Source organism: Homo sapiens, chromosome 5 (assembly GCF_000001405.40).
Source record: "Homo sapiens chromosome 5, GRCh38.p14 Primary Assembly".
Taxonomy (NCBI): domain Eukaryota; kingdom Metazoa; phylum Chordata; class Mammalia; order Primates; family Hominidae; genus Homo; species Homo sapiens.
The window spans coordinates 115801930-115945480 of NC_000005.10; the positions used below are offsets into that span (position 1 = coordinate 115801930).

A 143551-nucleotide genomic window follows, 5' to 3' on the forward strand; every position below is an offset into this window, starting at 1 on the left:
AATATTGAACACTTACTATGTGTCAGGTATAGACCAAACACTCAAGATATAAAGTAGTAAATAACACAATGTCTCTCCTCTTATGGGGGCTTGCATCCTATTACTAGGATTTAGACAATAAAGGAGAGAAAAAAGAAATGACACTTTCAGATAACCCTAAGTGCTTCAGAGAGTGCTTAGAGATTTCACTGTTAGATAGTGTGATTGGGAAATTCCTCTCTGGGAAGATGGCATCTGAACTGAAACCTGATGGGCAAGAATGAGCCAGCCACGTAAAGAGCTGGGAAAGGACATTCTAGGCAGAGGGAGCCACAGTGCCAAGCTCCAGCTGCAGGTAAGATTGGAGAAACTGAGTAGTATGGGGTGATTGGCCACCTGTCTCCTCACTTTAGGGCTACTCCTCTTCTACCCTCAGGTCTCCACTCCCTTTTACATCCCACCTACACTTTAGCAAACAGTATGATTCCAGCCCTCAATATTCCTTCTCACTCCTACAAAGTCCTCTTGAGCCCTTGATGCCATCACTGCCTTGCTTATGTGCAAACATCCCACTGACCCAAGCAAACAGTAAGCTCTGGGAGAAGCAGTACGTTGGCTCCTGCATAAATGTTGTTATGGGCTAGAGGGAGCAGGCCAATCACAGAGGCAGGGAGAGTGGTGAGGCCATCTAGATTGAGCCTCACATTCACAAAGTTCTTCACATTTACATTTGACCATCACTATCATACATAGGGTATTATGTCATTTATGTGTGTTAAAGGTGCTATTTATTAAGCACTTATGTATATGTAGAAAACATGTAACTATACCATAATTTTGCTTTTTGTTATAATGGGATACAAAAAAAATGAGAAGTGGCCCAGCCTTCTTTTACCTTGAAAGGCCTAAATATAAAGAGAATGAGTTTTAGAGGATGATTGCTTGAGATCAAATCCTGGCTTCAATCCTAGCTCTGTAATATTTTGGCTAGATACCTTTTGGCGAGTTTCTTAACCATGCTGAATATGTGTATATAGAAAGAGGAATTGTGTTCTAGGATGGATGGTAAAAAGAGCCTCCCTCATACCTAATTTAGATAATGATATATGGATAAGGGTTTTGGACTTCTGAGTTGATATTGTGATGGGATGTAACTCTGTGATCAGGAGAAAGGCCTTCCAAAGGCATTCAATCTAATACTCAGAACCTAGAAATGTTATTTCATGTGGCCAAAAACAAAACAACTTCTCAGATGTGATTAAGGATACAATCTTGAGATGGAGACATTGTCTAGTTCCTCAAAGAAAAAAAGGGAAGTAAATGAGATGTAGAAGGACTAAATCCGCCATTGCTGGCTTTGAAGATGGAGGAAGGATGTTCAAGTCAAGGAATACTGGACAGTCTTTAGGAGCTGAGGGAAAAAGAAACCCACAAAACAAGAAAACAGATACTGTGCAGCGTACAGAAAGGAGTGTAGCCCTTACAATACTGATTCTAGTGCTGCGAAACAGACTTCTGACCTGCAGGGCTATAGAATAATACATCTGCATTGCTTTAACCCTCTACGTTTGTGATAATGTGCTATATACAGCAGCAGAAATATACCAATTCATTAAGGTTACTTTTCAGAACTATTAGTAGGCTCAAACAACTTATAACAATACCTAATACATAGTAAGCATTCGATAAGTGTTAATATCTTTCCAAAGGATGAGAGAGGAAGCTAACATGTAAATACTAATATGAGATATATAAACAATATAACCAATGAGCTACACAGAAACTATTTTTAAAGGACTTTGCTAACTAAATTCCCAGAATTAATTAGCTCTAAGATTATGACAGATATTCCTTAAGAAGTTGCTTAGAGCAGGAAGAGCAAACTCGAATGCACATGCAGGCTTTGCAGGTAACAAATAATGGAAATAGGTGAGTTTGGGACTGCAGCAGATCGGGGGGCCGACCCATTTAAGAGGCAAACCCCAGCCTAGCCAACTAATACCAATAAAAATGCAGTGCAGACCAAGTGTTCTAGATAATTCAAATTTTGAGCAGCTAGAATCCCTCAACTTCTATGAAATCTCCAGTTTTTAAATGTCGAAAACCAATCCACATTTAAACACATACAGATATAGACACACAATTTCCAGGCAAAACTGACCACGTCTGAGCCACACTACAGCCAGAGGCTCTCAGATTGGTGTCTCTGACCAATTAGTGAAGATATTAAGTCCAAAAAGGTTAAGTTGTTTTTGAATGTTTTTTGGCTCTCTCATATTCTTACATCATAAAAGCATTTGTCGGCTGGGCGCGGTGGCTCACGCCTGTAATCCCAGCACTTTGGGAGGCCGAGGCGGGCCGATCACTAGGTCAGGAGATCGAGACCATAGAATGGTGAAACCCCGTCTCTACTAAAAATACAAAAAATGGCCGGGCGCGGTGGCTCACGCCTGTAATCCCAGCACTTTGGGAGGCCGAGGTGGGCAAATCACGAGGTCAGGAGATTGAGACCATCCTGGCTAACACGGTGAAACCCCGTCTCTACTAAAAATACAAAAAATTAGCCGGGTGCAGTGGCAGGCGCCTGTAGTCCCAGCTACTCAGGAGGCTGAGGCAGGAGAATGGCGTGAACCCGGGAGGCGGAGCTTACAGTGAGCCGAGATTGCACCACCGCACTCCAGCCTGGGCGACAGAGTGAGACTCTGTCTCAAAAAAAAAAAAAAAAAAAAAAAAAACCATTTGTCACAGTGCTTTTGTATATCTAGATCTAAGAAACTGATTTATGTGAAGTTTCTATCATGTTAATCAGAAAGACACCTTCAAATTGTGTTCAAATCCACTTTATTTAAATTATTTGGTAATTTTAGCAGTACAAAATCTTTGACTATGACCATGGGACACAGACATGAGTTTATGTTTTGGTTTGTTGTGGTCTGGGGATCATGTACTTTTCTAAATCCTCTGCACTTCCTTTCATTAACAAATGGCAGAGTGCCGTAAGTTCCTCTATTATTCATAGAAAAGAAATTTGTAAGGTAAGACTGAAAAAATAAAATCTACAGATTCACAAAATTATCTTCCAATATTAAGAACATACAAAGTATACTAAAGACATCTACATTTAGTCCTCCAGGTAACAAAGCAAACATTTGACGTTTGACGTTTCTGTTTTTACTTCTTGCTAATTACAGTTCAGAGACCAAAGTATTTCCAAAAGCTATGAAAACCCTCACTGACGCTCCTAGTATGGATTTAATGGAATTAGAGGATAGAACTATGAGAGCACTTGAAAACTTGCCTTTAAAAATCACAAGACTTTCTTTTCCTCAGTGGGACTTTTCTTCTGCAGTAGCTGAGGGCACTATTTGCTTACTTAATGCCTTATAATTAGCATCTGCCTTACAGTAGATCTAAGTATTGGCTTATTTAAGTATATTACTGGATAGCACGTGGTAGGTAGCCTTTTTGTCCAAGGCAAACATACAGCGAACCTTAAAGTAAAACCTCAGAGGGTTTGGTGCCCCTTAGTTGTTCTCCAGCGAGCCCGAAGTTGCCTGTAAAAAAGGGAAAAAAAGAAAGCTGTGTAAGAAACTTTACAAAAGACATTTTAACTCCTTCTAAATAGTTCTGCTTTTGTAGCAGTGTATGAAAACTCAGCAAGGGCAAGGGAGCCTTGTTGTTTTTCCCGCAATAAGAATATCTCTTAGGGTTTGGAATGTGGAAGATAAAGATGAAGCGGAGCGATAATGAGAAAATTCTGCCCTGGCTTCCCTCAGAGGCTGCGCTTTCATTAAGACTCAAGGATTGCTTTGGTCTCCATTTTCACACATTGTCTATTTCTGGATATTCTGATAATTAAAGACTATTCCTCTAAATGACAAACTTATTTCAGAGGTAGAAGACTGCCCTGCTATATTAGTGTTGGTTGCCTTTTTATTTTTAGTAGGAAATGCTTGTTTCTCAAGGAGGAACATGTTAGTATAGTCTATTCTTATTTGTGGTATAAATGGCATAACAACTCTAAGAATAAGCAACATTGGCAAACAAAACAGACAATTTGCTTTAGTTATATCATCAGAATAACCTTTACAAAGGTTAATTATGCAACTTATCCCTGTTGGCCCAGCAAATTAGACCTATGCATAGTAAGTCATGGCAGTAACAGTTATATCAAATAATAGTTTTCACTCTCATTTCCCAAGTAAATGAAAACATTTTCTTTAAAAACAAGCATACATTTTGAAATTTCTCAACTAATGTTTGGATCTAACATAATAAGTTTTTAAAAATAAATTGAAAAGATAGTCGCTAAAGTTAAATAAAACAATCAAGATATATTGGGCCTTATCCATGAATTAAGACTCATCTCATTCTTTGCATACATGCAGTGTAACAGTGCCAACCTACAGAGCATTTAAACCTAGAAGAAATTATACTCACATTTGGAGTTCTGATTCCAAATTTACTATGGAATGTCATTGTGACTTTGTTTTTATGTCCTGTTCTTTGATCAAAGGCATGGCATGTATCAAAAGGTGGACTGTACAAGTGAAGGCTCACAGCAGGTTCCGTATGGCTGATGTTCTCTACTCGATGTAAGCCAATGGAATCTAAACAATATCCGGGAAGGAAAAATAGATAAAGGAGCCTAGATAACAGCTGTAGGTAAAATCTCTGTGAGTCATCTGAGATCATGAATCAATTGTGATGCAAATGGAATAGATATTAATTAGAATTGAACTTGCAGTTAAAGATAGTAAGTGACACGCATGCATTAGCCTCTGCTCCTTCCTGAAAACCCTCTCCAATGGCAGTAAAAAAATAAAAAAGACATCAATATACAAAGACAAAATAGGAAAAGAGAAAACACTAACAAAAATTTGAAAGCTTAGAAAGTAAGATGGATAGCTTTACAGAGCAGAGAAAGCTAAATCCTAAGCTATCCATGGAGAAAACCAAGAAATAACCTGATTTATATCTTGAAACTCCAAATAGCACAGGAATTGACAGCACCAGGTACTTCTGGAAATGAGGGTAAAGATAGGCTGTAGATATAAGAACTGGTTTAAAGCTTGTTTATGAAGTAGAGTCTCAAAACCCTTTTACCAATTCTCTCTCTTCTTTCTTTTCAGCAGCAGAGTAAGGTCTAGTCTCTAGAAAGAGTGTAAGAGATCAACTTGGGACTGATGGAAATCAGGTGAAAAACAGGTGAATTAAACAAAAGCTTCCATACTGAATGGTAAAAATCCCTGCTTTAGTCATCACCTAGCTGCGAGAATGCTGCCAGACAAGATTTTTCTTTCCAGGCAGAAGATAGGAAGCAACTTCTCAGAGAATCTGATTGGCTCAAGAAAAAAGCTTTAAAGATATTGTCGCTGGAAGTTCCTGAAGAAAAAGTCTCTGCCAGACTATCAAAAAGTGAAATCCAGTTGACAAGCTCCACTCATGTTCAGGGTTACCAATTAATTTTTTTGTTCTTGGTTTTTAAATATTAGCACATTGCCAAGGTCACCAGACATTTGAGCAAGGCCTCTAGTATGAAAGACAGAGGGCAGAGCAAACAAAAAAGCAACCTGCAACAGAGACTACTCAGGGGAAGTGTTCAAAAACCTATCATTAATGTTTTCCTAGAAATAAGAGAAAATACCATAAAAGGGACCATAAAACAAAAAGAGGTTGAAGAAACAGAAACCAGAAAAGGGTTGGCAGGAAATGCTGAGGAAGACTCAAAGAACAAAAGGACAAAGACAGAAAATAGAAAAGAAAGAGAAAAAAAAAAAAGAGGAACAGTTCAAGAGGTTTAATATCTAAATAGGAGTTTCAGAAACAGAATTAAAAAAAAATTCAAAGAAATAACCTGTTAATGTTTTCCTGAGTCGAAGGACACGAATTCCCAGATTTAAAAACCCACTGAGTACCCAGCACAATGAATGAGTCATCAAACAAGATACATCACTGTGAAATTTCAGAATACTGAGGATAGAGAGAAGGCACCAAAAGAGAAGATCCCAAAAGTTTCTAGAAAGAAAATAGAAAGATTCAAAAATCAGAATGGGACCAGGTTTTTTTAAAAAAAAACAAAAAAAACAAAAACAGGGTCTCATTCTGCTGTCCATGCTGAAGTATAGCAGTGGGATCTTGGCTCATTGTAGCCTCCACCTCCCGGGCTCAAGTGATCCTCCCACTTAGCTTCCCAAGTATCTGGGACTACAGGCACCTGCCACCATGCCCAGCTAATTTTTGTATTTTTGGTAGAGATGGGGTTTCAACATGTTGTCCAGGCTGTTCTTGAACTCCTGGGCTCAAGCAATTCTTCCATCTTAGCCTCCCAAAGTGCTGGGATTACAGGTGTGAGTCACCACACCCGGCCAGCCCTAGGCTTTTGATAAGAACACTAGAAACTAAAAGACAAAGGAATTACCCTCATGGTTCTGAGGGAAGATGTTTATCAGGTGATAATCCATAACCCAGCTAAATTATCAATCAAGTTGTAGGAGTTGAATATAGAGATATTTAAATATATGGGGTCTCAAAAATTTACCTTCCATGGATCCTTTCTTGTGGAGCCATTGGAGCATATGCTCCACCAAAACAAGGGCATCAACCAAGAATGAAAAAAAATCATGAGATCAGTAAAGAGGGGATCCAGCCACAGGAAACAGCAAAGGGAAAGCTTGAGAGAATGTAAGCCTTACATTGTAAGGAATCTCAGGATCACAGCTCACCCCTGGCCTAGAGATCAACGAATCTGTGCTGAAGCAGTCAAGAGGCCCTGGGAGAGAGATCTTCAAGAAGATTAAACACACACACACACAAAAACAAAACAAAACAAACAAAACAAAAAAACGAGATGAAATACTCAATTAAAAAATGTTAATAAACTTACACAGTTACAAGAAAGTTTCAGGGATTAATCAAGTAATGAATTTAGCATAACTAATGTAGGCACCCCATGAGGCTTTGTGCTTTCTTCTTTATGATCTAGCTCCATGAGTGCACATCATAAAGAAGAATGAAGCATAGAACCAGAAGACTTAAGTTCTACTTCTAGGTAATTAGCGATGCTATCTTTGAACAAGCCACACATTCTAGGATCTTTCATTTTCCTTATTTCTAAAACTGGTGCCTAATTCTCAGATCTGCAAATTCTTTGATCCTGTAGCTTGTTGTGTTCATAATATACTGGCTAAAGCACAGTTTTGAACAAATGTTCAACACTGCAGGTCCACGCATCATCTAATGCATGCTGACAATCCTGCAAGCAAAGACCCTGCAAAAACAAGACACCCATCCTTTAGAGAAGCTCCTATTAATAATCCAGGCATTATTATTATATTTTGATCTTTGCTTCTTTTTCCTTTATGGTCATGGTGTACCCTCTGTCACAGTAATACTGGACTTTTCTTGGGGGTATTTATGAAGCAGAGTTAGGTCCAGGCCCGGTCGACCTTTTGCTCATTACAATAGGCAACTTGGTCTCCTTGCCCCAGTCCTCCCTTCTCCTCCACCCTATGTTGCATGCTGCCACCAAATCGATCAAGATATTCCCAATTATAACTCTGCTGACCAAAGAAAGTCCTTACTTTTAGCTGGTCTTGCAGGCCCATACCCTGAGCTCACTTTACTCTCCTGCTAATCCACTGACCAAACCCATTCTTCTTTCTTTCCTTCCCCCAATGCTTGAATAGTTTCCATTTTTTACAACAATTGTACCTTCACTTGTGCTCTTCCTTGTACTTGCAACATCCTTCCCCCTGATCACTATCCATCTCCACCCCTACTCCTGCATCTGTAAGAATCAGAGGTTGAAAATTTGTGGCTTTTAAGTTATTTGGGTAATTAGTCTACAGAAATAATTAACATATCCCACCGAATATTTTAATAATTGGCAAAATTTCATATAAAACCCAGAATTTCCAACTTCTATGGAAAAAGAAACCAGGTTGATCTCACTGGAGCTGGGTGGCCACTGCTGTCACCTTAATATGAGGCTTGTATACTCCAGTTCATACCAGGCCTCACCACAGCTTTATCCCTGATGTATACCACTTCCTTATCTGTTGAGATTCTATAGGTTTTTGCATTGAAGACCTTTAAAAAGCTTACCTATTCTTAAAGATCTGATCTATTTTCACAAGCACTCTGACTCCAGCTGAAAGTAATTATTCTGAAAGGTGTGTGAATGCTTTACTTCTGAAATTATTCTGAAAGCTTTACTGTGAATGTACAGACAACAGAATTTTCTTGGAAATCTGGTGTGCCTTATAGATAGCAACCCTCACATTATTTGGGTAAATGAATCAGAGCTTCCTGCCACATAGGAAACTAACATCCTTGTGTTATGTGAATGAGCGACAACTTCCCATACAATTTGATCTTTGCAAGTGACTTGTATATAGGCCAAATATCGAGGCCAGTAAGATTTATGGAGAAAAAAACTTGCTTTGCCAAAAAAAAATCCCCCAAAGCTCTATAATACTTTATATAGGTGGGGTACATGCTGATGAAGAACATAGGTTTTTCAATCAAATTGCTTAGGTTCAAATTCTGGTTGCCACTTAAAAGCTGAGTAACCTTGGACAAATTGTTTAATCTTCCTATGTGTTGGCAACCTCCTACGTAAAAGGGAATAAAAAACTATCTATCTGTCTCATATACATTTTAATGAGCTTTTTGGAAAGTTACTGTTCCTTTTAGGAATATGGAAATTAATCACTGCCTCTCTTGAAAAGTATTTGGCTATCCCATATCCCATTTAGAAAAGATAAGGAATTCTTGGTAAGATATGTATAAATCACTGGCCAATAACGTGCTTTGTAAAATTTCCCTCGAGGATACTTTTTAGGTATGCTATATGTATTTTAGAAAAACAGAGACTAGCTAGCATTCTTAATTAGTTACAGAACATTTTGTTCTATTTTCTAACACAAGGCTAATGTTTCCAACTTGATCTCTTTTGTTGAAAGACTCCACTGAAGTAAATTCATATTTTATTTTAACTGTCTTAAGTCTTGGCAAGTAAATGACTTTTCAGTGGATACTGATCTGCATGCATATGTTTTCAATAAGTGATTCCAACCAAGATACAAAGGCTTAAAAAACAAAACCTGCTATGTTTAAGTCATTTCCCAAGTATTTTAAATCATGACTCATGATCCAGGTTCTACTGCATAAAAAGTGTAAGTAACCAATATTTCAGACAAAAGGTCATGGTTCTTCCCACTTGCCCTTAGAAAAAGAATAAGATGTTACCATTGATGTAGGCACACTGGTTTTCCCTCAAGACTCTTTCAGACTTCTTGACCATCTCATTGGATTTTTTGTCAGGCCAGGCAAATAATGTCTCCTTTAGATTTCCCTGTAGCATCTTCAGAAAGCAGTGGGAGTTGGTATGATCATGAATACTGCTATATGTACACAAAATGACAACTGAACTCAGTAGATGGTCTAGTATCCAGACCTGCAGTAACAGTCTTCCCAGAACTGACACCTGCATACTGTCAATAAGCTATCTCCCCAGCCAAAATCCATTTCAGCTGAATTTTTAAAATGTTATCAACTTACAGTTCAACAATGTTCAGGGTAAAGTAATAATATATCATCTATATCAATTCATATAAAAGGTACAATTTTGATGCATACCCCTACTAATGAACAGTTTTTTTAACTTTGTTATACTACTTTGATAACAGAAACACAAAACCAGCAACACTTTATCTTCCCCCAAATACATATAACTCACTTAAACTGGGCTAGAATTTGATTATGAAAGTACATTAGAGAAATTTTAGAAAGGATTAAGACAATCATCCATAGTAATTGTACCACACTGAGAAGATCCACTTAACATTTAATGTTTTTTCCCCAAGGCTTTTGTCTTTTCTCCTTCCTTTGGGGAGCTGTGGGAGAGAAGGTATCTATATGTGTATTACCATCCTAAAGTTACACTGTATATAAAATGTTAACATTGTGTCAATTTACAGTGCTCTACCTGTGATTACCTTCCAACATTGGTGGGAAAAAGTTAATTGGATTTGAGGAAACAAAGGATTTATTTATGCAATCTCAGAGTGAATAGTATTTAAGTATATGAAGCAGTCGTGGTTACAGGGTTAATTAAAATATATGTATCTATATACATTTTGGGTATTCATTTCATCTATTGAATTTTATTAATTTATATATGTACCATAAAAAGAATTTGTTTCCTAAATCCACAGAGTCTAGTCCCACTCTGGACATAATGTGCTTTCAAAAATATTGAGAGAATGAATGGAAACACTTCATTCCATATGAGTAAATAAATGCACTCTACAGACCTAACTTTCCAAACACTTATAAATTCATGTTTTCTTTCATAAAAATGGATCTAAATTATTGCTTTTACCATTCTCAAGACTGAGAAAGGTATGTTTCAAAAGAGAGTAATACTTAGTTGATAATAAGACTGTCAAACGTGAAACTAAAGATAAATTAAGGAGCTAAGTTTCAAAGAATCAGTATAAGTTGCCTTTTCAGTAAAGAAACTAAAGAATTAACTTGAAGTAGAAAGAAATTTTCTGAATTTGCAATGCTTTTCTAGCTTCAAATCTCCATCCTTTGGTCTTTGGTCCCACGATTGTTTACACACCTCAAACACCACAAATGTCAAGTGTAAACACAATTTCACATAAAGTTTTACTGCACAGAAAACAGAGTATGGTTAACTTAAGGGGGTTACTTACCTCATTTGATTTACTATTCATTTTGGGGGCTGGTTTTAATATGTGTAGTGTATGCCTGAATGCCCTGTGCTAATTCCATTGATAATTTTTGTTGGGATTAGGGAACATTGTGAACAAGTAAGTAGAAAATGAGGGCTGGGTGTGGTGGCTCATACCTGTAATCCCAGCACTTTGGGATGCCGAGGTGAGTGGATCACCTGAGGTCAGGAGTTCGAGACCAGCCTAACCAACATGGTGAAACCCCATCTCTACTAAAAATACAAAATTAGCCAGGCATGGTGGTGCATACCTGTAATCCCAGCTACTCAGGAGGCTAAGGCAGGAGAATTGCTTGAACCCAGGAGGCAGAAGTTGCAGTGAGCTGAGATCATGCCATTTCACTCCAGCCTGGGCAACAAGAGTGAACCACTGTCTCAAAAAAAAAAAAAAAAAAAAAAAAAAATGAGATTTGTTACTACTTGTAAGACCTGTGGCTAGCCTGGTACTATATTTTTCATATGCTAGAAAACATGCTCTAATAAATATCTGTGAATGAATAGTTATTTTACCTGCCATGTCCTTCACCCCAACAGAGAATCATCAGATTAAATTTTCCATTTCCTTGATCCACAAGATTTCGGGTATACCTAAAAAAAAACAATATATTCAGAAGTTTTAAGTTCGTTGCTGAAACAAGCACTGGAAAAAATAAGTGTGTCACCAAGTACCATTTATTCACAAATGTTAACATTTCCACCTCTAAGCAACTTTGAATGCAGTTTTCTAATTAGAAATCCAACACAAATGAAAAATCCTTTTTCACAGTTCATTTTGAACCGCTGCATTTACAGAGGTAGCTGCTCAGTTTTAATTAATGGCACGGGAAAAATAACAGGAAAAAAACCGAAATTGCATGTTTCTCAATGTGACAGCCTCAAACTGATGGAGTAAGTTTCTCAGAGAAAGTATTTCCAAAGTGCATTACTGGTTGAGGCAAGAATGTTGCTATTGTTTTTTTTTTTTTCTTTTTTCTGCCTGTAGCTAAATCAAGACTTGAGAAACAAGGTTTCATTAAATAGCTGTTCTAGAATTCTTAGTTTTACTAAAGCCTAGACACAAACCACATTCAAAAGCCCTTATAATGAAAAGTCTTCCACAAATACCGTGGGGGCTGATCTAACTACCAGAACAAAGAAGACTACATTAGTGAAGTAAAGAACCCTCTAAACCTCTTACAATTAGGAGAAACCAGTAACTGGCAAACACATACACACAGACACACTCACCACAACCAACCACCACCACTGCCACCACCAACAACAAACTGCAAACCACGACCACGACTGTGAAAAAAGCAAAATCAACGTCAAAGTTTCTATTGGTCCAAGGTGTACTGTTGACAGCATCTAGTTAGCAAAGTTTCATAATTATGACATTCATTTAGACTGTCATGTTAAAGAAAAGGGGTCTTTACTCCATTTTTTGGGAGTTTTTTTTCCCTTCGTCATCGGTTAACTCTTGTCCAGCATGCCCCTTCCATCCTGTCCCATTCCTCCCCACCCCGAGGTGTCCGAAGAGCATGATCCTAGAGGGAGTTACTTAGTAAGTGCTTTTTAGCCTCAGTTTTCCCTACTTTGTAGCCTTTATGACCTAACAAGAAGCTGTGTACACAACCTTCAATTCACAGTAAACTGAGTTCCTGCAGAAGGATCCTAATTCTTCCTCCAGAAGTCTTAGGATAATCTTTGTTGCTTCTCTGCAGCTTCTTTCAAAGAATTCACAGCCTGGCCCACACGGGAGCATATTCTGTCTTGATTCTTCTGCACTGGCCCTCCCAAAGTCAGAGAACAGAATCCTTCACAGCGCTAGGCACCTATTTAATGCAAAAAATACTGTAGAATTGACTTCTCTCCCATCTCCTGTCTTCCCCCAACTGCCCCCTCGGGACTACATCCATTATGTTAATGAGCTGTACCTCAGATATCTGTGAAAAGACCGATCAACCCAGCTGGTTGCACTTCAAAAGCTTTAGAGTTTGTCAATCGAGACTAGTTCAAGGTCCTTGAAAATACACTTGTTCTAAAGATTAAAGATTAAAAACTGTTACAACCTGTCCTGGTTTAACAGTGGTTTAGAGTGTAGGCTCTGGAACAACAATGCTAACCCCGGGAGCCTGGAGCCGCTATCGATAGAAGACCTAGTGCAAGTCATTCAACTTCTTCATTGCCTGCCATTCCTCATATGTGTCAAGTGTCTGGAAGAGTACCTGTCCCATAACAAGTCTTCAATTACCTGGAGCAAATGCAAGAAAATTTAAAAGCTAGACTCTCTGCTAGCTTTCACGGCTACAGAAGGGCTCTACCATGAACTAAGCTGATAGGAGCCAAAGGAATTTCCTCAAGTCACTTGTATATGAAAAATGGGATCCTTAGTGGTCTTCACTTTTTCTATTTCAAATCCTAAAATACAGTTGAAACCGCCCATGCCAACAAAACTTTACGAAACATCCCACATGTTGAAGAGTGACTAAAAGAACCTGCTCCCAAGAAAAACAAACTTACTTCTTTCCTTATTCTTTTCTTTCACTTACCCCTTTCTCCTAACCCTAAACCCAAAAAACCACAAAGACTGACGCACTAACTGCTCAGAAAAAGTAGAACCTCTCACACTTCGGGGTGATTAAATTTTACCTCTGGCCCCGGAGGATTGGTAGAGAGATTCGACTTAATCACCAAGCCGGGGCTGCAAAAAAGCCAGCTTACCAGGGCACCTCACTCAAGTACATCTGGGAAGTAGGGGTCTTTAATTTACATTACAGATCGTCAGAAGCAAGGATAAGATAAATCAGATCATTTGGGGGCTGAAAAAAACGACGGTCGAATATTTAATCTGCGAAACTTGGCAGTGGATTTGAATAAACCCACAGTCGGGGAAGTTAGTTAAATTGGTTTGGGAAAGGGAACAGCAGAAATTCCGTAGTGGCAGCTGACGGCCACAAGACGCTATTTTACATGAGTAAAAATGCTTGCTATAAGGTGCCCGGTTGCAGGCGACCGAAGGCGCAGTGATGGAGAACTGACGCGGGTGACTTGTCTTCTTCAACATCACACACTTCTCCCGATGGCTGATGTAGTGCTCCCCTGGGAGCACCCTCTGCTAGTCCGGCCAGACGGTTCCTTAAGGTGTCAGGAGGGCCCGAACCTGAGTGCGGTCTCTCCGCATCTCCGCGCCCGGGGTTAACGATGGCTTGGGAGTGTGGGCATTGCTCCCGAGGCCAGGGGCAGGAGGACTGGTGGTTTAGAAGCAGAGGGGTTTGCGGGAGAGAAGAGAACAGAAAATCTCGCAGACGCGCGGTGGCCTCCCTTCCCGGCGCCTGTCCGCCGTTCCCGGCCGGAGGTCAGCAAGGCCAGTAGGATCCACCTTCCGCCTGCGCTGTGGCCGCGGAGCCCCAAGCGAGTCGTGCCAGCCCCGCGGCTGGCCAGCGAGGGGGCGAGCGGCGGACGCAGCGCGGCCCGAGCTTCCCGAGCCAGTCACTTTGGGCTGCGTCCCCCACGTCCATTCCTCCTCAGACGGGGCGAGTGGGCGCCGCCTGGCATTGAAGCTGCAGCGCGCTCACCTGTACTGGTCGAACTTGGCGTACATTGCCCACTCGGTGGGGTCGCTCTCGTAGGCTTCCATGATGGCCTGCACCTCCTCTACATTGACCTCATCGCCGGCAAAGAGCTGGTGCAGGATGCGGATCAGATCAGCCAGGGTCCGTGGCTTCAGCACTTCGGTCTGTTCCATCTCGTGGGGAGCTGGCTGCGCGCGCGTCTCACTGCTGGGCTGCGGTGGAGGAGCTGAGCGAGCCAAGGAGCTGGGGGCGAGGGAGCCTAACAGCCCGCTAGACCGCTAAGCAGACACACACGCACAAACCCAGCATTAGAGTGCCGAAACGTAAGGATGTCGTCGCAGAGACAGCAAGAGACCCACCCCCAGGCCCCTGGCAGCGCAGTGGATCCGGGATCGCTGGAGACGCGGTGCACACACAAATCAGGTTCAGATCTGTGGGGTTCATCCTCCCGGGCCCCTTTTAAGCGCTTGGAGTCACTAGGAATGTACCAACGGCCCTCGGAGGGAGGACGAGGCGGAGAGCCACCCAAGAAAGGTGGCGGAGGCGGGGAGACCCTGCGGGCACGGCTCACGCGCACATCCCCGGCTTCCCCGGGCTCCGCGCCTTCCCAAGAGCCCCGTTGTCTCCGGCGTCCCAGGGATCGCGTGGGCTCCGCGCAATCTCTCCCCCACTTTAACGGCGCGTTTTAGCCGCCCGGCCTAACGCCTCTCCCCGCTCCACCTCCGCCGCTGTGGTTCGCGACGCTGGGACGTAGACAAAAAGGGTCGGAGGAGATGGCTGCGGGGACTGACGCTGAGTAAAGGAGGAAAAGAAAAGGGAAGGAGAGGGACACTTCTTCCAAATAGAGAATTGTGAGGAGCCTGCGAAAATTGAGGATGGATTCCACTCCTAGGCCAGAGAGTGCCTGTTTTGTCGATTGAAACTATCCACGATATGCCCCAGGCTAGGTGAAAATAAGTCCAAGACTTTATATATATATATATTTAAGTATACACACACACATATTTTTTAAAATGCGTACTGAAATATATTTTGACAAAGGAGACTCGGGTCTCTAGTAAGACAATTAGTGAAATGATGGAAAACCAAGAACTCTTTGATTTTAAAATCAAATATTTTCTTTTAAAAAATATCCAGTGCAAATAACCTGATATTTCATTTGATGGTGTAAAAGGGGGCTTTTTCTGAGGGGATAGGGCGGGCTCTGACGCAATAATTTAAGAGGCTATAATTATATTTGAATCTTTCAACCTTAGGCATGTGCTTGAAGGAGCCTGCTAGTACATACATATAAGGAAACACGTTTCTACGTCATGCATAGCACCTAGTACGTTGGGAACAACACAAATCAAGTACAGTAGGATTTAAATGAGAAAGATGTGAAAGGTGGAAGAAATGCAAGTGTAGATTTCTTCCTTCTCATTATGGATGGACGCAGGGAATAATTTGGATTTAAGGTTATTAAAGTTCTAGACTTCTGAAGACCTGTTTTTTTCTAGACTATGATCACCCTCCCTCGTGTATATACATGTATACAATGAAATTTACTTGTGCCAGGTAGTCTTAAACATCTCTGGTAAAACTCGCTACATTATATTCTAACAGTGTTGTTAAAAGCGGAATCACCTATTGTTCAAAAATGGCTACAAGTAGAAAGCATTCCAGAAGCCAGCCTTGGTGATGTGTGTTGCTGCGGGGTAGTGAATTAACAAAGTATTTTGTGACAGAGTAACCTGTAAACTTTTCATGGTTTCCTCAAATTATTTTTTATTCTTGGCAATGTTTTCTATTGAGTCTCTTAATTACTTCATTTCAGCTAGTCTAATCCATAAATGTTTGGAATGAACAACAAAAATGAAATGCAAGCACAATTTATCTTTTCTGCATTTCAGTTGATAAAACTTCTAAATTTTTCTGACAATTCATTTTCTTTCTCTGACTCCTCTTTTTCTTTTTACATTTTTATGAAAGTAATATATTCACGTAGTTAAAAAAAATCAATAGTACTGGAAGGTCAATGAAAAGCAGCAGGCCCTTTTAACCATTCCTGACCATCTGTCCTGTGCTTAAAGAGTCAGTCTCTTAACTCTTCTAACTATTCCTTGTGGTAGTTACTTCCTTTTTCCAAAAATAGGCTTATATTTTTTTTTGTTTCAGCAATTTTAGATATTATCTAGTCATTTTACATTATGATAGCTCCATTCGTTTATTATTCATTCATTAATTTATTCAACAAATGTTTTTTCGGGTGAATAGAAATTTTCATTTCACCTGAGTAAATACCTAGGAGTGAGATTGCTGGGCCATTTAGTCAGTGCATGTTTAAATTTGCAAGAAATTGACATACTAATTTGCAAAGGGTCTGTGCCATTTCACATTCTCAACAGTGATGTATGAGTTCTAGTTGCCCCGCATCCTCGCCAGGTATTGTCAGTTTTACCAATTTTGGCCAAATAGAGGTGTGCTGATATTGCATTGTGTTCTTCATTTTCTATATCTCTAATTCTTATGGGCAGGTCTTTGTTCTTAGAGCTCCCAAGATGGTGGCCACCGCTCCCAGGATGGCAGCAAGCCTTTTGTTCTCTGAACTGGGGTTCTTGGCCTCATGGATTCCAAGGAATGGAACCTTGGACCATGCGGTGAGTGTTATAGCTCTATTAGAAGCCGTGGGTCACAGAAGAGAACCGTGGAACCCAGCTACTAGTGTTCAGCTCAAATAGGACGAACCCGGGCACTTAGCCATGCAGGAACAATGGCAAGCCTTTAGCCGGATCGGGAGTGGCAATGGGTGCCTCGCTGGATCAGCAAAGCAGCGGACACCCTGCCGGATCTGGAGGGGTGGAAGTCGGTGGCGGGTCTGTGACAGTGGCAAACAGCAGTGGTGAAAAGCGAGCGAAAGCTCAGCTCGAGCCATAACAAACACAGACCAGAAGAGTGTGCAGTTGCTAGATTTAATAGAGTGAAAACACAGCTCCCATACAATGCGACGGCACGCAAAGAGGGTTGCCACTCCCTGCTTTAATGCCTGGGTTTATATCCGGATCATTGTCCCTCCCCCATGCTCTCAGGCGATATATTATTTGACTATTTCTTTACCTCCTGCTTTAGCCTAATTTGTATTTTAGTGAGCCCTCTTTACTGCCTGATTGGTTGGGTGTGAGCTGAGTTACAAGCCCCGTGTTTAAAAGTAGTTGCAGTCACCTTTCCCAGCTAGGGCTTAGGAATTCTTAGTCGGCCTAGGAAATCCAGCTTGTCCTGTCTCTCATAATGACTAATGATGTTGAGCATATTTTTATGTGATTAGTTATTTGTAAATAATTTTTGGTGAAATATCCAAGTATTTTGTCCTTTTAAAAACTTAATTATCTGTTCTTATTGTTGAGTTTTAAGAGTTTATTATATATTCTAGAAACAAGTCAGATGTGTGATTTGTATATATTTCCTCCCAGTCTGTGACTGGTCTTTTGTTTGTTTTTTTGGACAAAGGTCTTGCTGTGTCACTGAGGCTGGAGTGCAGTGGAGCCATTGGCTCACTGCAGCTTTCAACACCTGAGCTCAGGCAAGCCTACTGCCTACGCCTACTGAGTGGCAGGGACTACAGGCGTGCACCACCACACTTGGCTGATTTTTTATTTTTTTGTAGAGATGTGGTCTTGTTATGTTGCACAGGCTGGGCTTGAACTACTAGGCTTAAGTGATCTTCCTGCCTCAGCCTCCTGAAGTGTTGAGATTATAGGCATGAGCTACTGTACCTACCCTCTTTTCAACTTTTTAGATTCAGGGGTTACATGTGCAGGTTACCTGGGTATATTGTGTGATGCTGAGGTTTCTGGTACAAATGTTATTGTCACCTAGGTACTGAGCATAGTATCCAACAGTTTCAACCCTTTTTCTCCTCCATCCTCCCTCTAGTTATCCCCAGTGTCTATTGTTGCCATCTTTATGCCCATCTGACTCCACCTCTTGACCTTCAAAGACCTCAAGGAACTTTCTTAATATACTGATATTGACACATTTTTATTGTTTCTTCTCTCAACTTCCTCCCTTCCCTCACACTCAGGATTTCATTGATTGTCTGTATGTGGATGCCACCCACATTCCCTTAGTTTTACATGCAGACTGCAATCTCCAACACCTTTTGGCACCTCCGATGCAGTATGTGTGAAACTCCTTTCAAGAATGCTCTTCCAAACTCCTAAAGGTTCTATTTCTGCAATGAGGCACCCAGGCTCAAAAACCTCATCCACTGCTGCCTACTCCTTCCTTGCATCATTATCCAGACCCCATTCAACCAATTGCCAAGTTTTGTATCTCCTTATCATTTTCTCTACTTTGTATTCTTATTGCTATTCCACTATTCAAACCTCTATTTGATTTTGGCTGGATTATGGCACTGGCCTCTGAAATGGATTCCTTGGTTCCAGCTTTCTCCCATATGTATCCTTTATTCACAATTGCTTGATTTCTTAGCCTAAAGCACAGAACTGATGATGTTGTTTCCTGGTCACATTCTTCCAATAACTCTAACTTTCCTATACAATAGGTCTTATCAGGCTGGCATTAATTTTTTTTTCATATTTTGGCTGTAAACTACCTTTCTTGATATTTCGCCTTTTATTATTTTTCTTTATGAATATATCTTTCAGCCAAATTGAATGTGCTTACCAAATCCATTCTTTTGCTTAAGCTTTTCCTTCTGCTTAAATCCTAGCCAGCCATTTCAACATGTCCCAATCTTATTTTAAGATCCAGCTTTTACTTTCCTGTCAAATGTGCCATTTCTCCTCCTCCTGAACAATGGAACAATCACTATCTTCCTTAAGGCACTTACCATTTCTCAGCATGTATTGCAATTACTTACGTGGATCACTTTGACAGTGAGAACCTTTAAGACAGGCTCCTCTTAAATTTTATTTTTATATCACCATCAGGGCCTAGCACACAGTATTTTGTGCAGGTTAGGCACAAATAGAAATATTTCTTAAGTGCATGCATAAATGAAATTAGTAAAAGCATATTGGCTAGAGTTCCTCAATACTAGAGTTATTGGCTAGTAAAAGCATTCGTCTAGTTCCTCATTCCTCTTTAAGGATCCTAGGGTTGTGATTTCAAATCCAGAAAAGACTTTTTTCAGGTTCTTTGCAAAGGACATCTGAATTCTTCCCAACAGTGTTGCATATTGTAACCTAAATGTAGTCATTAAAAAAAGTTGACATTATAGACTTTATTAACATAAGTAGAATACCTAGATCCAGAGAGGTAGCTCTACTGTACTCTGAATTGTCCAGGGCAATCAATGACTGTCACATTTTCAGACAGGCATTGACATGGTGGTAGATATAAAGAGAAGGGAACTATCCAACATATTTTAAAAAGCATGTACTATATGCCAGGCACTGCTAACAAAACTAAGCCACTGCCCTCAGAGGGCTTACATTTTAATGGGGTTGGGTTGGTAGGAGGAGCACACCAACAAATATTGTATACAGCATACATGGAGAAATGGACATACAAATACTTGATAAAATACACAATGGAGAAAAATAAAACAGGGGAAGTTGGGTAAGTAGAGTGGCGAGTTGCTGTTTCAGAGGGAGTTCAGGGGAACATTTCCTTGAGGTGGTATTTGAGCGAGGACTGAAGGATATTAGCAAGACATTTGTCTAGGGCAAGTTTCCAGGTGGAAGAACCAGTAAGTGCAACAGCCCTGGGATTGCAGAAAGCTTAGTGTTTGAGTAACAGCATTTGGGTGGCAGAGTGTGGGGAAGTGATGACCACATATCACATAGGCCAAGGTAAAGACTTCAGCTTTTACACCAATATAGAAAGCCACTGGGGATTCTAGGCGAGGAGAGAGTACATACAGAGGAACCAACGAGTTAGTTGTTGCAATTTGAGTGAAAAAAAACTATGATGGTGGCTCTGTCCACAGTGGTAGCAGATAAGAAATGGCTGGACTCTGAACATGTTTTGCAGGTAAATCAGTCAGGCTTTTAAATTTTTATGGATACATAAATGTACATATATATGGGGTACATGTGAAATTTTGATACAAGCATACAATATGTAATGATCAAATAAAGGTAACTGAAATATCCATCACCTCAAGCATTTCTCATCCTTTGTGTTATGAACATTCCAACTCCACTTTTCTAGTTATTTTTTGAAGTATATATTATTAACTATAGTCACCCAATTGTGCTACCCAACACTAGATTTTTTTCCTTCTAACTGTGTATTTTTTTTACTCATTAACCAACCCTTTATCATTCCCCTTTTCCTACTACCCTTCCCAGCCTCTGGTAACCATCATCTACACTGTATTTCCATAAAAGCAACTTCATTTTAAGTTCTGTGATAGAAGTGCTGAACGTGCAGGTTTGTTAAATAGGTATACATGTGCCATAGTGGTTTGCTACACCTATCAACCCATCATCTAGGTTTTAACCTCCACACGCATTAGGTATTTGTCCTAATGCTCTCCCTCCCCTTGCCCCCAACCCACCCACAGGCCCCGGTGTGTGATGTTCCCCTCCCTGTGTCCATGTGTTCTTATTGTTCACCTCCCACTTATGAGTGAGAACATGACGTGTTTGGCTTTCCATTACAGTGTTAGTTTGCTGAGGATGATGGTTTCCAGCTTCATCCATGTCCCTGCAAAGGACATAAACTTATTCTTTTTTATGGCTGCATAGTATTCCATGGTGTATATGTGCCACATTTTCTTTATTCAGTCTATCATTGATGGAAATTTGGGTTGGTTCCAAGTCTTTGGTATTGTGAACAGTGCTGCAATAAACATAAGTGTGCGTGTATCTTTATAGCAGAATGATTTATAATCCTTTGGGTATATACCTAGTAATTGGATTGCTGGGTCAAATGGTATTTCTGGTTCTAGATCCTTGAGGAATCACCGCACTGTCTTCCACAATGGTTGAACTAATTTACACTCCTACCAACAGTGTAAAAGTGTTCCTATTTCTCCGCATCCTCACCAGCATCTGTTGTTTCCAGGTTTTTTTAATGATTGCCATTCTAACTGGTGTGAGATGCTAGCTCATTGTGGTTTTGATTTGCATTTCTCCAATTGATCAGTGATGATCAGCTCTTTTTCATGTTTCCTGGCTGCATACATATCTTCTTTTGAGAAGTGTCTGTTCATATCCTTTGCCCACTTTTTGATGGGGTTGATTTTTCTTGTAAATTTGTTTAAGTTCCTTGTAGATTCTGGATATTGGACCTTTATCAAATGGATAGATTGGAAAAATTTTCTCCCATTCTGTAGGCTGCCTGTTCACTCTGATGACAGTTTCTTTTGCTGAGCAGAAGCTCTTTAATTTAATTAGATCCCATTTGTCAATTCTGGATTTTGTTGCAATTGCTTTTGGTGTTTTAGTCATGAAGTCTTTGCCCATGCTTATGTCCTGAATGGTATTGCCTAGGTTTTTTCAAGGGTTTTTATAGTTTTAGGTTCTACATTTTAGTCTTTAGTCCACCTTAATTTTTGTATAAGGTGTAAGGAAGGGGTCCAGTTTCTGTTTTCTAAATATGGCGAGCCAGTTTTCCCAGTACCATTACCATTTATTAAATAGGGAGTCCTTTCCCCATTGCTTCCTTTTGTCAGGTTTGTTGAAGATCAGATGGTTGTAGATGTGTGGTGTTATTTCTGAGGCCTCTGTTCTGTTTCACTGGTGTATATATCTGTTTTGGTACTAGTACCATGCTGTTTTGGGTACTGTAGCTTTTGTAGTATAGTTTGATATCAGGTAGTGTGATGCCTCCAGCTTTGTTCTTTTTGCTTAGGATTGTCTTGGCTATACGGGCTCTTTTTTGGGTCCATATGACATTTAAAGTAGTTTTTTTCTAGTTATGTGAAGAAAGTCAATGGCGGCTTGATGGGAATAGCATTGAATCTATAAATTACTTGGGGCAATATGGCCATTTTCATGATATGGATTCTTCCTATCCATGAGCATGGAATTTTTTTCAATTTGTTTGTGTTCTCTCTTATCTCCTTGAGCAGGGGGCCTTGAAGGCCCTTCATGTCCCTTGTAAGGTGTATTCCTAGGTATTTTCTTTTTTTTTTGAGACGGAGTCTCACTCTGTCGCCCAGGCTGGAGTGCAGTGGTACGATCTGAGCTCACACTGCAAGCTCTGCCTCCTGGGTTCACACCATTCTCCTGCCTCAGCCTCCCGAGTAGCTGGGACTACAGGTGCCCACCACCACACCCAGCTAATTTTTTTTATTTTTTTATTTTTAGTAGAGATGGGGTTTCACCATGTTAGCCAGGATGGTTTCGATCTCCTGACCTCGTGATCTGCCCACCTCGGCCTCCCAAAGTGTTGGGATTACAGGCAAGAGCCACCGTGCCCAGCCAGGTATTTTCTTTGTAGCAATTGTGAATGGGAGTTCACTCATGATTTGGCTGCTTGTCTTTATTGGTGTATAGGAATGCTTGTGATTTTTGCACATTGATTTCCAGTCCTGAATATCCTTGTTAATTTTCTGTCTTGTTGATCTAATATTGACAGTGGTGTGTTAAAATCTCCCATTATTATTGTGTGGGAGTCTAAGTCACTTTGTATGTCTCTAAGAACTTGTTTTATGAATCTGGGTGCATCTGTATTGGGTGCATATATATTTAGGATAGTTAGCTCTTCTTGTTGCATTGATCCCTTTACCACGATATAATGCCCTTGTCTTTTTTGAACTTTGTTGGTTTAAAGTCTGTTGTATCAGAGACTAGGATTGCAATCCCTGCTTTTTTGTTGTTGTTGTTGTTTTCCATTTGCCTGGTAAATATTCCTCCATCTCATTATTTTGAGCCTGTGTGTGTCTTTGCATGGGAGATGGGTCTCCTGAATACAGCACACTGATGGGTCTTGACTCTTTATCCAATTTGCCAGTGTATGTCTTTTAATTGGGGCATTTAGCCCATTTACATTTAAGGTTAATATTGTTACGTGTGAATTTGATCCTGTCATCATGATGCTAGCTGGTTATTTTGCACATTAGTTGATGCAATTTCTTCATAGTGTCATTGGTCTTTATATTTTGATATGTTTTTGCAGTGGCTGGTACTGGTTTTTCCTTTCCATATTTTGTGCTTCCTTCAGGAGCTCTTGTAAGGCAGGCCTGGTGGTGACAAAAATCCCTCAGCATTTGCTTGTCTGTAAAGGATTTTATTTATCCTTTACTTGTGAAAGTTAGTTTGGCTGTATATGAAACTCTGGGTTGAAAATTCTTTAACAGTGTTGAATATTGGCTTCCACTCTCTTCGGGCTTATAGGGTTTCTGCAGAGATCCACTGTTAGTCTGATGGCTTCCCTTTGTAGGTTACCTGACCTTTCTCTCTGTTGCCCTTAACATTTTTCTTTCATTTCAACTTTGGAGACTGTGGCAATTATGTGTCTTGGGGTTGCTCTTCTCAAAGAGTATCTTTGTGGTGGTCTCTGTACTTCCTGAATTTGAATGTTGGCCTGTCTTGCTACGTTGGGGAAGTTCTCCTCGATAATATCCTGAAGAGTGTTTTCCAACTTGGTTACATTCTCCCCATCACTTTCAGGGACCCCAGTCAATCGTAGGTTTGGTCTTTCCACATAGTCCCATATTTCTTGGAGGCTTTGTTCATTCCGTTTCAATCTTTTTTCTCAATCTTTCCTTCACGCCTCATTTCAGTAAGTTGATCTTCAATCTCTGATATCCTTTCTTCCACTGATCAATTCGGCTATCGATGTGTGAAAAGAACTCCTGCAGCTAGCTCGGTGTCTGCCTGAACAGCTGCCCAGTTTTGTTTTTGAAACCCAGAGCCCTGGGGGTGTAGGCACATGAGGGAATCTCTTGGTCTGTGGATTTCTAAAACCAGGGGAAAAGTGTGGTATCTGGGCCAGATAACACAGTCCCTCACAGCCTCCTTTGGCTGGGAAAAGTAGGCTCCCCTGCTCCTTCCACTTCCTGCATGAGGCGACACCCCACTCTGCTTCTGCTCACCCTCTTTGGCCTTACCCACTGCCTACCCAGTCCCAATGAGATGAACAGGATACCTCAGTTGGAAATGCAGAAATTACCCACTTCTGCATTCATCTCACTTGGAGCTGCAGACTGGAGCTGTTCCTATTTGGCCATCTTGCCAGCCAATCCTAAAAGCATTTTTTTTTTAGGCTCCCACATATGAGAGTATGTGCTATTTGTTTTTCTGTGCCTGGCTTCTTTCACTTAACATCACAATATCCTCCAGTTCCATGTTGCAAATAACAGGATTTCATTCTTTTTTAGGGCTCAAGATGACATCATGTACACTTTCTTTATCCATTGATCCATGCATGGACTCTCAGGTTGATTATGTATCTTGGCTATTGTGCATACTGCTGCAATGCAGGTATCTCGATATACAGATCTTCTTACCTTTGGGTTTACAACCAGCAGTGAGAATGCTGGATTACACAGTAGTTCTTTTCTTCATTTTTTGAGGAAACTTCATACTCTTCTCCTTAGTAGCTTTAGTTATCTACACTCCCACCAACAGTGTACAAGTATTCTTTCTCCACATCCTCACCAGCATCCATTATTGCCTGTCTTTTGGATAAGTCATTTAAACTGGGGTGTGATAGCTCATTTAGTTTTGATTTGCATTTCCCTGGTGATTAGTGATGTTGAGCATTTTTTCATATACCTGTTGCCCGTTTTGATATCTTCTAAGAAACACCTATTCAGATCTTTTGCCTATTTTTAATTTTTTTTTGCTATTAAGCTCTTTATATATTCGTTTTTAATTCCTTGTCAGATGAGTAGTTTGCAAATATTTTTGCCCATTCTGTAGCATATTTCTTCACTTTGTTTCCTCTGCTGTGCAGCTTTTTAGCTTGATGTCATCTCATTTGCTCATTTTCACATTGGTTGTGTTTTTGAGGTCTTACAAGAAATCTTTGCCCAGCTTAAACTTTTGGTTTCCCCAATTTTCTCTTCATAATTTCAAGTCTTACATTTAAGTCTTTAATCTATTCTGATTTTTGTATATGGTGAGAGAGGGGTCTAATTTCATTCTTCTGCATTTGGATACTCAGTTCTGCCTGCACCATTTATTATAGAAGAGATTGTCCTTTCCCCAATGTATGTTCTTAGTGTCTTTGTCAAAAGAGTTGACTGTAAGTAAATACATGGATTTACTTCTGGGTTCTCTATTCTGTTCCCTTGGTCTGTGTCTTGTTTTTATGCTTCTATCATGCTGTTTTTGTTACTATAGCTTTGTAGTACATAATTTGAGGCCCAGTAATGTGATGCCTCTGGCTTTGCTATTTTTGCTCAGGATGGCTTTGGCTGTTCTGGGTCTTTTGTGGTTCCATACAAATTTTAGATTTTTTTTTCTCTATGTCAGTGAAGAATGTCACTGGTATTTTGGTAGCAATTGCATTGAATCTGTAGATTGCTTTGGGTAGTAAAGCTGATGGATTGAAACTGGGTTGGAAGAGAGTCAAGATTCTAAGCAACTATAGGGATGGATTTATCATTCTTAAGACAAGACTTGGGAAAAGTGGGGCAGGAAAGGGGGAAAGGTATGTTTTGTAGATGTAGATAAAAGAACTGGGAACAAATACTTGGAGGAAGCAAGGAGGCAGATTTTGCCATGTTGTAAGAAAGGCAGTTATGAAACAAATAGAGCCATCTCAAAATGGACAGGACATCCTTTTTGTCTATCACTAGAAGTAATCAACCTAGATTCATGTGTATCAGCTATGACAGAAGGAACTATGGGAATTGATTTATAAGGATTCCTCTAAAGATTTTACTCACGTTTTATCTTTCATTAATATTAAATACGAAAACATGGGTATAGTAGCTAGTATCAGGTATCAAATTACTTTCCATTATTTCTAAAAATTCTATTTTAAAAACTTCCGAGATTTAAATTCAAATCTGAAAATCTGTCCTACCCCCTTGAGTCAACATGAAAGTGACTCCAAGAACAGGGACTTTATTAGTCTCTTATGAGCTTTATTAGTGTTATTCCAATATTTAGGACATAGTAGGCACTCAATATGTGAATGACAGGTTATACGAACAAACTGAAGTTTATACTTACGTTTCAAGGTTTTTGATATTGCCAAATGGCCCCCTAAAAGTGATATACCAACTCATATTCTATTCACCAAAATATGACAGGATTTCCCCACAACTCTGCTAATAGCAAGATGTACATTATTTTTATTGTCAGTCAGCATTGTTTTTATTTGTATTTTTTGTAACCAATGGGGTTCAAGGTGTTTCATGTTTTGTTGGCCATTTGTATCTTTTTGTGAATCGAAATTTGGTATGTTTTGCCTATTTTTCAGTTGGTCTTTTCTTACCAATTGAAACAAATTCTTCATATACTTAAGACATTAAAAACACTGTCATATGTTGCAAATATTTTCCATTACCTTCTGCTGTACAAAAACTTAAACTATACAAAATTTCCTTTGTTTTTAGCTGTCATACTTTGCTAATCACAATTTCATTCACTCGATGTGTTACATTACTAATTATTTACATATAAGGAAATGTACTAAGTATTATGTGTGTGTGGGTACCAGATAAAAACCAGAATAACTGGACACATGGCTCTGAGGCAGTATGCAATAAGTGATTTAATAGTGGTAGTTTGCTCTAAGTGTTTTTATGAGAGAAAGGGTATCTTCTCCTTGAATGATTCAGATAGCCTTTAAAAAGTTAAAATCTGAATCAGGCCTTGAAGAAGAGTTAGGATTTGAAAGGGTGAAGGTGTAAGTAAACTGCACGAGCAGAAGTAGATAACAGAAAACACAAGGCATCTTCAAAGAATGGTGAATAATCCAGTTTGGGTTAAATAATGTAGGCAGAGTATTTATATAAATACGATTTGAACTGTATTCAAATAGTAGTATTTGCTGAACTGTTTTCTGAATAGTTTTCATTACGTGGCCTGTAGCTGGCTTCCTTAGTGCCAAAAGTTTACTCAGCATATTATAATCCTTGGAAAATGAAGCAGAAACTGCATGAAAAGAGATTTTTATTTTCACACTCCTTCAACACCTAAGGCTTTCTCACTTTGTGTTACAACTAAATTGGTTGACTAATGTCATGTAATCTGAGAAATACACTGTACTTCGTTCTAGTAGATATTTAAGGTCCCTTTAGGACTGAAACTTACAGAAATCAGATTCCAGGAATTATCCAATCTCATTTTGATTTCGGATAAACATTAATTTGCCTTATTCCTTAAATATGGTGAATTCATTATGAAGTCTTTGGCATACTTTTAAAGATGGAAGTACAATATTGCAATATTATACATATACTTTGTGTGCCATGGGTCATCTATGCACAGTAAGATGAAGCATGATATTAATGACATCTATTTAGTCACAAAGAAAATTTAAAATATCACCTGAATGTTCAGTTTTTCCCCCAAGTTTAATCAGACTTGAGAGTTTAAATTAAAAATAAATTGTGTTGTAGGTTCTAGTCACCCAATAACTTATCGGATCCAGGCTTAATTATTGTTTAATGTTGCAAATTTAGCGCAGAATAATTCTTTGAGTAAAGATCAAGAAATAATTAAATATGATTTGAAAAAGTACAAAGTCCAGGCCCGGCACGGTGGCTCACACCTATAATCCCAGCACTTTGGGAGGCCAAGGCGGGTGGATCACCTGAGGTCAGTCAGGAGTTTGAGACCAGCCTGGCCAAAATGGTAAAACCCTGTCTCCACTAAAAATAACAAAAAATTAGGCGGGTGTGGTGGCAGGTGCCTGTAATCCCAGCTACTCAGGAGGCTGAGGCAGGAGAATCACTTGAACCCGGGAGGTAGAGGTTGCAATGAGCCAAGATTGTGCCATTACAGTCCAGCCTGGGCAACAAGACCGAAACGCTGTCTCTTTAAAAAAAAAAAAAAAAAAAAAAAGTGCAAAGTCCTATGTATTCTTCAGAGTTGTTAGGAAAGAAAACAAATAAGGTTAGCTACATATTTAGCTAACCTTAGATTTAATAAACTATTAAGTTATTTAGGTCAAAAAGAATAACTAAATGGATGCTACAAATTTCAACCAGTATTTTCGATTTTTTGAGGTCTATCATCTGAACCCTCAGTGGCAAACAATACGAAAATTCAACATATTTTTATTTGTTAAATATATGAATATAATTAAATATATTCCTTCAGTAAACTGAACTGGACAAAACTAGAGAACAGACCTTTTCCATACTCATTTAACTTTAAAATGATATTACTTTGAATTCTACTACATACCATCTTAGATCCTGTTTTGAAATTCCATTCACATTACATTCGATTTACTAGAATGCCTTTTTTTTTCTTTTTTGAGATGGGGTCTCACTCTGTTGCTCAGCAGGAATGCAGTGGTACAATCACGACTCACTATACCCTTGAACTTCTGGGCTCAGGGGATCCTCTTGCCTCTGCAGCCTAATAATTTTTTTTTAATTTTTATTTTTTTGTAGAGTTGGGGATCTTGCCTTGCTAACCAGGCTGGTCTCAAACTTGTGGCTTCACGCAATCCCCACACCTCAGCCTTCCAAAGTGCTGGGATTACAGGTGTAAGCCACCATGCCTGATCTGGAATGCTTTCTAAAAATATGGCATTATAAACATAATACTAAAGAGAAAAAAAGGTTAAATTTCACTTCAAGAAATTATCAGTCTAATAGCATCAGTAAAAATGGCACTTTTAGTCATGGCATAAAATATACAATAAGGCTATTTTTCAATTATTGTTTTCAAGTTGGAAAATGCATTATGAAACACTCAAAAAGATGCTACTGGGTTTACTCATCAAGTGCTTTTGACACCATATAAATGACAGAGTAACACCACAGTTATGTGATTGGGACTCAAGAATCCTTAAATGTTAGGACTGAAAACAGGTATATGACTTATTTGTCCAGAATTTATATTTTTCTGTATCCCAATAAAATAATTAAGCCATGTGTATTGTGTAAAATTACAGTCTTTCAGTCTGTCCTATGTGCTTGCTCTCCTGGCTAGATATTAGCTAAAAATTAGCAAAAACAGCCATTTCCCCTATTATTCCCCAGCAAAGATGTGAAACCAAAACGCCTAACCTTTTCTGCCTGGTGGACTGCCCTCTACTGGACTATTTGAGGTATTCAGCCAGCAGGTCAATGTGACTAAAAAGGTAAACATAGAGATAAATGTAAACATTAAAAAAAAAGGAACCCTTTAGTATATTAACTTTTACCATGAAAACAATTTCAGTCATTTTGAGAACTGACAATGAAGATGTTTATACAGTCTTAGTCTCCTTTTCAACCTTGGAGGCAGATCTGCAGCAATAATAGTAACAAGTAGGAGCAATGGGTGTACTATCATGACCATCTTTTATGATGACTGGTGCATTAATACAAATCACATTTTTCTGAGTCCATTCATGCTATGGATGTTTTCTTATGCATAAACATAGAGTAGACACATACTAAATAGATCACATCTGTTAAGTCTCTTGCCACAAGCATCAAAACTTTTCAGAGCTGTCTCTTCCGTGAAAATCCATTTCATGTAGTAGCAAGTTGATTTTCTTTGTGGTTCATCCCCACGCCTGAGACTTGCAGTAATGTAAAACCAGTTTACCATCACTGCCAAAACACTACAAAAAAAAAAGGCAATAAATCAAACTCAATCTTTTATTATTCTTAGATGAAACTAAGAAGATAAATGCCACATGTATCATAAATATCCACACACGTATATTAAGTTACCTATGTTACAGGCTATCTCTTTCAAAGGATGCCTGTTTCTATCAGACACATATTAATAATCCTAAGTGTTTAATAAAATCTGTCCTTTAAGCATCTTAGGCATGAATGAGCTTATGTATTTTAATCTTGTCCTTTCTCTACATGTCCAACCACAATATATGTAATTTTAGCTGTTTTCTAGTAGTGGTGCTAGTATGTGTACTCTAATAACTATTACAATGACTCTGTAAGATGTTAAACAGTCATTCTTATGCTGTTTTCTCAATTTCTTGTAGGCAGATTTGGATAACAGATTATAAGAACAATGTAGAAGAAATCAAATGTAGATAAAGAAAAAGCCTTACTTTATGAGAATCATGAAGATGACTTTGAAATGTAATTTATTCCTTGGTTCTTCAATCATTGTATAATTTATTAATATCTTTCTATGATCAAGATGTTAGATAACAGAACAAGAAAGTCATCTTTTCTACCCCAGAAAATTAAGAATGGCATGCCATCTCTTGAAATAAAAATGTGAATTAACAATACTACACAATATACATATTATACAGATGTGCATACTCGATTAAGAAAAAAAAGCAGTAATTTCTTTCTTTTTTTTTTTTTTTTTTTTTTTTTTTTACCTCATAGAGAGTTCCAACTTCTTGGTCTGGGGAAGGAGCAAAGGACTGATTCACATAAATAAACTACAAGAAAGGAAGGAAAAACAGAGATGTTTAATGGTATCCTGATTAATCTGCATTTTTCTGCATTCCAATCAGCTAGCTATTTTGTATTGTTTTCACAATTGAAGAAAGCTTCTCTGAACTCCTAACTTTTCTAAATAGTCAATTTAAAGAGATCATTACGAAGATCTCATTTTTCCTCCAGAGGAATAAAAATAACACAATTCCAGTTCCTAGAACAGTGGTTCCTAACTTTGTATAACTAAGAAACTTTTAAATATTTTTTACAAATAGCTTTTGAAGAGCTGGCTATTCAAGAAATTACATTATCGTAAAAATGTCCCCACTTACCCACAAAGAATTTCTCCTAAGATAATTACACAGGCACACAGCCAAAAATCAATATGTCTAATATTCAAGGTAGTTTGTACACTTTCCTTGGGTAAATGTATGACATATATACTTAGGTTTTTTAATAAAGTCACTTACAGGCAAATGAAGCAGGAAAAAAAGTAACAATTAAAACCTTATAACCTTGCTCTTTAAAGGATTCACTGCTCAATGTTTCAGTTTAGTCTGTTTTTACTAAAATATTTCTAGTACTTAAAGTCACAGTGTTGAAGTGCCCTTTAATAATTTTCTTTTTGGAAAACAAAACTTTATTTGCAGGTAACATATTTAGTTTTCCTTTAATATCCAAATTTGGGACTAAAATGTCCTGGATTAAACTTAGTATTTAAAAAAAAAAGTATCAGAATAGTTGGTTGACAGATACTATTTTGATCACCAACCATGAACCATCAATATTGCTTGCATCTCTCTTAGCCAATATAGTGTGGTGATTAAGTGTATAGGCTCTGAGACACACCTGGGTTTGAATCCTGGCTTTACAAATAATCTCTCATCCTCTTTATTTGTAAGATATGGAAAATAATAGGACCTATACCTCTTGGGTCTGTTAGGAAAGACAAAATGAGATAATACACTAACTTTCAGTGCCTGGTATATGTACTCAATAGACGTTATTGTTAAATTATCTTTAAATAGTTCATGCTGAAATATCAATTTGTGGTTATGGCTGAGTAGAGTTCTGGCACAAAAATTTCAGAACTGTAACAGAAAACAATGTGCATTATAATGTGAATTTTTTGTAATACAGATATAATTTGTGTTCAGTGCCTGACAATTTATGAGCAAATCCAGATTTTACTCTTGTACATTATAAATGAGGGGAAGGGCTCTCAATAACAGCTTAGTTTATCAGTGTCTATGATGTGCTGAGAATTGTACATGGAACTATGAAGATTAATGTGATCTCTTCCCTCAATGAGCTTATAATCTGTAGGAGAGGCAGAGACACACATGAATAAATACGGGTGAGAAAAGTACATCTAATGAAGTATGTAGCGTACAGAAATGTACACTACTCTAGCCTAGCAAAAGGGTCAGTGATGGCTTTGTGGGAAATAAGAAATAAGCAGGATTTAACCAGGTGAAGAAAGCAGTAATCAGGACTTCACAGGCAAAGGAGACAAAGAGTAAGATGGTGTTGTGTTCACAGAAAACAGCAGACTCGATGGAGCAGAGAACCAACCAAAGGCATTCAATGTGATTTTGTAACAGGTGTTAACTGGAAATTTTAAAAAAGCAATTCAGTTAGTTCAAAAGACAGAAAGACATAAATCTGTTTGCATACTATAAAGCTCTATATAAGTAACAGGTTAACATCATCAATTCCACTGCAGAATCGCTAAGTGGCGTATAATTTGTTACTTTAAAGTACATGTAGTTACTCCAGGTTTGTGAAAGTAAAATTCCATGGAAGTATTATTTCCAAACTGCAAGAACTTGGGCAGACAAAATTAGTTAGTTTTATTAATTACTTTGCCTTTAAATCAGCTTTTTTTTCTTTCTGCTTTTAAATCAGCAGTCTTTAAATTGATGTCTCTAGTTATTCTGGTTATAAAGCTCTCTGTCTAGTGGATTCCTCATGGTTCACTGGAATAGCATTTTCTGCTAATAGTCTGTGCCCCGATTAAGTCAGTTATGCAGGATATGAAAGCCTTATTTCACACTTTTTCCTTAAGCATCTTTGCTGTCAAAGTTTGACGACAGCCTAACTTTCTAAGTCATGCCCTCTTTCCCGTCCCCTACATTTCCAAATGATTTCAAGTCCAGTAATTTTAACAGAATGCATCCTGATGTTCATTATTCTGGGTTGATACTCTCAGGTACTTCAGATGTTTTTTCAATATGTAGTTTCAAATCTCTTACCTTAAATGACATTTTTACAGTATTTTTTCTGTTCCCTTGCTCTGGTTTTCTTCACAGACTCTTGTCCAAAGGTTGACTCACTTTTTAAATTTTTTTCATCTTCTATTTTTCTTAACATATTATCCGTTGTTTATGTTCCTCCTACTTTAGTCTCCATTTCTGAAATAATTTTCTTTTATTTCTAATTCTTTTCCTGAGCTTCATTTCTTAGTTTTACTAATGCTGATCGTTTTTCTTTCATGTCTTATACCATCTTATTGTTTTTAGCTCATTTTGAAATACAAGGTTACAATTTTCGACTTGTCTTATAGGTGTATATTTCTGGCTTGATTTCATCGTCTCTAGGGATGCTGTTCTTTTCCGCATCTCGTTTTTCTTGTAACACTGTACGGGATTTGACCTTGTTATTCCTGTTATTGTTTTTATGTGAAATTAGTTTTCCTCAACTTTTAGAATGAGGTGAATTAGGGTAGTTTTTCTAACTTCACAGAGCTCCCCTTGTTGTTTTTTGTATACTATTCAAAACGATGGAGGCCTGCTTTGAGCTTTCCAGGCTCTGTTCCCCACCATTTTGATCTGGTCTTTCTCTTTCCTTCCTTTCTCATGTCCCTACCCTTTTCAATTTTCATTTCACTTCCTGAAATTTCTCCTCAGTATGGGGTCCCAGAGCCCTCCTGGGTCCATTTTGAGATTGTTTGAGCCCTTCAAGTCCTTAGTGCAAATGTATTGTCATCACGTGCTACAGAAGAGGGCAAAACTCCTTAGTCAGCTTCTATTCTTAAATTGGCTCACTTTACTTCCCGGTCAGGATCTATTAGCGTTTTTGAGGTTCTACTTTTCTCAGTGCCGTCAGATGCCAACCCTGTTTCTTACTGCTTCTTTCAGCACAGATGCTGATACCATGCAGGTCCTGTGGTTGCTGGTGGTTTGTCCCCACCAACATGTGTTTTGGGGCTCATGGGGATACCTTATCACCTAGTTTTGTTACAAATACTAATCAGGGGTTTTTGGTTTTGCTATCTAGTTGACTAAGTTTTGTGAGAATTTCAGAGAGATTCACGTGTACCTTCTGATTCCACCATCTTCCCAGAATTCCTAGCATTACTTTTTTTCCTTTAACATCCATTTTGCTAGATAAAATTCAGGAGGTATCAGTTTTAGTTTAATCTAGGAAAATGACAAAATAATTCTTATGTTTCCTATTGCTTAAATGGGAAAGGATAATCATATTCACTACAGAGGATTTAATTTAACCCTTATGAAATTGTTTTCATAGGGTAAAATGGCTGAATGATGGCAATTTTATATGGTTCAACCTACTATGTATTGGTATCAATCAAGTCCTTTCAGGTTACTGAATGAATACAGGCAATACAAAATTTCAAGACTCTTAACACAGAACACAGTATCATTTCATTTTTCTTAAATCTCCATGTATTTCTAAACTAATGCATTAAATTACTCAGTACTCTTATTTTACCAACTCTTCATGTTGCATCTTTAGCAAAGATGCAGCCTCTGCTCATTTCTCTCAAGTGTATGTCCTCATTCCCCTGACTTTTCCATTTAGCTTCACTTTTGTGAGAGCACTTGCAGCCAAACTCTTAGATCAGAGTCAGTTTTTTGCTCCTCCCTGACAAAAAGAAATTCCAACATGTCCTGCTTTAATGATAGTTCACTTGTTTTACCCATGCACACGCCTGTGTTCAGAAGCAAATATTTCCCCCAGTGCCCCCAAAAATTCCTGATTTTATTTAAAAAATACTTAGCAATTCTTCAATTACCTATCCACTCATGCTATCTGAGTTAATACTATCCAAGATTGTGATCTATTTGCAGATAAAGGTGTCTCATACATATAATTATGTATATATAAAAAACACTTAATGTGCCAAATACATGTAGACATTTAAATTTCTGTAGTCAAATGCCAAATTAAAATGCAGTGGCATTTAAAGAATTAACCTTTACTACAACTGCCACTGTGAAGTGCTTAACGTGTACTGTTAACATGAAGTATTTCCTAGTTCTTTCACAATATATGGCAAAGATACATTGCTTACCTCAAGAAAAATAGGAAAAAAGTAACTGCTATCAAAACAAACTGAAAAAATCCAAAACTTCTGTAGTAATGTACAGATATTGCAATGCTCTATGATAGATTTTTATGCATGGGTATTCATGCATACTTTCATGTGACTTTCTGAGGAAAACAATACAGGAGGCAAAAAATAAATACATAAACTGGTTCACATTGTAAAACAAATCTAAAACATTTCATTTCAGAATTCCCCAGAGAATCCTTTGATAAAGTACATAAACTCCACTAACAAGAGATAAGGCAGGGCACAGTGGCACACTCATGTAATTCTAGCACTTCTGAGGCGGCCCCGTCTCTACTAAAAACACAAAAATTAGCCAGGCTTGGTGGTGCACTCCTGTAATAATCCTGGCTACTAGGGTGGCTGAGGCAGGAGAATCGCTTGAACCAGGAGGAGAAGGTTGCAGTGTGTCACTGCACTCCAGCCTGGGCAACAGAGCGAGACTGTCTCAAAAAAAAAAAATGAATAAATAAAAATAAAGGGATAAAAGGGCATAACAAAAGCGACATATGTGGCTCCATATGCATTTCTATAAACAACAGTTAATTCACTGTTGCCTAGGAACTACTGCAAATTTTTGTAGGAAAACATCACCATTGGTTTCATACCAACTGTTCTGAGGCCACAAGTTTAAGAAACTTTTTGATGAAGTCAATGAGTCCTTGGATGGTTCGTGTTCGCTCTACTGCCCACTTCTTTGTTTTCATAATAGGAGTGTCTCCCACAGCCTTTAGCAAAATGTCAACTGTAAAAGAAGAATAAAATTTACTGACAATTACACTGAAACATCTAAAGAGAATGGAATATAAAAGACTTAGAAATCAGAAATATTTAATCTACATCCATCTTACGTATTTATGATACTGAAGATATGTGAGAGATGTAAAAATGTTAGATTCTTTTCCATCATTTTTTTCTTGATCCTACAAAGTTCTCCCAACAGGACTAATTTTTAAAATGCCTTTTATCTTAACAGGCAGTTCCAAAGAGAGGAAATACAAATGATCAATACACAAACAATATTTAAGTTCACAAAAAGCAAAGTAAAATAATGTCATGTCCCTTTTCACCCACCAAACTAGTTAAAATTAGAGTAATTACCAGTGTAGATGATACTACTTTTGAGAATGTAAAATGGTATACCCTTTGTGGAATGCAGTATGGTAATACAGATCCTAATAAAGGTATACTTTGATTCAATAATACTTCTAGGAATCCAGTGTAAGAAAATATGAGATGTGTGAAAATTCACTTAAAAAGATTTCACCTCCATTTAAGCATTTATTTTTATATGAAACACTGGTAAACCTAAATACCCAAAAAGGATATTTGGAGGTGACTGATTAAATAGAATGTAGTAAACCGCATACACTTTTAACTGCCTGGGGTTCGAATCCTGGCTCTGCCACTTGCTGGGTATATATGTGGATATTTAATCTCTCCAACAGCATGTATAATATCTTAAATTCATTAAAAACCATCACAAACACATTCACATAAATATGGAAGAATATGCAACAAAATGATATTTCTCAGTAGTGACATTGTAGGCAATGATTACTTGGATTTACTTATGCTGTTTGTAACTACCAAATTTTCTGTAATAAACTTTTTAATAAAGGAAAGCAATAAGTTATTAACAATAGAACAACCAAAGCCAAAAAGAAGTTGCAGAAAGAGAAATCTTAAGGTTTCAACGATCCAAAACACAGATATGCAAACCCAAACCCTATGAATCTGTCTCTCAGACATAAAGTTATTTGCTAAAACAAAACAAACATACATCTGGCTGGGCGCGGTGGCTCACGCCAGTAATCTCCACACTTTGGGAGGCTGAGGCAGGAGGATCACTTGAGGTCAGGAGTTCAAGAGGGCCCAGTCCCCTTCCAACTTCTTGTTCACGACCAGCCTGGCCAACATGGTGAAACCCCATCTCTACTAAAAATACAAAAACTTAGCCAGGCGTGGTGGTGCATGCCCGTAATCTCAGCTACTTGGGAGGCTGAGACAGGGGAATAGCTTGAACCCGGGACGCGGAGGTTGCAGTGAACCGAGATTAAGCCACTGCACTCCAGCCTGGGTGACAGACTGAGACATCCTCTCAAAAAAAAAAAAAAAAAAATCTACAGTCAAAAAGCAAGACACATTGAAAGCAAAACAGTGTATTGCTGCCCCCTAAAGTTAACTCTATTCTATTACACCCTTCTTGCTCCATTCTTTAGGTATTAAATATTGGGGCCAAAAGATCAGAGGTCATTTTATTCAAGTTTACTCCTGGAATGAACGCATCTAGAACACATGATCTTTATCTTCCTACTAAAGAACTACTTAATTATCCTAGGTCCAGTTATCTTAGGAATAGGAATGAATTTGGAGATAACGTGGGATTTTAGTTAGCCTATCTTTCATACCTCCTTTCACTGCTCCCTCAAATCCCCTGGGGCTATCAATAAATCGATTAATTCAATTAAACATTTCCAGAAAGTGAAGCAGGAAATATCATGAGTTATGCTACCAAGGATGAAGTGTAAGACAGTGAGAAACCAGAGAAGGAAAATAATTTAATTATAGCTGCCCTCTCTTTTTAATTTTAAAGGTGATTTGCTTGTAGTTCTGAACCCGGATACACATTAGAATCAACTAGGGAAACACTTACTCCCCAGGAAACCTAACATACCTCCAGTGCCAAAACCTTGGTCTGTTTCAACAATCTTTCTTCTGTAGATTAACAAAGGCTGAGGATACAAAACAGTTAAGCTGCTTTCATCATATTATCCTCAACAAATAATGACAAGCACAAGGTAGGAATAGTTAGAAACTAAGTTTTATATTGGAGAGGCAAACTCAAATGCTAACAAGAGCCAGAAAATAAAAATCTCATCCTTAAATGACAGTTCAATTTGCAAAAAAATACTGTCCAGACCAAGAAAATATGCCCTCGGGCAATATTTAGATTGTAAGCCATTTTTTTTAGCTTTTGTTTTGCACAGCTATCATCAGAGTCAAGTAACAAGTTTTGACTAAGACTGTTAGACCTTAAAACGAATCTCCGAACGTCCGCTCTTGCCTATAGTAAATTGGAAGAAAAAATGCAACAAAACACTGTAAAACCTGCGGAATTCTTTTGAAGAAAGATTCCAGTGGCTATCCATGGAAATACTTATAGTGCATCAGGTGGAAATGGGAGTCTGATTTAAAGTGGGAAGGGGGGCAGTCTTGGGAGAGAATTATCCTCCACAGTAGCAGAAGTTGAAGAAAAAGCAATGAGACCAATGTCTTTTTTTTTTTTTTTTTTGAGGCGGAGTTTCGCTCTTGTTGTCCAGGCTGGAGTGCAATGGCGAGACCTCCGCCCACTGCCACCTCCGCCTCGCGGGTTCAAGCGATTCTCCTGCCTCAGCCTCCCGAGTAGCTGGGATTACAGGCGCGCGCCACCACACCCATCTAACTTTTATATTTTTAGTAGAGATGGAGTCTTACCATGTTGGCCAGGCTGGTCTCGAACTCTTGACCTCAGGTGATCCACCCGCCTCAGCCTACCAAAGTGCTGGGATTACAGGAGTGAGCCACCGCGCCCGGCCAGAGACCACTGTCATCTTAAGACAGAACGGGGAAAACGTCTAAGGACGAAATCAGCCTCTCTGAATCGAGGATGCTTATATGCTGCTTTTCCCATAGGCAACTCTAACTCTAAACAGAGTGCTTTAGAACACGTAATTTTAGCAATCTCTTTTACAAAGGGAAACATTCTCAAGCAATAAAGGGTTGAGGATAGCTGACTCAAGCAATGAAATAACTCACAAAGGTTCCAAAATGTGTTTCTTAAAAAGGTAACATCTATGCCTTTAGCTTTCCCTTAGCAGTCTTCATTCTGCATAAGAATTTGGTTTTTGGTTTAAGGAGTGAATTCACAACCAACTGGGAGGGGGAAAAAAGCAAAAGCGAGTTAAGTTGGAAGGCATGAATTCTAATCCAGGCTTTGCCAATGACCACCCCTACCACCATAAAACATTACTCAAATAATTAGCTCCTGTGTTAAGTACCTGGAATTACCGAGACCCCCCTCCCCCCGCCCCACTCAGCTCCCTCCCTCCTTCAAAGAGCTCGCAGTCTGGCCAACTCAAAAAAATACAGTATAAAAATAAGTGTGGCAGCCAAGTATCAGGCCCTACACCGATAGACAGAGATGGTATTTTAACACTCAACTTAAAGGCCTTAAAAATCAAAAAGTACACTTCTTTTCTTCTGATGACTGGTCAAAATGCAGGTCTAGGACAGGCGCTCCTCTAAATTTTGCTTCTTTACTGGCCGCCACCCCTACTCGGATGCAATCTGAACCTCCCGCCTCTCTGCCCGGAAATAAATTCAGTTACTTTTTTTCTTGGTGTCGCCAGCAGGTTCCTCTGTTCCCGGGGAAACTGCAGCGGAAGACGGGGGCTCCGGGGTGGTTGTTTCTGGGGAGACATCCGTAAGTCCTTCCCCTCCAGCAGCAATTGAAGTAGGAAGCTGCAACACAGACTGCGGCTCCTCCGCCATCTTGCTTGGAGACACTCGAGAGCGGAAGTAGCGACTGAGCGCGTGCAGTGGGCGTGCTTTTCTCCAGGGAGCGTCGCAAAGGAGGCGCCGGAGTAGGGGGACGCAATTACACAGTGAAACTTGGTGTTCCCGGCTAGTCATTCAAATCGAAGCTGTCGCAGACCTCTGAACGTTAGTAACGCAACATGTGTTTCTCCGCGACTACAGACCTCGGGAGAGGAGCGGTGGGCAACGTGTCTGTGCTCGGTCGAATGCGCACACTCCAGTTAGGCCGCTGGCTCGGACCTAGAAATGTTTCCGCTTTCCTTAGTGCCTGCCCCGCCCAGGCCCCGCCCCTTGGGCCCCGCCCGACGGCTCGGGAGCGCGCGCGGTCGCGTGCGGGAGGGGGCGGGTGGGGAAGGATCGCAGGCGAGATTACGAGGCGAGGCTCGCGCGCCCGCCCCCGCCCTGGCCCCCAGTGCCCACCCGGTCGGCCCGGCACAGCCATGATCAAGGCGATCCTAATCTTCAACAACCACGGGAAGCCGCGGCTCTCCAAGTTCTACCAGCCCTACGTGAGTATCCAGCCGCCGCTGATCCGGGCGAGGGGGAGTCGTTGGCGACGGGCAGCGCCCAGCGCGGCTTTCTCAGAGCGACCCCCTCCGGCGCGCTGCGGCCCTTGTCCCGTCCCGGCCGCCTGGCGCTCGCCAGCTGTCAGCCTCCTGGTGGGTGTGGACAGGGTGCCCACCTCCCTGCCGCGCGGTCAGCCACCGACGTGGCTTTGCCCGGGCGGTTCCTCCGCCCGTCGGTGGGCTGCATGCTTTCCTGGCTGCGCGGGCGAGGCCCTGGAGACTTCCCGGGGCCCGGCCCTCGCCGATCGGGCAGCCGCAGCCCAGCCGCGCCGCGGAGCCCTGCGCCCAGTCCCCAAGAGCCCACCCCGCGCGGCTGCCTTCCTGCCGCCCGCGGCTGCAGTTAGCCCGGGAGGAGGAAGACGGCGTGGAACTCGTTCTTCTCGCCCCCCTCCGCCGACTCCCATCCTTTCCAGGTGGACTTCTTTCTGTTCTTTGGACAGATGGGCTACCGTTTTTCACTGTGGTCCTCTCATAGCACAGGAACTTTGGCTTCCTGCGTTTGATAACTGCACGTTCTGTACAGTCTCTCTTCTGCATGTTTCGATACGTGACAGACTGCCCAGTGTGACTTTCAGGTGTCTCCTTATTGAAAAGGAAGATATGTGAGGACCTAATATTTTTATCAGGCTTTTTACCAGCTGGCTGCAAATTATTTACCCTCGAAGTAACCGGCGACGTTTGTAGTTGACTGATTGGAGCTGTGGTTCTATACCTAAAAGTTATGATTTCAGCTTCTGGTTTGGCATTTTTCCACGTATGGGAATTTGCCCTCATTTATAGTTTTTTTCTATTTATGAAGAATAGTAGCATTTGTAGAACTTCTCTTTTAACGTGTAAATACTGTTTAGTATGGACAAGTGCAGGAGGCATTAAGGTAGTAGAGATAAGTGATTTGTTGATGATCGAGGAAGGGTTTTATAGAGTTATGTGCTTACCTGAGGGCAGAATTCGCTAGCTGAAACACATAAAATTGGACTCCCAGTGGTAGGATTAATGTGAGGTATAACTGTTGTGTGGTATTGTGGCACTTTGCTTATAGCAAGAAATGAGCTTTCAATTCAATTTTGAAATTGTGCCAAGGCTAACACTTTTATGCAGATAAGTCCCAGATGGAAATCAATCTTGCCATTACAAAGTAAATGTGAAAATGTCAGTTTGCCTAAAATGATAATGCAGTCTGGAGGTGTTAGTTGAAGTGAGAAATCTTGAGCTTATTCTTCATTTTTTTCAGTTGTTTTGCTTTTGCTAGCTATAAAGAATATTTTCTGCTACTCGTGTGTGGTTTTAATTTAGTATAACTTCAATACTAATGGTCTGTTTAAAAATTCTACATCATTCTTTAATCCAGATTAAATTCTAGTTGATCCTCCCGAATGGGAAAAAATGCCATTAACTTTACCTGTTTGTTAAAATATAGTACCAGCCTTTATTGAAGGAGTCTTTGTCATAACCATTTTGCCAGTGTCATCCATTTGCAGTGTAAAAAAGGTATGTTGCAATAGTAAAACAATTCAAAAAATTATTTTTCCATATCTAAACTTAAGCAATATTAAAAATAGTGGGTTTCCTGGCTAATCCATGTAATCGGTGTATACTACTCGTATAGTGTATAATTTAACTATCTATTGAAAAATGCATTTAATTTAGAAACTCAGAAATCTGTCTTTCCCTTGTCCAAAAGTGGGAACAGAAGTATTGTTTACCATCACTTACTAGGTAGCAGTGACGGTTAATGTGGGAAGTGGCAGTTTTGGCAGGAGTGGCAGCTCTGGTGGCATTTTTGGCCATTGTATGAGTGACAGTGCCACTGAGGGCACAGAGCTAGAAGATATAAAAAGAAGAATCTGGTGGTCACTGGCCGTTTATAGGTGGAGTATGAGAAGTTGTTTCTGTGTTTTAAGTTTCTATAAGTTGGGTTTTGCCGAGTGTTTTTTTGTCTTTCAGGAATAATTTAAGATTATTTATTTATACATTTGCTTCCTCCACTAGACCATAACCTTTTTGAGGGCAGTTATTTTTTTTCAGTCATTCATTCCATCAGTTTGTCAACGGATAAATTTAATTTATGCCTACCATGTGCAGGCACTGTTTTAAAATCTGAAGATGAACAGATAACTTTCGCTCTTGTGTGAGGAACATAGCACTATTAAGGAGTAGGCTGTATTATAGCATGCCAGATAGTATTACGTGCTGTGGAAAAAAAAATAAAGCGGGTAAGAGTCTTAGAGAGTGAGAGGATGACAGTTTAAAATAGGGTAGTCTGGTAAGTTCTCACTGAGAAGGTGGCATTTGAGCAAAGACTTGAAGGAGGTAAGAAAGGCAGCCTTGCAGATATCTGGGGGAAGAGCATCCCGGGTAGAAGGAGCAGCAAATGCAAAAACCCTGAGGAGAGCGCCTGTTTGAAGAACCCCAGGAACTTGTACATAGCAGGAGCAGACTGTGTAAGGGAACATTAGTTGGAAGTGTCTGTTTGTGTAGGGCGTCATTCTATTCTTGCTGCCTGGAATGTCCTTCCTTTCCATTGCCACGTGTACAAATTCAACCCCTTGTTCTAGGCCCAGCACAAACATCACCTAAACATTCCGTGAAGCCTTTGATCTTGCTCAAAGCCTCCTCCTGGTTTTTAGGATTTTTTTCATCTTTGTTATGACACAGTATTCTCGTTCACAGCCTATAATTCCTCGTGGCAGCCATCCTATAGAATACTTGAAGGAACGTATCAGATTTTAGGTATATTTTTGTCATTCTAAGCAGTCAACACTGAGTCTTGAACATAGAAAACTCTCTAACTCTTTGCTAAATGCATTTATTTAGAATCTCCTAGCTTGGGATAGAGTTGGGATTAGTTAACTTGCTGAGTTTCCTTCTATCTCTTAAAATGTAGTCCTTCACTAACTAGAGGTTTTAAGAATCTCTGCCTTTAGCATAAAAGTAATGATGGCATATGTGTTACTCAGCTGTTTCTGTTTTAAGGGGTCTCTAAGAAGTATATGTCCAATATGAATAAAAATATTGAGTTTAATTTATTAAACAATATCTAGAGGTGTGACTGAGCTAACAATTCCATATACTGGCAGGATGCTGAGGTTTGAGTCCAACAGTAATCGTTTAACACTGAGCAGTTTAAAAAATGTTTAACCATTTGCCAACAAGTTTATCCTACTGCACTTCATTTTCATTCCTCATTTATCTCCCTCAAATATAACAACTTACATATTCATCTCTGCCCTTTAACAGTGCACATTTCCATTTCATGCTGTAATAGATTGTTAGATTCGATTGTGGCTCCAAGCTGTTATATGTGAGAAATAGGAAGTTGCGCACCTGTTTTGCTAAACAGAAGTTTTGGTTCATTCTGCTAGAGTCAGACATTACGAATTCAAGTGTGGGCTGGGTGCCATGGCTCATGCCTGTAATCTCAGCACTTTGGGAGGCCAAGGCAGGCGGATCACCTGAGGTCAAGAGTTCAAGACCAGTGTGGCCAACATGGTGAAACCCCATCTCTACTAAAAATACAAAAATTAGCCAGGCATGGTAGCGCACGCCTATAAGTGCAGCTACTCGCTCGAGGCTGAGATAGGAGAATTGCTTGAACCTGGGGAGGTGGAGAATGCAGTGAGCTGAGATCGTGCCACTGCATTCCAGCCTGGGTGACAGAGTGAGACTCCATCTCAAAAAAAAAAAAAAAAAAAAAAAAAAAAAAAAAAAAAATTCAAGTCTGGACTCAAAATGCATCCCTTTTCGTTTTTGCCTTCTATATCCTTGGTCTATGACTGCACAAATTCAAATGTTTTGCTTGGTTTGTCTTTTTAAGTTGATACTTAGCTTCAGCGACTTGACAACAGTAACCTTTAGTCTTTTAATACTTACCTGACAGTATTTGTGCATTACTGTAAATAACTAATGAGACTTATATTTTATAAACTAAATATATTTTTACATAGCTATCAAACAAAAAAATCCCTTCGGTTGTGATTCCATAGTGTATCCTCTGGTGAATTACTTTTAAAAAATTTTTCTTTTTTTATAGAGAAAAGGTCTCACTATGTTGCTCAGGCTGGTCTTAACCTCCTGGCCTCAAACACTCCTCCAGCTTTGGCTTCCCAAAGTGCTGGGATGACAGATCTGAGCCACCATGCCTGGCCTGTGAATTACTTTTATAAAGTGGAAATGTCTTTCTTTTGTGTGAATTATCTTAGTTGTTTCTTCAGATATAAAATACTGTGTGTATGTATGCATGTGTGTGTACACACCACACACATATTAAGTGCAAGCAGGAAAAATTTCAAATTAACCTATATGAGTTGCCTCAATTTTTTTAATAAACTGTATTTAATTAAACTGTTAACCAAATGCAAGCCTTAGGAGGAACTCTAAGATTCTTCTTTCTCGTTTTTTTTTTTTTTTTTAAATCTTAACATAAAAATACAAAGTGTTGAAAGTATAGATAACTTCTTTTTTCTTTTAAAAATATCCCTTAAAAAGATCCATCCATGTTCACTCATGTCTTTTTTTAGTGACTATTAAGACGTTGTGGCAGATGGGATAATTAAACTTATGTCTGTGATCAAGATAGAATTATCAACACTCCTGAGTATGAGGGTGTTAACACATACTAACACACGGCATTTCAGCTTTTTGTTAAGAAGAAAATTCCATACGATTTGGTTTCCTTCCATATTAGTTATAATGCGTTTGTCTGCATAAATTGGGTTTTATGTAGCCTGACTCAAGTGCTTGGAAAGAACTATGTTAGGTACATTATAGGAAGTGCAGAGTAGTAGACCGATTCCAAAAGTATTTGATTCAGCAAATCAATGACTTTATTGTAGATCCAATTTCTTTCTCTTTCTCTGCTTTACTCATCACAAAATTACTATTATCCAAAGGCTGTTTTTCTCCTTTGGTAATCAGTTCAATTCAGAAAGAGACAACCATCTGTTTCTGCAGTCCTGGACTGTGTCTTTCCCTTCATTCTGGTTAGACCCACCCAAGACCAATATTCTTACCCTAATCAACATCCAACTTTGGATTGGAGCTGAAGATGAGAGTGAAAACGGGAATAAAATGGATATTCTGTTGGAAAGATGAAAGAAAGGAGTGGATGGTGGGTAGGCAAACAAGGGTCTGCTATTTCTTCTTCTAAACTTTTAAAAAAATATTTATTTTTATGGCCGGGTACAGTGGCTCATGCCTGTAATCCCAGCACGTTGGGAGGCCTAGATGGGAGGATTGTTTGAGCCCAGGAGTTCAAGACAAGCCTGGGCAACGTGGCAAAACCCTGTCTCTATGCCAAAAATACAAAAATTAGTGAGTCATGTTAGCACACACCTATAGTCTTAGCTGCTTAGGTGGCTGAGGTGAGAGGATCACTGAGCTCCGGAGATCAAGGCTGCAATGAGCTGAGATTGCGCCATTGCGCTCCAGCCTGGGTGACAGAGGAGACCCTGTCTCAACAAATTTAAAAAAATATATGTTTTTATTGAGGTATAGATGACAAAAAAAAATTACATATATTTACCGTGTACATGTTATTTTTGTATATGTATATATTGTGAAATGGGTAAATCAAGCTAACTAACATGTCTATCACCACTATTCCCTCTTTATTAGCTTTTAATATATATTAGTTTTCTGAAATTTTAGATTGCTTCTGAGGTTGTTAATATCAGGAATAGTTCCTTGTAATATGCAATACTGAACCTGTGTCACAATAGATCTTAATTTCAGGTTTTCCTTATATCAAAGTATCCTCGAAAAACCCAAATGCTTATACGTTCACAGTTTTTATGTGGAGTATGCTGGAAAACTTGCTTTTTAAAAATTAAGACTAAACCTTTTGAATATTTAATTGTAAAGGAGGAAATAAAGTCTTCAAAGTTAAAATGATTTTTGGTTATGAGGTAAGTGTTATAAATAGGACAATGTTATAGGTCATTTCATGGCTTTTCTAAAAGAAGGCCTTACGTGACGTACCTATATTATATTCTTTAGCAAAGTTGTTTTCAATTTTAAGTAAGTTTCTTTTTTTGTGACTGTGGAAAATTAAATATTAAGGCCACTAAGGTCATTCTTGATTTTACCACACACAGATAATTATTAACACTTAGTGTATTTCCCCCCGGTCTTTATTTTTCTTTTCAGAATGTCCCAGTGAATAGGATATACCTTTTAGACATTAATAACACAAATAAATGCTTTGAAGCTGATGATGGATTTATTAAACATTGTGGCTTTAAGATAACTGAATATGTTAATGTTCAGCCACTCTCTTGTTAAAATTTAAAAAAGACAGTATATGGTAATAGCACATTAATAATTTGCATGTCCTAAGAAATGTGTATATATCTTTCTTTTGTATAAAATTAAACTTACCTGTGTAACCTGAGGTTATCAGTGTCCTTGTCTTTTTCGTTCTGAAAGGAAATCTTTGCTAATTTTTGTTTGAAAGTCAAGAGTTCATTCTTACCTTTAGCACTTAGTCTTTTTTGTACCTGTGGATTATGGATTTTGTCACTGCTGTTTTATAATTCAAGGTGATTCTGAGTTGTTACCATCTAGAGGGCCCAGTCCCCTTCCAACTTCTTGTTGTATAAAACTGTCACATTAGGCTAACTAAACACATTTTTTCCTCACCCATCTGCCTTTTCAGCTTTCCTCTCATCAAATCCTTTGAAGTACAATATAGTTAAAACAGCTTTCTTTGCTGAAGAATCAAGCAACTCTTAGAAGGATATTGAAGTGAATAAAGGACAATTCTAGCTAATAACTGTTTTCTTAAGATTCCAAGTGGAGGAAGCCCTTGTAGAGTTAGGCCTCTGACTAGGCCTTCTAGAGATAGGCCTCTGGGAAGAGGGGTGGTCTTTCTGGATACTTTCTGATCTGTCTCTCCATTACACTCTTTCTCTTTTCCTGTCCATATTCTTTCAAGTATTTATTTGTTGTTTGTATGGCCCTATTCTAAGCACTAGTAATACAGTGATAAGTAAGACGGATGTCACCCTTGCCCTGTGGGTTTACATTCTGGTGATAGGAGATAGGCAGTAAATTATTTAAGATTGTAATTAGTCTGAAGACAAATGAAACAGTATAAGGGAATAAAGCTTGATGGAGGAAAGCCTATATTAGATAGGGTCATTGGGAATACCTCTTTGACGACCTGACATTTGAGAGGAAAACTGAATGAGATAAGAGAGGAAGAATATGAAAACAGTAAAGAAAAGAATGTTTCAGGCAGAAAGAAGTGCAGTGTCCCTCAAATGGGACCACACTTGATGTGTTCAGGAATAGCAAGAAGGCAAGCTGAGAAATCACGGGGAAGAGAGGCAGGAGATAAAGCTAAAGAGAACGATGGGGACAGATCATGCCTGTATGCCACACCATGCCCCTTCTTGACATAATTCAGTTTGATGACATCATGCCCAGCATGTTCTCCACAAGAGGAGATACTCCTCTTTGAATCACACTTGCATTTTGCCATTTAAACAGTGCCTCTGCAGAAGGGGCAGTGAGGCTCTCCTCTGATTGGTTACTTTCTTCTCTACCCAGTTATTGTTAGGCTCTGTAAAGAAGGTGTTGCTAGGCCAGTGAATGAAGGTAAAAGTCAGTGCATCAAAACCAGGCATGGTGTGTGCCTATAGTCCCAGCTACTTGGGAGGGTAAGGTGGGAGGATTGCCTGAGCCCAGGAGTTGAGGCTATGCTAGGCAACCATAGCAGGGCCCCTGTCTTCTAAAAAAAAAACAAAAACAAAGGAAACAAAAAACATGAGTGCTCCAGTTCTGTATAGCCTCTCTATCAATGAGACCTGTGATCAAGCTTTCGTAAGTCACCTGTGAAGTAACAGAACTCAAGAAGAAAACCATTTTTTTCTTAGCTTATTGTCTTAATTATATGTGAATAGAGTTTATGTGAAGCCCACTAGACCCACCTCTATTGTACTGAAAAGCATTTACATTTTTCCACTCTTGCAAGCCTGGTGTAATTACAAGAATCACTTGCTGTCAGTCACAGTTCTCTTTGTTACTCAGGAGGAAAGGGCTATCTTTTAATATTCCAGACCCACTGAATTGTTTTGATTACCTTGTGCTTACTGAGGAAGAGTACTAGTTGATTCTACCGCATACATATCCTATTTCCTGTCATTAATATATCTTAGTGTGACATGAAAGGGTTATAAAATAAATTTTATTGTAGTAAAAAATATATAACAAAATTTATCATTTTAACAGTTGCAAGTGTACAGTTTTGTGGCATGAAGTATATTCACATTGTTGTGTCACCATCACCACCCATCCATCTGTAGAACTTAGTCTTTCCCAACAGAAACTTCTTACACATTAAACACTAACTTCCTATTCTCCCCTTCTCCTAGTACCTGGCAAACACCATTCTACTTTGTGTCTCTATGAATTTGACTGCTCTAAAAACCTCATATAGGAGGAATCATAGAATTTTTGTGTTTTGGAAACTGGCTTTTCTTTTAGCACGTCTTCGAAGTTCACTCATGTTATGTAGCATGTATCAAAATTTCCGTAATTTTTAAGGCGGAATAATATTTCATTGTATGTGTGTACATACCATCGACCTAAAAGGAAGAGGCTGAAGCACAAAATAGGATTCAAAGAGTTTACTTGAGCCAAAATGAGAACAGTTGCCTGGGAGACTCAGACTCAAGTATCCTTGGATATGAGCTCCCTTTGGCCATTGTTACAAGCAGGTTTGTGAAGGCATTAAATAAAGGGGACATGGAGTGGGCTGATACTAAGTTGTCTGTCAGGAATTCTCACTAGTTTATAGAAATAACTTTGGTTAATGATTGACTAACATTGTTGAGATGCAGGGAGTAGTTTATAGTGTGTGGTGCAGCATTATTAGGTTATTTTCTAGTTACTTGTGGCAGTATAAAGCAGTTTCAATAGATAAATATTTCTCATAGCTCAAAGGAGAGAAGTAGGATGTGATTGCTGTCACATTTTAATGCCTTTCTGGGCCAGATCATTTAAAAGGACTTGCATTCCTCAGATAAAAGTTTCTTTCTTGATGCCGTATTTTGTTTATCCGTTTGTCAGTGGAAACTTGGGTTGCTTCCATCCTTTGGCTATTATGAATAATGCTGTGAACATAGATGTACTGATATCTGTTTGAGTGCCTGCTTTTACTTTTTATAGGTACATACCCAGAAGTGGAATTGTTAGATTATATGGTAATTTTATGTTTTGCTTTTTTGTGGGGAAGCGGCACATCATTTTCCACAGTGGCTGTACCATTTTACATTCCCACCAGCAATGCACAAAGGTTCTAGTTTCTCTACATCCACGTTATTTTTTGTTTTTTGAAAATAGCCATCTTAATGTTTATGAAGTGGTGCCTCATTATGGTTTTGATTTGCATTTCTTTAGTGACTAGTGCTGTTGTGGGTCTGTTTGTGTGTTTATTGACCATTTGTATGTCTTTGGAAAAATATCTATTTGAGTCTTTTGCCCATTTTAATATTCAGTTGTTTGTTTTTGTTGTTAAGTTGTAGGAGTTTTAAAAATATATTCTAGATATCAGTCTCCTGTTGTATATATGATTTGCAAATATTTTCTCTGATTCTGTGGTTGCCTTTTTACTCTGTTGATAGTGTCCTTTGATACACACAACTGTTTAATGAGATTTAACTTACGTTTTTGTTGTTGTTGTTGTTGTTGTTGCTGGTGCTTGCTTTTGGTATCATACCCAGAAAATATTTTTTTAATTACTATATAATAGTACATTGTATAGTATACTATAATTTAACCAATCAATGTGGACTTCAATTTTGAGTAAGGTTTTTTGATGAGATTAAATAAGAGAATGGTTGTGGAGCTTGACATACAAAGACTTAGTAACTGCTGTGTAAATAATAATGATTACTTTTATTACTGCTTGTTACTTTCTACTTCTAAGTGGAAGATCATGTAGTCAGTCATAGGACTATAGAACACACCAGAGATTGTTCTCAAATACTCTTTGTGTTTTCTCAGAATGAATTATCTCTTTTATTTTATTTTTTTTCCAAAAACCCCAGTGTTTAAATTATATGGGCCCTGTTTTGGTAAAAGGCAAAAGGTTTGTAAGATCTGAAGAGAAACCAGAGTATGTGGGCCCTGTTTTGGAATGAACTTGCTGCTTATAAAATGGAAAGTCCTCAAACACTCTTCCACAGAAAAGTTCTGTAAGAAGACTTTTATAGGAGAAAGTATGGCTGTAAAAGTTGCCCCAGCTTCTTTCATTTTCTCTGAGAAATTAGCTAACCTTTTAAAAAAAATCTTAATTAAAATATAGCTCTCACATGCTATAAGATTCACCCATTTAAAGTATATAATACAGTGGCTTCTAGAATTATATCATGGTTGTGCAACCATCGCCACAATCTAAGTTTAGATCATTTTTGTCAAACTAAATGAAATTTAGTAACTATTAGCAGTCACTTTTCAATCCCCACTCCCCACTGTCCCTGGCAACCACTAATCTGTTTTGTTTCCTTAGATTTTTCTATTCTGAACATTCTATATAAATGGAATCATGAAATATTACAGTCTTGTGATTGGCTTCTTTTACTTTACATGATGCTTTCAGGATTTGCCTATGTTGTAGCATATATTAATATTTCATTACTTTTTATAGCTAAATAATATTTTAGTATGGGGAAATATATATACACTGTATCTTGTTTGTCCATTTATCAATTGATGGACATCTGGGTTGTTTCCACTTTTTGGTTACTATGAATAATGGTGCTATGAACATTCATGTATGAATTTTTCTGTGACCATATATTCTCATTTCTCTAGGGTATATAACTGGGAGTAAAATTGCCAAATCATATGGTAAGAATATGTTTAATTATTTGAAGAAATGCCAGACTATATTCTAAAGTGACTGTACCATTTTACATTCCCACCAACAATGTCTGAGGGCTCCAGTTTCTTCATATCCTAACCAACTCTTGTTATTGTTGGTTATTTTTATTCTAGCTGTCCTGATGGGTATCAAGTAGTATCTTATTGTGATTTTCACTTACATTTTCCTGATGACAGATGATGTTGAACATCTCTTCATGTGATTATCATCCATTTACATACCTTTTTGAAAGAAATATATATTCAAATCCTTTGCCTGTTTTTAAGTTGTCTTTTTATTATTGACTTGTAAGAGTTCTTAATATACTCTAAGTGCAGATCCTTTGTCAGGTATATGATGTGCATGTATCTCCTCCCATTCCATAGGTTGTCTTTTTACTTTCTTGCTGCTATCACTTGTAGCACAGTGGTTTTGAATTTTGATATCATCTAGTTTATCTCTTTTTTTCTTCACTTGAGCTTTTGGTATCCTATCTAAAAAATCTTTGCCTACTCCAAGGTCAAAATCTTGTAACTGTGTTTCCTTTCAAGAGTTTAGTAGCCTTAATTCTTATACCTAGGTCTGTGGTCCATTTCAGGTTAGTTTTGTGTATGGTGTGAGGTGGGGATCCAGTTTTATTCTTTTACATGTGGATATTTAGTTGTTTGAGCACCATTTGTTGATTATTCTTTCCCTATTGAATTGCCTTGGTACTTTACTCCAAGGTTTCCTCCCAGATTTTATCTTGTTCTTGGAGTTCTTAGACCTTCCAGCTACCACCATGGTTGACTCTCTAAATATTTCAAACTCAGTCTGTCACCTTCTCAGCTTTTTGTTATTTCAGTAATAGAGTGTTTGCCATTGAAATTGGGAAATATTTTAATATGTGTCTTTGTTCATTTTTTGCTTCTATAACAGAATACTTGAGACTCAGTAATTTATAGTGAACAGAAATTTATTTGGTTCATGGTTCTGGAGGCTGGGAAGTCCAAGGTCAAGGAGCCACGTGTGGTGAGGGCCTTCCTGCTGCATCATAACATGGTGAAAGGCATCACATGGTATGCACACGTGGGCAAGTGTGGGAGAAAACTTGCTTTGATAACCCACTCCTGTAATAATGACCTTCATTCATTCATGAGAGCAGAGCCCTCATGACCTTATCACCTTTTAAAGGTCTTACGTTTTAACACTGTTGCGTTGGAGATTAAATTTCCAACACATGAACTTTGGGGGAGACATTCAAACCAAAGCAGAATGGTTGATGGTGGTTTAGGGCGTTAATTATACCTGCCATTTATTGAGTACTTTTTTGTGCATGCTAAGCATTTTTTATACATTGTAAGAGAAAATAGGAGAGAATTCTTCTCTAAAGAAATTTAATGAGATATCTTGGAGAGTTCTAATTAAGTTACTATTGTAGGTGCCCCAGTCTCTTCTTGTTTGGGATTTGAGGATACTGCTATCCTGATTGCTGGTTCTTTGCACACTCTGGCTGAAGTTAGGCCTGCCCATGTACACAGAGTCTCCAGCCAGACTTCTTAGGAGAGGCCTTGGCAGAAAACACACTAACTGAATTTTCTTTGCTAGGGTCTTCTCTTTTTCATGATTCCTAAATGTTTGGAGTGCTCTGAGGCTTTGTCCTCAGATATCTCTTTTTTTTTTTTTAAGTGCAACATAAACTATTATTATTCTTCATATATTTTCTTGATTCTGTGATTTTGTCCACATTTTACTTCTGCCCTTCATGTAACTTCATACTCCCCATTCTCTATATTTTTGAATTCTACCTATTCTTTAATGCCCTTCCTCAGTATTTGTCACTTTTCTTTGAAGATGACAGTCTTGCTGCTCAAAATCATTGTTCCTCTTGACTTCTTACAGTATGTTATTTGTACTACTCTTATGTCAGAAATCGCCCTCTACCTTTTATTATAAAGTTATTTTCTATATATGTATGCTTATATATGTGTGTGTGTGTATGTATATATTTTATATCTATCTATCTATCTATCTATCTATCTATCTATCTATCTATCTCTGTCTCTGTCACCCAGGCTGGAGTGCAGTGGTGCAATCTCGGCTCACTGCAACCTCCACCTCCTGGGTTCAAGCGATTCTCCTGCCTCAGCCTCCTGAGTAGCTGGGACTACAGGCATACACCACCATGCCTCACCACTTTTTTTGTATTTTTAGTAGAGATGGGGTTTCACCATGTTGATCAGGCTGGTTTTGAACTCCTGACCTCAAATGATCTGCCTGCGTTGGCCTCCCAGAGTGCTGGAATTACAGGCGTGAGCCACCGTGCCTAGTCCTATTTTAATATTTTTATTCAACCAGGGCCTCGCTCAGCCACCTAGGCTGGAGTCCGGTGGTATATCACGGCTCACTGCAGCCTTGATCTCCCTGGGCTCAGGTGATCCTCTAACCTCAGCCTCCTGAGTAACTGGGACTACAGGCATGCATCACCATGCCCAGCTAATTTTTGTATTTTTTGTAGAGATGGGGTTTCACCATGTTGCCCAGGCTTGTCTGGAACTCCTGGCTTCAGGTGATCCTCCCACCTTGGCCTCCCAAAGTGCTGGGATTACAGGCTTGAGCCACTGCACCCAGTTGATTATGAGGAATTCGGTTTCTTTTTTTGAAATATAAAAAAGGCAAAATACAAAACTATAAATTCAAAATAATGATATCTATATTTTACTTCTTGTATTAGATCATAAGCTGTTTGAGAAAAGGATCTATTTGTCTTTGATCTTGGTAATCCTCTGTATTTTAACATTTACCAGAGTGAATGAATGCATTTTAAGAAAATACTTTCCTAAATTTTTAAAAGAATGATGAGGATGGGAGATGACATTGACTATGATTAGAGGGAAGTTTTAAAGTTGCCTGTGTGATATATGCATAAGGACAGGAGGGAAACGTAGGAAAAGAGAAAATATTGTTAGTGGGTTTCTGTTTTTTTTAAAGTTTATTTTTGTTTTTCATTACTACATTAAGAAATATTAAAATAATAAAAGTTTGTGCCCTTTTGTAACTGTAGTTGTCTTTAGACTGATGTAATCTAGGAGTTGTGACCAACTGAAATATAGCTCTTTTGACTTCGGTTGTGAAACTATAGTGTTAGGAAATCTGATCAGCCTGAAGCAAGTTCTAGGCTCCTTAATGAAAGCTGCTAAGTTAAATAAGGAAAATAGTTTTATGTCAGCAGATACTTATTTAATTTTAGCTTAGCCTTTGGATGTTTGATTAAAATTTTAAGGCATTCTTTCCTATATTGTTTTCTTTTTTCTTCATTTTTAATTGATATAATAACTGTGCATATTTATGGGGTACAGTGTGATGTTTTGATCTATGTATACATTATAAAAGGATCCAATCAAGCTAGTTAATACATCCAGCATCTTTTTTTTTTTTTTTCTAGAGATAGCATCTTGCCCTGTCTCCCAGGCTGGAATGCCCTGATGCCCAGGCTGATGGGCAGTGGTGTGATCATTAGCTCACTGCAGCCTCAACCTCCAGGGCTCAAGGGCCTCAAGGGATACTTTTGGCTCAGCCTCCTTGGTAGCCAGGACTACAGGTGCCCACCACCATGCTCAACTAAGTTTTTAAAACGTTGTTGTTGTTGTTTAGATGGGGTCTCACTTTGTAGCCCAGGCTGGTATGAAATTCCTGGCTTCAAGCAATCCTCCGGCCTCGGCCTCCCAAAGTGCTGGGATTACAAACGTGAGCCACTGCACCTAGCAACGTATCTATAATCTCACCAACTTATTATTTCTTTGTGGGGAGAATGTTAAAAATACATTCTTCTGGAAGTTTTAAAATATATATTATTATTAACTGTGGTCACCATGCAGTTCAGTAGATCACAAAAACTTATTCCTCCAGTCTGACTGAAACTTTGTGCCCTTTGATCAACATTTTTGCTTTCCCCGTTCCTCCTTTTATTCCCACCACCAGCCGCTGGTAACCACCGCTACTGATTTTCTTAGTTGAGTATTGCCAGCATTCTAAGAAGATTCCAAGTGGCAGCAGTTGAAGTTCCTATGAGAAATTCTTTCACTATCAATGTAATGAAACATAGTTAAAGGTTAGCACAGTTGACCTCTTCCTTGATAAGCAGTAATATAATACAGAAAGATAACATTCCTTAAAAGAAAACTTCCTATGAGATTTTATTGTCCTTAGAATTGTAGAGCTGACTTTTCAGATAAGGCCCAGAGGTAGTACTTAAAAATAAGTCAGTGTTAATGCATGCTTATTATATGCCAGATATCATTCTACAAGTATGTACACGTATGTATAAAGTAAGTGTATGAACTCAGTTCTCACAACACCACCATGAGGTAGATATTGTTGCATTCTCCATGCTACAAATGAGGAAAACTCAGGCACAGAGAGGATAAGTAACTTGCTCAAAGTCACAGAGTTAACAAAGAGTACATCCAGGAATAAACCCATATATCTGGTTGCAGATTATTTACTCTCCTCCTTTCCTTCTTTTAGTTTGTTTCTTCAAGTTATACGTACATATTGGTTAAAGAATCTAATAGTTTCATAAGGTTTGTTATGAAAAATAACATTTCATTTCTCCCTTTCCACAAGTAACTATTTTTAGCTGCTGATTTCAGTGTTTATGTACGTGTCTAAATAATGTACTTGTTTTACTGCCTGATTTATTACTTGTAGACATGATTTATTCTGCTATTAAAAATGATTATTTGGCTGTCCTCTCCTCCACAACTAATTCCCAGTCCCCTCATAGTTATTTCATAATTTTGGTTAGATCAGTGTTTGATGTTTACGTTAATTTATTATGTAAACACTATCTTCAGCTGAGCCATGTTGTAAACTGTACTGTTTTTTCTTTCCTGACACTTTTTCTTCAAAGGTTGTAATTACCTTTTCATTTGATGTAGTTTTTAATGCACTTATCACTAGTTTACATCTTTGCCAGTTGTCTGAATCATACACATCTTTTCTCAGTTTTAGGTTCTTAAATAAATCTCTTCTGGAGCCTTTTGACTAGGACCAATCCAGACCAGTTGTATGGCAGTCATGCTGGGATCTTTATTATTTTAGGGGATTCCTTTTGCTTGTTTCCTGTGTTGGACCTCCTATTGCTTCATTTCTTTGTTTACTATCCTGCCATGGTGGAGCCAGTAATACCCTCCAGCAATTTCTTGAGAAAAAGGTCATGGGAAGTAGATTTTTTGTGATCTGGCATGCTGCCCAAAAATTTTTATTATGACTCCACATTGACTGCATATAAAATTTTAGGTTAGAATTTTTTCTCAGAACTTTGATTATATGCTTCATCACCTTTTAGTTTCCAGTGTTGCTATTTAAAAGTCTGAAGCAGTTCTGATTACTTACCTTTGATGTGTGATCATTTATACCTTCCAAAAAGTTGTAGATTCCTGTTTTTTGGGCAGAGTTTCTACAGTTTCACAGACCCTTGCCATTGGTCTGTTTTCATTAGTTGTGCTGGGTACTTGATGGGTCCTTTGGTCGTAGAAACTTTTGACCCCTGCTGGAAACATTTCTTCATTTTCTGTTCTCGAGTCTCCTTTTTTCAGTTTTTCTGAATTTCTTTGGACTCTTCTACGTATCTTATTCTTTCTCTTTCATTTTCTATCTTTGTGCCCTTTGGGTCAATTTCCCACCTTTATTCTCCAGTTTTCTACTGAATTTTTAAAATTTCTCCATATATTTTAAATTCCCATGAGCTTCTTTATTTCTGAATTTCACTCTTTTATAATATACTGTTATTTTATAGTTGTATTATCTTTTCTTACTTCTCTTATATTAATGATATATATTTTTAAATTTTCTTCTTTTTACTTGGTTTGTTTCCTCTGAGTTGCTTTTTCCCCTATTTTATGTTTAACTTTTTAAAAAAATTTATTTATTTTTTATTTTTTATTTTTTATTATACTTTAAATTCTGGGATACATGTGCAGAATGGGCAGGTTTGTTACATAGGTATACAAGTGCCATGGTGGTTTGCTGCACCTATATTAGAGTTGTCTTCAGCTGTCCAATAATCCTTGACTGACTGCTCCTTTCTAAGGATAGGGTACTGAAAGCTGATTGGAAGCTCTCAATCCATGATTAGAGGTTGCCTGTGCGATCTTTACTTGAGGTAATCAAGCTAGGCAGTTTAGGTAGTGTAGGAATTGGAATTGTGACTACAACTCCCCAAATCGTCATGACTTAACGTAATACAAGTTTGTTTCTCACTTGGATAAAGCCCAGCGTTGGTGTTCTTGGTCAACTAGAACCTTTCATGTGGGCCTTTTTTTATCATTCTTGAGAAGGGGCCAAAGGAACTTCTACATCTAGTTAGCATGGAAGATTTTGCAGGAATTTTTATGAGTGAGGCTTGGGTAGTATATTTTTAACAACCTGATCATCTGGGAGGAAAAAGCTCTGATTTATAGCATTTGCTGATCTTTATGGTATAAATACTTCATCATGACCAATTTCAGGCTACTGACATGATGTCACCAAATGCAGAATTAGGAAGAGATACACCCAGTAGGCTTTCATGCCAGCTCTGGCATACCACTGTAACTACTAGCCACATTCCACTGGCCAGAACTGTGTTGTATGGCTCCACCTAAATTCAAGGGAGGGTGAAATTGTGTGCCCTGGAAGTAAGGGAACTAGATTTTAGTGAACAGCTAACAGTTTTCTGTCATAGTTGGTATCTCTATTATCATTATCTTTAGATCTAGTTAGAGTTCCTACAGAGTTATGTTCCAATCTCCTGCCTAGACGGTGAAGAAGGCCTGCCTCTAGGTATTCTGAGAACTGATTAGACAGGATCTGGTGGTATCTGTACATTTACCTAATCCCCATGTTTTCAGTGTGGTCCCTGAATTTATTTTATGTTACTGTAACAAATTACCACAGACTTAGTGGCTTAAAACAACCCAAACTTATCGTTGTACGGTTCTGTAGGTAAGAAGTCAGATGTGGGTTTTACTGGACTAAAATCAAGGTATTGGTATAGCTGCATCCCTTTCTGGAGGCTCTGGGAGAGAATCTATGTTCTTGTCTTTTCTAGCTCCTAGAGGCCACCCTCATTCCTTGCTCATGGCTTCCATTCTCCATGTTCATAGCCAGCGGCATAGCAGTATATCTGTGATTCTTTTTCTCTAGTCACATCTCCCTCTGACCACAGCCCAGGAAAGATTCTCAGATTTTAAAGTGCCATGCGATGCAATTAGCTCCACCTATATAATCTGGGATAATATCTTCATCTCAGAGTCCTTAATCACATCTGCAAAGGCATTTGTCATGTTAACCACACATATTTACAGGTTCCAGGGATTAGGATGTTGTCATTTTTTGGTGGGCCGTTTTTCTGGCTACCACAGTACCCCTTGCTCTCCGAAGACCCTCCCTTTGATCTATTCCTAGTAATAAAATTATGAACTTTTGTTGGGGATGGTAGTGGGAATTTAGTGATCCTTCTGCTTTTCAAACAAACTTTCCATCCTTATTTTACAGTACTCTCTTTATCTTCACTTCCAGACATATGTAAAAGCACCAATTCATGAGGTTTTTGCCTAGTTTGTGACACAAATTGAGTTAGTTTTATGATTTCCCTCTCACCAATTTAGGATTAAATTTTCTGAGAATACTTTAACACTTATTTAAACACTTTCAAGATTTTGTTGTTGTTGTCTTCCTTTCCCATTCTCCTCATCCTTGTGTGTTTATGCCTTTACCAAAAAAGCCCTTTAATATTGTCTTAGCTGGGGTTTGGGCAGGCAACAAAGGCAGATGTGTGTTTAATTTACCATCTTAATTAGAACACAGCTTGCACTTTTAACTTCTGTACCATACTGCCTTAACTTTATTGCCTTTTTTATGTGTAAGGTAACCCAGATTTTGGATAATATAAATGGTTGTGGATCCTGTCTTCTAGATTACAAATTTATTTATTCAATACGCTTTTATTGGCTACTCTACATCAGCCACTTTGCTGAGCATTTCAAATACAAAGCTCAGGTTCCGGTGTTAGAATTCAGACTACTACAAAGGAAATTTGAGCACATTGTTATAAGTGTATGATAGGAATAGAAACAATACTAAGGAACCATGGAGAAAAAAGGGACTAATTTTAATTGAGAGTCAGGAAAGACTTCATAGAAGTCATAATGTTCTAGCTGTGTCTTAGAAAGGGTGTTGCTAGAGAATGGAGTGTGGAAGTTGTTCCCAGACGGAAGTGGGAAAATGTGAAGAAGGTGAATGGTAAGAAGTTCAATGTGGCTGGAGCAGATCATAAAGGGGAGAAGAAAGAGATGATGAAACTTCAGGGATTAGTCTGGCTTAGATTTTGGAGAACGTTTTATGGCATGGTAGGGAGTTTGTATTTAGGTCAGATAAAAACTAGAGATCTTTAAGAAAGGAAGTAACACGGCTTGCACATCTTTGGTTAAATTTATTTCTAAGTTTTTTATTTGTTTAATTTCTTGTTTGGGATGATATTGTGAATGGATTTTAAAAAGTTATTATTAAAAAAATTTTTTTTGAGGCAGGGTCTTGCTCTGTCATCCAGACTGGATTGTGGTGGCATGATCTTGGCTCACTGTAACCTCCACCTCCCAGGCTCAAGCAATCCTCCTACCTCAGCCTCCCAAGTAGCTGGGACTACAGACATGCACTACCATGCCTGGGTAATTTTTTGTAGAGACAGGGTTTTGCCATGTTGACCAGGCTGGTCTTAAACTTCTAGACTCAAGAGATCATCCCACCTCAGCCTCCCAAAGTGTTGGGATTACAGACGTGAGTCACTGAACCAGGCCAAAATTTTCTTTTCTTTTCTTTTTTTTTTTTTTTTTTTGAGATGGGGTCTCGCTATGTTGCCCAGGCTGATCTTGAACTTCTGGGCTCAAGTGATGATCCCCTTCAGCCTCCCAAAGTGCTGAGATTATAGGTGTGAGCCACTGTGCCCAACTCAGAATCATTCATATTTAAGGGCGTGGTTCGGTTCTTTAACTTACTTTTTATAGGATTCCATTGTACAATTCCATTCCGTAATTATCCTTCTGTGACTGGTGGACATTTGGGTCATTTTCAACTTTTCTTATTACAAACAGCGCTTTTATGAACATTCTTCTGTTTGTCTCCTGGTACAGAGGTTAAGAGATTTTTTTTATGTACAGTCAACTCTTGCAAGGGTCTACTTACACACAGCTTTTTTTCAGTAAGTTTATTGGGAAGTTTTTTGGAGATTTTTGACAAATTGAAAAAACTTGCCAATTGTGTAGCCTAGAAATATAAAAAAAAATTAAAAACTTTGGAGATATGTTATCAATGCATAAAACACAGTAGATACTAGTTTATTTTATCATTTACTACCATAAAATATATACAAATCCATTGTAAAAAGTTAAAATGTATCAAAATTTATGCAAACACGTAGAGACTGGACGTGGTGCTATTCTCAGTACGTGGTGCTACTCTCAGTGGAGAGAACTGTAAACAAATGTAAAGATGCAGTATTAAATTATAACTGTATAAAATTAACTGTAGTTTGTACTGTACTACTGTAATAATTCCAACATTCTGTTGCTATTGTGGTAAATTCAGGTGTTTTGAGAATCTGCTTAAAATGCTGTGTGATGCTAATCATCTCCTGGTGAGCAATTTGTCTCTCTAGTAAATTGCACATCACAGTAAAAAGTGCTTTCTCCCAATTCCTGTGTAATTTGTTATCATGTTTGTTGTAATATCATAAACCTTGAATAACACTATGGGAGTCATATGAAGTGCTACTAGTGATGTTGGAAGTGCTCCCAAGCAGCAGAGAAATATCATGACGCTACAAGAAAAAGTTGAATTGCTTGTTATGTACCTTAGATAGAGGTCTGTGGCTGTGGTTGCCCAGTATTCAATGAATCCAGCAAAAGGACTATTGTAAAGAAAATAAAATTCATGGTCAGGCACGGTGGCTCATGCCTGTAATCCCAGCACTTTGGGAGGCCAAGGCAGGTGGATCACTTGAGGTCAGGAGTTCGAGACCAGCCTGGCCAATATGGCAAAACCCCTTTTCTACTACAAGTACAAAAATTATGGCTGGGCGTGGTGGCTCCCATCTGTAATCCTAGCACTTTGGGAGACCGAGGCGGGTGGATCACCTCGGTCGAGTTCAAGACCAGCCTGGCCAATATGGTGAAACCTCGTCTCTACTAAAAATACAAAAATTAGCTGGGCATGGTGGTGGGCGCCTGTAATCCCAGCTACTTGGGAGGCTGAGGCAGGAGAATCGCTTGAACCCAGGAGGCGGAGGTTGCAGTGAGCGAGATCATGCCATTGCACTCCAGCCTGGGCAACAGAGCAAAAACTATCTCGAAAAAAAATAAAAATAAAAATACAAAAATTAGCTGGGCATGGTGGCGGGAACCTGTAATCCCAGCTACTCGGGAGGCTGAGGCAGGAGAATTGCTTGAACCCTGGAGGTGGGTTGCAGTGAGTCAAAATTGCACCACTGCACTCCAGCCTGGGCAACAGAGGGAGACTCCATCTCAAAAAAAAGAAAAGAAAAAGAAAATTCATGAATCTGTAGCTATAGCTATGCCAGTGTGTGAGAAAACTTTGCACCTTTTGCAAAATCCCTTTTTACGTCGTATTGAAAATCCAGCTCTTATGTGGGCACAGGAATGCTATAAGAAAGGCATATCTATAGAATATGATTTGAGAAAAAATGAAGTCATTATATGATAACATAAAGCATAAGGAAGGTAAAGGATCTAAAGCTGGAAAATTTAATGCCAGCAAAGGATGGTTTGATGCTTATAGAAAGAGGTTTGAGTTTAAAAATGTCAAGATGACAGGAGAAGCCAGCTGTTGCTGACCAAGAGGTAGCAGACGAGTTCCCAGGCACCATTAAGAAAACCATTGCAGAGAAAAGATGTCTGCCTGAACAGATTTTTAATGCAGACGAAAGTGCCTTATTCTGGAAAAAGAAAAAAATCTACCACAAAAGATATTTTTTAGTAAGGAAGAGGAACAAGCACCAGGATTTAAAGTTGGAAGGGATAGGCTAACTCTACTGTTTTGTGCAAATGCATTCAGGTTTATGATGAGGACTATCTTTATCTATAAAGCTGCTAATCCCTGAGCCTTGAAGGGAAAAGATAAACACCAGCTGCTAGTCTCTTGGTTCTATAAGAAGGAGTGGATGAGAACCCCTTTTCTGGATTGAGTCCATAGATACTTTGTTCCTGAAGCTAGGAAATTCCTTGCTAGTAAGTGACTGCCTTTTAAAGTTTTTTTGATATTGGACAATCCCCCTGGCATCCCAGAACCCCATGAGTTCAACACCAAAGGCATTGAAGTGGTCACCTTGCCCCCAGTCACAAAGTTTGTAATTCAGCCTAAAGATCAGGGTCATAAGGACCTTTAGGGCTCATTACACTTGGTATTTATGGAAAGGATTTTCAACACTATGCAAGAGAATCTTAATAGAATATCATGCAAGTCTGGAAGGGTGACATCATTAAAGATGTCATTGTTGTTATAGAAAAAGCTGTGAAAGCCATGAGGCCTGAAACAGTGCATTCCTGCTGAAGAAAACCGTGTCTATATGTTGAGCATGACTTCACAGGATTTATGACACAACCAATCAAAGAAATCATGGAAGAGATTGTGAATGTAGCAAAAAAGGTGGGAGAATGAAGGGTTTCAAGATAAGGGTTTCAGAGAAATCTAAGAGCGCATAGCACAACAGAGTAATTAGCAGAACACATTTTGATGGAGATGAGTGCTTCTGAACAATGCCAGATGATAAGGAAGTAGACTTAGAAGAAGCAGCGCCAGAAAACAAATTGACATTAGACAATCTGGCAGAAGAGTTCCAGTTATTCAAGACTGCTTTGACTTCTTTTAATGACATGGACCCTTCTGTAATATGATGCTAAAGCTAAAGCAGACAGTGGAACAAGGATTAGTACTGTATAGAAACATTTTTAGAGAAATGAAAAAGCAAAACGGCAGACAGAAATTACTGTGTATTTCCATAAAGTTATATCAAGTATGCCTGCCTCTCCAGCCTCCCCATCCACTACCTCCACCTTTTCTGCCTTTGCCATACTTAAGACAACAAAACAAACACCTCTCCTCGTCCTCTGCTTCTTCAGCCTACTTAACATGAAGACAAAGAGGAAGCCTTTTTGATGATCTGTTTCCACTCAGTGAATAGTAAATATATTTTCTCTTATGATTTTCTTAATAACATTTTCTTTTCTCTAGCTTACTTTAAGAATTGTTAAGAGAAAAAGTGTAGTGGAGTTAACATTTTTGGGGAGTGAAAACTTATGCATAGATTTCCAAATGCATGGGGGATCAGCATCCCTAACTGCCACATTGTTCAAGGGTCAACTGTCTATGTAATTGCCAATGTGCAATTGTTTTTGATCTTCAAAAACTGGTTTCATATGGTTTAGATTAGTATCTAGGAGAGAAAGTGCTGGTTAATAAAACTGTTTCCCCAAGTGATTATATGTTTACCCTCCCACTGGTGAGATGAGAGTTTCTTTGGCTCTACATCGTTGTCAACATTTTTTACTATCATATTTTTATACTTTTGCTGATATGGTACATGTGGAGCTATCTCATTGTTTTAATTTGTATTTCACTTAATTACTACTGCGATTTAGTATCTTTTCATTTCTTTGTGGACCATTCACATCCTTTCCTGTGAAATTGGTGTTCATGATTTTGGTCAGTCTTCTATTGCAGTGTTTAGGAAGCTTACTCTTGTTTTGTTTTGTTTGAGATAGAATCTCACTCTGTCGCCAGGCTGGAGTGCAGTGGCGCGATCTCAGCTCACTGTAATCTCTGCCTCCTGGGTTCAAGCGATTCTCCTGCTTCAGCCTCCCGAGTAGCTGGGATTACAGGCACGTGCCACCACACCCAGCTATTTTTGTATTTTTAGTAGAGACGGGGTTTCACTGTGTTGGCCAGGATGGTCTCGATCTCCTGACCTTGTGATCCACCCATCTCGGCCTCTCAGAGTGCTGGGATTACAGGCATGAGCCACTGTGCCCGGCCAGGACGCTGACTCTTACTGGAATATGAATTGCTTGGTCCAGGTTAATAAATGTTTATTGACCCAATCCTTGGCTTTAGATCGGCTTATATAAAGATGAGTAAGATGGATGGACTCTTACCTCAGTCTATATTTAGTAAAGGTTAAACTTAATTGGAAGCTCCATAGTTCTATTTCTTTCCTCCATTCAAATATAGATTAGCTACACTATTTATATCTTTACCTTTCTGATTCAGTTTACTCATTTGTAAGATAATCAGCTTTGACTAGTTAATATCTAGTTTCCCTTTTACCAGTGTATGTAATTCATCTAATATTTTTTCTTGTTGGTTTTTGAAACTTAGAAATGTGTTACTTTTATTATAGTGGTAAATATAAATAATTGGGTTTTTTTTCTTTTTCATCAAAAAATACTGGGTTTTGCTTCTGTAAGGTATAATTTAAGTCACTTCTCCAAGGACCCCTCTCTTAGATGGATTTCCCAGACAGATATTGCTACCTTTGATTTTAAAAATTCTTAAAATGCTATTAAACCTATACACTCCATCCTAATATATATGAATTATTCTTCCTCAGAGTGAAGATACACAACAGCAAATCATCAGGGAGACTTTCCATTTGGTATCTAAGAGAGATGAAAATGTTTGTAATTTCCTAGAAGGAGGATTGTAAGTAAAGCATTTCATAGACATTTCTAAGTTTTGACTATGTGATTAAAATATATACTGTTTAATCAGTTTATGGTAAAAGTTTTCTACTTTTGATTAATTGGATTAGGTGAATTAATTGCCACCTATGTTAGCTATAAATCTAACTTAAAGAATTATTTTTAAAAGATATGCAATCTTTTTTCCTCTTAAAAATTTTGGAAGGGAATTTTATATAAAGGTAATATATTAAATCGTAAAAATTCCAACATTACAGGGAAGTATAAAATGTAAAATAAGAATCTCTCAACCTTAGTCCTTCTACCCAATTTCTTGTGTATCCTTCTAGAAAATAGTTTGTATTGACTAACATATAAAGTATGTTATATGTGTTGACTAACCTACAACCTTAAAATTTTTATTTATGAGATCACACTTTGTATGCTCATTTGCATGTTGCTGGTTCTCAGTATTTTCAAAAGCTTTGCATAGAAACACATCTAGGACAAGCTTATTCTTTTTAATGACTACAGAGTATTCCTTTTTGTGAATGTTCATAAAAATTAGATTACATTCTTTATTTTACTGTTACAAGACTGAAGTCTGTTTTTCAAATATACCTAATTCAGCTAATCAATTTTTCTATTTTTAAAATGAATAAGAATATTGCCAAATATTACAAACAAATACTTTTAAACTAATAACTTCCATGAAAATGGTTTGTTCTCAAACATAAATCAGTCAGAGAAACTTAGAATTTTCTGTATTTTACTGTGTATGATGGATGAGAAATACTCTGGATAACAGGGAATCCATGGTCATAAGGTACTTTTTATCATGTGGAACACTTAACTTGGGTTTCCTGAAAGATTATATCATGCTGTCCTTAAATGTCCAATACATACTTACAAATTTTGCTGTTAACTCAAGGCTTCTAATTTAATAATTGAGACAAGTGTACCTGCTTCTGTTTTTGAATTTTACTTGTACTTATTTAATTTTAGTTGTCTTTGACATTACTATCACTTCCTCTCATCCTAGCCTCTTGATTTCTTATCTCCTAGGAAACTTACCACCCAGCACAGTGCACTGCATGTAAGAACTTGATTAATCTTACTAGGGTGCTATTTGAATTAGAAATTGTGGCTGGAAATTGTGATTGTTCTTTTTTAACCTTACAAAAAATAGAAAGCAAATATTGCAGCAGAGATGAGGCCTCACATCTAGTTTAATCCTAGTTTTGTCACTAACTAGCTGATTTCCTTGGACAGGTTACTTAAATTCTCAGGCCTCAGTTTTCTCCTCTATAAAATGAGTTATTTGGACTAACAGGATTTCTCAGTCCTGTGGTTTTATATGATGTATTACATTCTGTACAGGAATTTTTGTCAGTATTATACTATAGCTTAAAGATAAGATTATATTTTTAAAGGCAAAATATGTACTTGCCGCATTAATATTTTGCTTGCTTTTAATAGCATTACTGGCCTTTTTGAAACTTATATTCTTCAGAAGTTTGCTGTCCTTTTAAAGTAAAGCAAAAGTTTTAAGATAATCACTAAATCGCTGATTCAGAATGGAGTAAAGCCTCCTATTTGTGTTCTTTTTGCCTCTTTCAGGGAACAATTGCAGTCATAGTCTGTAAATATACTCTCAGAATCTTTAAATTGCATGTAGATATTTTTAAATTAAACATCTTCTCTAGAAGAGTATCTAGCATAGTAGGAAATTTTTATTCTTGTCAAAGATCATTTCTCCTTTTGCTATTAGAAGACATAGAAGTAGTATATACCTTGGGAAGTTGTTTCTACAGAACTTATAAGTTTAGTATTATTTTTACTGTGTAAGAAATAGATGCTGGCCAGGCGCAGTGGCTCACGCCTGTAATCCTAGCATTTTGGGAGGCCTAGGCGTGCAGATCTCCTGAGCTCAGGAGTTCGAGACCAGCCTGGGCAACATGGTGAAACCCCATCTCTACTAAAAGTACAAAAATCAGCCAGGTGTGGTGGTGTGCGCCTGTAATTGCAGCTACTTTGGTGGCTGAGGCAGGAGAATTGCTTGAAGCCAGGAGGCAGAGGCTGCAGTGAGCTGAGATAGCACCATTGCACTCCAGCCTGGGTGACAGAGTGAAACTCTGTCTCAAAAAGAAAGAGAGAGAGAGAGACAGAGAAAGAGAGGATGAAGGGAGGGAGGGAGGGAAGGAAGGAAGGAAGGGAGGGAGGGAGGGAGGGAGGGAGGGAGGGAGAGATGCCATTTTCCCATATTCTGTTGGGATGGATGTTAGTTTAATTTTGGTTACATATAGCCTTGATTGTAAATTATGTAAGTGTTTAGGGGTCTTTTAAGAAGGTGAATTCATTATTGTAAACTTAACTATGAAATAGCTAAACTATATTTAGAAAAATATGTTTGGAATGATTCCTAAATTATTATTTCTAAAATACTAAAATTCCAGTCATTATAAATAAAAGTATTTCATGAAAGAGTTTAGTATCTTAGCTCAGTTTTCTTGCATTTATGTCAAAACAATGTAATTTTGGAAGAGATCTTGACGGTAAATCTATCCAAAACTTAAGAAGTGTCATTCTTCTTTTTTTTCTGGTTGATAATCAGTCTTAAGCTGTGTAACTTACTGTGACGTATGGAGTTAAATCTAGTAAGCACTTACAAATGCCCCATGATCTAATTTCCGCCTACTTCTCTGACTTTATCATTTACTAATCTTTTCTTATCTACTGGCCTTTTTTCTCTTCCCTGAACATACATACTTTGTTCTTGATGAAATGTCCTTTTAGTACTTACTACCTTAGCCTGAAATGCTCTTCTCTAAATTTTTTCCAAGCCAACTCCTTATCATTAGATCTCAGCTTAAATGCCACTCTTGCTTAATATTCAGCCTGAAGTAGGGAACCCATCAATATATCATCATTGTATTTTGATTGTCAGTGTAACACTTGCCACTATCTGATGATGTTCTGATGTGTGTGTTTGTTGCTTCTTCCCCACTACCAGTGCTTGGCACATAGTAGTTACTCAGAGAATAGTTTAATGAATGAATGAACTGAAATTAAGCACTGGCTTCTTTTACTTGATGTTTCTGAAGAAAACAGCCACCTTAATTCACCTAGTCTCTGAATAAGTTCACTTAAATACTTTGCCATTGAATGTCACCTTTCATTTGACAAGTGGTTTTTAAACAAATTGTCAGTTTGCTTGAGCTAATGAAAATGATTCGCATTTTGTTTCCAATAACATTACAATTTTTTTGTCATTTAGATTAATTGGAGGATCTGACAACAAACTGATTTATAGACATTATGCAACGTTATATTTTGTCTTCTGTGTGGATTCTTCAGAAAGTGAACTTGGCATTTTAGATCTAATTCAAGTAAGTTAACACTTGCTTCTTACTATCTTAAATAACAGTTTGACATTTAAATTTTTAAAAACTTATATATTCTAAATTTTCTAAAATGATGTTAGTAAGAAATAAAGCATTTCATAATAGATATTGTGTTGGTAAAAGAGGTCAGAGGACATAGAAACAAGCAAACATTTGATCTGATTAAAACTATCATAACTAGTTTAATCATGACATTTTATCTTGCTCATGTAAGTTACAGCAAGGAGCTTAAGACTCGTGGGTTTCTTAACACATGTATCCAAAACTAACCCTAAACCCTACCTCTCCCTGTCTCCTGAAAATCTTTCATAATGTCCCTGGAACTCAAGGTCAGTCATCAGCAAATTTCTTTTTATCTTCAGCCTCTTCTGTTAATATTACTTTACATTTTGCTCTAAATTAAATCTTGCTTCCCTGATGATACTACGTGCAACCCTTTGAAGTAGTGGCCATTTTCTCTCCTGCTTCTTTCTGCCTTTGAGCCTGGAGGTGTAATCTTAGCTTCTCATTGCATTTTCCAGACCATTCTTTCTTCTCAAACACCTCCAAATTTTATCTTATGTTATCAGACTATACCACCTTCTATCCATTTAGTTATAGTCATCACTCATCTCCATCTCTCCTTCATTGGAGATTTTGTTAAGAATTGTGAAGGGTCTGAGATTTGCTCTACTTGCAAACTAAGAAGTTAACCTGCCATAATTTCATGGATGCTGGCAGAAGGCAGGAGATTTCTGGGCCAGAGACAAAGGACCTTATTACTAATAGCAAAAACATTAGCTAAAGTGACAGCATTTGCTTGCACGAATTCTCTAATTCCCAAAGGGTGATATGAAGAGGTCCAGATGATACCTGCACACACAGTGGATTAAATGACAGATGAGGAACGCCAAGTTTAGGGAACTGGAATCTTTTATAATGGATACTAAGCATGTCTGCCCTTGTTTGGAAGGAAGACTGTCTCTTCCAAGAGTGTAAGGAAACCTATCCTTTGCTGTGGAAGAAGACACTGTCTATTTTCCAGGGCTGTTTGATATACAAGCATGCTTAAAAAGATAGCCCAGAACAAAGACAGTCAATGCCTCTGCTCACAATACGTGTGGAAACACAAGATCCATCTAAAATTGTCTCCTAATAGATTTTGGTTCTTGGTTCCCTGGCATTCATTCCAGTACTGCTTGTTTTGTAATTCTTGGTGATTCCATTGTTCATATGTATAATTCTCCCAATATCCTGGTGTCTTCAAAATCTGGAACTCCTCTCTTCCAATAAATTTTGCCCTCCACTCCATCTCACTATGTACCCATTTCTAGATTTTATCTTTGTCTAAACTGTAACCCCTCCATAATCTCAATTTCACAGTTTTGAAGTCGTTAGACCTATTGCAACCCTCAGTTTTAAAAATCCATCATTTTTTTCACTCTGATTTTACTGATGTCTTACTTTCCTTATCCAGCTTAAATTTCATAATCATGGTAGTGATATAGCCTTGTGTACACTGAACTCCTTGCCCACACCCATACATCTGAACATACCTAGAGGAAAAAAAAAAGTAACCATATTTACCAGTCTCACTTTAAATTAATGATCCCTTAGCTCATTGAGTCCTTTATGCTACGCAAGAATCATTTTCTGTTTCCCCGGTCCATTTACTCTCCCATACCTCTAGATGACTACTCATACAGTCTCCTCTCTCCTAAAATATCTAGCACTTCTAGCACCTTGCTTCCCAGTGCACAGATAAAATTGGCTTTTGAAGTTAGCAAGAAGGTGGCATGGTTTGAGCTCTAGTTGGCGTTACAGAATAGACAAGAAATTAACCCAAGCAGACAACTTAGGTAACAAATTCTTAGCACTGTGGCTAAGGCTTTAAAAATAAAAACATTGTGGCCAGGTGTGGTAGTTCACACCTGTAATCCTAGCACTTTGGAAGGCTAAGCTGAGCAGATCACTTGAGCCCAGGAGTTCGAGACCAGCCTGGGCAACCCCATCTCTACAAAAATTAGACAGGCATGCTGTTCTGCACCTGTCGTCCCAATCACTTGGGAGGCTGAGGCGGGAGCCAGGGAGGATGGCTTGTAGTGAGCTGAGATTGTGCCACTCACTCCAGCCCAGGTAACAGAGTGAGACCCTGTCTCAAAAAAAATAGAAATAAAAACATTGTTAATAAAATAAAAAAGGAGATAAATGATAAATTGATCTATTTGTATGCCATATTACTCTTAAATCTGTAATTCTTAAACTGGGTTTTTGGGAGGAGCTGGGTATCAAAGTTACATGAAACCACAAGGTAATCATGGCACATATTCCTGGTATATGTTTCTTCTTTGTTTTGAAGATTGGCGGCAGTGAGGAAATGAACGTAAACATGTATATATTATGAGGTAGAATACAAATTTTTCATAATATTTAAAGCTCTAAGTGGAGACTTGAAAGAAATTTTGAGCTTGAGGTAAAGGTGCCCCAAGATCCCTTGGGTATATGTTCACTTTCCTCCTGGGGCCTACTTGAGAAACACTGCTGAGTTATGTTTTGCTTTCTCAAGGCTTTTCTAGTAAAGAAAAAGAAGCCAAATCTTACTTTTGATGACATTGAAGGGTTGATCAGGACTATATATTGCATTGCCTTGTAACTTTGTTTATTCTTACATTTCTTAGTTTATCCCACCTAGGGGAGTAGTTAATTCATTTTATCATTATGTCAAGAGAGCATTATATTTTTACAGAAAAAAAATTAATATAGAACCATGCTTTCTATTTCTCTGTTTCCCATGACTGAAGAGAGTGGTAGACATGCACACTATGTTCCAAAACACTGTTTTTATTTACCTGAGCCTAGCCACTAGAATTACAGGAAGAAAAACAGGAGAAAGTGTACCATTTCAAATTTAGTCTCTTATTGAAGAGAAATGTTGCTATTAAGAAAGACCAAAACAAATGTGTCTTTTCCTAGAGGTAAATCAGAAGTATTTTATGCTTGCGTCCTGAGATTAAGTCATCACCATTGATTATTATTTTGATGCTGTTGTTGATCTTCTTATGAGAAAGTAGTTCTATCTCCAAAGGGGATTAGATGGGGAGTTTTCAAAGAACAAACATGGTATTAATATATCATATCCAAAGTAAATTCTGTCATGTACTCGTGGAAAGTAGAAACTATCTTTTGTGTTTTGCAAAATTTTTTATCCATGCTTCACACGTTGATCACTTGTTTTGATATTAGATAACATACAGAAGAAAGGATTTCAGGAGGACTTTGTCATTTTCCGATTACTAAAGTAGGCTAGAGCTGTTTTTACAATACCCCTGAGTTACCACATGCTGATGTATTGTGTCACAAAAAAGAAGATTTCTGTAATTCACCTTATAGGTACTATGTCTGTCACTATCAGGAACATGTTGGAAGTTCTGTGGTTGTGATCTTTCCCCTTCAATTACCACAGTTCATTAAATACTGAAGAGGGAGTGTACTGAGCACACATGAGTCAGTCACTTTAAAAAACATCAGTTGAATAAACAAAGATGGAAGTGCATAGCTTATTATTTCTGCTTCTGTTTCATCAAATAGCTATTCAGAGAGAACTGATTTTCTTAATTTGTTCATCCTCTAGTTTTTAGAAAGGCAATTTTAATGTAAAAAGTAAAAGTGGAAAATTATAAACCAAGAGAGTTTACATCAAAACCTCTTGGTCTTGCATATTCTTTTAGAGAACAGATCAAGAAAACTCAATATGTAACTATTAAACCTATGCTTATAATTTTGATATTTTAAATATCAAAGTGATACCATTCATATAACTGGAAGCATATATTTTAATGCAGAGAGTTAGTGTCTCTAAGGTATGCATATGTTGTCCCAAATATGACTTTGTATCTGTATAAAATCTGGGAGAAGGCATTATTAATAAATTCGTTATGGAATTTACACCGCTATTCCACCAGTACTGAATTTACATTGGTAGTCCACAGAATTTACACCAGCTACCCAAACGAATGATCAGTTTTTGTTTTCTTTTGTTTCTTTTTAAAAATTCCTTGTAAGTTTGGAAAAAAGGGGTGGACTTTTTTTTATTGATATATACCATTTTAGTGTGATATTAACTGCTATGTATGCCATATATGCTAGAGTTAATAGCTAGCTTTTTAAGGAGTCCTTTCTGTTGTAGCATATTGTTATTGGAAGTGTTAAAATATTTACAGGATGAGAATAGAAGTTTATTAAATATTAATGTTGGGTTGAGTTATTTATAAGCAGTTGTATTGTCCTTAATTAGTTTATTATGCCAAGCTGATAATGGAGGCATATAAATTCACTGGATAATTCCAAATCTCTGTTACAGTTTTCTGTACCACATGTAACAGTAATCAGAGCATCAGTCTTATTCAGTTGTAGCTAGATTAAAAAAACAACAAAATTGAGAACTAACAGCTAAACTTTCTTTAGGTTTAGAAAGATACGTTCTGACCATGTTGTTAGAATGTATATTTAAACTGGAGCTCCATATATAATATTTGTTATTATTACAGTACTGTTAAACTACCTTTTGAGGAATTATTTTATTCATGGCTGCTAATGCTCATTTAGTATGATGTTGAGCAAGTTATTTATTCTTTATAGACCTTAATTTTTTTTTTAACTTTACATGCTTGTTTCAACATGTTGCCTACAGACAAGAGGTTGTTAGAAAGACCTGTGAATTAAAGCTATCTATTATCTTGTAGTGGTTAAAACCATTTAGCTCTGCCATATACTATGTAATTTTGGCAAGTTATTTAACCTCTTTGACCCTAACTTTCCTCATCCACAAAACAGGGATAATAATAATAACACCAATTCACAGAGTAGGTGTGAGCGTTAAAAAAAGATATTTCATGTGAAACCCATGACTAAATGATTAACATTTCAGTGGTTTTTAGCTAACATTATCACTAAAGCATATATTTGTAAGAAAGGCATATAAAATATTATTTTGTTAGTACACAAACTGAAGTAAATATGTTTTTTTTTAATCTTTCTGACTTTCTCATTGTTAGAAGCATTTTTGAATCTTTTTATCCTATATGTTGTTTGATGGCTTGGAATGAATTTTATATGACACATTTATGTGATAAGAAATAGTCTTCATTGGGGAAATTTATAAGCCAAGAATACTTAAGTGAGGAAAGGTCTCTGATCTTCCCAGCATCACCTGGCAAATTATGGCGAGGTAGGTACTTCTGACCGACTGAATATACAGTGGTGTGCCGATGAAGGCCCACCCAATTATGGTTCTCATCTATCATGATGGTAGGCCTGAAAGCACACTTGGTGGTGGGGTGACAGATACACTGTTTAAGCCTTGGGCTATGTAGGTTTGGGTACCACCTGTTTTTTAAAATTGCCTAGGAAAACCGACTGTCCAGCACTTGGAAATTGTGGGAATTTGCAACTCTCCTGTTGGAGATGAACCAACTCTTGGTCCCAGAGGAAGATGAGTTTCTGGTGCAGTTCCTCCTGCTGGAGCAAGAGGGATTCCTGGCCTAGCGAGCTTATTTTCCAGGCACTCAAGTGAATGCCCAGGATCATTTTAGGAAAATTCTGCCTCCTACATTATACTGTATTACCAGGTTATTTAAAACTTTCTGTTTTCAGTAAGATTTGTTTCTCATGTATTTTTGGGCAACCCCCAGTTTTTTTAAAATAGTTTGGGTCAGATTGTTAGAGTTGTGCAGGATTCCTAAAATTATTTTCCTGTGTTATTTTCATGCTTGAGAAGTCTGATTTCCAGCAATTGCAAATATAATAATTCTCAGTTATTTACATTGCTATTTGTGACAAATCCTGGTATCAAATTTGATGATAACTGCTTTTCTAATTTACATGTTTCATTGATGTCTTAGCAGTTCTTTTAGGAGGCATCATGGCGTCAGGTTTAGAGTGTCAGGGTGTTAGAGTCAGGTAGTATGGATTTGAATCTTGGCTCTGTCACATAACAGTTATATAACTTTAGGCAATTACTTAACCTCATCTGTCCCCAGTTTTCTTTTTTGTAAGTGCTGATATTCATACTTATCTCACCAGCATTGTTGTAAGAATTAGAACTAATTTATATAAACAATCAGCAAATGGTCTAGAATATAGTAGACACGCTTTTCTTAGTTACTTCACAGTAGTGAAGGAAGTAGTTTAGAACTCAAGTGCTTAAAGTCAGAGTTTTGGAGCTGGAAGTGACTTAAAATTTATTTTCTTCCCTTCAATGTAGGTTTAAGAGAAAAACTCAGGTTATGTTGGTCTTTTTCTTTGATTTAAGGTAAATTCATCATGTCCTAATGTAGAATGGTTGGTTTTCAGGAAGGAATTGGACATGGTGGAGAGACTCCCCAAATTTAACATTAACCACAGTACAGCTATTAACCCAAGAAATTAACATTGATACACTACTATATAATCTGTAGGCCTTGTTTACAATTTGCCACTTGTCCCATTCAAATGTCCTTTTTCTCATTCTGGATGTAATTCACACATTCCATTTAGCTGCCATGTCTTCTTAATCTCCTTTACTGTGTAACAATTCTTTAACTTTGTCTTTCATTCATGTCTTTCATATACTGATCCTTTTGATGAGTACTAGCCAGTTATTTTGATATTCCCCAATTTGGGTTTGTTTGATACTTCTTAATGATTTAGATTGTGCATTTTGGGCAAGAATACCACAGAAATAATGTTATGTCCATAGTGCATCATATCAGGAGGTATATGATGTCCATTTGTTCCACTACTTGTGATATTTGTGATGATCACTTGGTTAAGTTTGAGTCCAACAGGTTTATGCACCATAAAGTTTCATTTTCCCATGGTGCTAGTATTTTTATGGGGAATATTTGAGACTATGTAAATATACTTTTTCTAGTCATATATTTGTTAATTCATCTTAATATCTATTGATCATTCTTACCTAAAAGAATTATTAATATTTATGGTGTTTACCAAATGGTGGGGTTTTTTTCTATCATACCTCAATATTTAATAGTTGAAATTCTCCTGTGAGGAAAAGCTTTGTAATATATATATATTTTTATTGTACTTTAAGTTCTGAGATACATATGTAGAAGGTGTAGGTTTGTTACATAGGTATACACATGCCATGGTGGTTTCCTGCACCCATCAACCCGTCATCTACATTAGGTAGATGTAGGACAGCATTATCTTCTAATGCTATCCCTCCCCTAGCCCTCCACCCCCTGACAAGTCCCGGTGTGTGATGTTCCCCTCCCTGTGTCCATGTGTTCTCATTGTGCAACTCCCACTTATGAATGAGAACATGCAGTGTTTGGTTTTCTGTTCCCGTGTTCGTTTGCTGAGAGTGATGGTTTCCAGCTTCATCCATGTCCCTGCAAAGGACAGGAACTCATCCTTTTTATGGCTGCATAGTATTCCATGGTGTATGTGTGCCACATTTTCTTTATCTACTCTATCACTGATGGGCATTTGGGTTGGTTCCAAGTCTTTGCTATTGTGAACGGTGCTGCAGTAAACATATGTGTGCATGTGTCTTTATAGTAGAATGATTCGTAATCCTTTGGGTATATACCCAGTAATGGGGTTGCTAGGTCAAATGGTATTTCTGGTTCTAGATCCTTGAGGAATCACCACACTGTCTTCCACAGTGGTTGAACTAATTTACACTCCCACCAACAGTGTAAAAGCGTTCCTGTTTCTTCACATCCTCGCCAGCATCTGTTGTTTCCTGACTTTTTAATGATCGCCATTCTAACTGAATGAGATGGTATCTCATTGTGGTTTTGATTTGCATTTCCATAATGACCAGTGATGATGAGGTTTTCTTCATATGTGCGTTGACTGCATAAATGTCTTCTTTTGAGAAGTTTCTGTTTATATCCTTTGCCCACTTTTTGATGGGATTGTTTGCTTTTTCCTTGTAAATTTGTTTAAGTTCCTTGTAGATTCTGGATATTAGCCCTTTGTCAGATGGCTAGATTGCAAAAATTTTCTCCCATTCTGTAGGTTGCCTGTTCACTCTGATGATAGTTTCTTTTGCTGTTCAGAAACTCTTTAGTTTAATTAGATCCCATTTGTCAATTTTGGCTTTTGTTGCAATTGCTTTTGGTGTTTTAGTCATGTAGTCTTTGCCCATGCCTATGTCCTGAATGGTATTGCCTAGGTTTTCTTCTAGGGTTTTTATGGTTTTGGGTCTTACGTTTAACTCTTTAATCCATCTTGACTTAATTTTTGTATAAGGTGTAAGGAAGGGGTCCGCTTTCAGTTTTCTGCATATGGCTAGCCAGTTTTCCCAACATCTATTAAACAGGGATCTTTTCCCCATTTCTTGTTTTTGTCAGATTTACCAAAGGTCAGATGGTTGTAGATGTGTGGCATTATTTCTGAGGCCTCTGTCCTGTTCCCTTGGTGTGTATACCTGTTTTGGCACCAGTACCATGCTGTTTGGGTTACTCTAGCCTTATAGTATAGTTTGAAGTCAGGTATTGTGATGCCTTCAGCTTTATTCCTTTTGTTTAGGATTGTCTTGGCTGTACAGGCTCTTTTTTGGTTCCATATGAAGTTTAAAGTACTTTTTTGTAATTCTGTGAAGAAAGTCAATGGTAGCTTGATGGGGATAACATTGAATCTATAAATTACGTTGGACAGTGTGGCCATTTTCACGATACTGATTCTTCCTATCCATGAGCATGGAATGTTTTTCCATTTGTTTGTGTTCTGTCTTATTTCCTTGAGCAGTAGTTTGTAATTCTCCTTGAAGAGGCCCTTCACATCCCTTGTAAGTTGTATTCCTAGGTATTTTATTCTCTTTGTAGCAATTGTGAATGGGAGTTCACTCCTAATTTGGCTCTCCGTTTGTCTATTATTGGTGTATAGGAATGCTTGTGACTTTTGCACATTGGTTTTGTATCCTGAGACTTTGCTGAAGTTACTTATCAGCTTCAGGAGATTTTGGGCTGAGACTATGGAGTTTTCTAAATATACAATCATGTCATCTGCAAACAGAGACAGTTTGACTTTCTCTCTTCCTCTATGAATACAGTTTATTTCTTTCTCTTGCCTGATTGCCCTGGCCAGAACTTCCAATACTGTGTTGAATAGGAGTGGTGAGAGAGGGCATCCTTGTCTTGTGCCAGTTTTCAAAGGGAATGCTTCCAGCTTTTGCCCATTCAGTATGATATTGGCTATGGTTTTGTCATAAATAGCTCTTATTATTTTGAGATATGTTCCATCTATACGTAGTTTACTGAGAGTTTTTAGTGTGAAGGGGTGTTGAATTTTATCAAAGGCCTTTTCTGCATCTATTGAAATAATCATGTGGTTTTTGTGACTGGTTCTGTTTATGTGATGGATTACGTTTATTGATTTGCGTATGTTAAACCAGCCTTGCATCCCAGGGATGAAGCCGACTTGATTGTGTTGGATAAGCTTTTTGATGTGCTGCTAGATTCGGTTTGCCAGGATTTTATTGAGGATTTTCGCATCAATGTTCATCAGGGTTATTGGCCTAAAATTCTCTCTTTTTTCTTGTGTCTCTCTCAGGCTCTGGTATCATATCAGGATGATGATGGCCTCAAAAAATGAGTTAGGGAGGAGACTCTCTTTTTCCATTGATCGGAGTAGTTTCAGAAGGAATGATACCATCTCCTCTTTGTGCCTCTGGTAGAATTCGGCTGTCAACCTGTCTGGTCCTGGGCTTTTTTTGGTTGTTAGGCTATTAATTACTGCCTCAATTTCAGAACTTGTTATTGGTCTGGTTCAGAGATTCGACTTCTTCCTGGTTTAAGTCTTGGGAGGGTGTATGTGTCCAGGAATTTATCCATTTCTTCTAGATTTTCTAGTTTATTTGCGTAGAGTTGTTTATAGTATTCTCTGATGGTAGTTTGTATTTCTGTGGGATCAGTAGTGATATCCCCTGTATAATTTTTTATTGTGTCTATTTGATTACCCTTTTCTTCTTTATTAGTCTGGCTAGTGGTCTATATATTTTGTTAGTCTTTTCAAAAAACCAGCTCCTGGAGTCATTGATTTTTTGAAGGGTTTTTCATGTCTCTGTCTCCTTCAGTTCTACTCTGATCTTAGTTATTTCTTGTCTTCTGCTAGCTTTTGAATTTGCTCTTGCTTCTCTAGTTCTTTTAATTGTGATGTTAGGGTGTCGATATTAGATCTTTCCCGCTTTCTCCTGTGGAGATTTTAGTGCTATGAATTTCCACTGAAACACTGCTTTAGCTGTGTCCCAGAAATTCTGGTACATTGTATCTTTGTTCTCATTGGTTTCAAAGAACTCATTTATTTCTACCTTAATTTCATTATTTACCCAGTAGTCACTCTGGAGCAGGTTGTTCAGTTTCCATGTAGTTGTAAGGTTTTGAGTGAGTTTCTTAATCCTGAGTTCTAATTTGATAGCACTGTGGTCTGAGAGTCTGTTCATTATGATTTCTGTTCTTTTGCATTTGCTGGGGAGTATTTTACTTCCAATTATGTGGTCAATTTTAGAATAAGTGTGATGTGGTGCTGAGAAGAATGTATATTCTGTTGATTTGGGGTGGAGCATTCTGTAGATGTCTATTAGGTCCACTTGGTCCACAGCTGAGTTGAAGTTCCGAATATCCTTGTTAATTTTCTGTCTTGTGGATCTGTCTAATATTGACAATGGGGTGTTAAACTCTCCCACTATTATGTGGGAGTCTGAATCTCTTTGTATGTTTCTAAGAACTTGCTTTATGAATCTGGGTGCTCCTGTGTTGGGTGCATATATATTTAGGAAAGCTAGCTCTTCTTGTTGGGTTGATCCCTTTACCATTATGTGATGCCCTTCTTTGTCTTTTTTGATCTTTGTTGGTTTAAAGTCTGTTTTATTGGAGACAAGGATTGCAACCCCTGCTTTTTTTTTTGCTTTCCATTTTCTTGGTAAATATTCCTCCATACCATTATTTTGAGCCTGTGTGTGTCTTTGCACGTGAAGGGGTCTTCTGAATACAGCACACTGATGGGTCTTGACCTTTTATCCAGTTTGCCCATCTGTGTCTTTTAATTAGGGTATTTAGCCTGTTTACATTTAAGGTTAATATTGTTTTGTGTGTATTTGATCCTGTCATTATGGTGCTAGCTGGTTATTTTGCCTGTTAGTTGGTGCAGTTTCTTCATAGTGTCAATGGTCTTCACAATTTAGTATGTTTTTGCAATGGCTGGTACCGGTTTTTCCTTTCCATATTTAGTGCTTCCTTCAGGAGCTCTTGTAAGGCAGGCCTGGTGGTGACAAAATCTCTCAGCATTTGCTTGTCTATAAAGGGTTTTATTTCTCCTTCACTTATGAAGCTTAGCTTGGCTGGATATGAAATGCTGGGTTGAAAATTCTTTAAGAATGTTGAATATTGACCTCCACTGTTTTCTGGCTTACAAGCCAGCAGGGTTTCTACAGAGAGATCTGCTGTTAGTCTGATGGGCTTCCCTTTGTGGGTAACCCAACCTTTCTCTCTGGCTACCTTTAACATTTTTTCCTTCATTTCAACCTTGGTGAATCTGACGATTATGTGTCTTGGGGTTGCTTTTCTCGAGGAGTAACTTTGTGTTCTCTGTATTTCCTGAATTTGAATGTTGGCCTGCCTTGCTAGGTTGGGGAATTCCTCCTGGATAATATCCTGAAGGGTGTTTTCCAACTTGGTTCCATTCTCCCTGTCACTTTCAGGTACACCAATCAAACATAGATTTGGTCTTTTCATGTAGTGTCATATTTCTTGGAGACATTGTTTGTTCCTTTTCATTCTTTTTTCTCTAATCTTGTCTCCAAGCTTTATTTCATTAAGTTGAGCTTCAATCTCCGATATCCTTTCTTCTGCTTGATTGATTTGGCTATTGATACTGTGTGTGCTTCATGAAGTTCTCCTGCTGTGTTTTTCAGCTCCATCAGGTCATTTATGTTCCTCTCTAAACTGGTTATTCTAGTTAGCAATTCCTCTGACCTTTTATCAAGGCTCTTAGCTTCCTTGCATTGGGTTAGAACATGCTCCTTTAGCTCAGAGGAGTTTGTTATTACCCACCATCTGAAGCCTACTTCTGTCAATTCATCAAACTCATTCACCTTCCAGTTTTGTTCCCTTGCTTTTGAGGAACTGTGGACCTTTGGAGGAGAAGAGGCAGTCTGGCTTTTGGAATTTTCAGACTTTTTGCACTGGTTTTTCCTCATCTTTGTGGATTTATCTACCTTTGGCCTTTGGTGTTGGTGACCTTCAGATGGAGTTTTTGTGTGGACATCCTTATTGTCCTTGTTGATGCTATTCCTTTCTGATTGTTAGTTTTCCTTCTAACAGGCCCCTCTGCTGCAGGTCTTCTGGAGCTTGCTGGAGGTCCACTCCAGACCCCGTTTGCCTGGGTATCACCAGAGGAGGCTGCAGAACAGCAAAGATTGCTGCCTGTTCCTTCCTCTGGAAGGTTCGTCCCAGAGGGGCACCCGCCAGATGCCAGCCAGAGCTCTCCTGTATGAGATGTCTGTTGACCCGTGCTGGGAGGTGTCTCCCAGTTAGGAGGCACGGGGGTCAGGGACCCGCTTGAGGAGGCAGTCTGTCTCTTATCAGAGCTCGAGCACTGTGCTGGGAGATCTGCTGCTCTATTCAGAGCTGGCAGGCATGAACGTTTAAGTCTGCTGAAGCTGTGCTCACAGCCACCCCTTCCCCCAGGTGCTCTGTCCCAGGGAGATGGGAGTTTTATCTATAAGCCCCTGACTGGGGCTGTTGCCTTTCTTTCAGAGATGCCCTGCTCAGAGAGGAGTAATCTAGAGAGGCAGTCTGGCCACAGTGACTTTGCCATGTTGTGGTGGGCTCTGCCCAGTTTGAACTTCCAGGTGGGTTTGTTTACACTGTGAGGGGTAAACCGCCTACTCAAGTCTCAATAATGGCAGACGCCTCTGCCCCGACTAAGCTCCAGCATCCCAGGTTGACTTCAGACTGCTGTGCTGGCAGCAAATATTCAAGCCAGTGGACCTTAGCTTGCTGGGCTCCATGGCGGTGGGATCCACTGAGTGAGCTAGACCACCTGGCTCCCTGGCTTCAGCCCCCTTTCCAGGGGAGTGAACGGTTCTGTCTCACTGGTGTTCCAGGTGCCTCTAGGGTATGAGAAAAAACTCCTGCAGCTAGGTTGGTGTCTGCCCAAACGGCCACCCAGTTTTGTGCTTGAAACCCAGGGACCTGGTGGTATAGGCACCCGAGGGAATCTCCTGGTCTGCGGGTTGCAAAGACCATGGGAAAAGTGTAGTATCTGGGCTGGGTGGCACCATCCCTCACAGCACAGTCCCTCACAACTTCCCTTGGCTACAGGAGGGAGTTCCTCAACCCCTTACGCTTCCTAGGTGAGATGATGCCCCACCCTGCTTCTGCTCACCCTTTGTTGGCTACACTCGCTATCTCACCAGTCCCAATGAGATGAGCCAGGTACCTCGGTTGGAAATGCAGAAATCACCCGCCTTCTGCGTTGATCTCGCTGGGAGCTGCAGACTGGATCTGTTCCTATTCGGCCATCTTGCCATCCACCTCCTTTGTAATATTTTTACTCTTTTAAAGTCACTGCTCAAAATATCAATCATACCATATTCAACTATAGGTAGAAGAATGTATTTTTAGGCGAAATACCATTTTAAAAATCAGCTTTTGCTTGGGAGTTTAAATATAGTTTTGACAATTTATATCAATATGAGCTTTAAAAAATGTTCTCAGGAGTAGTTTTGTACACAGAAAGAAATTATTCAGAGGTTACTTTCAGTTTTAATAATACTTATTAACCTTAACAAATTCATAAACCCGGTTCTTTCTTAGAATTCTAAATTCAACATACAAATCAAATTAAGTCGCTTAAATGGAGGGACTGAAACAATTAAATTTCCTATAGTACAAGCACTCCTCACTTTGCAGATTACCATGGTAATAATTCATGTTTATAGAAACCATGTTTATCACTTTGCACAGTTCAGTGGTTGCTGAGATCTATTAATGTGGTACCCTATAAAACAAGCAGTGCCTGTATTTTAAACGGAATTTATATATTTAATATGTTTTATTTTTATGCTCATATTTTGGCATACTTTCTCAAATTTTTAAATATCTCTTAATTTTTAGAAGTTCATATATTATGGTTACTCTTAAGTTATCTTAAGTATTCTAATAGTGTAGGCAAATTTTCCTTTACTTTTCAGCTTAAAAAGTCAGGTGGATCACGAGGTCAGAAGTTTGAGACCAGCCTGGCCAACATGGTGAAACCCCGTCTCTACTAAAGATACAAAAAATTAGCCGGGCATGGTGGTGCGCGCCTGTAATCCCAGCTACTTGGGAGGCTGAGGCAGGAGAATCACTTGAACCCCAGGCGGGGAGGGGAGTGGAGGTTGCTGTGAGTTGAAATCACACCTTTGTACTCCAGCCTGGGTGACAGGGTGAGACTTCGTCTCCAACAACAACAACAAGAAAAATCCCATTCCAATTGGATATTCACGTTTACATAGATTTATAAAAGCCTAGTCTGTTAAGTATTCTTACAATACCACATTTTTTAAGGCTTAAGTATTTAAATATCAACTATACAGAGTCTTTCTAAACTTAACATGAAAATATTAATATTATAGGTTCACATCATAATTTCTGTTACTTTAAATTTTTCTGGGTTAAAAAATCACTTAACTAGTAAGGCAACCATTTTTTTTTCCTAGTTTCTGAGGTTATTACATGTTGACTTGAGAGGCCCTGGCCTGATCCCAAGACTGATTCTTTACTAACACACTGATAGGAACACTGATACAGACATTCTATCACATAGAAAAATGGTTGATCTCAGAGTTCTTCCTGGGTTGAAATCATAGCCATATAACTTAATATTATGAACTTAACTATTATTACTTCTTTCTACTTCCAGAAGTCTGCACTAACATGACGGCCAGCATAATTTACCATGTTAGTTGTATTTCCATTTCTTCTGCTTTCTTGAGATATTTCATTATCTTCCTCCTGGTTCCAAAGACAACATTAATGACTTTCCATTTGTATTAGTCAGTGTTCTCCAGAGAGACAGACCTGACAGGATATATGTATATATGAAGGGGAGTTAGTTTATTAGGGAGAATTGGCTCACACAATCACAAGGCAAAGTCCTACAATAGGCCGTCTGCAAGCTGGGGAAGAAAGAAGCCAGTAGTGGCTCAGTCCGAGTCCAAAAGCCTCAAAAACAGGGAAGCCAACAGTGCAGCCTTCAGTCTGTGGTCAAAGGCCAGAGAGTTCCCTGGCAAACCACTGGTGTAAATCCAAGAGTCCAAAGGCTGAAGAACCTGGAGTCTGATGTTTCAGGGCAGGAGGAACCAAAGGAAGCAATCAGTATGGGAGAAAGATGAAAGCCAGAAGACTCAGCAAGCAAGGTTATTTAACCTTCTTTTGCCTGCTTTGTTCTAGCCACGCTGGCAGCCAGTTGGATGGTGCCCACCCACATTGAGGGCAGGTTTTCCTCTCCCAGTCCACTGACTCAAATGTCAATCTCCTCTGGCAACACCCTCAAAGACACACCCAGAAACAATACTTTACCAGCTATCTAGGCGTCCTTCACTCAAGTTAACAGCTAATATTAACCATCACCGTGTTGAATACTTTTGTTAATTTATTTTGTTCTCCTTAAATTTTATCATTTGATTTAGGTGGATGAAATACTTTAAAGAATGGTGTGAAAAGCCTGTGTTTGTAGTTAGTTCTTTTTCTATTTCTTCACTTAAAAGGAAGTTTTGAATGAGATTTTAACTGTTAACAGTAGATTTATGTGGGTGCTGTAAGTATGGACAGTTCAAATTTTTGCTTTATACTTTTCTGTATTTTCCATATTTTCTAAATGATCACTTCTTACTACATTAGAAATAATATATTATTTGTTGTTGATGTGGGTTCTGGAATTAGATTTTTGAGATTTGAATCAGGACTCTACCATTAAGTGTTAGTGGTTAACCTTTTGCTTTAGATTACTCTTCTGCAAATGGTTGATGATAAAAGTAGTTGCCTTATGGGATTACTGCAAAGGCTCAAATAAAATAATATACTTAAAGCAGTCGGAACAGTGGTAATGCCACAATACTGTGTAGAGTTGACTCTTGAACAACACAGGTTTGAACTGTGTGGGTCAACTTATACACAGATTTTTTAAGATAAAGATTACACTGAGTGTACCTGCCTCTCGTGCCTCCCATTCCACCTCCTCCACTTCTTCCACCTCTGCCACCCCTGAGACAGCAAAACCAACCCCTCATCTTCCTTAGTCTACTCAATGTGAAGACGAAGATAAAGATATTTATGATGAACCATTTCCACTAAATGAAGAGTAAATATATGTTCTCTTCCTTATGATTTTCTTAATAACATTTCTTCTCTAGCTCGTTTTATTGTAAGATTGCAGTATAGAATACATATAACAAAAAATGTGTACTAGTCGACTGTTTATGTTATCGGTAAGGCTTCTGGTCAACAGCAGGCCATTGTAGTTAGGTTTTTAGTGAGTCAAAAGTTGTACGCAGATTTTCAACTGTGTGGAGAGTCAGCATCCCAACCCCACTGTTGTTCAAAGATCACCTGTACCAAGTAAATGCTAGCTGTTATTATAATTAACTTTCTATAAATCACAGAGAAGGAATCATTAATGTAAACTCTTTCAGAATTATTATGACATGATATAGAAGGTAGATGGTCCTTTCTTCAGCTCTTAATTTCTCTATATTGACGTTGAGTTCATTATGTGTTAAGTGCATGGTACATAGTAAATGCACAATAAATGACTGTTTTTGCTAACATTGTCATCACTGGCATGTGAGTGTCCAAGTGAGGTTTAATAGAAATCCAGTCCAGAATGCAGTCATATATTGAGTCAAGTGCTATTTACATATCTTAAACACCATACTTTAAAGATTCTTAATAGTACATGCAGTGGGTACCTATTGGAGAGTGTACCTAGGCTACATTCATAATTGTTCTTCAAAGGTAAATGATGTGATTTTACGTTCAGTTTGTCTTCCCTAGCTCTGCTGGTACATTCAATATTTGTAATGGTATTTTTTAGTTATTGGTTTGAGTTAAACCAAGATATTTCTCTCTAGAACATCTTGCTGGTGATAAAAAAATAATTTTTTGGCTTCAGCATATTAGTATCCTTAAATTTATGCCTCCTATTTTTGCACTAAAGACTTTTCGTATCTTATAACATGTCAGTGTAACCCTTTTTTTTTTTCATTTATTATTGTAGATTCAAAACAGCAGGATCTGTTTCTCCTGAATTTTAACAGAAATTTCTAAACCCAGAAACCAATTTTTTTTTTTACTTAGAAACTCAAAAAGGGGTCTGCCAAATAAGTGGTATTGTTTAAGGGTAATTTGTGGTATTTTTATTTTATCTTGTGTACATTTTTATTTCTCCGTGTGTTTGGTATTATAATACTAGCTAATGTATATTGAGTGTTTTCTTTTGTGAGACATTGTTGTAAGCCCTTTATATTTATTCATTTAATCACTAAAACAACTCTATGATATAGTTACCATTATTATGCCCAGATAAGAAACTGAGGCTTAGTGTTAAATAACTTGCCCTGGATCTCAGAGTTAGAGGCAAGGCTAGAATTTAAGTATACACATGCTAAAGTTTGTGCTCTTGAGTACTAACTACAAAGCTGTCATATAATAGATACCTGTTACTCTTTGTGGCCTGGATGTATAGGTTACTCTTTGTGGCTTGGATGTAAAGATAAAGAAAACACAAGCATGTTTTATAACTAGAATAGCATGGGAAAGGAGGACTCTTTATATTTGGAGGAGGCATTTTTCGAAATCTATTTACTTTTTATATTTATTTTTTGAATACTAGGTAATTAAAATGCAGGACAATTTAAAATATTATTCTTTTTGTAAATTGGAAGTAATTTTTCTCCCACCAGCTTTTGAATTCCTTGAGGACAGAGTTTAGGTCTTTGGTTTTATATCCCTGGCACCTGAGTAGCTACTCAGTAGTAGTTAGATACCTGTTATATTGAAATTGGCTTTAAACTTTATATCATTTTAAAGTTGAAGCACAAGAGGGTGCTGTTTACTATGATACTTCTAGGTCTTAGCTCCTTTTATCTTTCTACTTGTGAAATAATAATGCAACAGCAATTTTTTTATTGTTGTTATGGTTAGAACCATCGAGACTCTAATTTTTCCCCCTTAATTTCTTCACTTCAGATTGTCAGTTATTTGTTTTTTGTTGGCCTTGTGCATGTAACAGATCATCAGTGTGTGATGGACCTTAGGGCTCTAGATTTCTGATGATATTAAATAATTTTTGCTAAATCAAAAGAAAATTAGAAAGTCTTTTGAAGAAGGTTTGTTGATTTTTTAAAACTGAACAGAGTATCTGAGTGCTTTAAATTTTAAGAATTTTTTTCATAAATTAATAACATGCAGTTATAATGACATTTTGTTGCAGGGTACTTTTTTTATAGTATTCACATTTTTTTACATGTGATATTGTTCTGGATTAAATGTGGACAGCATTTTTTTCTTCCTAAGTTAACAAATTACAGTGTCTTGGTAGTTGTGGCATGTAGTTATCTTCCTTTTATATCAGTATTTATCAGCAGAATTATAATTTTCTATTTCTATTTTAATTTTATAATTATCATGTATTTTGAACAGCCAGATAAATAATTCTGGCTGCCATTTATTAAATGGGTCTTCGGAACTGTGCTGGGCACTCTATCTAAATTGTTTAACTCAATTTTTATGATAATCCAGAAAAGTAAGTAGTTTTATCTCTATCTTATAGTTCTGAGATTTAAAGGAGTTAAATGATACTTGAGGCCACAGAGCAGGGATTTGAAGGCATGTATGTCTTCCTGGTTTCAAAGCATGTATCCTCAACACAGTACTGTGCTGCCTCTATAGGCAACCCATGTTTTTTACCACTCCATACTTTACCAGAGGCACACTTAATGCTATCACGAACTTTTTTTTCTTTTTTGCCCAATATAATCTGCACATTTAGTAGGTTCTGCTGATCTTTTATAAATACATGTAAGTGAAGGGGAACTATTTAGACAGCATTTTTACCAAGATGGTCTTCTCATGGTTAAAAAAGTATGACTGCAACATATAGGTAATCAATGGAACTAGAAAAATTAAGAAAGAAAAAATAAAGGCATACTGGAAATTGTATTCTGATTAGTAAATCTAATAATGATTTAAAATCAAGTAAGACCACTCCACGTCATACACAGAAATCAATTTCAGATAAATTTGGTCCAAACATGAAGAGTAAAATAATAAAGCTTTTGTTTTCTTCTGAGTGAATCTCTTTCCTGACCTTGCTGTAAGCCAAGATTCCTTAAAGTGGACATAAAACAATGTTAACTACAAAGAAGAAAACTGAAAAATTGGATTTTATTGGAATGGAAAAATTCTGTTCTTCCAAGGGCACTGTTAGGAGAATGAAAAGGCAAGCCACAGAACTGGCAAAGGTATTTGTAATACATATGACAAAAGACTGTAGCTAGACTATATAAAGAATTCCTATACATCAATAAGAAAATACAGACCCTTGTAATCCCAGCTACTCAGGTGTCTGAGGTGGAAGGATTGCTTGAGCCCAGGAGTTTGAGACCAGCCTGGGCAACATAGTGAAACCATGTCTTTAAAAAAAAATGATAAAAAGACCAATAGAAAATGAGCAGAAATCTTGAACAGGCATTATGAAAATAGATATCTAAATGGGTAATACAAATGAAAAGGTACGCAGTCTTATATCAGAGAAGTACAAATTAATACCATCATATACCACCACACACCCTTGAGTATGGTTAAAGTTAAAAGATGGATAACATAAGGTGGTGAAAAGGCTATGGAACTACAGAAACTCTCATATACTGCTATTTAAAGTCTAAGTGCGTATAATCGTTTTGAAAGTCTATTTGACACTGTATACTAAAGCTTAACCTACACGACTCTTTGACCTAGCAGTTCTACTCCAAGTATACAATCAGTAGATATGTGTATACGTATATATATGTTCACTAAAAGATGTGTAAGAAATGTTCTTAACAGTACTAATTGTAATGGCACCATACTGGAAACAACACAAATTTATGTCACCAGTAGAATGGACACACTGTGATATTCTAATTCAGTGGCATACTGTACAACTAAGAATGATTAGCTGTTGTATTATGTAATAACCTGAATAAATCTCACAAAAAATAACAATGAATAAAAGAAGCCACTCACAAAAGAGCATGTATCCTATAATCTCATTTTAATATGGTTCAGACATAGATAAAATGTATTCATAGTGTTAGGAAGTTGGGTATTGGTTACCTTTGATGGTTGATAAGTGACTGATGGACTCTGAGAAGGCTTCTATAATGCTGGTAATGTTAAAACATGATTTGAGTGTTGATTATACAGAAAAATTTATGTTATATGTTATGATTTTTGTACTTTTCTATGTGTATGTTACACTTAAGTAAATACTTAGGTGGGGGTGGAACTTAAGTGGCTTTATTTTCCATAACTTTTAACTATGATTTTCTAAATAAGTATTCAAATGATTTCTAAGTTAAAGACTATTTTAAAAGTAAATATTTTCTTCTTTCTCAATGGAAATGTCACCAGTAACTTGAGTTGTTTCCGGAGCTCTGGTATCATCCCAGGCTGTCTAGTTTCTTTAAGCAGATGTGCCCATTAATAGGGGTCTAGGAAAAGACCTTTCCCAGCTGTTTCATCAGGGCTGCCCTGGTAACAGTGAAAATTTTCCTCTCTTCACTCCTATTATTACTCTCTCCAAAAAGTTAATATTTGTTAATTGCTTACTCTGTGTTCAAGCAGCATTACCCCATTCAGTCCTCATAACAGGAGTCTGTTGTATCAAAGAGGAAAAATGTATCTGAATTAGTTAGAAATAGAATGAGTAAAGTCATTTCAGGCACCATGTCACCAGGGCCTTGAGGAGAAATAGATAAAGTTGGGAGTTTGGGTGGATACTAAATGATACTAATTTTTTACCTACCAAAAAATTAAACTAAAATCTCACTTGTGGCTGACCTGTTGTAAAGGGAACATACAAGATTTTTTTTGCCTCTACTTCCACAGTCACTCAGTACAATACATCTGACACCAGATATTTGGGAGTTTGTCCCCCACACACCAAGCAGTTCTCCTGCTGGGTGTCCTGTAATTCAGTGCTGACAGTATCTACGTGGGGATAGTATCAGATCCCATGACACAGTCCCACAAGGCTGCCCCCACTTCAGATGCCAGTTGCAAGTAGTAGGTTGTGACCTGTACTTTTGATTGAGTGATGGTAAATTGGGATTCTTGTGACCCCCCTCCTCAGTTTGATTAATTTCTCAGAGCACTTTACAGAACTCAGGGGAACACATTTACCCACTTATTATAAAGAATATTACAAAGGATACAGATGGGTGGGACCCTCATGGAGAACCTCTACTAGGGCAGTGTGGAAGGGAAATGTGGGGTCAGAGCCCCCACACAGAGTCCGTACTGGGGCACTGCCTCGTGGAGTTATGAGAAGAGGGCCATGATCCTCCAGACCCCAGAATGATAGATCCACTGACAGCTTGCACTGTATTCCTGGAAAAGCCACAGACGCTCAACACCAGCCTGTGAAAGCAGCCAGGAGGGAGGCTGTACCCTGCAAAGCCACAGGGTTGGAGCTGCCCAAGGCCGTGGGAGCCCACCTCTTGCATCAGAGTGACCTGGATGTGAGACATGGAGTCAAAGGAGATCATTTTGGAGCTTTAAGATTTGACTCCCCCACTGGATTTCAGACTTTCATGCACCCTAATAATTTAACCAAAAAATGGGCAAAAGATTTGAATAGACATTTCTCAAAAGAAGACATACAAATGCCAAACAGGCATATGAAAAGGTGTTCAACATCATTGATCATCAGGGAAATGTAAATCAAAACTGCAGTGAGATATCATCTCATTCCAGTTAAAATGGCTTATTTGCAAAGTCAGGCAATAATAAATGCTGGCAAGGATGTGGAGAAAAGGGAACCCTTGTACACTTGGTGAGAACATAAATTAGCACAGCCACCATGGGGAGCGGTTTGGAGGTTCCTCAAAAAACTAAAAATAGAGCTACCATAGGATCCAGCTCACTGCTGGGTATATATTCAAAAGAAAAGAAATCAGTGTGTCAAAGAGATATCTGCACTCCCATATTTGTTGCAGCACTGTTTAGAATATCCAAGATTTGGAAGCAACCTAAGTGTTCATCAGCAGACGAATAATGGATAAAGAAAATGTGGTACATATACACAATGGAGTACGAGCAAAAAGAATGATATTGTCATTTGCAGCAACATGGATGGATAGAACTGGAGATCTTTATGTTAAGTGAAAGAAGCCAGACACAGAAAGACAAACATCATATGTTCTCCTTACTTTTAGGATCTAAAAGTCAAAACAGTTGAACTCATGGACATAGAGAGTAGAAGGATAGTTGCTAGAGACTTGGAAGGGTAGTGGAGGGTTGGAGAAAGGTGAAGATGGTTGTGGAGATGGTTAATGGATAAAAAAAATAGAATGAATAAGACCTACTATTTGATAGCTCAATAGGGTGATTATAGTCAATAATCATTGAATTGCACATTCAAAAATAAGTAAAAATGTATAATTGGATTGTTTGTAACACAAAGGATAAATGCTTGAGGGGATGGATACCCCATTTTCCTTGAAGTGATTATCATGCATTGCATGCCTGTATCAAAACATCTCATGTACCCCACAGATATATATACCTATTGTATACCCACAGAAATTAAAATAAATTATAGCTAGACAAAATTAACTGTATATATTAACTATAATAATTTTGTTGTCACCTCCTTGTGGTGAGGTCAAGTGTTTTGAGTATCTGCTTAAATTGCTATGTCCTGCTAATAATTTCCCCATAAGCAAAAAGTAATCCCTTCTGGTTCTTGTGTATTTTTCATCATGTTTACTCAATATCGTAATCCTTGAATAACACCACAGTAACTCCCATACCAAGTGCCACTAGCGATGGTGGAAGTGCCCCCAAGAAGCAGAGAGTGTCATGACATTACCAGCAAAAGTTGAATCACTTGATATGTACCTTAGATTGAAATCTGCAGCTGTGGTTGCTTTCCATTTCAAGATAAGTGGATGTAGCATATAGACCATTGTACAACAAGAAAAGGAAATTTTTAGGAAATTTCATGAAGTCGTACCCCAGCAGGCATGAAAACGTTATTTCACATTTTTTGCGAAATATGAAATATGTGTTAATCAACTATGTCATTGGTAAGGTTTCCATCGATAGTAAACTATTAGTAGATTTGGGGAAGTCAAAGTTAGGCATGGATTTTCAACTGCCTGGAAGGCTGGAGTCCCTAACCCTACGTTGTTCAAGGATGAACTGTAGTTACATGTCCACTTAGCCATCTAACATTGATGCCAGGAAGAAACCTTAGATTGTGGATTTGTAGAAACGTGCCCTACATAGGAGCAACTATAGCAAGAAGCCTCTTGTTTACATTTTACCCCTTTCCCCATAGGATCACCTGTGAATAGTGGGATGACTATTCATTTCAATAAACTAGGGATAGTCCTGGTTTATAGCTGTTGTTCCAGGCTGTTATTACATTATAATAATGTTGCATACTATTATATAATTTATTATTAATAGCTGTTCCTTTTTACTTTTAATACTACCCCATTTAGGATAATAAATTACATGGTCCCTTTATCTTAAGTTACCACTGAAAAGGGTGGTGAGAATAGAAATGGGAATAGAATAGTCAGTGACAACTATGCAAGTTGGAATTTAAGAGATTGATTTTTGAAGGTTTGCATCAGAGATCATCAGGATCATCTCAATGATTTACTGGGATGCACTGGACTCAGAAGTTGCTATATGCATGCTATGGTTTATTATAGTGAAAGGATACAGAGTAAAATCAGCAAAGGCACATGGGATGAAGTCTGGAAGACTCCAGTTGCAAGCTGTCAGGTGTTCCTTTCTACTGGAGTTACACAGGACATGCTTAATTTCCCCCAAAATATGTCATAATGTGTACAGAGTATTCCCAACCAGGGATGTTTACCCTGGGGGTCAGTCACATAGGTATGTCATGCCTGCATGACTGACCTTGGCTACTTAAGCTTCAGATCCTCGGAGAAAAAGCAGGCATTCACTATAAATCACATTATTAACATGAAGTACCTGCTCAAATTGGTACAGCATGGCCCAAGACCTCCAGCATACAAAAACACTCTAATCAGACAACTTTCTGAAAGGTTGGAGCTTAGTTCTCAGGAGCTGGCCAAGGGCTAGTCCTGAAAACAGTCCATTTATGGGAATGTGCAGAGTTTGAGCAACGCAAGCCTGCTGAGGTGACTCTTCCCACGAGGTCATACAAGTTATTCAGTTTAGAGTTTGGACCCAGGTAAGTCTGATTCCAAAGTCTGTGCTTTTTCGCTAAGTAGTTTTTAGTGGTCTTTTATACTGATTTGATAATTAAAAATTACTGGCTGCATTAGATATAGTAGGGACTTGGACTGTGCCTTACCTCTCTTGATGGATATTTCCTAATGAGCTTTCTTCCCCCTCACATTAAAATAAGGAGGCTTAGTTGAGTATTTTTAAGTGCTTTTGTAAGAAATGGTGCTAAGACTTTCTAGTTTTAGTCCTTTTCAAAAAAAGTTTGTTTTCTATACTTATGTATTGAAAAGTAATTTATCTGTAGTTAAACTTGGTAGGACTCTATTCTTTTTTTACTTTTTTTGCATTAATACAATTTTTAGTTTGAAAAAGATAAATGTATAATACAAAATTTTAGTTCATAATTAAGAATTGCCTTCCTTATAGATAATAGTTTTGAATAAATTTAAACAGTTCTTAAAACCTTTTTTCTTTTTCCATAGGTATTTGTGGAAACATTAGACAAATGTTTTGAAAATGTCTGTGAGCTGGATTTGATTTTCCATGTAGACAAGGTACTATTTGTATTGTCACATCTAAGCTTTTTAAGAAAAACATTAACTTATAATTGTCATAGCAAAAATGGCTTTAATGAATAATTCTATTTTTATTCTTTTATTATTCAATTCATAATTTTTTTTTTACTATGAGCCAGGCTTTGTGCTTGGTGGAGAAGATTCAGATCCTGCCTTAGAGGAGTTCACATCGAAGGGTGGAAACAACGGCATTAACAAATAATAATAATAGTATGTGTAGCATGTTAATGGGGACACAGCTGAACCACTTACCTCTGCCTAGGAGACTGTGAATGGAGGAAACTACATTTAAACTGGATTTTTAAGGGATTAGTAGATATATCATACATAGAAAAGGAGAGGATGGTCCTACTGACAGAGATATAAAATATAGGCCTTTTTGTGAGGAGGGACTGATACTGATCAACAGGCCTAGTTTAAAACAACCATTAATGCCATGACTTTGAACTTTATTGTGAGGCAATTTAATGTTTTTAAACAAGTTTTTACTGACGTTATTATTGCTTTGTTTGTATATTTTTTTGATAGAGTGATTTTTTCTTGTATTATGGAGATTGGATTGATAGGCTGGGAAATTAAACACATGGAAATCAATTAAGAGTTTATTGCAGTAGTCCAGAAGGAAATGACTAAGACACTACGATGAGGTTTGAAAGAAGGAAAAACGCTAAGATTAGGTTTGGAAGAAGGTAGAATTGATGGGATTTGATGGCTTATTGAAAGCTGAAGGTGAGAGAAAGAATGACAGATTTCTGCCAGTATTAGTAGATATTTGTGATACGGAACTTAGGAGGAAGAGATTCCACTTTCACTATGTGCAGATTTTTTTCTGTATTAGGTTTGTATAATCTAAGAGATTCTTTATGAGTGATTCAACTACTGAGTAAGAGTCTGAAAATTTTAGCAAAAAAAATCCAGTGTGATTTTTAAAAATTGGCTTTATTGAGGCATAATTTACAGGTGTTAAAAGTCAACAGTTTTAAGCTTACAAAACTAAGTTTCGACTAGTGTGTATAGTACATGTAACCAGCATCACAATCAAAGTAGTACAAAGAATGCATTTCATTATTTGTGAATGTCAAAAAAATACTTTTCTCTTTGGCCAGTATTCTAGATCATATCTCTCATTTACCAAGTGATTTGATTTTATAAATTAATTCATTTTGGACAGTGTACTTAAGCATGATATTTTTATGAGTCTGTTTTTAATGTTCTACTGTTTTTCTCTAATTGCTATGTCTAATGCTTTTTCACACTTACAAAGACTCTTGTTATTTTTAGTCATTAGGGTTCACAATATTCAAAATTATGTTTGAAGACCAGGTGCAGGTGCTCATGTCTGTAATCCCAGCAGTTTGGGAGGCTGAGGCCGGAGGATTGCTTGAGCCCAGGAGTTTGAGGCCATCCTGGGCAACATGGCAAAACCTGGTCTCTACAAAAAATACAAAAATTAGCCAGGTGTGGTGTTATGCATCTGTAGTCCTAGCTGGTTGGGAGGCTGAGGAAAGAGGATCACCTGTGCCTGGGGAGGTTGAGGCTGTAGTGAGCCATGATTGTGCCACTGAACTTCAGCCTGGGTGACAGAGTGAGACCCTGTATCAAAAAAGAAAAAAATTTATGTTTTGGTACATGATTAAAATTTTTAGAAAGCTGTGTTTTAAAATGACTGCTGAGAGGTCATCATTAGCTTATGTAAATACATTTACCATCTTTTAAGAAAATTGAGGACTCTCTTGTGAAATGTGATGGTAAGAGTAAGGTTCTTATATTTTTTTTACTAGAGAAAGAGAATAAAAGTTTTTAAGGAAATTAAGCTGTACTCATCTGCAACTTCCATACATGACACAAAATGTTTTTAAAACTTCTATTTCTCATTAGTATGCATTCATTTTAGAAAAATCAGAAAATACAGAGAGAAAAATATGTGAAAATCATCCCTATCCCAGAGATTGCCTAGTGTTAACATTTTAGAATATGTATAGTACTTGATTTTACATCTTTAAAACAAATAATCTTTAAACAAATACATCTTTAAAACAATAAAGATGGGATCATACAATATGTATTTTGTGTTAGCCTGTTCATTTTACACAACACTATATCACTATTTTAGAACCTGCCAAAATTAGCTGTCTCTCTTTTCTCTGGGCTAAGATCTTGTTTTATTTTTTCAAGGCAAGGAGACAAAAGTTTTAGGATACCAAAAGACAGAGATCAAATAAGTGTTTCCTTTCTATTCGCCAAGACAATGCTAACTTTGCTTTCAGCCCTTTGATGAAAATTATTTTCAACTTAAAAATATAGATATATTTTTTTAAATTTCAACTTTTAAGCAGCTCTGGACCTTCCAGCAGTAGGGATCTTCTGACTGGCTCAGCTCACATTTTCTTTTTTTTTTCTGAGATGGAGTCTCGCTCTGTCACCCAGGCTGGAGTGTAGTGGCGATCTCGGCTTAATGCAAGCTCCACCTCCCAGGTTCACTCCATTCTCCTGCCTCAGCCTCCCGAGTAGCTGGGACTACAGGCACCCGCCACCACGCCTGGCTAATTTTTTTGTATTTTTTTAGTAGAGATGGTATTTCACGGTGTTAGCCAGGATGGTCTCGATCTCCTGACCTCGTGATCTGCCTGCCTCGGCCTCCCAAAGTGCTGGGATTGCAGGTGTGAGCCACCACGCCCGGCCACAGCTCACATTTTCTTAAAGGCAAGACATAGGGAGGTTTGCACACAACCCTCAGACTGCTTCTGGGTCACAACTGAGTAGATGAAAAGAGAAAGTTGTAGAGAATATCCCTTTTGTTATCAGTCAGGATGAGCTAATTTATGCTGCAGTAGCGAACATGGAAATGTTAGCCACTTAAAACAAAAAAGGGTTATTTCCCATTCACGCAGTATGTTTATCATATTCCACATGCTGTCATTTTGGGATCCATGGTAACAAAGCTGCCACTATCCAGAACATTGTTAGTTTCTATGTCAGAGAGAAAAAAAGTTTTCATTGGGTAAATTTATCTGCTTTTCAGGGTATCACAGATGATAATTGTACCAAGTATTTTGCCACTACAAACATGGATCAGTAACTTTCCAGCCTCCAATGTAACAGTTTCTATGTGGCCAGCTGCCCAACCTGTAAACCACTGTCACACATTTTCTTTTATTGTGGTTGTTACTAGTTTCTTTTTATAAATCTTTACATGCTAATAACTGTATCAATCACATAGGCTAGTGTAGTCACCCTGAAGTAGTGGGACAGACCCACCCCTACTCACAATTGGTTTGGATGTAGAGACTAACAATGTCACAGGTGCCCCAAGAGGATAGGAAAAGATTTATTACTCACATAATGAGGCTTTCTGGAGAAAACAGAGAACAACACGGGGCTTGGGTTTTATGGTGGTTTGGTGGTGGGGATGGGGTGTGAGGATTTCTGCATGTGGGCCAGGTCTTAGGTAGTCTGAACTTTCCACTAGTGTAAAGGAAGGAGCATCCAGACCTTCTTAACAGCTTGCCCAGATATGGGGCAGAAGAGGAATGGGGACTAGTAGAACTTGAAGGCTGTGAGCAGACACACATCAAAAATGGAGTCAGACCCTTTATCACATACAGCTAAGGTATGCTGTGGTTATTACCCCTAAAATCCTAAAATATGAATCATTCAGTTTGTTTCTTACTTACACTATATGTTTATTGTGGATTTGCTGGGGGAGCTGCTGAGTTATCTGCCCATTTCCTGTATAGTGTGGCTCCAATTGGGTGGCCCCGTGTTGTTGCCCATATTGGAAGAAAGCATCAAAATCCAGGGCAAAATGAGAGAGCTAAAGATTCTGTGCAGGGCTTGGTTTGGAGGATGTATGACTTTGAGAATGACAGCTGTTAATATACTCTATTCTCCTCTCTGCATTCCCCCACTTGCCTCCACAAGTGATTAGGGTAGAGATCTGATCGGAGGCCTGTGTCTTTCATACCCTTGAGGCTGAGAGAATAAAGACTTAAGAGCAGAGTGCTTTCTTCCAACCTGGTCCCTCTTGAGGATTTGGACAGCCTGGTCTTTAACCACAGGCACAGAACGAGAGACTCCTTTTACTTTCACCAAATAAAGGAGCTACTAGCCATTAATAACATCTTGGAAGCCAGCCCTGAGCACAGTAAGCCAATAGAAAGAAAGCACTGCCATCTGAACAAGAGAGATTAACAGATTGAACAATCAGAAATTACGCTCCATGGAAAAGAACTACTGGAGAAGATAGAGTAACACTTGAAATTTTATAATTTTAAAATTTATTTATTTTGGTATGGCTGGGGTCTTGCTGTGTTGCCCAGGCTGGTCTTGAACTCCTGACCTCAAGTGATCCTCCTGCCTTGGCCTCCCAAAGCATTGAGATTACAGGTGTGAGCCACCACCTGGCCTCACTTGAAATTTTAAAATGATTTTAAAAGTACTTAAGATTTGGAAAAGTCTTCTTGGGCTTGAAAAGAGTTTTTCAGACTGAAAACTTTTAAAGAAGGTGATCACAATTGAGGCTTGAATTAAAGGTAGAAGATCAAGTGTAGGAAATAATCCCAAAGCATAAGACTGAAAGATAGAAAACATGAAGAAGAAGAAAAGAGACTTTGAAGGATACATTTAACATCTATTATACAAGTACTTGGAGGATCTTATCCAATTGAGAGAAAGAAGAATGAGGAATAATTAAAGTATTTTAGTAGGAAAACAAGGTCTCTCAGTGGTCTAGAAAACTTGATATTTGTTTTATAAATAATAATAAAGTCATTTAAGAGGGAGAGATATATATTAATGGGAAGTATAAGCACAGTAGAGTTTCATATTTAAAAGGAAGAGAATAGTGTAATAAAATTAGATCAAACTTAAAATATTGGGAGAAAAGAGAAAGTATAATTAAAGGTAGAAATAATATTCAATACACTAAAAGTGCACAGAATGAAATAATTTACTGAAGACAAAGATGGGCTTAAATAAAAGGCACAGTTTATATAGGAAAGGCCAGATAAATTCTAGAGTATTTTTCTTTATAGTTACCAATTTTCATAACTGGTTGCTTTTCTAATATCCACCAAAAAAGATCATTTAAGTTTTTTAGTATCCTATGGCATAAAATTTTTAATATATTTGATTTGTTTTAATCAGTTGCAGACATTATTTTCTATTATGTTCAAGTTGCCCATCTTTGGCCAGTGGGAACCCCTTCAGATTATCTTTGCTAGTTCATTTGACCTGACCTACCCCGTCATAGGCTTTGGTAGCTGTCTTGTGTTGTGGTCCAGCTAGATGTTCTAAACTCATTTTATTCATTTCCTGTTCCAGACATGTTGTCAACCATTCTTTTCTAGGAGCCCTGATTCCTTTTTGTTGGCGATGGTATATAGTAACTACAGTCTAGAGGTGCTCATGATTATGAAGTTGCTCATTGTTTTATGGCCTTTTCAATGAACAGAGCATCTTACGTATTTTCTGCTCCAGCCCTCAAGTCAGCCATTTCTCCAAGGAACCCTGGCTTCCTTCAGTAGAGAATGATGTTTAGAAATGACGATTTGGGCACTGTGTTTGCTCATTGTTACTGGGGTGACATGACTCCTGGTTCTTAGTGAACTGAGCTGGGAAATAGATGTATGTATACACGCACAGCTGTTTCTGGATCTTGATATGATATTAAAAATCATTGACCACTTCTTAATACCTCAGAATCTAGTACAATACTACAGAATTTCTTCTGGCTTTCTCGTTTTCCATATTTGCAGCTTGCTTCTCTGACAGAGATCAGTGAGAGATCTCATTATAAAAATATGTGTCTAATAATTAATGTTGATTCACTGTTTTAAATTTTTATATTTTTGTTTGTTTGCTCTTACCAACACAGTTTCATTTATCACTGTCATATGTATATCAGGCACCAGTCTCTTTTATGGTTTTCCTAACTTAATTTCTCATTCTTTCCTTCCTCTAACTTTCAATTCTTTATTTTCTTGCAGAACTGCGAAAATTAATGTATATAATATGTTCTCATTTGTGTAAATTAGATATGCATATACACACGTATAACAAGTATGTGCACAGCAAGTTTTCTAGGATACCTAAGATATAGCTAGCTGAGTAGCTTTGGATAAAGGGACCTAAAAACGGATGCAGAGTGTGGTAGAGACTATTGTTGTTCATACATAAGTTTCTGTATGAACTTTTAGTCATTTGCCTATATTCTTTTTTTTTTTTTTTTTTTTTAAGTTACGGTAGTTTTCAAAACACTGTCATGTCTGGTTTGGTTTGGTTGGCTAGGAAGATTAATTTATATAAATTTGTCTTCAGAATTTGTGCATGAGGTGTCCATGCTTCCAAAATGAAAAATAGTAAATAATGATGACTTTTTTTTTTTTTTTAATTGAGGCAGGGTCTCACTCTGTTGCCCATGCTAGAGTGCAGTAGTGTGATTTCAGCTCACTGCACCCTCCACTTCCCGGGCTCAGGCAGTCCTCCTGGGTCAGCCTCCCGAGTAGCTGGAAGTACAGACGTGAGGCACTATGCCTGGCTAATTGTCTGCATTTTTTGTAAAGGCAGGGTTTTGCCATATTGCCAGTGATCTGTCCACCTTGTCCTCCCAAAGTGTTGGGATTACAGGTGTGAGCCACCATACCCAGCCTCCAGGGATATTTTTTAAATTATGAATAAATTTGCGTGAAATCTTACAAAGAAATTTAAATTGAGTAATACATATTTAACTCCTAAAAAGAGTTTGTTGAAAAAAAAATTACCGTATAATACCTAGTGGTTCTATGCTAAGCACTTACATAAATTATTTATTTAATTGTTATGGTAATCCTATGAGGTGCCTATATTATTTCTGTCTCTATTTCGTAAATAAGGTAACAGACTCAGAGAGCTGAAGTAACTGCTCAAGGGCTACAAGTAATAAGTGGTAGAGTCTGTATTCATACTTATCTAATTTTGGAGTCTCCATTTCTAACCTTACCACATTATTTTAAAAAAATTATAGCAGAATAGATTCTTCTGTGAAATGTAATTCAGTTCTGAATTGTTGATTTTTTGATCCAATAATACCTTATGAAAAGACAGAAGTTATATTTTTACTCCCCAATGGAAGACATCATTTTTAGTCATTGTAAGATGTATTTATTAGAAGAAATCTGAATATTACATGTGTAGAGGATTTGGGGGTAAAAACACTATTAAAGTACCCACAATTTAAAAAATTCTACCTTTTTCCAATCTAGAGCCTGTTAGAAGTACTGTACTACATTGCTTCATTAAGTACCATGAGTGTAAAATAATAACCTAATTATTGTTGGCTAAGAATCTGGCATAAAAGGCTCTTATAAATCATATTTTAGTATTAAACTTCACATAATAATAATAATAATGGTAGTTAATATTTACTAGTCATTTACTTTGTTTTGAGTACTGCATTGGATTACCTTGCTTATTCCTTTCAACAGTCCTATGAAGGTAGTACTATTGTTTTTGTTTTATAGCCCATTAAGCTCAGACTTAAGGAGGTTATATAACTGCCTAGGGCTTCACAGTAGTGATGAAAGTGGATTATGAGCCCTTACTCCAAGTTGTTTTTACCACTCATACTTTTAACATAGACAAAGTGGTATTTGAAACAAAAAGTGAATCATGAAACTTCTTTTTAGTGAATTTTCTTTATGGGTATATATTCTTTTATTCCCTTTAGGTTCACAATATTCTTGCAGAAATGGTGATGGGGGGAATGGTATTGGAGACAAATATGAATGAGATTGTTACACAAATTGATGCACAAAATAAGCTGGAAAAATCTGAGGTAAGAATGGAAAATGCTGTAGTTAAGAAGGTTCTAAGCATGATGACAGATTACGCATGATTTGTAGTTTTCACTGTTTGTCCTTCAGTATCACCCTTTAGGTTCAGCCGTTATGCTTATTCAGTTTTTAAAAAATGGAATATACACGTAGTATGCTAAAGGTTCTGTGACTGTTCTCTACCCAACAGCTTTGTGTATTCTTCTTTTAGCCACAGTCATAGCTGCCTTGGGTAATAAGCACAATTCCAAATCTTATTGCCTAAAAGAATTATCTGAATAATGGAATCTAATATTTGCTTTGTAAAACTTCAGTCGGTAATTATCAAGGAAATCTTAGAACTAATATTTTAAAGATATATAAATTTTGTGTTACAAAACTACTTCTGGAAAGGGAAAGGACAGGAAATGGAATTCTTACAGGGAAGTAAGTAATGTTTCAAGTTATTAATAAATGCAAAATAAATATTTTGAATGTTTGAGTTCACATTCAAAAAAGAAATTCAATACCTTAATCTTTTAATTCTAAATCTTTCCCTAAGATTTCACTGACAAGTTAGTTAAGTCACATATTTTAGACATTAGTACATATATATCCATGGTCTTTATTGCATTCTATAAGATCGGTTTGTTATACTTAGCTAACTTTCTGCTGTTAGATTCAACCTTAGATGGGATAAATGAGGAACAGCCAGCACTTTAGCATTGTATAAAACCCTACTTCAGAATTGTAGTGACTCTTCCCTCAAGCACTAGTCTGAATATCAGTAGCAGGTGCTGTAGCTGAGCCACCTGGGTTCACATTATTTTGGTTGTTTATTACCCTAGCAGAGGTTTAGAAAGATCAGTAGTTTTATCATTTGAGTTCAGGAGTTCGAGACTAGCCTGGCCAACATGGTGAAACCCCATCTCTACTAAAAAAATAAAAATAAAAAATAAATAAATTAGCTGGGCACGTAGAGCGCACCTGTAATCCCAGCTACTCGGGAGGCTGAGGCACAAGAATCACTTGAACCCCGGAGGTGGAGGTTGCAGTGAGCCGAGATCACATCACTGCACTCCTGGGCAACAGAGTAAAACTTCATCTCAAAAAAAAAAAGAAAGATCAATAATTTTGATATCTCATTCACCACCCAACTTGTTTGAGGATACTCTTACATTTGGTATTTGCAGTCATAACTCAGATTGGAAAAAACAGACTTTATTTTTATAATTATTAGTGTTAAGCTCAGATGTTTCGTTGATTTAAAGTAAATATTACTTTGAAAGCATCAAGGTTTTAAAAATACACTGGCATTAATTTACAACAGGTGAGTTCTGAAAAATTTTACCTTGTTGGCATTTTAAAGGATCAGTTTAACTCAATTCAATTCTGTGTCCATTTTAATTGAAGAAAACACAGGGTGAAGAATAAATCTCAAATCTAGAAACAGTTGAAGCTTATAAAACATTTTCCAGTGTTCTCTTTTAAATTTAAAATAGTCTTGCATTTTTCTTTATCTCAATTTCCCATTCCTGTTGGTTTCCCAAAGGAGAAGTTTATAGTGGTGATTTAGAGCTAAGATTATCTTAACTAACTATATGTTTTGTTTGTCCTATAGCCAATTTTTAAAATATTGGCTTTTGAAAGTGGAAAACATAAATTAGGTTAATAGAGAAAATTTTGTTTTAGGACAAGGAAAAAGACTCATAATTTAATTTAGTATAACTGACTTGCAATATATTATTTAGTAAAGAAAAGATTATTATAAACCCTGAGCTATTGCTTTTAAAGTCTTAAAAGAACTTAAAATGTGTGTCATTTGTTAAACATTGCTTTGCAAAACTGTATGGTTATAGATTTTAAATGCCAAGGGACAAACAGTGATGCAATCCTTTAATAACTGGTATAAATGAATGAGTATCTAGTAATTTGTGAATTCTGCATAATCATCTGTAAAAAATATTGACCAGTTGTCTGGAATTTTCACCTTTCTAGGTAGTTAACTCCTTTTCATTGGTGGTGGTCCTTCTTTTTCTTCTGCTACTTAAGACATTTATGCCTGGTGTTCCATTATTGGAATGCTAAGCTTGTGGGAGTTATTTATATCCTACTGCTCAAGGTCATCCCCAAGGTCTGATTTTTCACAAAAAAAAGTTTGCAACCTCCGGCATAAATGGGTTAATGTGCTATATTGACAAAAGTTATGAAGGACCTATAATTATTGCATAATGGGTATTTGCTTTTTGATTGTTGAATAAAACTTCGTTAATGAGGCAATTTTTCTTATCTATAAAGAGCAGTAAAATGCGTAATTTACATTTCAATGGAAATAGTTATAAGAATACTATAACTTAAAATCTATTCACAGAAATAATGCTATTTAAAATAGTTTAGAATACTGGTGATTACTTCTATTATTCATTCCCTGATCATCTCGCATCATACATAATTGTTATCTGGTACCAAATTAGTTTCTCTTCTTTTGTCTTTTACAAGAAAGTATGTTTTAAGTCTGATTGGGGATAAACTACAAAATTATATATTTTCTATACATGTAACGTCTGCTAATATTTTAGTTATGAAATCGGATTTCAAGTCAAAGTGAGGCCATTTAGCCCTGATCATCTTTTTAAAACAGCACTGAAAATTATGATGACTAATTTTTCGTAGCTTTTGTATATTTTAAGTATGTTTGAAAGGCTTCTAGCTTTATTCCAGCTAGAATGTCAAAAGCTTTCATATGTTTCATGTCCATGTTACTTCAATTGGTTAAATTTACCAGAGATATTACTCTGCAGAATAATCCAAAATTACTTGAAACAAAGTATAAACTTTTCCTAATCTTCTTACTAAATTTCAGTTAAAATGTATTATATAAGGACAAACTTAATGACTTGTTTGGCTGGGCGCAGTGGCTCACGCCTGTAATCCCAGCACTTTGGGATCACTCAGGTGATCTGCTCACCTGAGGTCAGGAGTTTGAGACCAGCCTGGCAAATATGGTGAAATCCCGTCTCTACTAAAAATACAAAAAAATTATCCAGGCATGGTGGCACTTGCCTGTAATCCTAGTTGCTCTGGAGCCTGACGCGCAAGAATCGCCCGATTCCGGGAGGCGGAGGTTGCAGTGAGCTGATATTGCACCACTGCACTCCAGCCTGCGTGACAGAGTAAGACTCCGTCTCAAAAACAAACACACAAAAAAAGACTTGTTTAAAATCGAGAATGTCATGATTGATGAAAAGAACTGGTTATCAATATTTTTAAAAATTATTTAAGTAATATCTTAGGAACATCATTTATATTTAAAAATCAGTCTGGGTATAATTGAGACACAGCTTTTTAAACATAACATGCATTTATCTAGGGGCCTTTGTCAGAAATCAGAGCTTTTATTATGTTGGTCTAAAGTTAGTACATTTCTGGTAATGGAAAAAAGTGAACCAGTTTAATTCCCAATACCTAGACAGGTGGAAGCAAAGCTCTGCCAGATCCTGAAAGAGAGAAGCAAAGATATACTCTGAATGTATTTCCATCTATTCTATTTTGATAGAAAAATGGTTTACTATAACATTGGAATATTGGGAGAGGAGGGTTTAAGCTGGGAGGTTGATGGGATTCGGGGGAAGTATAAGAGGCACTCAGGAACCTGCCTAAGAATAAAAGGACTCCCTGGGGGTGGAGGTAGAGGGGTGGGGTTGGGGAGATCTGTTAGCTTTTATGTATTTCATGTTATTCTTAAGATGGATAAATGGGTCTGAATTTAGTCACTACTTTTTGAAAGTCAGTCCTCTTTTTTTTCCGAACATCCTGATCTTTCTAGCTCTTTCCATTCTTCTCTCTTACAGACCTTTATCTTTCAGTCTCCCAGACAGGACAGGTAGACAAGGTATTGCTGACTTTGAGAAATATGTACTATAACAAAGGGAAAGCAAAATGATGTCAAAGGCAATTAATTATTTAGGCCAGACTCAAAAATTCTTTGTGTTAATAAACCCATATAGTCCCTGTAGCCTATTTTCCATTCTAGTTTCTCCTTGTAGTTTCTTCATCTTTTATTGGACTTAGTGTATTTTACTAGTATATCATTGATGTCATGTTTGTTCTGTTTTGTCTGCCTGCATTGTAAAAGGAAAGTTTAAATTTTTTTTAAACACTTGTCATCTAACTGACAAATTGCATTTGCAGAAGTGACAATTTACTTTGTATATAAAAACGTAAAATTTATTTTGAGCATCATATAGCAGAACCAATCTTAATTTAACTCTCACAGATTTGTTTTTTTTCCATCTCTAAATTAGGATTCTAACATAAAATTGCCTGCTGGGTTTTGGAAGCTGTGAATTTAAAAACCAAAAGCTGAACCTTCAGAGTTTTGCATACAAAATGGGAAGCAGTGAAGGCTTAGAATAGTGACTGTTAAATAGTACTTTTTCCCCTCAAATGGTTTTCAGTTCCAAAGTCTTAACAGAATTGCTTTTACAGTTTTGACCTGCAGGTGCATATTAACAGTGGCCAACAGAAAATAAGATCAGAAATCTTATAAAACTTGACTGTATTTCAAACTAGAATGCTCGAAAAATGGAATTACCAAATTACCAAATCACCAAAATACAATGGGTTTTCATTGTAGCAAACCTTCTGACATCCAAACATGTCATAATCAGAATCAATAAAAATATATTAATGTTTTAGTATTGAATTAAAAACCCTGAATATTTTTGCAAAGCGTATTGGCAAATATTGGAAATATTTTTAATAGACCTCTAGTTTTACAAAACTAATTTTTCTTCTGATATTTCCTGTACGTTTTTTCACACCATAAATTAACTGTGTGAATTACTTTTTTAAAAGTTCCATGTACGTGGTGATGAGCAACTATTTTGTGTGAAACCATGTAAGCAAAAGAAATGTTTATAAGGTCTCTGATTGAAAATTTCAAAATAAAAGTAATTTATTGAGTCCTATGGAGGAAAAAATGTATAAACTTACGAAGTTAGATTATGCACTTACTAATTAGAAAAACATCACTGAGAATTGATGATTGTGGTGATATCACAAAGCATTGCCTTTTAGCCACTAAATTTTTACTTACTCTCTCGATGTGTTTGAGAAGAAGTAGCAACATACAGGTGGCTTTATAGTATCTTATTTTGAGATTGTGGGCTATGTCACAAAACTGGGGTACCGTTTTTGGTCCCTCTATCCATGTTATTTTGTCCCTCATATAGAGAATACATAGTAGTCTCATTCTCACCATTGGTCAGAATTATTGCCAGTTTCTGTGTTACAGTATGTAATTTATTACTGCTATTTTCCAGCAAAGAACCATTAATCACTTGGGTCTGTTAACTTTATTGCTAGAACTGTTAATTGGCCTTTTTTAAAAAAAATCAAGTTTCTGTTTTCAAAGAGGAGAGAATAAGAAAAGTGGCTCTAAGGTACTGATGGTGGAAGGTCAGCTCATGAGCTGGTTCTGCCTCTCTACCTTGACATACACATTTGTCTTGTACTTCTACAAAATTATGGTGAGAACCCTTGAGGTCACTTGTAATGGTCAAAACTAGTAATGATAAATCCATGAAAGTCATTAGTCTGCTCTCTTTTTTTCATGCAGGCAAATCCTATGTTTGAAATTAAAGCTATAATTGAAGATAATCCGTACAAAATGACTAATAATTTGGAAGGTTTTTTAAATTTTTGAGCACTCTAATTTTGTTAAAACTGTGAAACACCATAGTTATTGCTGTCTAGAGAATTGTCATGAGCTTATCTAAATGTTTATAATTGCAGTATTAAAGCACTGCCATTAAAACAAAGCCTATTATATATCCCCAGATTAAAAGTTATTCTACCTCGTGTTGAGGGATTTTTTAAACTATTGACATTTTCTTTTTTGCTCAAAAACATGCTTTCAAAATCTGCCATTATTTTGTTAATGATTTTGAGTCTGAAACCATTTAATATTGTGTTTATTAATGTTGGTGTTCTTTCACTTTGCTGTTAGGTCAAAATTATGAATGTGCATATAGCAACTTCCAGCAGGAAGGGTGGGTAAAGGTTTTAATACGTACAGTTTGTTCCAACTACCATCTTATTATGCTGTATTCAAACTTGAAAAAAAAAAAGATATTTTAAGATGGTAGGATGGTATTTTATGTCTTAGATGAAATAAATAACAAGATTACTCTATTACTTTCCTTTTCCCTTCAAGAAAGTTGATTGTTTATTGCATGAGGAAAAGGGAGCTTTCAGGGTCTTCGAAATACATTTTAGTAATGCTGCTTTTTCAGTTTTGCTTGCACATATTTTGTTTATTTTTGGGTCTGGCAATTTAAAAACAAAATCAAAAACAAATCATATCCATCCATTACTATCTTTGTGATTCAAGTGCTTGAAATTTCCAAGAGTATGTCTGTATAAGTCTTTATCTGTTTGGCCTCATTTTGGTATACTTGCAGACTTCATTTTGTTTTCTTTCTCTTAATTCTGTTAATTTATTTAATCTCATGGGAGAGAAAACATGATCATTCTTTTATATACTGTACTTCATTCTTTCATCCAGTTCATATTCTTAACTGCTTTGGATTCATATATTTGTTTTTATTGGTGTAGTCGCTGCAGTTTTACCTGCCATGGTGGTGCTCAGGTATAACATAGATGGAAACAAGTTATTTCTCCAGTAGAATTTCATTCTTTTTATTTCTGCTGTGTGTCAACTATATAATCTTAAATCTTTAAGAACTATGTTGTACTGTCAGAAATATCTTACTTTTACGTTTAAAAATGTATTTACAGTAATCCCCCCTTACCTGTGTTGGGTACATTCCAAAACCCCCAGTGGATGCCTGAAACTGTGTATACTACTGAACCTTATATATGCTATGTTTTTTCCTATGCATATATACATATGATAAAATTTAATTTATAAAATAGGCACGGTAAGAGATTAACAACTAATAATAAAAGAGAACAGTTATAACAGTATAATGCAATAAAAGTCATGTGAGGCCAGGTGCACTGGCTCACGCCTATAATACCAACACTTTGAGGGGCCAAGGCAGAAGACTCACTTGAGGCCAGGAGTTTGAGCCAGTCTGGGCAACACAGTGAGACCCCATCTCTACAAATGTATATTTTTTACATTAGCTAGGCGTGGTGGGACACACCTGTAGTTCTAACTATTCAGGAGACAGATGGGAAGATCACTTGAGCCCAGGAGTTCAAGGCTGCAGTGAGCCATGATTGCATCACTCACTCCACTGTGGGTGACAGAGTGAGACCCTGTCTCTTAAAAAAAAAAAAAAAAAAAAAAGTTATGTGATTGAGGCCTTTCTCTATCACAATATTGTACTGCACACACTTATTTTCAGACCACAGTTAACCACGGGTAAATGAAACCATGGAAAGTGAAATTGCGGGTAAGGGGGGACTACTGTACTGCTAACAAGTCAGGTAAACAATTTCTGTAAGTTTTAGCGTTGAAAAGTTAAGTGTTAGTAAAAGTTATTTTGTTGCTTTGAATGTATCTTACTGGAAAAAAAAAAAATCTTAACCAAGATGAAAATTACTTCATACCTCTGTGTCAGCAAACTGATTGCCTAATGGAAAGTTACTTTACATTTTATGTTTTAATAAAAATGTTTCAGGCATCACTTTCATGAATGTCTGAAAATGAAATTTGTTTTATAGCCATTCTGGTGTTGACTGAGTGACATAAAGTCTTTTTTTTTAGCCCTAAATTTTTATATATAAACATTGCTAGCTGGTTTAAACATCTGTTGATCAATTGTCCTTATCATATTTTCTCAACATTTTATATTTTGCATAATATGATTTCTTTTTAAAACGTTAGTTTAATTAAAACTTAAAGCACCTATTACAACTTTAAATTTTCCTACCATTTAAATTCATGGCATACTACACAAAAGTATTGAACATGCTTGAGAAATAATTTGATCCTCCTAATTCATTTGCGTGTTCTGAATAGTTCCTATCTTTTGCATGTCTATGGCTTGCTGCTTATGTTTAGAAGAATTGTAGTTTGTTGTACTTAGAAACTTCTTTTGGTTTTACATATTAAGCACAAATATGCTATTTAAATCAATTGCTATATTGACTTTATGTATTCTTGTTAGCAGCCAACAGTCGACACCATCTTTGGTCACAATGATACAACTCAATCTAATGAAATTTAACAGGATGCATTTTTAAATTTTTTTAATTTATTTTTTGCTTTAGTTTAGCTCTTCATGGTACAGGATATTATGGAAAAGAGAGCTTCATGTACATTTAATACTGAAAACATTATGTTTACTATTTATAAGTGTAAACCATAGTGTCCAATAAAATACACAGATAAACACACACACACACACGCACAATTTCTCTCACAATAATAAAATCCCTTAATAATTCACACCTTTAAAATATTTATACTCAAATATTTTGTCAATACTTTTCTATAGTCAGTTCATTATTTGTCTTCTTTATGGAAATTCCTAAGTAAAAATAGTGGCAAATTGGTCTTTTAACTAGAAAAATTACAAAATCCTCCTATCTAAAAAATGATACTACCTCCAGGACGTCTGCAATTTTGTAAATTTTTCTTCCTTAGTAGACAACATACTTCCTGGTAAAAGAAAGCCAAAAGATGGTAAACCTCTTTGAATTGGATTCTTCTTTGATCCCAACCCACTCTAAATTTTGGTAGCTAGACCTTTAACTTGAAACGATCAAATTAAAGACCCTTTCAAATATTATACATGCTGCCTTAATTATTATTTAGTTGTATCTCCAACATCTTTGGGGGAGCAGGAAGGAAGGGGGGGTAACAAAAACTTCATTGCTTCAGGTAGGTATAAGTATAGAGGTCAATCACATTTTTAGTTGTACATCAAAAATAACTAACATCCATTAAATTATAAAACTTCTCCAGCCCTATTCACTATTTAATTGGGTATGGAGTTATTCATTTGTATCACTCTTATCATTGCCTGTGTAGAATATACTTATTATTAATACTATTCTACTAATTTTTCTATTATTTCCAATTCTGAATTGATAATCCATGGCTTTTATTTCATTGCTTAACAATGTTTGTATCCTTTATTTAGCAAATAGTTTACACTGGCCTATTTTGTATCAGTCAAGATTTTTCTCAGGTAACAGCTTTATTATTATTTTTATTTTAATTAACAAAGGTAGGATTACATAAGAAAAGAAAACTAAAATTATGAAAAGGGACCTTAAAGCTAGTGTTTCTAATTTTATGGACATTGCCATATATAATCTAATCAAAGTGGAAGATTCGTTTTTGTTGTCTATTTTTGTACAAAATGATGCCACTGAACTCAGATGTCTTTGTTGACTTTGCTTTATTATATAGCCTGAATAAAAAGTAATGAAATGTAATTGGTATATAAATTAAACCTCAAATATGAAGGCTGTTAACGTAGGTGAGAAAAATGATATGTATGCATTTTCTTTTATTTGTAAGCATATTTTCTTTTAAAATTATTTCACAAATTACAAATGTTCCTACTAATAGGAAAGCCAAATATTATGCACTAGTGGTACTTACTGGAAATTTTAGAATTCATTTATTTATATTTACTACCTCTTGCATTTATGCTTTTCTTTCTCTAAATTTGTAAACTGTAAGCTGAATATATGTTGCTGAATCTATGCTATATGACAAAACATTTTTAATCGTTATATTTTTACTAATGCATCAAAGGGTTGGAATGATCCTCTTCGTGTAGTTTCATCTTTAGGCAGAACTATATTCTTTGGATTGAGGCTTTACTTGAAAGCCTATTTTTTTAATGTTCTAGAACTTTATTAGAAAAGTTTAAAAGAGCCCTCACAATTTAAAAAACTAATTTTATTGTTTTAAAATGTTTTAAGGGTTTATCCCTAAGAAATTAAACAAGCACAATCTATTACTTGCAATTTTTATTTCACAGCACATATTGCTAATAAATGCCATTTTAAAAGCAAAAGAAAATCTATCACAATCGTTGCAAGAGATATTTAATAAGGAAACTAATGTAAATCATGCTTCATGCTATCTGTCAGTTAAATCAAGATATAGGTGAAGATTTAGGTTTTATCATGTGAATATTGTGTGGTAGTGCACATTAATTTGTATTTAAATCTTTACATTGTTATCATTGCATGTGTTCACTGTATTTTTTAATGTGTCACTGTTTTCTCTTTATAGATTAGTATTTCAAAGTAACCATTCCATACCAATTCAAACTACCATCTGGTCCCTAAGCTTGTTATATGAAAATCTTTTATCATTGTCTTCCATTGTAAGTGTTTTATGATGAGCTACACCTGAGTTGTACATTTTCTTTTTCTTTTATTTGCTTCTGTATACAGGCTGGCTTAGCAGGAGCTCCAGCCCGTGCTGTATCAGCTGTAAAGAATATGAATCTTCCTGAGATCCCAAGAAATATTAACATTGGTGACATCAGTATAAAAGTGCCAAACCTGCCCTCTTTTAAATAAAAATGTAAAAAGGCCACTCCCAGGTAAAATCCAGGGGGAAGAGTCATCTAAGTTTACCATGCAGTTGTTTACCAAAAATAGAGGAGGAGAGTCTTAACTTTTGCTCTTGGATTTAAGTCAAGGTACTGTATAGAAGTTGTGTAAAATCAGTATGAAAGTTCAATGTTGCTGTTCTTGCTCAGTGATTTTAAAGAAATTGAGTAGTTCCTATGTGATTTTTTTTTTTCTTTTCTAAACTGCATTCCTGTGCCCACCTACGGCATGCCTCTATGTATTGGCTACTACAGTGTTTTAAAAAGTGTTTCAGATATTTCTCTAATTATGTACAACCTAAAATGTTGGTGTTTTGTATGGATCACAAGTGCAGCATTCCTTAATTCCTTCTGCTATATGTCACACAGTTGTTATTTGGAGAACCAAGTATGTATTGCATGAAAACATTATGACTTTTTTCTCTTAGTTTAAATAAACTCCAAGGTAACTGGACTTCTAAAGCACCTTTCTGTTTGCCTGATATCTACTTTAGCAATAATTTTTTTTACAACCCTCTGACTCAACAAAGTAAATAAAAGTATATTTTATCACTATTAAGCAGATGTTAATGTCGATTTATTTTTTACTCATATTTTTAATATTCAGAAACTCAGTAAATTATTCGGAAACTCAATTATTTCACAAATCAAGAGCAGTGTATCTTAGGCATATTGCGCAAGATGAGATCTGGAGTGGGGGGGCGACAGTCTTTCTAAAATGTATATTGAGAAAATGTAAAATCTTTTTTATACAAATAGCTTTAAGCCTTGCCTCTTGTTCCTTCTTGCCCAGATGGTAAAAAATAATTTCAGCCAATACCTAATTGATTTTGAATACAAAAACCCTTGGGACTCTACTTGTCTGTTTCATCCTAAAACAAAGTTAAACTAATGTTTTCTTAAGTCCTAACACTCACATATTCTAGTTTCTTATAATTGGCCCACATTTTATTTGGTCTTCCATGAACTGTGAGTGAGGTTACTTTTCCAGTTAGACTAAGGTTTTCCTTACAGTTCTAGTTCTCCTTCCTCAAATATTCTCTTTGAAATACTTCCATAGACTTGCAGCATGTATGAATTTTACTCCAAGAACCCTAAGATATAAGAAAAGTTACTTTATTTTTTTCTAAATAAAATTAATCTGTCTCTAAGCTCTCCAGCATGTTAGGGTAACAGGAAATTTAATCTGATTATTGGGATTTCCATCAGCTCAGAGATAAGAAAAAGTCCTAGAGAAAGGTTATGCAGAGTAGAGCATTTCAGGAGGTCCCTGGTCTTTAGTCATTTGACAGTGTTTATTAAGTGTTTACTGTGCGCTCCCAAGTCCCTGTCTTTTTTTTTTTTTTTTTTTTTTTTTTTTCCCAGAAGGAGTCTCGCTCTGTCGCCCAGGCTGGAGTGCAGTGCGCGATCTCGGCTCACTGCAACTGTGCCTCCCGGGTTCACACCATTCTCCTGCCTCAGCCTCCCGAGTAGCTGGGACTACAGGCGCCCGCCACCACGCCTGGCTAATTTTTAGTAGAGACGGGGTTTCACCGTGTTAGCCAGGATGGTCTGGATCTCCTGACCTCGTGATCCGCCTGCCTCAGCCTCCCAAAGTGCTGGGATTACAGGCGTGAGCCACCGCACCCGGCCGTCCCTGTCTTTATGGAGCGATATCAGTAACACAGAGTGCCTAGCAGTACCCCCTCCCCTCACCACCACCCCACCCTTTTCCTTTTCTCGTTGTTTTTGGGGAAACAAATTATGGGAAGGTTAAATGTTGGTTTGGTTAGGATATGCCAAAATTAGGGAAACCTCTGGGCCAGAGCATACTTTAACTTCAAGAAACAGTCAAAAGTGTTTTATCTCCCATTATATTCTATCAAATACAATGCCCCAACAACCAACCATCCTTCCTCCCCTTCCATTCTCTCATCTCCCCTCCCTCTCTCTTTTCTTTCCTGCAGAAAATACTTAGCATTAGCTATGTGCCAGGCATTGTTCTGGGTACTAGGATAGAGCAGGGAACAAACTAGATTCTGTTGGAACATAAATTCATGTGGGGTGAAACAATAAATATATGATATGTCAGGAGGTGAGAAGTGCTATGGAGAAAAGTAAACCTGGGTAAAAGATAGGGAATAGTAGGGTTGGGGGTAGGAGCTGGGCTGTTGCTGTGATTTATAGAATAGGTAGGAGGAGGCATCTCTGATGAAGTAACATTTGAACAAAAACCTGAAGGAGGTAAGGAAGGCATCATGGGAACTTGTGGAGCAAGAGTAAATCCACATAGCAAGTAGCAGATGGCAGGGCCCAGAGGCAGGGGCGTGCTTGAGATGTTTGAGAAACAGCAAGGAGCCAACAGCAAAATGGGCAAGAGGGAGAGTGAGCTCTTTAATGTTCCTATTGTCCACCTCTCACAATGTTTGTTCATGGGCAATACACAATAAGGGATATTAGCTTTTAAACTTTTTGATATTTTGGAAAGTAACAAGGCATAAACTTCTGGTTAAATGTACATTATTAAACACTTACTCACATTTGTGCTTTTTCAAACCACACTAAACTGACAGTAAAGACATAGACCCAAATGGACAAAAAGGATCAGACAGGTGATAATAGCTACAAAATTTTTGAAGCTGGAAAGCTTATGAATAAAGCTAGAATATAAGTTAGCAGTGGAATAATCATGAAAGTATGTGGATTTGCACCACGGAATCCCGAAAGACTTTAGGAAGTAGAGGTACTAATGGAACTGTGAATAGAATTATGAGTTATCAAATTGTCGTATAAATCAAAGCAGATAGACTCTCAGATCCCGTACACCATATCACAAACCTTAGCAATTGTCTCTCATTCACCCCTGATCTAAGAGCCTGGAGATTACCCTAAATACCTTCTCAACAGTGGGACTTCAGCCCACTTTGTCTCTCAGCCCCTAGACTGTTAGTAGCCAGGCTTATACTCTACCCTGTCCACAAGCAGGAGATTCTAGCGTATTCTTCCCTAGGGAGATTAGCCCAAGAGAAAAGACCTACAGTTAATGATGTTTTAAGCTTGCCCATTGATGTGGACCATCTGTATCATCCTCCACTAAAGCCCCTCGTTGAAAAGCTTCTCCCATGCATGCAGAGCTTCCAGTCAGATGTTTAGGGGCCTCACACGTGAGCAGAAAGGCAAAAATCACCAAACATTTGAGGAGAGCTTTTAACATGAAAGGTAGAGGCCAAAACAAACAACATAAACTAATAGGAAAAACAATGTAAAATTAAAAGTTATCATCACTTATCCCCTGCTATATTAGACACCTCTTCAGAATCTTCTTGGCCCACCACTTCGGCCACTGCTGTAGTAACTAATTCTTCATAGTCTTGACCAGCTTTGCTCAACTACAACTGGATATTGCCTTGTTTTTGGCCCAAGCTATAACCTCCTGCTTTCTGCCTTGGACCTTCTCTTCACCCCAGCTGAAATGCAGGAACCCTTTTGGTACTTATGTATGTACAATTTGGAGATGAGGGAAATTTAACACCATTCTGACTCCTGTGAGTGCAATAAATACTTCTGTTTTGTACCTTAGCAGACAGTTGAGAGTATTTCAAAAGTCTTTCTCAGTAAGTCCCATGGGATTGAAAACTAGTTGCCTGGAGCAGTAACCAACTCCCTAATATGTCGCTTTTAAAAAAATCCCCCCCGCCTTCTCTGTTTAGTTCATATCCTGTACACCTTCCTGGGAGTACATTTTCCAAAAATTCTCTGTGCATAAGTGTTTATCACAGGCTCTGCTTCCAGGAAACCCAGGCTAAGCAACACACAGGGAAATAAAAGATAAAGAATAAGAGCAAAAAAGGAACATATGGGGAACCAAATGAAGTTTTCGGATATAATATAAAATATTATAAAATTGAATATTTAATGGAAAGATTGGAAGATAAAGTTAGAGGATTTCCAAAAAGTAGAATAAAAAGACAAATGGTTGGAATATAAAAGGTAAAATTAAAGGATCACTTCAGGTAATTCCATATCTGACTGGTAGAAATTCAGCGGGAGGGATGGGGAGAACACAGAAAATACAGGGAAGAAGAAAATTTCCCCCTGAAAAAATTTTTTAAAGATGGCTTAGATCATAAGAACATGAGTTTTCAGATTGAGGGGCCCATTAGGCTGACTAGCAATGAATGAAAAAAAGGACCATACCAAGTGTCTAGCAGTCCATTTTGGCTGCTATAACAAAATATCATAGACTAGGTAGCTTATAAACAACAGAAATTTATTTCTACAGTTCTGGAGGGTGGAAATTCAAGACCAAGGCACCAGCAGTGCCTGGTGAGGCCCATTTCTCATAGAAGGCACCTTATTGTTGCATTCTCACATGGGGAAGGGGCACATGAGCTCCCTCAGGCCTCTTTTATAAGGGCAGTAATCTCATTCATGAGGGTTCCCATCTTATGACCTAATTACATCCTAAACATTCCCCTTCTTAGTACTATTGCATTGGAGATTAGGATTCAGCATACAGATTTTGAGGGGCACACACATCCAGACCATAGCTCCAAGGGACATCACTGTGATTCTAAAAGATTCTAAAATCTGTGGATATGGAGGGAAAAAGCAAGTCACAGAGGATCAGGAATCAACATTTGAAGCCAAAAGACAAGGAGAAAGAAATGACTTCAAAATTCTGAGGAGAAATTTTAAACCCAAAATTGTGTGCCAGACAAATTTTCAGGTATATATGTAGTTATAATGAGTATGTTTTCATACATGCAAAGTCTCAAAAAATCCATTTCTCATACTCTCTTTCTCAGAAAGCTACTGAAAGATTGGCACCACCAAAGTAAAGGAATACATTATTTTTAAAAATCAGGAGATCCAGTAACCAATAGATACGGCACAAGAGAAAGATGAAGGAAAGTCACAAGATGTTGGTGAATCTTAGAACCATAGCTTTATGGCAGACCTAACGGACAATTAGCCTAGATTGAAACAGGAAAATGAAGAATTTAAGGAAAGGTGGCTCTTTAAAAAAGAACATGGCCAGGTGTGGTGGCTCACGCTTGTAATTTCAGCACTTTGGGAGGCCAAGGTGGGCAGATCACTTGAGGTCAGGAATTTGAGACAAGCCTGGGCAACGTGGTGAAACCCCATCTCTAGCAAAAATACAAAAAATTAGCCAAGTGTGGTGGCGCACGTCTGTAATCCCAACTACTTGAGAGGCTGAAGCAGGAGAATTTCATGAACCCAGGAGGCGGAGGTTGCAGTGAGCCAAGATCGTGCTACTATACTCCAGCCTGGGCAACTGAGCAAGACTCTGTCTTAAAAAATAAATTAATTAAAATTAAACTTATAAAATAAACACATTTTAGTAAATTTGAGAAATATGATGTAGGGTTACATTATTATTTATCTTGATTATTTTGTAAGTTTATTGATAGTCGACCTTTGAACAACATGGGCATTAGGGGCATTGACCCCCTACACTGCACATTAAGTGGAAGTGGATCATCGTAAAGGTCTCCATCCTTGTTGTCTTTATATTGAACAGGCTGAGGAGGAGAGGAGTCTTGCTGTCTCAGGGGTGGCAGAGGTGGAAGAAAACTCATGTATAAGTGCATCTGTGCAATGCAAACCCATGTTCAAGGGGCAACTGTAATTTCAATCTTTATGTTAGTGGAAGTAGCTTTTTACTTGAAAATAACTTTAATGTTTGATGAAATAAAATTGAGGTAAGAGGGAGGCTCTTCCTTTCAGAAATTTGTATTTTAAGACAGCTAGGCTTATAGAATGTCAGGATAAACATGAACCAGATGTTGTAGCTTTTAGAAGTTCTTTTAAGCATATGTAGAATGCCCAAAAAGAGCGAGCTTTATCTTGCTGTAGTATATGGCAAGGTTTAAGATATTTTTTGTTGGCCCGCATACTAATTAGTATAATTTGAAATAGAAGGTTGATATTTCGGATATACCAAGAGCTCACAAATTAGAAAAAGACAATCTAATAATATGCTAAGGATAGAAATAGACAAGTCATAGAAAACTAAATCTCAGTGGCCCATAAATATGTAGAGATACTTAACCTCACTAGTAGTCAAGGAATGCAAATGAACAATTAGATTTTATTTTCACCTATCATATTGACAAAAACTAGAAGAGATGACAACATCCAGTACTCGAAAAGATAATGGGATAATGTGAACTCTCATATTTTGATAGTGGGAATGTAATGTACTACTACTTTTTTAAAAAAAGTCGAGTTCTGCGGAAATTTAAAAAAATTAAAAATACACGTATCACACATACCCCATGACTTCATTTGGGAACTCTATATAGCACTTCTTGGTTCATTTGTATAGAAAGGTATTTATTATATCAAATATTTTTGTAAATTAAAAAAAAACCTGGAGATGTATTAAATGCCCACCAGTATGGTAATAGTTGAATAAATTGTAGTAACTGCCGCACTTGCAATAGCAAACAACTGGAATGACTTGAATGTCTGTCAGAAGGAGACTGATGGAAAAGCTAGATTACATCCGTATTACGGAGTCCTATGGAGCTACCAAAAGGAACGAGAAATATCTCTTCATATTGCTACGAAGTTATTCCTAGAATATAGGGTTAGCTTAAAAAAGCAAAGAGGAAGGAGAGTACATATGGAATGCATATTAGGGCTGTCCAGAGAAGAGATATATGTAGAAATATATATACTTCTTTATAGATTATACATATACATATTATATATAATTTATAAATATAAGGAATTGGGTCACATGATTAAGTAGGTTGACAAGTCCCAAAGTCCGAGGTTGAGTCAGCAAGCTGAAGACCCAGAATCACTGATGATGCATTTCCAGTCAAAGGCCAGCATGCTTGAAACTCAGGAAGAGCCAATATTTCAGTTCGTGTCCAAAGCCAGGAAAATGTCAGTGCCCCAGTTCAAAAGCAGTGAGGAAGAAAGAATTCTCTCTCACTCTGGGAAGGATCAGGAAGGTCAGACCTTTTGTTCTAGTCAGGCCTTTAACTGATTGGGTGAGGCTCACCCACACTAGGGAGGGGAATCAGCTTTACTCAGTCCACCAATTTAAGTTTTAATCTCATCCGAAAACACCCTCAACAGAAACACCCAGAAAAAATGTTTGGCCAAATATCTGGATACCCCATGGCTCATTTAAGTTAACACATGAAATTAACCATCATAGTGTGCTGTCAGTTATCTAAGAAAAAGAGAGAATGGGTATGTATGTTTTGTAGATTTTTTAAATGGAAAGATAAACTATACTTTTTTGGCGGGGAGGGAGACAGGTTCTCACTCTGTCACTCAGGCTGGAGTGCAGTGGCATGATCTCAGCTCACTGCAGCCTCTACCTCCCAGGCTCAAGCAATCCTCCCACCTCAGCCTCCTGAGTAGCTGGGACTTCAGGCACATGCCACCATGCCGGGCTAATTTTTGTATTTTTTGTAGAGATGGCGTTTTGCCTTGTTGCCCAGACTGGTCTCAAATTCCTAAGCTCAAAGCAATCTACCCACCTCAGCCTCCAAAAGTGCTGGGATTACAGGTATAAGCCACCATCCCTGGCCAACCGTACATACTTTTTTAAATGTATCAGAGGAAAGAAACAGGACACAGGTTGGGGATAGAATCTAGCTTTGTCTGAATGTACCTTGTTTTGGAACCATGTAAATATTTTACATACTTAGTAAAATACATTTAAATTTTGAAAATGTACCCTCTAAAAACTGAAAGCAGAGCAAATGTATTGAACTATGCAATGAGTTGTGGCATAATGATCCAGAGGGGAACTATTTCACATCACTCTGAAACACTTGACAATACACCACTAAAGACCTGCCGTCCACACCCCTGAAAATTAAATTGTTTTCAGTAATCATAGTGTTGGTGATATTTTTTTCTTCCGAGGCTGGGTATGTGGATTGTGGGGTAAGCTAAGGAGAAAGTATGTTGGCACCTGTAGTGGATGCTCTTATGTGCATCTGTCAGGACTGCGGCACTCGTTTCTTCAGCTGCTGGCAGTGACCACTCAGTTGAGTTACTCTTTGAGAACTGCCACCAGCTGTAGAGATCTGCGTCACCCAAAGCCATGGCTCCTCACAAGGACGTCCTGCATCCAAGTGCAAAAAGCTTAGCCCCTTTAGCTAAGGCACAATAGCTCTGAAAGGCCATTCCATCAGCTCCAGTGCTACCTATGGGATCAGCTGAGGCCTTCATTGTGACTGCACTGCAATTTACCTCCTCCTCTGCCCTATCCTACCTCCTTCAGACTCTCACAGGCTTTGATCCCAGTGGCAAACTATAGTAAATGGGCACATAAATCCACCTCAGTCTGTTTCTCAGGGAATTCATCGAAGCAGTTATTGCCAAGAATGGTCTGAAGAAGCAGCCTTTTTTTTTTTTTTTTTTTTTTTTTTGAGACAGTTTTGCTCTTGTTGCCCAGGCTGGAGTGCAATGGCGTGATCTTGGCTCACTGCAACCTCCACCTCCAGGTTCAAGTGATTCTCCTGCCTCAGCTTCCCGAGTAGCTGGGATTACAGGCATGCGCCACCACGCCTGGCTAATTTTGTATTTTTAGTAGAGGCAGGGTTTCGCCATGTTGGTCAGGCTGGTCTCGAATTCCCGACCTCAGGTGATTCACCCACCTCGGCCTCCCAAAGTGCTGGGATTACAGGCATGAGCCACCACACCCAGCCAGAAGCAGATTCTAAAATGACATTTTGGAGCTGGATCAGCATTGGCAGGCTGGCAATGATGAAGGACCCTATTACTGGTGGCAGTAAAAGTTATAGCATTGCATGCTATAACAATGTAATTGTGGAAACTTTCACTGGTGGTGAACTGGGATGGGATACTGGGAATGCCCTGATACGAACAATGTTTCAGGCATTTGAGAAGTCCAAGGGAAGTAGTAATTATAAAGAGCATGGGATTGGATGGCTTTTCTGGGCAATCACTGTATAGAGAAATGCTGACAGTAATTAATCACCAAGCAAGGCTATTTATGAAGGCCAGAGGGCCTCCTTGGCAGCATATGAAAACTCTCATCTCCTGCAGCTGGAGGACAGGAAAGGCTGAGGAGCAGCCCCAGGGCTTAAGTTTGGCTGTAGAACTTTGCCAAAACAAACCTGGAGGAGCTGAAAGAGTACAGGTGGGCCTGGATCCTGAGGGTTCTGGGTCAAGGGGGAAGGAACATAAAGTTGAATGAGAGGTTATTTAAGCACTTTCCAATGATAAAAGATATAATAATCTGGCAAGACAGTGCTACCCCGTGGCTAGGGTAATTTTGGGAAGCTTGGAGAAAGCCTGAGCCACTTACTTAGGCCTAGCTAAGTGAAGTATAACCAGAACTACTAAGGCAGCTAAGAGATCAAAAGGCTCAGAGAAGTATGTGTGCTAGAGTGAACATACTGTGTAAGGCAGGAAGGCCCAGAGGTGACTGTTTACCAAAGCAATAAAGAATGTGCTGTTTAAAGGGGCATCAGCATCATTCAGAAGCTCAGAAGTGGCTGTCCTCTGAAGGCCAGGGCTGAGGGTAGGAAATGTTACAGAACTGGGTGCTCTGATAATAATAGGGATGATGGGGTCCTGAAATAACAGCGGTTAGGTCGTGCACTTCACTGCCGGGAGAAAAGTGGATAAGTTATCTTAATGAATTGCAAGGTGTCAGCCAAGTGTTACGGTCTGCAGTTTGCTATAGACATGTTTAATGGAACATGGCTTCAGTAGATGTAAGATGGATGGGCAGCCAGTAAAGACATTGCCTAATCTGTACAACCAAAAGAAATCAAGAATGGATCATCAGGAGGCTGAGAGCAGCTGCTGGAATAAAAAGTCATGAACCCTTTACTAGTGTCTGGTTCTGAGCCAGTTCTCAGATCCAGAACTCATTGATTAACAGAAACGCCAAATCTCCAGGAGGAAGCACCCTGCAATACCACCACAAATGCATAAGCTAATTATTTTCCCAGTGCTTCCCCTGAAGGGACTTTCTTGGGTAACTGTGCACTGGGTAATGGAAAACCCAATGTACTGGGAATTATTGGGCACAGTTTCCAAGTTGCCATTGATTCCCAGGGACCAACCATCATCATCGCCCCTTCCCCTATTACACTGGGAACATAGGAGGGCTGGGTAATACATTTAGTCCTGGCCCAGGTCTAGTTTATATTGAGTCCACTGGGTCCACAGGTCCACCTCATGGTTATTATGTTTTCCTTATCCTCGAATATATCTAACTGGTATGAGTGTTTGGTAAAACCTTACAGTGGTTCCCCAGTCTGTGGGATAAAAGATACAGTAGAAAGGAATACTAAGTGGAATCTTTGAAACTGCCCCTACACCACTCTTAGCCAGGATAATAAGTAAATGACAATATTGTAACTTGGGGGCAAGGGCAGAGATTAATGCCATGTTTAAAGACCTAAAAGGATTCAGGAATGGGTCTCCATCATGTCCCACTTAATTGACCAGTCTGCTCCCTACAGATGGATCCTTGAGGATGACAGTGGACTACTGCAAATTGGCCAATTATACCTGCTGTGGCAGATGTATTATCTTTGTTAGGGCAGATTAATAAGGCCCTCAGATAGTTGGTATGTGGCCATTGATCTGGGAAATGCCTTCTTTCCCATCCCTTATAGGAGGGAAGTCTAGAAAGTTCACATTCACTTTGGATGCACAACTGTCAACTATAAATGTTAACTCATCTGCCCGTCGTCATAATATAGTCAAAGGATCTGGATCCTCTGGACATTATATCACATTAGTCCACAGATTGATAAAATTGTGTGATTTGGACTGCATGAACAAGAAATTACAAACATATCAAAGGCCTCGGTAAGATACATGCCCACAGTGGTTGAAAGAGAAACCCTATAAAGATTCAGGGGTCTGGGATCCAAAGGTCTATGATATCCCTGTCAAAGGAATATTGTATTTCATAACTTCCCCACTCAGAAGTAAGCACAGTGGTTGGTAGGCCCCTTCAGATTCTGGAGGCAGCATATGTCATACAGAGAACACTATTCCAACCCATTTACACAAATAGCATCCAGCTCCGAATGAGTCTCAGAACAAAAAAGGGCTCTGCAGTAGGTCCAGGCTATGAGGCAAATGATTCTTCCTCTTGGACCATACTACCTAACAAACCCAATGATATTAGAGCTGTCAGTGATGGGAAAGGGTGTCATGTGGTGTTTCTGGGCATGTTCCAGTTGGAGAATAACAACATAGGCCCCCTAGAATTCTGCAACCAAGCCATGACCCCCATAGTAGAAAATTATAGACCATTTGAAAAACAATTCCTTGGGTGCTACTGCGCCCTGGTTGACACAAGTGATCATGCTTCCAGAACTGACCTGAGATCTGTCCAGCCCACAAAATCATAAGGCTAGGCAGACCCAGCAAAGATCTCTGCTAAGATGGAAGTGGTGTACATGGGAAAGAATGGGGCCAGAGTGCACACGTTAGCTGCACAAGTCCTGGCCCCAGTTTCGTTTTCCACTGTTGACCAATGCCTTTCCCTCAGCTCCTGGGTAAGACAATGGTGAGGAGAAACGCTTCCAATGGGCAGAACATTTGAGTTGTGCACATGGGCATCCACTGGGTATGAAAGTAAAAGTGGCCCAAGGTAAGAGTACTTATGGAAGCATAGGCAATAGCTAATGGCTTGGCTGGTTAGTTAATGGATCAGAAGATCAGGAACAAGGAGGTTTGGATAGGAGGCATGTGGGTGAATCTATGGGAATAAGCATGAAAATACAATCTTTCTTTTTGTTTGGTATCTGAAAAGTCTGAATCGTATGTTACCTGACAGAGAGCATCTATCACAAAGAGGTGCTTACACAATCAAATAGACAGAAAGACTCACTAGAATGTCACTCTGCCTCTGTTATTGGCCACTGCAGTGTTGGCACAATAGGAACTTGAGTAGAGAAGCCATAGTGACAGGGATGGAGGCTGCACATGGTCCTAACAGCAGGGGCTTCTGCTCACCAAGGCTGATTGAGCTACTGCTTGTGTCAAATATCCCATCTACCAGTAACAGAGAGCAAGGCTCAGCCCCTGATTCAGCACCTTCGCTTGAGGAAACCAGCCACTTGGTGGCAAGTAACTTTGGATGCCTTCCATCTTGAATAGGGAGCAAATTAATTCTGACTGGAATTGATACATATTCTGGATATGAACTTTCCTTTCCTGGCTGCATGGCCTCAGCCAACAACACTATCCAAGGACCTACAAAGGGTTTGATCCACCTACCTAGGATCCTACATAACCTCACAAAGGACCAAGGAATTCACTTTACAACAAAGGAGGTACAGCAGTGAATACAGATCAATGAGACTGATTGACTGGTCTTGTCACAAGCCCCGAAACCTAGAAGCTGCTAGATTGATAGAGTAATGAAATGGCCTTTTAAAGGGACACCTGAACACCAGCTTGGAGATGATACCTTGTGAAGAGGGACATATTCTATAGGATGTAACATATACCCTAATTATAACAAATATATGGTGCTGTGTCTCCAGTAGGTAGACTCCGTAAGTCGAGGCATCAAGAGGTAAAAGTAGGAGCGGCCCCACTTCTCCCAGTGATCCACTTGGGAAATTTGTGCTTCTGGTCCTCACAAGTCTAGGATCTATGGGTATAGAAGTCTTGGTTCCCAAAAAGGAAATGCTGCTTTCAAGCAGAACGAGAGTCACATTAGCTTTTAGTCTGCAGCTGCCTTCTAGTCCTTCTGGCTCCTCAAATCAGGAGACCAGTAGGCAAAGAAAGGAGTTTGCATCCACCGTTACTCCACAGCTCATTGAAGTCTGACCAAAAGAGTGTCTTTCAGAGTACCATAAATAGTAGCTATAATGGCTCATCTAGTGGAAATCACAGCCATTTTGGAGACAGATTTCATTAGGACTCTGCTACTACTGACAATACAGCTCACTCAGTGAGATGCCAAAACCAAAACATTTAACATACTCTGCCTCCTCACACTATATATATATATAGCCTATCAAGTTACCCACTGCATATATATATATATATATATATATATCCTATTATATACTAGGTAACTTGCCTGTGTAAGATCACAGGATTTGGGAAATATAATTTCTATGTTATAACTAGCTTCTATAATAGATTGCTTAGTAAAATGAATAGGATTGGGAAAAAGATAAAAAGGAACTTACTGATGGCTGGGTGTGGTGTCTCAGGCCTGTAATCCCAGCACTTTGGGAGGTCGAGGCAGGTGGATCATGAGGTCAGGAGATCGAGACCATTCTGGCCAACATGGTGAAACCCTGTCTCTACTAAAAAATGCAAAAAATTAGCTGGGCGTGGTGGTGGGCGCCTGTAGTCCCAGCTACTCAGGAGGCTGAGGCAGGGGAATCACTTGAACCCAGGAGGTGGAGGTTGCAGTGAGCAGAGATCGCGCCACTGCATTCCAGCCTGGCAACACTGCAAGACTCCGTCTCAAAAAAAATAAATAAATAAAAAGAAAATAAAAAGAAACTCACTGATATCCAACGTTTCAACCATCCACACCTTAACAAGTCCCTTTACTTTGAGCCCATCATAAAATAAACCATTGTCAGTGTTTGAAAGAATTCCATGTCCTGCATATCCGAGGGTGATTAATTACATGGCTTCTAGAGTCAAAACACGATTTCCAAACCTAGTTTGGTCTTTTAATTAAACCAAATAATCTCTGTAAGTCTGTTTTCTCATCTGTAAATAGGAATGCCAGTGGTACTTACCTCATAGAACTATTGTGATGATTACATGCCATATAGAGTGCTTAGCATGTGCCAAACACAAAGAAGTTCAGCATTTCATAAAATTGTGGCTTTTTTTTTTTTTAACTTACATGCCTTTGCCTCAGCAGTAAGACCATACAAATACAGAAGGAACAAGTCACTGGTTAGTAAATAGTTTTTCACTTTCAAGTGTTTGTTCCTTGGAACGTGCTCATCTGGAACCTTCTCTCTCTGATACCGTTCTTAACTACTCAAGCTCCCGAATTTTGGTGTGCTAAGACCTTTCCTCACCACTACGCCAGTCTCTCTTAGGGTTGGGGAGAGACTGCATATTGCAGCACAGAAATTAAGATCAGAGTATTTTCCACAGTGAAGCTGTTTTAGTTTGAAGGGGCAGAGGTTCTAATTTTTACATTTAAAACTCCCTTTGTAGTTTACCTTCCACTTCCTGGAGTTTATTTTTATAGGTACTTTTCATGTTCCAATGAAACCAGAAGAGATACTATACACAAACCTAAAAAACCTTTATTCTAGAATTATTAACAATACATATTCATGTTTTTCAAAGACCTCTCCCCCCAATATGGAGGCTAAAATAGATTATTTTCATATTCCATCCTTTGACACTAACCGCCACCACCACTCTATCCCTACCCCCACTCCAATGAGCTGGCCCTGTGAATGTGGCCTGGGCCTCCCAGAAAGTTGTCCCATGTTGGCTTTAATTAGATATTATTTCCCATACATGTGGTATATTTTATGCTAGTTATTTGTAGAAACAACAGACGCTGGTTACTGACTATTCCTTCTACCTTTAAGCTGCTTTCTAGTGCCCTACAATGGACCACATAGGATTAGAGACACTGGTAAAATTATTTTTTGCACAAAAAGAGCTTCTAAACAGCTTTATAATGTGGAAGTCATTATCTTTTCAGTTTTCACTGGACCAGTACTACCTATGCCCTGTTCAAATGATCTTTAAATGTACTTTAAATGTGATTGCAGTAAAATCTACCAAACTAAAATGCATGTTTAGATGACAGAAATTAGCTACCCTGTAGTTCTGGAGATTTGAAACAATTTGCAGATTTGCTTGTTTAGTAGTCTGGCAGTGGCAACCTGGAATAGGCCACCGTGTGCCAAGATGATCTTTTGCACATATCCACAATCACCACTTTCAGATTCACTATATAATACACTCTTTTTAATGCAGCCATCACTTATCAAAAGCCTAATTCATAAGAGCTTGTGATGTTTTACACCAGGTAGGAGAGGCATAGTTTTGGAGCACAGGGAGGACACAGCTGGGGAAGGATTTCAAAAGAGATTGAACTGCTGGACACAACTGACTGAGAGAAGATCCAGCCAGAGCAGGATCTTTCAACCTCTGCACTTACATTTTGGGCTGGATAATTCATCGTTGTTGGGGGGGTGTCCTGTGCATTGCAGGATGATTAGCAGCAGCATCCCTGGTTTCTACCCACTAGATGCCAACAACAGCCCCCCCTCCAAGTCGTAACAGCAAAAATATCTCCAGACACTGCCCAACATTATTATGACACCTATGAGTCAGGGTGCATCAGGTAATCGGAATGAGTCAGGGTGGAGCAGGTAATCGGAATGAGTCAGGGTGGAGCAGGTAATCGGAATGAGTCAGGGTGCATCAGGTAATCGGAATGAGTCAGGGTGCATCAGGTAATCGGAATGAGTCAGGGTGGAGCAGGTAATCGGAATGAGTCAGGGTGCATCAGGTAATCGGAATGAGTCAGGGTGGAGCAGGTAATCGGAATGAGTCAGGGTGGAGCAGGTAATCGGAATGAGTCAGGGTGGAGCAGGTAATCGGAATGAATCAGGGTGGAGCAGGTAATTGGGAATGAGTCAGGGTGCAGCAGGTAATTGGAATGAGTCTGGGTTGCAAAGCCAACCTCAGTTGAGAACTACTGACAGAGAGAATTCAGAGTTCTAGGGAAACACTTGGTATATAGTCTGTACTTTGTTAGGGCCCTGATGGCAGTGGCACCAACTATGAACTACTAAGAGGCATTTATCATATGCTGTCAAGAGGCTGACATTTAAAGCCCCTTTCAGTTGGATCCCAGTCTACACTTCTCAGAGTCTACTCTCTTCCTTGAATGCCAGTGTTAGATACTGATTAAGGGATTATGCAATCTATTTAGTGGGTCCTAACCAATATTTTTTAAAAAATGAAATAATGGAATAGAATAAAATAATACAGAAAATATCAATACATTTTGTGGAATAATACTGATTTGCAAGATTTTTTATTCTGTGTGTGTGCACAGCTGTATGTTTAGTCATATTGTTACCAGAAAGGAGTCCCGATCCAGACCCCAAGAGAGGGTTCTTGGATCTCGTGCAAGAATGAATTCAGGGCTAGTCCGTGGTGCAAAGTGAAAGAAAGTTTATTAAGAAAGTAAAGGAATAAAAGAATGGCTACTCTATAGACAAAGCAGCCCCGGGAGCTGCTGGTTGTCCATTTTTATGGTTATTTGGGGTGGATTATTCATGCCTCCCCTTTTTAAACCATATAGGGTAACTTCCTGATGTTGCCATGGCATTTGTAAACTGTCATGGTGCTGGTGGGAATGTAGCAGTGAGGAAGAGCAGAAGTCACTCTCGTTGCCATTTTGGTTTTGGGGGGTTTTGGCTGGCTCTTTTACTGTGTTATAAAGTTTCAGTGCCACAAAAGAAATAGTACTCGAAAATAAATGTTTGTTTTTAATTCTCAGCAAGGCAAGGTACTTCTATAGAAGGGTGCACCCTTACAGATGGAGCAACGATGAGCGCACACTTGGACAAGGGAGGGGAAGGGGTTCTTATCCCTGACGCACGTGGCCCCCGTTGTTGTGTCTTTCTGCTATTGGCCAGGGTTAGACCGTGCAGGCTAAACTAATTCTGATTGGCTAATTTAAAGAGATCGACGGGGTGAGTGGTGTGGCGGGAAAAATGGTTATGACAGAGCAAGTAATTGGAATGAGTCAGGGTGCATCAGGTAATCGGAATGACTTACGGCGGAGCCGGTAATTGGAATGAATCAGGGTGGAGCAGGTAATCGGAATGAGTCAGGGTGCGTCAGGTAATCGGAATGAGTCAGGGTGGAGTAGGTAATTGGAATTAGTCAGGGTGCATCAGGTAACAGGAATGAGTCAGGGTGGAGCCGGTAATCGGAATGAATCAGGGTGGAGCAGGTAATCGGAATGAGTCAGGGTGCGTCAGGTAATCGGAATGAGTCAGGGTGGAGTAGGTAATCGGAATTAGTCAGGATGGGGCAGGTGATCGAAAAAGGTTGCTTTACGAGGAAGTTAAGTTTAAAAGTAGAAGGCAAAAAATTGAACATACTGACATATTGATTCTTTGAAAAGAAATTTAGAACTCATATCTAACAATTGCAACCTGTTTTATCATCAAGGTCTTTATGACCTGTATTTTGTGCTGACCTCCTATCTCATCCTGTGACTTAGAATGCCTTCACCGTCTGGGAATGCAGCCCAGTAGGATTCAGCCTCATTTTACCCAGCTCCTGTTTAAGATGGAGTTGCTCTGGTTCACACGCCTCTGACAATATTGGATATTGATGTAAAATGTATTCCTTATCAAAAGTTGCAGTCAAAAAAGTTTGAGAATCCCTGTTCTATTTTAACATATCCCCTGGACATACACTTCTCTCCTAATGCCTAACATATCAGTGTCCTATTGCCGAAACAGATTATTACAAGTTTAGCAGCTCGAAACAAGACAAGTTTATTCTCTTGCAGGAGGTTAGAAATCTAAAATCAGTTTCACTGCTCTAAAGGCAAAGTGAAAGGCTGGTTCCTGGAGGCTCCAGGAGAGAATATTTTCCTTGTCTTTTCCAGTTTCTAGAGCTGCATTCCTTACATTCCCTGGCTTATGGCCCCTTTCTCCATGTCCCAAGTCAGGAGTATAGCATCTTCAAATCTCTCTCTGCTCCTCTTCATATTGCCTTCTTTTTCTCTGATCTTCTGCCTCCCTCTTCTAGGGCCTCCTGTGATTACATAGAACCCCCCAGGATAACCCAAGGTAATCTCCCCATTTGAAGATCCTTCACTGAATCACTTTTGCCAAGCACCTTTTAGCATATAAAACAACACTTACAAATTCTAAGAATTAAGACACGGACATCTTCACACGTAATGTGTGCTTTACTTTTGTGAGAAGCCCATTGTTCTCTGTACTGACTCAAATCAACCCCTCAATTAAGGCTTTCATCTCACTTCCCAGAATTGGACATGTTGAGTAAGAAAGGTCCTTATATTTCTAATCCATAAGATGAGGCTAGGCTAAATCCTTGGTGTTCAAGCTCCTTTTCTGAAGCTCTTGAAATTTTGGTTCACACAAAATTTTACTTGGTATGACAATATGTGAATAAGATGAAAGTTGAACTGCTCTGTTCCCCCATAGTGACCTGCCCAGTTTCTCACCGCAGAGCCATCCCACTTGCATCTATAGCTGTTAGAGCCAGGGAGACCTGAGAAATTTTCACATTAAACTCCTACCTTTGCTATGCAGAAAGTAATGGCTACAGAGGTGAAATAACTCTGTGGTACTGGCTCTGCTGTTAATCAGTGGAGTCATTGTCATATACTCTCTGAGACTCAATTTTGTTAGCTACGAAAATGAGCATTGAAAGACTTTGTAAAGAAGTGGGATGTGAGAGAGATTTTGAGAAGCATTTAAATTGGTAGGAAGGAGTAGGATATTATGATACGTAGAATGTTTAAGATAGTCCCCCAGATCTGTGCATCCTAGTGTACAAACCCTGAATAATCCCCTCCCCGTTGTGTGGGCAATGTGTGGGAATATGATACGACTTTACTTCTGTGACTAGATTACATTATGTGGCAAAGGTAAAGCGACTTTTGTAGATGTCATTAAGGTTCCTACCCAGTTGACTTTGAATTAACAAAGAGGAATATTTTCCTGGGTGGATCCAGTCTAATCAGGCAAGCTTTTAAAAAGAGGGTAGGGTCCAAGCATTTGGGGCAGGGAGAGATTTGAAGCAAGAGAGACATACTTTTGCTAGCCTCGGAGAAGCAAATAGCTATATTGTAGAGTGGGCCACATGGCAGGAAGCAGCAGCCTGAGATAGCTGAGGAGCTGAGAGAGATGCTCAGCTGACAGCCAGCAAGACAACAGAGGCCTTGGTCCTACAGCGGAATTCTGCCAACAGCCAATGAGCTTAGAAGAGGACCATGAGCCTCAGGTGAGATTGTAGCCCTGGACAACATTGGTCGCAACTTGGTGAGACCTTAGACAGAGGATGGATTCCAGACCCATGGAAAATTTGAGGTTATAATGGGAATTGTTTTAAGCCTGTAAGTTTATGGTAATTTGTTATACTGCAATAAAAAAGCTAATAACAGTATTCAAGGGATTCACCAGAGCAGAATCTAAACTATGCAGGTGTGGTATATGAATATGAATATTAAGTGATTTTATCCAACAACATGGAGGAATCTCAAATGCATATTTGCTCATTGAAATAAACCAGACCCCAAAGGCTGCATACCGTATGAGTCCTTTTAGATGACATTCTGGAGAAGACAAAACTATAGGGATGAAGAACAGTGGTTATCAAAGGTTGGGAATAAGGGAAGGAGCTGACTACAAAGGGCAGCATGTGCAAACTAAGGTAAGTGACCTGTTCTGTATTATGACTGTATGTTCTGTATTATAATAACATACAGGCTTATTAGAAACATGACATGCTGCTTTGACCAGCGTCACAGCTGCATATGGCGATCTGGATCATTCATGTGGCATGCATGCAAGTTCAGACTGACTGTGTTCCACTGATGGCCAAGGAGTCACCGGCATCACACACAGTTATCCAGTGTTCCTTAAGATAATATGACCCAATAGGGTAAATAAACGGGAAAAATGGTGTTAGTCATTCCTAACAGTGCGGTCATGGTAATCACGACTGGTTATTCTTTTGAGATGGGAAGAGTAAAGTATGGAAGCTAAAATCTGTGAGCCAAGGTCAAGTTTATGCAATGTTTAGCCACAAGGCTTATCTTTGAATGGCCTGTAAAGCAATAGTACTTACTCTCCAACAGTAAATGCCATGTCTTTTGACCTAGCACTTGCATGCTTGCTTTTATTCACCCCAAGTAAAAAATCCCAAAGAATTCCATCTTCTTTTAAAATTAAATTTAAATTATTCTGCAAAAACCTTAAAATGTTTTCCTAAAGCTTGTCTGCTTTGTAGATCCCTCCACTACTTTTCAGTACCACTAAATATAGTAGAACAAAGTTCTTAATGTGAAACTTCAAAGCTTATTTATGCCATGATGATACAAGTGCTTACTATTAAGACATTTCCTTTTTATTCAATAAACTTCTGACTTATATACAAAGGATTCATTGCTCAATAAAAATCACATTACCAAATAAAAGTGAAACGATTTATTGTATTCTGTGGGCTGCATCTACAAAGATGAAAGTATCCTCAATAGAGGGTTTATTAATTTATAAAGAATGTAGACTATCCATGAGAGTTCCCTGTACATTAACAGTCCGGCAGGAATATTAAAAATCCAGGGATTCAATTTCCATTTGCAAAGCGGGGAGGATGCTGCCCTACCTATCTCTGGTTTGATGATCATCAAAGTTTTCAATGCAGGAATCCCAGAGTTTGCAGCCAAATAGAAACAATTTTGTGGTAACCTTTACAATAGGCTTTTCCCCTCACTTAATCCACTTTCATCAAGTGAATGTAAAAAATAACTAACAAGCTAAATCACCATACTTATTTCAGGGCTGGTCATATATATTAGATCACCTGGCATTATGTAAGCAAGAGTACAGGAGCTGGAATGAATTGGCTTATTAAAGGAAGTAAAGATCAGGCTTTCAGGAGTGGAGGGCTGCAGAGAGGGAGTGGTGGGTGTGTTGTTTGAGAAGCAAACTAGGCCTTGAAAATTAGGCTGAGGAGTTCTGATGTTATTCCCTGAAAACTTTTAAGCACATTGACAATTTTTTTTGATAAATGCACATTCAACCAGTGTTTGAAATATCTAGCTTCATCAATTTGGAAAAGAAATACTTAAGAAATAATTATGTGTTCCAGTTAAACATAATTGAATAAGCGTTCTTAGTACACCATTCTCCTCAAAACTGACTCAAAAATCTAACAATAATAGGACAGAAACAAAAAGATCTTCCCACCGCTGCAAACCAAAACCAAAACAAAACAAAAAACCCTCTATCTTCAATAAAATAACGAAATGGTCTTAAGTCCAGGCCACAAACTGAAAGCATACTTGAAATATTGTGAAAGCAAAGTGAGGGAGAACAGTGAAAATTCAACCTACCTTCTAAGATCTTTAGCTGGAAACATTTCCTTGCAAGGAATTGTTATATTGTAGAAAAGTTTATCTTAAAAAAATCTTTTAGCGTGGTCATGCCTAAGGATGTAGATGGCCCAGCAGAGAAGCAGGGAATCCCTCGAGACAGTTTAGGAACCACAGGACGCCGGGCCGTGGGGCTGAAGGAGAGCTTTGCTGATGTGCCACCCTCACCCACATCAAGCCTCCTTGTCTGGGGAGATCACGTGAATCCACATTTGAAGACCTGCTCTTCGGATACCAGCACACAGAGCCTGGGTCTTAAAGCTTGGGGTGCCACATTGCCTCTTGAATGGTAACATTTAAAAATTAAAAAAAGACATGCTTCCAAAAGAAATAAGATACTACTGAAATAATCTGAGACAAAGAAGACAGCTGCCCTAGTTCACTCTCTTACCCCTCCTCACACTATTTTTTGACCCTGGTTGACAATATAAGCAACGATTTTAAATGAATAACATGGCACATATACATAGATACCACCAAAAAAAGGAGTGAGAGAGGAAAACAGCAAAATGCGCTCAAAGACATAGGAATTAATTAAGCCCTGTAGAGTTTCAAAGAAATGTTAGATAGCATGATTTCTCTAAAAAGAGAACTCAAAGAACAGATGTGAGAATTTAAAGAACATAAGAGAGAAGAAAATAAAAAGACCTGGATAACTCAAAAAGAAATAAAAGAAAAAATAATTATACTTTAGAAGAGATGCAGGAAGGAAGGGAGGAATGGAAGAAAGAAAGATTAGGAAGAAAGAAAGAAAAAACGAGCTTAAGAAAAATCATACCATGAGACAGAAAAAAACAAAGGACATAAAAATTGATTCTAGAGAATGTGATAGTTATGGAAGATAGATAAAGGAACTTCAACAGTCACACACTTAGTATTTCTAAAGTACAGAACTGAATAAATAGAACCCCAAACATATTTAAGAATATGATTTTTTAAATAAACTTTGTAGATGTAAACAAAATCTTGAGTCTGCAGGCTGAAAGGGCCCAGGAGATGCAAGAAAAAAATACATAAGTCCATATGTACACAAATTCACTCCAATATAGGGTCTGCTGGAGTTGCTAAATTTCAAGATAAGAAAATTGATAGGAAAAGTGAGTTACGTAGAAAAGGGGAAAATCAGATTCTCTTTATACTTCTCCATAGTTGTATTATCTACAAAACATGTGGTAATGGATTAGAATTGGAGACATCTGCGGGAACTCATGTTTAGCTGAATATAGATACAGCTGGATATATATAGAAATATTTATACATATGCTTATTGTGATACTATGATTATGTATAGTCATAATATATATTATGTATGTGTATATATATAATCATCATACATGTATGAAATAGGCTTTTGTCCGAAGTTCCTGGCTCATAACTCCCATAGCCCTTGTTACACTTGTTACAGTCTTTTGTTATAATCTTGGGGCACTTCAGGCCTCAGAAAACTGAATCTCTCTCTCTCTCCCCTTTTCCTGTCCTCCTCTTGCCTGCTGAAGGCAGGACTCTAATCTGGTTGTGGATCAAAAGGCCCTGCTTCCAGAGAGGCTCCTGCCCCATACTCTGGAGGAAGGAATGCTGCACAGAGAGACCAAGAAGAATCTGAACAGGTCTGGCCTCCCTGGCTTTCCTCATCAGTGTATGAACTCACATATGAGATCACACCCTTTTTGTCCAATCACCTTTCTACGTGGTTGTCAATTTTGCCTATAATGAAGGTTCCATTAAAAACCCCAAAGGATAGGGTTTGGGGAGCTTCCAGAGAGCTGAACACCTAGAGGCCAATAGAAAGGTGAAGAACTCATCCATGTGCTGAGAGGGTGGTGCACCCCAACTCCACGGGGACAAAACCTCCTACATTCAGGGCCCTTCCAGACCTCGCCCTTTGTATCTCTTCCTCTAGCTGTTTATTTAAATACTTTAAAATATTCTTTGTAATAAACTGGTAAACATACGTGTTTCCCTGAGTTCTGTGAGCCAGCCTAGCAAATTAGTCAAAACCAGAAGGGGTCATGGGAACCCCAACTTGAAGCCAGTTGGTCAGATGTTCTAGAGGCCCCAGACTTGCACCTCAAAGGGAAGGATTAGGGCAGTGTTGGGACTGAGCCCTCACCCTGTGGGATCTGATGCTGTCTCTGTGTAGACAGTGTCAGAACTGAATTGGAGGATACCCAGCTGGTGTCCACTGCTTGGTGTGTGAGGGAAACCCGCACACATTTGGTCACAGACATCTTCATCTCTGTTGGTGATTGTTGTGGTGATGTGAGAACAGAGGAAGAACATGGTTTGAGAATTTTCCCTATACACATATATACACTGGTTAGTACACACACATGTTTCTTTGCTCTGCCAGCTGAGAGGGTCTAGAAGAAGCAAAACAAGAAGAAGTGCTACCCTATAGGGCAATAAGGACACCCAGCACACAGATCTTGTATTCCAAATGCCATTCTACAATAAAGGGAAACAAGGCTCCCTGGAGAAGTAGCTGATACTAGAGCTGGGGCAGGGCTGAGCCTGCAGCGTCCCATGGTGCCAGAAAGTAAGGAGATGCTCAAATAACAAAACAAAGGATATATGTCACCTGGACTCGGAAGCCAACCGAAAGAGCTCCTCATGGCCAAAGCTGAAACAATTTGAGCAACAAAATAAATAACAGTATTGGATTATAACCAAAATAATAAAATACATATCCTTGTGTCCATACTGACACAAATAAATATATTGAGTAAATAAATAAATAAATACATAAATAAGAATAGGCAAATCTGTACAAAAGAATTCCAAGTAATGTATGTATGCACTGTCCCCCTCAAGTAGGTAAAGCATAACATCCTGTCCCTTAAGTCCAGGCTGCAAACAGTGACTTCCATCCGATAAGTACAGTATAGAAAGGGGAACAAAGAGTGGAGAAACCTGACAAACACTGCCTTAGCCCTGGAATCAAGCCCAGCATTGGTGATAAGTTGTGTTCATGGCATGCACCCTTGATATGATAAGATGAGAATGATGCTTTACCTCTGTTCTCTTCCTCCCACGAATCCATAACCCCAAATATAATCATGGCAATAACATAGACAAATTGAGGGCCAGTCTCCAAAGTACCCTGATTTGTACTCCTAAAAACTGTCAAGGTCATCAAACACAAGGAAAGTCTGAGAAACTGTCACAGCCCAGGGAAGTCCAAGGATACACAATGATTAATATGATGTGGTATCCTGGATAGAATCCTGGATCAGAAAAAGAAAAGCAGGTGAAAAGAAATTCAAATTAAGTGTGGACTTTAGTTAATTATAGTATATCAATATGTATTCAGTAGTTTTAACTGACTAATGTATTTAATATACTAATGTGAGACATTAACAATAGGAGAAACTGTGAGGGTTCCCTTACGCCCTTGGTACTATCTCTGTGACTTTTCTGTAAGTGTAAAACTATTTAAAAATTAGAAAATATTTAAAAACAAAATTTTTCAACCCAGAACACATATATGGCATGAGTTTCTTTCCTTCCTACTTTTTTCTATCCATCCATATCTCCATCTCTCCTTCCATCCATTTTTCTGTCGTATATACATGGAGAAATGTCTGTCACACAGTCCACCACAGTTAAGGGCCACTACACCTAAACAGTGGATTTTGTAGGCATTTTCTGAACTGTTCGACTTATGTTTTAAAATCATGCTATTTCTATTAAAGCATTAAAGTCACTGTGCTTTTTAAATGAAGAAGTTGGAGAGAGAGATGTTAATTATCAAGAATTTTTTGTCCTGACAATATGCTAGCTGTAATAGGAGTCAACATACTGTTTCATTTTATAAAGGTATGCACGATATTTGGTCTAAGAGAAGGTTTGCTGAATGACCACAATCCATCAGTACATTTGATTGCAGTTAATTACATAATCAAAACCAAAAAACAATCAATCTGAGAGGGCTGATTTAAAAAAAAAAAAAAAGAAAAAACAAAAACAAGAAAGCATGTGCTTGATTTTTTTTTTCCTGTGGGAACACATACACACTCAGTGCCTTAATTGTGTGATTTCGCTATTAAGATACATCATGTCTTTTACAGTCAGCCCCCACAGGAAGGAGAAATACTCAATTGATCCTATTTCTATCCAGGAGAGCTCAGTTAGTTTCTAGTTAAGAATTAAACATATCTAAAACGAACAATACACTACTGACTTCACAGTAGAACTCTGCCTAATATCAGAGGTGGTTCTGACTTGATACAAATAATTGTTGTTTCAGGATAATATAATTGCAATAAGGAGTTTGTTATGAATAAATGGAAAGAATACAAATCTTGAGAAGAGTCACTGCCTTTTCTCCCTATCCCTTTGTGGAAAACCAGAATATCTCACCCTAAAATATGAAGGATTGAGCTGAAGGCAATGAAGAAGAAGCAGATTCAGGAAAGCTCTTTGCTCTTCCTCTATTTGCCTAAAAGCAGGATATAGACTCACAAAGACAAAAGATATCCTGCCTGCTTCTCTACCAGGGAGAATAAATGTTAAGCACTGGAGACGGTTTTAGAACCTTATGAACCCGAATATGGATGAGCTTTACTAACTGGCCTTTATCTGCCATTCATTTGCCTTCCAGGCATTGCCACCCCTGGAGGCTTAAAATCCTTTCACTTTGTCTTGTCACTACTTAAAAATGTACTATTCTTTGTTGACGATGCTATTTAGCTGGAATTCAAAGCCACCTTTTTGAAAACTACTCGTTCCCTGGGAGTCTCCCATGTATATATGAAATATATATATAAATAAACATCTGCTTGTTTTTCTCTTGTTAATCTGCCTTTTGTTACAGGGAGCTGTTCTAACTAAGAACCTATGAGGGTTGAAGAAAAATTTATTTGTCTTCTCCTACACCTCAAAGCAGCAAAGGTGGCCAGATCTCTCACCTTTCAAAATTTTGTGTTAATTGGAGTTAGATTTTTAAACTGCAGAATTTTAGTACTGGTAGAAATAATCAAGATCAATCCAAGAGTCTAAGCCCTTCATGTTGCAGATGAGGAACAAAGGATTTTCATACTCACTTTTTGTTTTTGTTTTTTGAGACAGTCTCCCTCTGTCACCCAGGCCGGAGTACAGAGGAGCAATCGCAGCTTACTGCAACTTCTGCCTCCAGGGTTCAAGGGATTCTTTTGCCTCAGCCACCTCAATAGCTGGGATTACAGTCGTGCACCGCCACACCTGGCTAATTTTTGTATTTTTAGTAGAGATGTGGTTTCACCATGTTGGCCAGGCTGGTCTTGAACTCCTGGCCTCAAGAGATCCACCCACCTCAGACTCCCAAAATGCTAGGATTACAGGCATGAGCCACTGCACACATCCTTCAGCTCAGTTTTTAGGAAAACTGATAAACCTAATTCTGCTGGCAAAATAGATAAATTGAGGTAGATATTCATTTTACAAAATGATCCAATGCAGTATTCTTTTAAACATGCCCCCCATATGTTTTAAAAGTATTATTCAATTTATAAAAATGGAATTCACACACAACTTTCAGGAATTCACCTACAATTAGCAAATACACATTTCTGTAATGTCTCCTGTGTACAAAGCTCTGTGTTAGGCACCACAGGGATTGCAGAACCCCAGCTCCACTATGAAGTAATATATGACCTTGAAGAAAACTTTATTCGTCCTGCCTCCCAAAGCTACCGTCTTCCAGGCTCACAGAATCGGTGGTGGCAGCATTTTTCTTTTTGAGGTGTGTCCAAGGTCAAGGTTTGAAGTAGTTAGGAAGAAAATCTGATAAGAAGAAAAACAAAACCCAATAATGAAAACAACATATGGAATAGGGAGAAAAGTCAAGGAGAATTTACATTTCTAAAGATGCTATGTTTCTGGCCAGGGGAAATAATACATTTTGCCAGTTGGCTTCATGGTGTCCCAATCTGGGCCCAGACACAGATGGAACAGATGTTGGAGCTTCTTCCTGGAACTGTATGGCCAGACTCTTATCCCTTAAGATTCTCTGACTTAATCCTTGAAGAGACTGGAACTTCCTGGTCTCTGAATTCATGCATGTTCTTATCCAGAGGTAACAATGCTGAGGCTGTGCTCTGCTCTTATGGGACTAACAAGTGCACCATGTTCTTGGCAGTCCCTCTTTCTTTCTTTCTTTTTTTTTTTTTGAGACGGAGTCTCGCTCTGTCGCCCAGGCTGGAGTGCAGTGGCGCGATCTCGGCTGACTGCAACCTCCGCCTCCCGGGTTCGAGCAATTCTCCTGCCTCAGCCTCCTGAGTAGCTGGGATTACAGGCGCCCGCCACCACGCCCAGCTAATTTTTGTATTTTTAGTAGAGACGGGGTTTCACCATGTTGGTCGGGCTGGTCTCGAACCCCTGACTTCGTGATCCACCCGCCTCAGCCTCCCAAAGTGCTGGGATTACAGGCATAAGCCACCGCGCCCAGCTGGCAGTCCCTCTTCCTTAATGCATTCCTTAGACACTGCCGCTCCTAGGAAGTTGCTTATGTTTCAGCTTCACCCTTTCCCTCCCTCTTCCTGTCAGTAGGACATGCCTTTCTCACCACATTGGAAATTCCCCTTGAATTTTGTTAGAGTCAGTGTACAGTCAACATTTGTGGGCCTGGCCATATCTACATGTCCTTAGCAAACTAGAAATCTCCATAGGCTTGAGGGGAAGTTAATGAAACATGAACTGACCACACTAACATTTCACAACCAGGAAAGTCTTACAGAAATGAAATGGAAAATGAATTAAAATATCAAGATCGAGGCTTAAAAAAATGTGAGAAGAGCACTGATATCCCATGTGGAAAACATAGGGGACTGTTCTAGTTATTTTAGGAAGAATCGGCTCACAGCTGAGAGATGCTCACAGCTGAGCGTTCTGAGCAACTTGCACACTGGGGCAGGGGGAGGAAGGGCAGAAGGAGAAGATGTGAACTGTCGGCCCGAGCGTTTCATGGACACTCCTCTCATAGCAGAGCTCCTGAGCTGCTAGGAATCTTTACTTCAGGTTGAGTCATCTGAGCTCATACTTAAAATAATAATGATAATAATAATAGCAACCTATATGAATCATATTGTACTTAAGTTTCAATTTCTTTTTTTTTCTTTTTATTACACTTTAAGTTCTAGGGTACATGTGCACAACCTGCAGGTTTGTTACATATGTATACCTGTGCCATGTTGGTTTGCTGCACCCATTAATTTGTCATTTACGTTAGGTATTTCTCCTAATGCTATCCCTCCCCCATTCCCCCACCCCACAACGGGCCCCAGTGTGTGATGTTCCCTGCCCTGTGTCCAAGTGTTCTCTTTGTTCAGTTCCCACCTGTGAGTGAGAACATGCAGTGTTTGGTTTTCTGTCCTTGTGATAGTTGGCTCAGAATTATGGTTTCCAGCTTCATCCATGTCCCTACAAAGGACATGAACTCATCCTTTTTTATGGCTGCATAGTATTCCATGGTGGATATATGCCACATTTTCATAATCCAGTCTATCACTGATGGACATTTGGGTTGGTTCCAAGCCTTTGCTATTGCGAATAGTGCCGCAATAAACATACCTGTGCATGTGTCTTTATGGTAGCATGATTTATAATCCTTTGGGTACATACCCAGTAATGGGATGGCTGGATAAAATGATATTTCTAGTTCTAGATCCTTGAGGAATCACCACACTATCTTCCATAATGGTTGAACTAGTTTACAGTCCCACCAACAGTGTAAAAGTGTTCCTATTTCTCCACATCCTCTCCAGCATCAGTTGTTTCCTGACTTTTTAATGATCGCCATTCTAAGTGGCCTGAGATGGTATCTCATTGTGGTTTTGATTTGCTGTTCTCTGCTGACCAGTGATGATGAGCATTTTTTCATGTGTCTGTTGCCTGCATAAAGGTATTCTTTTGAAAAGTGTCTGTTCATATCCTTTGCCCACTTTTTGATAGGGTTGTTTGATTTTTTTCTTGTAAATTTGTTTAAGTTCTTTGTAGATTCTGGATATTAGCCCGTTGTCACATGGGTAGATTGCAAAAATTTTCTTCCATTCTGTAGGTTGCCTGTTCACTCTGATGGTAGTTTCTTTTGCTGTGCAGAAGCTCTTTAGTTTCATTAGATCCCATTTGTCTATTTTGGCTTTTGTTGCCATTGCTTTTGGTGTTTTATTCATGAAGTCCTTGCCCATGCCTATGTCCTGAATGGTATTGCTTAGGTTTTCTTCTAGGGTTTTTATGGTTTGAGGTCTGACATTTAAGTCTTTAATCCATCTTGAATTAATTTTTGTACAAGGTGTAAGGAAGGGAACCAGTTTTAGCTTTCTACATATGGCTAGCCAGTTTTCCCAACACCATTTATTAAATAGGGAATCCTTTCCCCATTTCTTGTTTTTGTCAGGTTTGTCAAAGATCAGATGGTTGTAGATGTGTGGTGTTATTTCTGAGGCCTCTGTTCTGTTCCATTGGTGTACATATCTGTATGGTACCAGTACCATGCTGTTTTGGTTACTGTAGCCTTGTAGTATAGTTTGAAGTCAGGTAGCATGATGTCTCCAGCTTCGTTCTTTTGGCTTAGGATTGTCTTGGCAATGCGAGCTCTGTTTTGATTCCATATGAACTTTAAAGTAGTTTTTTCCAATTCTGTGAAGAAAGTCATGGTAGCTTGATGGGGATGGCATTGACTCTATAAATTACGTTGGACAGTATGACCATTTTCACGATATTGATTCTTCCTATCCATGAGCATGGAATGTTCTTCCATGTGTTTGTGTCCTCTTTTATTTCATTGAGCAGGGTTTATAGTTCTCCTTGAAGAGGTCCTTCACATCCCTTGTAAGTTGGATTCCTAGGTATTTTATTCTCTTTGTAGCAATTGTGAATAGGTGTTCACTCATGATTTGGATCTCTGTTTGTCTGTTATTGGTGTATAGGAATGCTTGTGATTTCTGTACATTGATTTTGTATCCTGAGACTTTGCTGAAGTTGCTTATCAGCTTAAGGAGATTTTGGGCTGAGACAATGGGGTTTTCTAGATATACAATCATGTCATCTGCAAACAGGTACAATTTGACTTCCTCTTTTCCTAATTGAATACCCTTTATTTCTTTCTCCTGCCTGATTGCCCTGGCCAGAGCTTCCAAAGCTATGTTGAATAGGAGTGGTGAGAGAGGGCATCCCTGTCTTGTGCCAGTTTTCAAAGGGAATGCTTCCAGTTTTTGCCCATTCAGTATGATATTGGCTGTGGGTTTGTCATAAATAGCTCTTCTTATTTTGAGATACATTCCATCAATACCTAGTTTATTTAGAGTTTTTAGCATGAAACACTATTGAATGTTGTCGAAGGCCTTTTGCATATATTGAGATAATCATGTGGTTTTTGTCTTTGGTTCTGTTTATGTGATGGATTACATTTATTGATTTGCGTATGTTGAACCAGCTTTGCATCCCAGGGATGAAGCCAACCTGATCATGGTGGATAAGCTTTTTGATGTGCTGCTGGATTCGATTTGCCAGTATTTTATTGAGGATTTTTGCATCGACGTTCATCAGGGATATTGGTCTAAAGTTCTCTGTTTTTTTGTTGTGTCTCTGCCAGGCTTTGGTATCAGGATGATGCTGGCCTCATATTTTTGTTGCAGAAGATCCAGAGGATGAGAAAATATTTTAAGAAGAAAGTGAAACACAGGCTTAATTTCTATACTCCAGTGATAAGCAGATATTTTATATGCATTGAATCTTTCCATTTTAACATATTTAAATGCTGCTTTTTTAAATAACATGTTATGGATATATACCACGCAAATAAATAGAGCTTATCATTATAATTTTAGTGTCTATATATATTCTACTATATGGCTGCATGACCAGTTACTTAATCTTCCATTAATGGGTATGTGAGTTATTTTCAGTGTTTTGATATTGAAACAATGATATGTGGTGTGCATGAACCTTCTCTCCAGGGCCCCGCCATTAATGCCTCTCTGCTTCGATACCCCCCATTCACAAGTGTTTCCACTACAATTTACACATTCCAGAGTAGGAAATTGGATTGCATCAGCTTGGGTTGAGTGTCAACACTGGATCAATTGCGTTTGATGAAAGGGCCCCACTGTGCATCAAAGCTATTCCCACAGTAAAAGGAATCCATGTGACTGGGAAGCCCATCCATGAGGTATCTGCTCAGCTGGCTGTAGCCCTTGAGGTCAATTATTAATGTCTCAATCTCCAGCACTTAACACAGTGCCTGGCACAGAATAGATGCTCCATAAATCCTTACTTGCTGGATGGATGGATAAACGTTAGTGGCAAGCTCAGTCTTGCTGCCTAACTTGTAAAGGCGCTCATGTCTGCAATTCTGACTTCCTTTTCAAGAGATGAGATTAAAAGACTTGAATGGGACGAGGAATAAAGAGGCATTCCTCCCTCCTTGGTGTGGACTAACCCGTCAGTGTGGTAGACACAGGTATGAACCGTTGAGATCCCCCTTCAAGGAAGGATTTGCTGACAAGCAGTGATAGTGCAATCAGAAACAGTCTACAGCTGTTAGCTTCTTCTAGTTTTGCCTCAGCTGCAGAGACTCACTTTGCCCAAAGTCATGCCCATCCTGGGCACTGTGCATCTGGTGACTGAACAAGGCCTGGCCATTTGTTTCAGGAATATAAAGCCCTGGATATTTGTTTTGGGACAACTCTGAAGGACCATACCCACTCTAGAGCTCCCTGCTGGGTTGACCTACATTGCTGTTGACTTCTCCCTCTACCTAATCCTGCTTTAACCCCCTCCCGTCATAGGTATTGATCCCTAATAAACATCTTGCAACCCAAACTCCATCTCAGCATCTGTTTCTGGA

The 143551-nt window shown here is 38.2% G+C and overlaps 3 protein-coding genes and 1 long non-coding RNA gene across 31 annotated transcripts, besides 10 other annotated features; 2 read left to right on the top strand and 2 right to left on the bottom strand.

The window, feature by feature from the left end:
* Nucleotides 1-2803: 2803 nt before the first annotated feature.
* Nucleotides 2804-14730, bottom strand: CDO1 (cysteine dioxygenase type 1). 10 transcript variants are annotated; one of them, NR_136618.2, is made up of 7 exons: nt 14299-14730; nt 11252-11329; nt 9232-9386; nt 7693-7768; nt 6521-6764; nt 4420-4589; nt 2804-3533 (listed from the first exon to the last, which is right to left on the bottom strand). NR_136618.2 is itself a non-coding variant. In XM_047416628.1 (7 exons), the coding sequence occupies exons 2-7, from the start codon at nt 12261-12263 to the stop codon at nt 3504-3506; spliced, it is 597 nt and encodes a 198-aa protein (XP_047272584.1). In that variant the 5' UTR covers nt 12264-12555; nt 12658-14730; the 3' UTR covers nt 2804-3503. The 10 variants fall into 10 exon arrangements, 6 of the variants coding, with proteins under 6 accessions (XP_047272584.1, XP_047272585.1, NP_001310494.1 ...); XM_047416628.1 differs by lacking the exons at nt 6521-6764; nt 7693-7768 and adding exons at nt 11969-12025; nt 12157-12555 and having other exon boundaries at nt 12658-14730; NR_136621.2 differs by lacking the exon at nt 6521-6764 and having other exon boundaries at nt 14655-14730.
* Nucleotides 8103-8397: a silencer, noted in NCBI's record as "tiled region #14872; HepG2 Repressive non-DNase unmatched - State 23:Low". NCBI's record gives its function as "represses a minimal TATA promoter and a strong SV40 promoter by Sharpr-MPRA in HepG2 cells {active_cell/tissue: HepG2}" and the evidence as "EXISTENCE:reporter gene assay evidence [ECO:0000049][PMID:27701403]".
* Nucleotides 14731-15158: 428 nt separating the features above from the next.
* LOC124901049 (uncharacterized) lies at nt 15159-30953 on the top strand. Its single transcript, XR_007058908.1, has 2 exons — nt 15159-15242; nt 30322-30953. It is a non-coding gene; the product is annotated as an uncharacterized LOC124901049 (long non-coding RNA).
* Nucleotides 26271-39636, bottom strand: ATG12 (autophagy related 12). 5 transcript variants are annotated; one of them, NR_073603.2, is made up of 6 exons: nt 39461-39636; nt 38889-39005; nt 38568-38683; nt 35699-35835; nt 30673-30735; nt 26271-29934 (listed from the first exon to the last, which is right to left on the bottom strand). NR_073603.2 is itself a non-coding variant. In NM_004707.4 (4 exons), the coding sequence occupies exons 1-4, from the start codon at nt 39621-39623 to the stop codon at nt 29875-29877; spliced, it is 423 nt and encodes a 140-aa protein (NP_004698.3). In that variant the 5' UTR covers nt 39624-39636; the 3' UTR covers nt 26271-29874. The 5 variants fall into 5 exon arrangements, 2 of the variants coding, with proteins under 2 accessions (NP_004698.3, NP_001264712.1); NR_033363.2 differs by lacking the exon at nt 38889-39005; NR_033362.2 differs by lacking the exon at nt 38568-38683.
* Nucleotides 38499-38999: an enhancer, noted in NCBI's record as "H3K4me1 hESC enhancer chr5:115176125-115176625 (GRCh37/hg19 assembly coordinates)". NCBI's record gives its function as "activates a minimal SCP1, AML or CMV promoter by ChIP-STARR-seq in naive H9 embryonic stem cells {active_cell/tissue: H9 hESC(naive)}" and the evidence as "EXISTENCE:reporter gene assay evidence [ECO:0000049][PMID:30033119]".
* Nucleotides 39003-39904: an enhancer, noted in NCBI's record as "H3K27ac hESC enhancer chr5:115176629-115177530 (GRCh37/hg19 assembly coordinates)". NCBI's record gives its function as "activates a minimal SCP1, AML or CMV promoter by ChIP-STARR-seq in primed H9 embryonic stem cells {active_cell/tissue: H9 hESC(primed)}" and the evidence as "EXISTENCE:reporter gene assay evidence [ECO:0000049][PMID:30033119]".
* Nucleotides 39293-39592: an enhancer, noted in NCBI's record as "active region_22937". NCBI's record gives its function as "activates an Ori minimal core promoter by ATAC-STARR-seq in GM12878 lymphoblastoid cells {active_cell/tissue: GM12878}" and the evidence as "EXISTENCE:reporter gene assay evidence [ECO:0000049][PMID:35858748]".
* Nucleotides 39603-39652: an enhancer, noted in NCBI's record as "active region_22938". NCBI's record gives its function as "activates an Ori minimal core promoter by ATAC-STARR-seq in GM12878 lymphoblastoid cells {active_cell/tissue: GM12878}" and the evidence as "EXISTENCE:reporter gene assay evidence [ECO:0000049][PMID:35858748]".
* Nucleotides 39883-40262: a silencer, noted in NCBI's record as "silent region_16255". NCBI's record gives its function as "represses an Ori minimal core promoter by ATAC-STARR-seq in GM12878 lymphoblastoid cells {active_cell/tissue: GM12878}" and the evidence as "EXISTENCE:reporter gene assay evidence [ECO:0000049][PMID:35858748]".
* AP3S1 (adaptor related protein complex 3 subunit sigma 1) lies at nt 40006-112152 on the top strand. Of its 15 annotated transcripts, NR_157084.1 has the most exons (8): nt 40017-40177; nt 64741-64832; nt 68088-68199; nt 93158-93229; nt 100956-101063; nt 104892-104932; nt 110160-110207; nt 111433-112151. NR_157084.1 is itself a non-coding variant. In NM_001002924.3 (7 exons), exons 2-7 carry the CDS (start codon nt 51083-51085, stop codon nt 111559-111561), a joined length of 516 nt encoding a protein of 171 aa, NP_001002924.2. In that variant the 5' UTR covers nt 40006-40177; nt 51050-51082; the 3' UTR covers nt 111562-112152. The 15 variants fall into 15 exon arrangements, 11 of the variants coding, with proteins under 11 accessions (NP_001002924.2, NP_001305022.1, XP_016864513.2 ...); NM_001002924.3 differs by lacking the exons at nt 104892-104932; nt 110160-110207 and adding an exon at nt 51050-51085 and having other exon boundaries at nt 40006-40177; nt 111433-112152; NM_001318093.2 differs by lacking the exon at nt 110160-110207 and having other exon boundaries at nt 40006-40177; nt 111433-112152.
* Nucleotides 40363-40552: a silencer, noted in NCBI's record as "silent region_16256". NCBI's record gives its function as "represses an Ori minimal core promoter by ATAC-STARR-seq in GM12878 lymphoblastoid cells {active_cell/tissue: GM12878}" and the evidence as "EXISTENCE:reporter gene assay evidence [ECO:0000049][PMID:35858748]".
* Nucleotides 40643-40852: an enhancer, noted in NCBI's record as "active region_22939". NCBI's record gives its function as "activates an Ori minimal core promoter by ATAC-STARR-seq in GM12878 lymphoblastoid cells {active_cell/tissue: GM12878}" and the evidence as "EXISTENCE:reporter gene assay evidence [ECO:0000049][PMID:35858748]".
* Nucleotides 78565-78762: a silencer, noted in NCBI's record as "fragment chr5:115216191-115216388 (GRCh37/hg19 assembly coordinates)". NCBI's record gives its function as "represses an EF-1alpha promoter that drives an FKBP-Casp9 reporter gene in an ReSE screen in K562 erythroleukemia cells {active_cell/tissue: K562}" and the evidence as "EXISTENCE:reporter gene assay evidence [ECO:0000049][PMID:32094911]".
* Nucleotides 128024-129223: an enhancer, noted in NCBI's record as "P300/CBP strongly-dependent group 1 enhancer chr5:115265650-115266849 (GRCh37/hg19 assembly coordinates)". NCBI's record gives its function as "activates an origin of replication core promoter dependent on BRD2, BRD4, P300/CBP, MED14 and CDK7 cofactors, with strong dependence on P300/CBP, by STARR-seq in HCT116 cells {active_cell/tissue: HCT116}" and the evidence as "EXISTENCE:reporter gene assay evidence [ECO:0000049][PMID:35650434]".

Excerpts from the sequence above, each read along its gene's own strand:
- CDO1 (NM_001323565.2), bottom strand. The coding sequence starts at position 14,468 with ATGGAACAGACCGAAGTGCTGAAGCCACGGACCCTGGCTGATCTGATC. Across the intron at positions 12,026-14,298 it reads GCCAAGTTCGACCAGTACAG|TCGTGGTCGTGGTTTGCAGT; the intron begins GTGAGCGCGCTG and ends CTTTTTTCACAG. Across the intron at positions 3,534-4,419 it reads TTGGAATCAGAACTCCAAAT|GCAACTTCGGGCTCGCTGGA; the intron begins GTGAGTATAATT and ends CCTTTTTTACAG.
- ATG12 (NM_004707.4), bottom strand. The coding sequence starts at position 39,623 with ATGGCGGAGGAGCCGCAGTCTGTGTTGCAGCTTCCTACTTCAATTGCT. Across the intron at positions 35,836-39,460 it reads TGGCGACACCAAGAAAAAAA|TTGACATTTTGCTAAAGGCT; the intron begins GTAACTGAATTT and ends CTTCTTTTACAG. Across the intron at positions 29,935-30,672 it reads AAGTTGGAACTCTCTATGAG|TGTTTTGGCAGTGATGGTAA; the intron begins GTAAAAAAAAAA and ends TTTTTTTTGTAG.
- AP3S1 (NM_001364119.1), top strand. The coding sequence starts at position 40,109 with ATGATCAAGGCGATCCTAATCTTCAACAACCACGGGAAGCCGCGGCTC. Across the intron at positions 68,200-93,157 it reads GCATTTTAGATCTAATTCAA|GTATTTGTGGAAACATTAGA; the intron begins GTAAGTTAACAC and ends CTTTTTCCATAG. Across the intron at positions 110,208-111,432 it reads TCAGTCAAGATTTTTCTCAG|GCTGGCTTAGCAGGAGCTCC; the intron begins GTAACAGCTTTA and ends TTCTGTATACAG.